This window comes from Heptranchias perlo, unplaced genomic scaffold (genome assembly GCF_035084215.1).
Source record: "Heptranchias perlo isolate sHepPer1 unplaced genomic scaffold, sHepPer1.hap1 HAP1_SCAFFOLD_276, whole genome shotgun sequence".
In the NCBI taxonomy this organism is placed as follows: domain Eukaryota; kingdom Metazoa; phylum Chordata; class Chondrichthyes; order Hexanchiformes; family Hexanchidae; genus Heptranchias; species Heptranchias perlo.
The window spans coordinates 210,064-354,242 of record NW_027139288.1 but is presented as its reverse complement, the minus strand read 5'-3'; the positions used below and the strand labels follow the sequence as shown (position 1 = coordinate 354,242).

The 144,179-nt window shown below is 45.6% G+C and overlaps 1 long non-coding RNA gene across 1 annotated transcript; it reads left to right on the top strand.

Annotated features, from left to right (window-relative positions):
* The first annotated feature begins 60,247 nt into the window (after window positions 1-60,247).
* LOC137310829 (uncharacterized) lies at window positions 60,248-125,369 on the top strand. The gene is made up of 4 exons (XR_010960209.1): window positions 60,248-60,318; window positions 119,870-119,963; window positions 122,380-122,451; window positions 125,143-125,369. It is a non-coding gene; the product is annotated as an uncharacterized lncRNA (long non-coding RNA).
* The last annotated feature ends 18,810 nt before the right edge of the window (window positions 125,370-144,179 follow it).

Sequence of the window (144,179 nt, the reverse complement as noted above, 5' to 3'; positions counted from 1 at the left end):
TTTAGTTATTTCCAAGCCTTTATTCACAGAGATTCCTCTAACAGAGACGCACCACACCCAAGATAAGCTCTCCTATAAAAAGGATACAAGAGAGTCCCCATTTGATACCCACCACCTGAATACAATTAACACTCATTGATATAAATCATACAATTAACACCTACCAAGATATTGTTGCAGAAAGCTGTCCTGAACAGACTCAAGAAATTTGCCACCTTTCTGACATGAGCTCCTTTGCTTAACCCAATCTATATGAAAATTAAAATCCCCATTAAAACCACCCTGCCTTTGCTACATGCTTGTCTAATCTCTGCATTTATACATTCTGCCACTTCACATCTGCTACCTGGGGGCCTATATACAACTCCCACTACAGTCTTAAATCCTTTTCTATTTCTTAATTTTACCCATAAAGTCTCTACTTCCTGCTTACCTCTCGTTATATCCTCTCTTATCATTGAAGTAATTTCATTTTTAATCACTGAGACTACTCCTCCCCCTCTACCAGTTTCCCTATCCTTCCTATAGACCTTATAACCTGGAATATTCAGTTCCCAGTCCTGACCGTCTTGCAGCCATGGCTCAGTAATGCCCACCAAGCCATACCATCGAAGTTGAATTTGCGATTGCAATTCATTCAAGCAAGGCAAGGACACCCTGATAATTAGACACCTTTTCAGGGTCTCCATCTCTATTCACTTTGCGTCCAATAGGGGCCAAGAACCAATGGGGTTCTACAAAGAATTGCCTCATCTAATTTACCAGCATAGGATATGTTTCCAAAAATTCGTCGAGAAGCAGCCTCCTGATGAAGGGCACATTAATCCCTCAGATCAGGTTCTACTTCTAGCTACTCTGTAAGTAAGCATCTATGGCTTTCTGCTCTGAAAACTAATTTACCTGTAAATAAATCTGACCGAGTCATTTTTCTCTCTACAGTGGTCTAGTGATGTGCTGGGAAGTGACAGGAGAACATGGTTGATATCCCAACGTATTCTCCAGTAAGTCATTTACTATTATAAGGGGCGAGTTCTTCAGCCCGGATAATGCTAACCCTTCGAGAGAATAAGGATGCAGCTTTTGGTTCCTAAACATCTCAGTCTGTTGAATACCTGTTGTCCAGCTGTGAACAAGGCAAGTGTTGGAACAAGGGAAAATTCAAATCAATTGCCAGAGGCAAACGGCAGCGACCGTGAGCATCAGGTCGCAAAAACAACCAGACGAAAAATTAGAATTGGCTTGACTGGTGGCAGAAAAGGCAGCACTGATGCAAAATTGAAAACAGAAGCAAGCAATAAAGGAGCAGCGGAGATATAAGGCAGAAGAAGCAGGATTGGTGTGGAGAAAAGCTTGCTAACTACAAAACAAGCGAGTGGGCGGTCCACTTGATCAAGCCCATGATTCAGCCCAAAATAACTATTAAATCTAAACTTATTCCTAATTTTGAGGAAGGGGGTTCACTAATGTCCTTTAGGGAAGGAAACCTGCCGACCTTACCCGGTCTGGCCGACATGCGACTCCAGATCCACAGCAATGTGGTTGATTCTTAATCACCCTCTGTAATGGCTGAGCAGTTGTACAATCTCGCTACAGAAAGTCATAATCAGAATAAAACCAGACGGGCCATCCGGCATCGGACTATTGGACACCGGACATGACAAAGGCAAACCAAGCCCAGTCGACCCTGCAAATAACTGGGGACTTGTGCCAAAATTGGGAGAACTGTCCCACAGACTAATCAAGCAACAGCCTGACATAGCCATACTCACGGAATCATACCTTTCAGCCAACGTCCCAGACTCTTCCATCACCATCCCTGGGTATGTCCTGTCCGACAGGACAGAACCACCAGAGGTGGCGGTACACTGATATACAGTCAGGAGGGAGTGGCCCTGGGAGTCCTCAACATTGACTCCGGACCCCATGAAATCTCATGGCATCAGGTCAAACATGGGCAAGGAAACCTCCTGCTGATTACCACCTACCGTCCTCCCTCAGCTGACGAATCAGTCCTCCTCCATGTTGAGCACCACTTGGAGGAAGCACTGAGGGTAGCAAGGGCACAGAATGTAGTCTGGGTGCGGGACTTCAATGTCTATCACCAAGAGTGTCTCGGTAGCACCACTACTGACCAAGCTGGCCGGGTCCTGAAGGACATAGTTGCCAGACTGGGCTTACGGCAGGTGGTGAGCGAACCAACACAAGGGAAAAACCTACTTGACCTCGTCCTCACCAATCTACCTCTTGCAGGTGCATCTGTCCATGACAGTATTGGTAGGAGTGACCACCACACAGTCCTTGTGGAGACGAAGTCCCATCTTCACACTAAGGACACCATCCAACGTGTTGTGTGGCACCACCACCGTGCTAAATGGGATAGATTCAGAACAGATATGGCAGCTCAAAACTGGGCATCCATGAGGCGCTGGGGGCCATCAGCAGCAGCAGAATTGTATTCCAGCACAATCTGTAACCTCATGACCCGGCATATTCCTCACTCCACCATTACCAACAAGCCAGGGGATCAACCCTGGTTTAATGAGGAATGTAGAAGAGCATGCCAGGAGCAGCATCAGGTGTACCTAAAAATGAGGTGCCAACCTGGTGAAGCTACAACTCAGGACGACATGCATGCTAAACAGCGGAAGCAACATGCTATAGACAGAGCTAAGCGATTCCACAACCAACGGATCAGATCAAAGCTCTGCAGTCCTGCCACATCCAGCTGTGAATGGTGGTGGACAATTAAACAACTAACGGGAAGAGGAGGCTCTGTGGACATCCCCATCCTCAATGATGGCAGAGTCCAGCACATGAGTGCAAAAGACAAGGCTGAAGCATTTGCAACCATCTTCAGCTAGAAGTGCCAAGTGGATGATCCATCTCGGCCTCCTCCCGATATCCCCACCATCACAGAAGCCAGTCTTCAGCCAATTCGATTCACTCCACGCGATATCAAGAAACTGCTGAGTGCACTGGATACAACAAAGGCTATGGGTCCCGAAACATCCCGGCTGTAGTGCTGAAGACTTGTGCTCCAGAACAAGCCGCGCCTCTAGCCAAACTGTTCCAGTACAGCTACAACACTGCATCTACCCAACAATGTGGAAAATTGCCCAGATATGTCCTGTCCACAAAAAGCAGGACAAATCCAATCCGGCCAATTACTGCCCCATCAGTCTACTCTCAATCATCAGCAAAGTGATGGAAGGTGTCATTGACAGTGCTATCAAGCGGCACTTACTCACCAATAACCTGCTCACCGATGTTTGGTTTGGGTTCTGCCAGGACCACTCGGCTCCAGACCTCATTACAGCCTTGGTCCAAACGTGGACAAAAGAGCTGAATTCCGGAGGTGAGGTGAGAGTGACTGCCCTTAACATCCATGCAGCATTTGACCGAGTGTGGCACCAAGGAGCCCCAGTAAAATTGAAGTCAATGGGAATCAGGGGGAAAACTTTCCAGTGGCTGGAGTCATACGAAGCACAAAGGAAGATGGTAGTGGTTGTTGGAGGCCAATCATCTCAGCCCCAGGGCATTGCTGCAGGAGTTCCTCAGGGCAGTGTCCTAGGCCCAACCATCTTCAGCTGCTTCATCAATGACCTTCCCTCCATCATAAGGTCAGAAATGGGGATGTTCGCTGATGATTGCACAGTGTTCAGTTGCATTCGCAACCCCTCAGATAATGAAGCAGTCCGTGCCCGCATGCAGCAAGACATGGACAACATCCAGGCTTGGGCTCATAAGTGGCAAGTAACATTTGTGCCAGGCAATGACCATCTCCAACAAGAGAGAGTCTAACCACCTCCCCTTGACACTCAACCGCATTACCATCGCCGAATCCCCCACCATCAACATCCTGGGGGTCACCATTGACCAGAAACTTAACTGGACCAGCCACAGTGGCTACAAGAGCAGGTCAGAGGCTGGGTATTCTGTGGCGAGGTGACTCACCTCCTGACTCCCCAAAGCTTTTCCACCATTTACAAGGCACAAGTCAGGAGTGTGATGGAATATTCTCCACTTGCCTGGATCAGTGCAGCTCCAACAACAATCAAGAAGCTCGACACCATCCAGGACAAATCAGCCCGCTTGATTGGCACCCCATCCACCACCCTAAACATTCACTCCCTTCACCACCGGCGCACTGTGGCTGCGGTGTGTACCAACCACAGGATGCACTGCAACAACTCGCCAAGGCTTCTTCGATGGCACCTCCCAAACCTGGGACCTCTACCACTTAGAAGGACAAGAGCAGCAGGCACATGGGAACAACACCACCTGCACGTTCCCCTCCAAGTCACACACCATCCCGACTTGGAAATATATCGCCGTTCCTTCATTGTCGCTGGGTCAAAATCCTGGAACTCCCTTCCTAACAGCACTGTGGGAGAACCTTCACCACACGGACTGCAGCAGTTCAAGAAGGCGGCTCACCACCACCTTCTCAAGGGCAATTAGAGATGGGCAATAAATGCTGGCCTTGCTAGCGACGCCCACATCCCATAAACAAATAAAAAAAACATGAATTCTTAACGGCATTTGAATTGTTAACAAGTTCCTGGGCAGAGAGGTTGGGGCCCTCTTGGAACAGTGTGGCTGACGACGTGTTCACTGGTAAATCCAAAATTGCGCAATTCTCTGACTGCTTTTGGCCTCACCAGATGTGATCTTAACATGTTCTGGAAAACTCGTCCATAGATATAGAGAACTGGTGATAGGAAGTAAAGGTGTAAACTTGAGCTCATCCAAAACTTTGCTGCCCGTATCCTAACTCTCACCAAGTCCTGTTCTCCCTTCACCCCTGTGCTCGCTGACCTACATTGACTCCCGGTCCGCCAACGCCTCGATTTTAAAATTCTCAATCTTGTGCTCAAATCCCTCCATGGCCTCGCCCTTCCCGATCTCTGTTATCTCCTCCAGCCCAACAACTCTCCAAGATCTCTGCACTCCTCCAATTCTTGCCTCTTGCACATCCCCGATTTTAATCACTCCACCATTGACAGCCGTGCCTTCAGCTGCCTTGGCCCAAAACTCTTGAATTCCCTCCCTGAACGTCTCCGCCTTTCTATCTCTCTCTCCTCCTGTAAGACGCTCCTAAACACCGACCTCTGTGACCAAACCCCTGTCCTAATATGTGGCTCAGTGTCAAATTTTGTTTGATAATTGCTCCTGGAGGTTTTACTACGTTGAAGGGTTATATAAATGCAATTTGTTGTTGTAGTATGGAAACAGGGTTTAGAGGGGTAAATGTAGTGTCTTTGGTGAAATATAAAGTAGTTACATTCAGCAATTTCCTCCTCGGGGATGGGCTGGAGGTCAGCACAGTTTCTCTGAGATTGAGGTAGCCTGTCGAAAGAAGTTTGGGCCAAGTCAATCCCCTGTGGCAGTCAGTAATCCAGTACCTCAGCCAGGCCAGCCTGTAGTACTCAGGGCATTGCTGGCGAATGAACAGCCAATCTACTGGTGCAATGTAATCTGGACCCATCACTAAGAGCTAGGATTCTCTCCACTCAACTCGAGTTGACTGACAAGCCACTGCATTACCACATAGAGTGGACTTGCAGTGAGAAGTGAAGACAAATGTTGGTCCCTTACAGTCAGAAATGGGGGAAATTATAATGGGGAACAAAGAAATGGCAGAACAATTAAACACATACTTTGGTTCTGTCTTCACATAGGAGGACACAAATAACCTCCCAGAAATGTTAGGGAACCAAGGGTCGAGTGAGAGGGAGGAACTGAAGGAAATCAGTATTAATAAAAAAATAGTGCTAGGGCAAGTAATGGGGCGAAAGGCTGACAAATCCCCAGGGCCTGATAATCTACATCCCAGAGTACTAAAGGAAGTCGCCCTGGAAATAGTGGTGATCATCTTCCAAAATTCGATAGACTCCAGAACAGTTCCGACAGATTGGAGGATGGCAAATGTAACCCCACTATTTAAAAAAGGAGGGAGAGAAAAACAGGGAATTACAGACATCAGTAGTGGGGAAAATGCTGGAGTCTATTATAAAGGATGTGATAACAGAACACTTGGAGGGCATAAACGGGATTGAACAAAGTCAGCATGGGTTTATTTAAGGGAAATCATGCTAAACAAATCTACTGGAGTTTTTTGAGGATGTAACTAGTGGAATAGATAGGGGAGAATCAGTGGATGTGGTGGATTTGGATTTTCAGAAGGCTTTTGATAAGGTTCCACACAAGAGGTTAGTGTGCAAAATTAAAGCACATGGGATTGGGGGGAATATACTGGCATGGATTGAGAATTGGTTGACAGACAGGAAACAGAGAGTAGGAATAAACGGGTCTTTTTCCGGGTGTCAGGCAGTGACTAGTGGGGTACCGCAGGGATCAGTGCTTGGGCCCCAGCTATTCACAATATATATCAATGATTTGGATGAGGGAACCAAATGTAACATTTCCAAGTTTGCAGACAACACAAAGCTGGGGTGGAATGTGAGCTGTGAAGAGGATGCAAAGAGGCTCCAATGTGATTTAGACAAGTTGGGTGAGTGGGTAAGAACATGGCAGATGCAGTATAATGTGGATAAATGTGAGGTTATCCACTTTGGTTGTAAAAACAGAAAGACAGATTATCATCTGAATGGTGATAGATTGGGAAAAGGGGAGGTGCAACTAGACCTGGGTGTCCTTGTACACCAGTCGCTGAAAGCGAGCATTCAGGTGCAGCAAGCAGTTAGGAAGGCAAATGGTATGTTGGCCTTCATTGCAAGAGGATTTGAGTACAGGAGCAGGGATGTCTTACTGCAGTTATACAGGGCCTTGGTGAAACCACATCTGGAATATTGTGTGCAGTTTTGGTCTCCTTACCTGAGGAAGGATATCCTTGCCATGGAGGGAGTGGAACGAAGGTTTACCAGACTCATTCATGGGATGGCAGGACTGACTTATGAGGAGAGATTGGGTCGACTAGGCCTACATTCACTAGAGTTCAGAAGAATGAGAGGTGATCTCATCAAAACATATAAAATTCTAACAGGACTAGACAGACTAGATGCAGGGAGGATGTTCCCAATGGCTGGGGAGTCCAGAACCAGGGGTCACAGTCTCAGGATACGGGGAATGCCATTTAGAACCAAGATGAGGAGAAATTTCTTCACTCAGAGGGTGGTGAACCTGTGGAATTCTCTACCACAGAAGGCAGTGGAGGCCAAGTCATTAGATGTATTCAAGAAGGAGATAGGTATATTTCTTAATGCTAAAGGGATCAAGGGATATGGGGAAAAAGCGGGAACAGGATACTGAGTTAGACGATCAGCCATGATCATTTTGAATGGCGGAGCAGGCCCAAAGGGCCAAATGGCCTACTCTTGCTCCTATTTTCGATGTTTCTATGAAGCTTACCAGTGCTCTGTGCAGGCAGGCTGGTTAAATTTCAGGCAGTATTGCCGCGCTATTGGTTCCTACCAATCTGTGCCTAAACCTCTGAGGTTTCCATCAGTGGGATGTTTCCCTTTGGAGAGGCAGCGGCCATTCATTATTGGACACATTTTGCCTATGTGGATTAATTAGTAGCTTTTTAGGGGATCTCAAACACGGTGATGGGTCTCTACATGAGCCAGACATCCAGCTGGCCAAAAAACAAATTGTGGAAGTTGTTCATAGGGTTTAAGGGCACTTGCTGATCTCCCGTGGCATTCTGCACACGGAGCCAAGACCAAGTGTAGTCTTCAGGTGAAGTAGGGTTAGAGGGCACAGAATAATTGGACCAGGACACATGGGTGTAATTCAATCCCCATTTTAAATCATTCATTCTGTCCTTGTTTCTATATAATACTTTCATATTGTTTATAGTTAAGTGGCAAAACTGGCAGCAAATTGGGGAGCATAGAAACATAGAAAATAGGAGCAGGAGTAGGCCATTCAGCCCTTCGAGCCTGCTCCGCCATTCAATATGATCATGGCTGATCCTCTATCTCAATACCATATTCCCGCTCTCTCCCCATATCCCTTGATGTCTTTTGTGTCTAGAAATCTATCTAGTTCTTTCTTAAATATATTCAGTGACTTGGCCTCCACAGCCTTCTGTGGTAGAGAATTCCACAGGTTCACCACCCTCTGAGTGAAGAAATTTCTCCTTATCTCAGTCCTAAATGTCCTACCCCGTATCCTGAGACTGTGACCCCTCGTTCTGGACCCCCCAACCAGGGGAAACATCCTCCCTGCTCCAGTCTGTCTAGCCCTGTCAGAATTTTATGTTTCAATGAGATCCTCTGTCATTCTTCTAAACTGGAGTGAATATAGGCCGAGTCGACCCAATCTCTCCTCATACAACAGTCCTGCCATCCCAGGAATCAGTCTGGTGAACCTTCGCTGCACTCCCTCTATGGCAAGTATATCCTTTCTTAGGTAAGGAGACCAAAACTGCACACAATACTCCAGGAGTGGTCTCAGCAAGGCCCTGTATAACTGCAGTAAGACATCCTTGCTCCTCTACTCAAATCCTCTTGCGATGAAGGCCAACATACCATTCGCCTTCCTAACTGCTTGCTGCACCTGCATGTTTGCTTTAAGTGACTGGTGTACAAGGACACCCAGATCCCTTTGTACATCAACATTCCCCAATCTCTCACCATTTAAATAATACACTGCCTTTCTGTTTTTCCTTCCGAAATGGATAACTTCACATTTATCCACATTATACTGCATCTGCCATGTATTTGCCCACTCACTCAACTTGTCTAAATTGCCTTGAAGCCTCTTTGCATCCTCCTCACAACTCACGATCCCACCTAGTTTTGTGTTAGCAAAGTTGGAAATATTACATTTGGTTCCCTCATCCAAATCATTGATATATATTGTGAATAGATGGGGCCCAAGCACTGATCCCTGCGGTACCCCACTAGTCACTGCCTGCCACCCCGAGAAAGACCCATTTATTCCTGCTCTCTGTTTCCTGTCAGTTAACCAATTTTCAATCCATGCCAACATATTACCACCAATCCCATGTGCTTTAATTTTGTACACTAACCTCTTATGTGGGACTTGATCAAAGGCCTTCTGAAAATCCAAATAAACCACATCCACTGGTTCTCCCTTATCTATTCTACCAGTTACATCCTCAAAAAACTCCAGTAGGTTTGTCAAACATGATTTCCCTTTCATAAATCCATGTTGACTTTGTCTAATCCCGCTGATATTTTCTAAGTATCACATCCTTTATAATAGACTCTAGCATTTTCCCTGTTTTCTCTCTCCCTCCTTTTTTAAATAGTGGGGTTACATTTGCCACCCTCCAATCTGCAGGAACTGTTCCATAATCTGTAGAATTTTGGAAGATGACAACTAATGCATCCACTATTTCCATGGCTACCTCTTTTAGTACTCTGGGATGCAGATTATCAGGCCCTGGGGATTTATCGGCTTTCAGTCCCATTAATTTCTCCAGCACTATTTTTTTACTAATACTAATTTCCTTTAATTCCTCCTTCTCACTGGTCCCTTGGTTCCCTAGCATTTCTGGGAAGTTATTTGTGTCCTCTTCCGTGAAGACAGAACCAAAGTATTTGTTTAATTGCTCTGCCATTTCCTTGTTCCCCATTATAAATTCTCCCGTTTCTGACTGTAAGGGACCTGCATTTATCTTCACTAATCTTTTTTTTTCATACTTGTAGAAGCTTTTACAGTCCACTTTTTATGTTCCTTGTAAGTTTGCTCTCATACTCTATTTTTCCGCTCTTAATCAACCTCTTGGTCCTTTTTTGCTGAATTCTAAACTGCTCCCAATCCTCAGGCTTGCTACTTTTTCTGGCAACTTTATATGACTCCTCTTTGGATCTAATACTATCCTTAATTTCTTTTGTTAGCCATGGTTGGGCCACTTTTCCTTTTGTGTTTTTGCGCCAGAAAGGAATGTATAACTGTTGCAATTCATGCATTCGTTCCTTAAATGTCAGCCGTTGCCTCTCCACCTTCCTGCCTTTTAATGAAGCTTCCCAATCTATCATAGCCAACTCACTCCTCATACCTTCGTAGTTTCCTTTGTTTAGATTTCGGACCCTCGCTTCGGATTGGATGACTTCACTTTCCATCTTAATGAAGAATTCTATCAAGTTATGGTCACTCTTCCCTAAAGGACCCCGCACAACAAGATTATTAATTAACCCCTTCTCATTGCACAATACCCAAGCTAGGATAGCCTGTTCTCTGGTTGGCTCCTCAAAGTCTAAAAAACCATCTCGTACACACTACAAGTGTGGTTGCTCGACCAAGAGAGCAGGACCCTGGTCAGTTGGCAGAGTGAGCCGAACCTCATGCAGCCTCACATGCACCAGGGTACAAGAAACAATTGGGAAAGCAGATATAGCACATCAATCAGTGAGTGATACACTGAATTGGGTGACAAGCCGATACCCCATGAGCCAGAGACTGCATAGCTCAGAAAATAAGAGATAAACAATTCTAGGGACACCATTTGATGTAAATGCAATAAGGTGGGATACAAAGCCAACAACTATAGGTCAGAGAGGGAATCCAAGCAGAATCAGGGAGATCAATTGCTGCAATAAGGTACGGGAATGTTGTGAGCTATGTGGTGATCCCAATTGTATGGGATGTGGAGCAGTACATACACTTAATCACTGTGAAAAAGCAGCAAAGAGAATGTGTGCATGGTTTGGGATGTAGTCTGATGTTGTACGTCCATTTCTGATGCAGTGGCAATCTGCTTCCGGAGGGCAGGAATACCTTCAGTCATGGTACTTTGAGGGTGAAAGCTGTATCCTCTGTTGTTCTTGAGGTGCAGTCTGACCAGAGCCCTGTACAGTTTGGTCACAATCTCCTCTGACTTGCATTGTACAGTTTGGTCACAATCTCCTCTGACTTGCATTGTACAGTTTGGTCACAATCTCCTCTGACTTGCATTGTACAGTTTGGTCACAATCTCCTCTGACTTGCATTGTACAGTTTGGGCACAATCTCCTCTGACTTGCATTGTACAGTTTGGTCACAATCTCCTCTGACTTGCATTGTACAGTTTGGGCACAATCTCCTCTGACTTGCATTGTACAGTTTGGTCACAATCTCCTCTGACTTGCATTGTACAGTTTGGGCACAATTTCCTCTGACTTGCATTGTACAGTTTGGGCACAATCTCCTCTGACTTGCATTGTACAGTTTGGTCACAATCTCCTCTGACTTGCATTGTACAGTTTGGTCACAATCTCCTCTGACTTGCATTGTACAGTTTGGTCACAATTTCCTCTGACTTGCATTGTACAGTTTGGGCTCTGTAGTTTCACATTCTATTAGCTTTGTTGATTGCTGCTCCGCATCAGTTGGACATGTTTAGTGTCATGTTTAATGAAACTCCGAGGTCACATATAGCTTCATCCTTCAATTTCAACACCATATACACAGTACGTGTGTCCCTTTTTTCCCCCTATGTGCGGTACTTTACACTAAATTTCATCTGCCATTTTTCCGTGCACTTGTATATTTTATCCAAATTATTCTGCAACTTCTGAGCTGCCTCCTTCGATTCCACTGACCCTCCTAGTTTGATATCATCTGCAAATCTGAACACTTTGTATTTGAGTTTCTGAATCTAAGTTCTGGATGTAAATTAAAAACAATGGTGGTCCCAGCACTAGGCCCTGGGTCACCGCACTCACTACTTTCCCTGACTCCAACATAACTCTAACCAGTACTCATTGTTTTCTATCCTTCAGCCATTTCTTATCAGGATTTACCCTGAATCCTCACAGCTTTGAGTTTAACTAAGAGCCTTTCATGTGGAATTTTATCAAATGCCTTTTGGAAGTCAAGGTACACTGTGTCACTTGGGCTGTCACTTCCTCAAAGAAGTTGAGGAGGTTAGTCAGGCAGGATTATTCCCCTCCTGAATCCATGCTGACTGCAGATTACGAGATTAATATTGCACGGATAATCCTCATGTTTACTTCGCATAATCAATTCCATTATTTTACACAGAATAGAAGTGAGACCGATGGGTCTGTCATTGGCTTTGTCTGTTCTGTCACCCCTTCTAATTATGGGCACCGCATTAGCCTGTCTCCAATTTCCATTGTCCTGTCACTGTCCCATAATGATCAGCAGTGCCTCACAAATCTTCCCCTAGTCTCTCTGGGATCAATACCATCTATCCCTGGAGTTTATTTGTTTTGAAAACTTTTCAACTTCCATCTCATTTATACTGAAATCATTAATTTTTCTAAGGTTATTGTGTTGCTGATGCCTTTTCCAGTGAATACATGAAGGAAGTAATCATTTGGGTAGGGGTAACACTGATGGATGACGGGTTATATTATTGGATGGGGGTTCAAGCTGATAGGTGAGGGGGTTGCACAGATAGCGAAAGGGGTTACGGTAAGAGGTGAGGATGGTTATACTGACTATTATAGTGATTTATATTGATGGTGAGGGGGGTTTATATTGATGGTGAGGGGGGTTTATATTGATGGTGAGGGGGGTTTATATTGAAGGTGAGGGGGATTTATATTGATGGTGAGGAGTTGATATTGATGGTGAGGGGGGTTTATATTGATGGTGAGGGGGGTGTATATTGATGGTGAGGGGGGTTTATATTGATGGTGAAGTTGGTTTATATTGATGGTGTGGGGGGGGGTTGATATTGATGGTGTGGGGGGGGTTTATATTGATGGTGTGGGGGGGGTTTATATTGAAGGTGAGGGGGGTTTATATTGATGGTGAGGGGGGTGTATATTGATGGTGAGGGGGGTTTATATTGATGGTGAAGTTGGTTTATATTGATGGTGTGGGGGGGGGTTGATATTGATGGTGTGGGGGGGGTTTATATTGATGGTGAGGGGTTTGTATTGATGGTGAGGGGGATTAATTGATGGTGACAGGGGTTTAAATTGATGGTGTGGGGGGTTTATATTGATGGTGAGGGGTTTATATTGATGGTGAGGGGTTTGTATTGATGGTTGGGGGCGTTTATATTGATGGTGAGGGGGATTTATATTGATGGTGAGGGGGATTTATATTGATGGTGAGGGGGATTTATATTGATGGTGAGGAGGATTTATATTGATGGTGAGGGGGATTTATATTGATGGTGAGGGGGGTTTATATTGATGGTGAGGAGGATTTATATTGATGGTGAGGGGGATTTATATTGATGGTGTGGGGGGGTTTATATTGATGGTGAGGGGGGTTTATATTGATGGTGAGGGGGGGTTTATATTGATGGTGAGGGGGGTTTATATTGATGGTGAGGCGTTTATATTGATGGTGTGGGGGAGTTTATATTGATGGTGAGGGGGGTTTATATTGATGGTGAGGGGGGGTTTATATTGATGGTGAGGCTTTTATATTGATGGTGTGGGGGAGTTTATATTGATGGTGAGGGGGCTTTATATTGATGGTGTGGGGGGTTTATATTGATGGTGAGGGGTTTATATTGATGGTGAGGGGGGTTCATATTGATGGTGAGGGGGGTTTATATTGATGGTGTGGGGGGTTTATGTTGATGGTGAGGGGGGTTTATATGGATGATGAGGGGTTTATATTAATGGTGTGGGGGGTTTATATTGATGGTGAGTGGTTTACTCTAATGCCCAGTCCCTCTCTACATTCCTTTGTTACGGTAAGGGGTGAGGATGGTTATATTGACTATTATGGTGATTTATATTGATGGCGAGGTCGGTTTTCTATTGATGGTGAGTTTGGTTTATGTTGATGGTGAGGAGTTTTTATTGATGGTGAGGGATTTATATTGATGGTGAGGGGTTTATATTGATGGTGAGGGGTTTATATTGATGGTGAGGGATTTATATTGATGGTGAGGGGTTTATATTGATGTTTAGGGGTTTATATTGATGGTGAGGGGTTTATATTGATGGTGAGGGGTTTATATTGATGGTGAGGGATTTATATTGATGGTGAGGGGGTTATATTGATGATGAGAGGGATTTATATTGATGATGAGAGGGATTTATATTGATGGTGAGGGGTTTATATTGATGGTGAGGGGTTTATATTGATGGTGAGGGGTTTATATTGATGATGGGAGGGATTTATATTGATGTTGAGGGGTTTATATTGATGGTGAGGGTGGTTTATATTGATGGTGAGGGGTTTATATTGATGGTGAGGGATTTATATTGATGGTGAGGGGGTTATATTGATGATGAGAGGGATTTATATTGATGGTGAGGGAGGTTTATATTGATGGTGTGGGGCAGTTTATATTGATGGTGAGGGGTTTATATTGATGGTGAGGGGGGTTATATTGAGGATGAGGGGTTTATATTGATGGTGAGGGGGGTTATATTGATTGTGAGGGGATTTATATTGATGGAGAGGGGGGTTTATATTGATGGTGAGGGGGGGTTATATTGATGGTGTGGGGTTTATATTGATGGTGAGGTGTTTATATTGATGGTGAGGGAAGTTATATTGATGGTGAGGCGGGTTTATATTGATGGTGAGGCTGGTTTATATTGATGGTGAGTGGGGGTGTATATTGATGGTGTGGGGTTTATATTGATGGTGAGGGGTTTATATTGATGGTGAGGGAAGTTATATTGATGGTGAGGCGGGTTTATATTGATGGTGAGGCTGGTTTATATTGATGGTGAGTGGGGGTTTATATTGATGGTGTGGGGGGGGGTTATATTGATGGTGAGGGGGGGGTTATATTGATGGTGAGGGGCATTTATATTGATGGTGAGGGGTTTATATTGATGATGAGGGGTTTATATTGATTGTGAGGGGATTCATATAGATGGAGATGGGGGTTTATATTGATGGTGAGGGGGGTTATATTGATGGTGTGGGGTTTATATTGATGGTGAGGGGAGTTATATTGATGGTGAGTGGGGGTGTATATTGATGGTGAGTGGGGTTTATATTGATGGTGAGGGGAGTTATATTGATGGTGAGTGGGGGTGTATATTGATGGTGAGTGGGGTTTATATTGATGGTGAGGGGGGATTTATATTGATGGTGAGGGGGGTTTAGATTGATGGTGAGGCTTTTATATTGATGGTGAGGGGGGTTTATATTGATGGTGAGGGGGGTTTAGATTGATGGTGAGGCGTTTATATTGATGGTTAGGGAGTTTATATTGATGGTGAGGGGGGTTTATATTGATGGTGAGGGGGGTTTAGATTGATGGTGAGGCGTTTATATTGATGGTTAGGGAGTTTATATTGATGGTGAGGGGGGTTTATATTGATGGTGAGGGGGGTTTATATTGATGGTGAGGCTTTTATATTGATGGTGAGGGGGGTTTATATTGATGGTGAGGGGGATTTATATTGATGGTGAGGGGGATTTATATTGATGGTGAGGGGGGTTTATATTGATGGTGAGGGGGGGTATATATTGATGGTGAGGGGGGTTTAGATTGATGGTGAGGCTTTTATATTGATGGTGAGGGGGGTTTATATTGATGGTGAGGGGGGTTTAGATTGATGGTGAGGCGTTTATATTGATGGTTAGGGAGTTTATATTGATGGTGAGGGGGGTTTATATTGATGGTGAGGGGGGTTTAGATTGATGGTGAGGCGTTTATATTGATGGTTAGGGAGTTTATATTGATGGTGAGGGGGGTTTATATTGATGGTGAGGGGGGTTTATATTGATGGTGAGGCTTTTATATTGATGGTGAGGGGGGTTTATATTGATGGTGAGGGGGATTTATATTGATGGTGAGGGGGATTTATATTGATGGTGAGGGGGGGTTTATATTGATGGTGAGGGGTTTATATTGATGATGAGGGGTTTATATTGATTGTGAGGGGATTTATATTGATGGAGAGGGGGGTTTATATTGATGGTGAGGGGGTTTATATTGATGATGAGGGGTTTATATTGATGGTGAGGGGTTTATATTGATTGTGAGGGGATTCATATAGATGGAGAGGGGGGTTTATATTGATGGTGAGGGGTTTTATATTGATGGTGTGGGGTTTATATTGATGGTGAGGGGTTTATATTGATGGTGAGGGGAGTTATATTGATGGTGAGGGGGGGTTATATTGATGGTGTGGGGTTTATATTGATGGTGAGGGGTTTATATTGATGGTGAGGGGAGTTATATTGATGGTGAGTGGGGGTGTATATTGATGGTGAGTGGGGTTTATATTGATGGTGAGGTGTTTATATTGATGGTGAGGGGGGGTTTATATTGATGGTGAGGGGTTTATATTGATGATGAGGGGTTTATATTGATTGTGAGGGGATTTATATTGATGGAGAGGGGGGTTTATATTGATGGTGAGGGGGTTTATATTGATGATGAGGGGTTTATATTGATGGTGAGGGGTTTATATTGATTGTGAGGGGATTCATATAGATGGAGAGGGGGGTTTATATTGATGGTGAGGGGGTTTATATTGATGGTGTGGGGTTTATATTGATGGTGAGGGGTTTATATTGATGGTGAGGGGAGTTATATTGATGGTGAGGGGGGGTTATATTGATGGTGTGGGGTTTATATTGATGGTGAGGGGTTTATATTGATGGTGAGGGGAGTTATATTGATGGTGAGTGGGGGTGTATATTGATGGTGAGTGGGGTTTATATTGATGGTGAGGTGTTTATATTGATGGTGAGGGGGGTTTATTAATAGGGGGGGTTTATATTGATTGTTAGGAGGGGTTTATATTGATGGTGTGTGGGGGGGGGATTTATATTGATGGTGTGGGGGGGGGTTATGTTGATGGTGGGGGGGTTTATATTGATGGTGAGGGGTGTTATATTGATGGTGAGGCGTTTTTATTGATGGTGAGGGATTTATATTGATGGTGAGGGAAGTTTATATTGATGGTGAGGGGTTTATATTGATGGTGAGGGGATTATATTGATGGTGAGGGATTTATATTGATGGTGAGGGGGTTATATTGATGGTGAGGGGTTTATATTGATGGTGAGGGGTTTATATTGATGGTGAGGGGTTTATATTGATGGTGAGAGGGATTTATATTGATGGTGAGGGGTTTATATTGATGGTGAGGGGTTTATATTGATGGTGAGGGGTTTATATTGATGATGAGAGGGATTTATATTGATGGTGAGGGGTTTATATTGATGGTGAGGGGTTTATATTGATGGTGAGGGGGGTTTATATTGATGGTGAGGGGTTTATATTGATGGTGAGTGGGGTTTATATTGATGGTGTGGGGGGGGTTTATATTGATGGTGAGGGGGGGTTTATATTGATGGTGAGGGGCGTTTAGATTGATGGTGAGGGGGGTTTATATTGATGGTGTGGGGTTTATATTGATGGTGAGGGGTTTATATTGATGGTGAGGGGAGTTATATTGATGGTGAGTGGGGGTGTATATTGATGGTGTGGGGTTTATATTGATGGTGAGTCGTTTATATTGATGGTGAGGGGGGTTATATTGATGGTGTGGGGTTTATATTGATGATGAGGGGTTTATATTGATGGTGAGGGGGGTTATATTGATTGTGAGGGGATTTATATTGATGGAGAGGGGGGTTTATATTGATGGTGAGGGGGGGTTATATTGATGGTGTGGGGTTTATATTGATGGTGAGGGGTTTATATTGATGGTGAGGGGAGTTATATTGATGGTGAGGGGAGTTATATTGATGGTGAGGGGTTTATATTGATGGTGAGGCTGGTTTATATTGATGGTGAGGCTGGTTTATATTGATGGTGAGTGGGGGTGTATATTGATGGTGAGTGGGGTTTATATTGATGGTGTGGCGGGGGGGTTATATTGATGGTGAGGGGGGGGTTTATATTGATGTTGAGGGGCGTTTATATTGATGGTGAGGGGGGTTTATATTGATGGTGAGGGGGGGTTTATATTGATGGTGAGGGGTTTATATTGATGATGAGGGGTTTATATTGATTGTGAGGGGATTTATATTGATGGAGAGGGGGGTTTATATTGAAGGTGAGGGGGTTTATATTGATGATGAGGGGTTTATATTGATGGTGAGGGGTTTATATTGATTGTGAGGGGATTCATATAGATGGAGAGGGGGGTTTATATTGATGGTGAGGGGAGTTATATTGATGGTGAGGGGTTTATATTGATGGTGAGGGGAGTTATATTGATGGTGAGGGGGGGGTTATATTGATGGTGAGTGGGTTTATATTGATGATGAGGGGTTTATATTGATGGTGAGGGGTTTATATTGATTGTGAGGGGATTCATATAGATGGAGAGAGGGGTTTATATGGATGGAGAGGGGGTTTATATTGATGATGAGGGGTTTATATTGATGGTGAGGGGTTTATATTGATTGTGAGGGGATTCATATAGATGGAGAGGGGGGTTTATATTGATGGTGAGGGGAGTTATATTGATGGTGTGGGGTTTATATTGATGGTGAGGGGTTTATATTGATGGTGAGGGGAGTTATATTGATGGTGAGGGGTTTATATTGATGGTGAGGGGAGTTATATTGATGGTGAGGGGTGGTTATATTGATGGTGAGGGGTTTATATTGATGGTGAGGGGAGTTATATTGATGGTGAGGGGTTTATATTGATGGTCAGGGGGGTTTATTTATAGGGGGGGTTTATATTGATTGTTAGGAGGGGTTTATATTGATGGTGAGGGGGGTTTATATTGACGGTGTGGGGGGGGGTTTATATTGATGGTGAGGGGTTTATATTGATGGTGAGGGGGGTTTATTTATAGGGGGGGTTTATATTGATTGTTAGGAGGGGTTTTTATTGATGGTGAGGGGGGTTTATATTGATGATGTGGGGGGGGTTTATATTGATGGTGGGGGGGTTTATATTGATGGTGAGGGGCGTTTATATTGATGGTGTGGGGGGTTTATATTGATGGTGAGGAGTTTTTATTGATGGTGAGTGATTTATATTGATGGTGAGGAGTTTTTATTGATGGTGAGGGATTTATATTGATGGTGAGGAGTTTATATTGATGGTGAGGGATTTATATTGATGGTGAGGGGTTTATATTGATGTTGAGGGGTTTATATTGATGGTGAGGGGTTTATATTGATGGTGAGGGGTTTATATTGATGGTGAGGGGATTATATTGATGGTGAGGGGGTTATATTGATGATGAGAGGGATTTATATTGATGGTGAGGGGTTTATATTGATGGTGAGGGGTTTATATTGATGGTGAGGGGTTTATATTGATGATGAGAGGGATTTATATTGATGTTGAGGGGTTTATATTGATGGTGAGGGTGGTTTATATTGATGGTGAGGGGTTTATATTGATGGTGAGGGATTTATATTGATGGTGAGGGGGTTATATTGATGATGAGAGGGATTTATATTGATGGTGAGGGAGGTTTATATTGATGATGAGGGGTTTATATTGATGGTGAGGTGGGTTATATTGATTGTCAGGGGATTATATTGATGGTGAGGGGGGTTATATTGATGATGAGGGGTTTATATTGATGGTGAGGGGGGTTATATTGATTGTGAGGGGATTTATATTGATGGAGAGGGGGGTTTATATTGATGGTGTGTGGGGAGGTTTATATTGAAGGTGAGGGGCGTTTATATTGATGGTGAGGGGGGGGTTATATTGATGGTGAGGGGGGTTTATATTGATGGTGAGGGGTTTATATTGATGATGAGGGGTTTATATTGATTGTGAGGGGATTTATATTGATGGTGAGGGGGATTTATATTGAAGGTGAGGGGGGTTTATATTGATGGTGAGGGGGTTTATATTGATGATGAGGGGTTTATATTGATGGTGAGGGGTTTATATTGATTGTGAGGGGATTCATATAGATGGAGAGGGGGGTTTATATTGATGGTGAGGGGGGGTTATATTGATGGTGTGGGGTTTATATTGATGGTGAGGGGAGTTATATTGATGGTGAGGGGGGTTATATTGATGGTGTGGGGTTTATATTGATGGTGAGGGGTTTATATTGATGGTGAGGGGAGTTATATTGATGGTGAGTGGGGGTGTATATTGATGGTGAGTGGGGTTTATATTGATGGTGAGGGGGGTTTATATTGATGGTGTGTGGGGGATTTATATTGATGGTGTGGGGGGGGTTATATTGATGGTGGGGGGTTTATATTGATGGTGAGGGGCGTTTATATTGATGGTGAGGGGGTTTATATTGATGGTGAGGGGTTTATATTGATGGTGAGGGGGGTTTATTTATAGGGGGGGTTTATATTGATTGTTAGGAGGGGTTTATATTGATGGTGAGTGGGGTTTATATTGATGGTTGGGGGGGGTTATATTGATGGAGAGGGGGGGTTTATATTGATGGTGAGGGGGGTTTATAATGATGGTGAGGGGTTTATGTTGATGGTGAGGGGGTTTATTTATTGGGGGATTTATATTGATTGTTAGGAGGGGTTTATATTGATGGTGAGTGGGATTTATTTTGATGATGGGGGGGTTTATATTGATGGTGTGGGGGGTTTATATTGATGGTGAGGGGGGTTTATATTGATGGTGAGGGGGTTTATATTGATGGTGTGGGGGGTTTATATTGATGGTGAGGGGGTTTATATTGATGGTGTGGGGGGTTTATATTGATGGTGAGTGGTTTACTCTAATGCCCAGTCCCTCTCTACATTCCCTTGTTACGGTAAGGGGGTGAGGATGGTTATACTGACTATTATGTTGATGGTGAAGGGTTAATATTGATGGTTTCGGGTGGTTTATATTGATGGTGAGGGATTTATATTGATGGTGAGGGGTTTATATTGATGATGAGAGGGATTTATTTTGATGGTGAGGCAGGTTTATATTGATGGTGAGGGATTTATATTGATGGTGAGGAGTTTATATTGATGGTGAGTGGGGTTATATTGATGATGAGGGGTGTATATTGATGGTGAGGGGAGATATATTGATGGTGAGTGGGGGTGTATATTGATGATGAGGGGGATTTATATTGATGGTGAGGGGGTTTTATGTTGATGGTGAAGGGTTAATATTGATGGTTTCGGGTGGTTTATATTGATGGTGAGGGATTTATATTGATGGTGAGGGGTTTATATTGATGATGAGAGGGATTTATTTTGATGGTGAGGCAGGTTTATATTGATGGTGAGGGATTTATATTGATGGTGAGGAGTTTATATTGATGGTGAGTGGGGGTGTATATTGATGATGAGGGGGATTTATATTGATGGTGAGGGGGGTTTATATTGATGGTGAGGTTGGTTTCTATTGATGGTGAGTGGGGTTTATATTGATGGTGAGGGGTTTATATTGATGGTGAGTGGTTTGCATTGATGGTGAGGGGGGTTTATATTGATGGCGAGGTGGGTTCATATTGATGATGAGGGTGATTTATATTGATGGTGAGGGGGGTTTATATTGATGGTGAGTGGGGTTTGTATTGATGGTGAGGGGTTTATATTGATGGTGAGTCGTCTGTATTGATGGTGAGGGGGGTTTATATTGATGGTGAGGGGGATTTATGTTGATGGTAAGATGGATTTATATTGATGGTGAGTGGTTTGTATTGATGGTGAGTGGGATTTATATTTATGATGAGGGGGATTTATATTGATGGTGAGGGGGATTTATATTGATGGTGAGGTGGGTTTATATTGATGGCGAGTGGTTTCGTTTGATGATGATGGGGATTTATTTTGATGGTGAGGGGTTTATATTGATGGTGAGGGGGGGTTTATATGAATGGTGAGGGGGGTTTATATTGATGGTGAGTGGGGTTTATATTGATGGTGAGGGGGGTTTATATTGAAGGTGAGGGGGGTTTATATTGAAGGTGAGGGGGATTTATATTGATGGTGAGGGGGGTTTATATTGTAGGTGAGGGGGATTTATATTGAAGGTGAGGGGGATTTATGTTGAAGGTGAGGGGGATTTATATTGATGGTGAGGGGGGTTTATATTGTAGGTGAGGGGGATTTATATTGAAGGTGAGGGGGATTTATATTGATGGTGAGGGGGATTTATATTGATGGTGAGGGGGGTTTATATTGAAGGTGAGGGGGATTTATATTGATGGTGAGTGGGGTTTATATTGAAGGTGAGGGGGATTTCTATTGATGGTGAGGGGGATTTATATTGATGGTGAGTGGGGTTTATATTGAAGGTGAGGGGGGTTTATATTGATGGTGAGGGGGATTTTGTTTGAAGGTGAGGCGGATTTATATTGATGGTGAGTGGGGTTTATATTGATGGTGAGGGGGGTTTATATTGAAGGTGAGGGGGATTTATATTGAAGGTGAGTGGGGTTTATATTGAAGGTGAGGGGGATTTATATTGAAGGTGAGGGGGATTTATATTGATGGTGAGGGGGATTTATATTGAAGGTGAGTGGGGTTTATATTGAAGGTGAGGGGGATTTATATTGATGGTGAGGGGGATTTATATTGATGGTGAGTGGGGTTTATATTGATGGTGAGTGGGGTTTATATTGATGGTGAGGGGGGTTTATATTGATGATGAGGGGGGTTTATATTGATGGTGAGGGGGGTTTACATTGAAGGTGAGGGGGGTTTATATTGAAGGTGAGGGGGATTTATATTGATGGTGAGGGGGGTTTATATTGTAGGTGAGGGGGATTTATATTGAAGGTGAGGGGGATTTATATTGATGGTGAGGGGGGTTTATATTGATGGTGAGGGGGGTTTATATTGATGGTGAGGGGGGTTTATATTGATGGTGAGGGGGGTTTATATTGAAGGTGAGGGGGGTTTATATTGAAGGTGAGGGGGATTTATATTGAAGGTGAGGGGGGTTTATATTGTAGGTGAGGGGGATTTATATTGAAGGTGAGGGGGATTTATGTTGAAGGTGAGGGGGATTTATATTGATGGTGAGGGGGATTTATATTGAAGGTGAAGGGGATTTATATTGATGGTGAGGGGGATTTATATTGAAGGTGAAGGGGATTTATATTGATGGTGAGGGGGATTTATATTGATGGTGAGGGGGATTTATATTGATGGTGAGGGGGATTTATATTGATGGTGAGTGGGGTTTATATTGAAGGTGAGGGGGGTTTATATTGAAGGTGAAGGGGATTTATATTGATGGTGAGGGGGATTTATATTGATGGTGAGGGGGGTTTATATTGAAGGTTAGGGGGATTTATATTGATGGTGAGGGGGATTTATATTGATGGTGAGTGGGGTTTATATTGAAGGTGAGGGGGGTTTATATTGAAGGTGAGGGGTTTATATTGAAGGTGAGGGGGGTTTATATTGAAGGTGAGGGGGATTTATATTGATTTTGAGTGGGGTTTATATTGAAGGTGAGGGGCGTTTATATTGATGGTGAGGGGTTTATATTGATGGTGAGGGGGATTTATATTGAAGGTGAGGGGGATTTATATTGATGGTGAGGGGGGTTTATATTGATGGTGAGGGGGGTTTATATTGAAGGTGAGGGGGATTTATATTGATGGTGAGGGGGGTTTATATTGATGGTGAGGGGGGTTTATATTGATGGTCAGGGGGGTTTATATTGAAGGTGAGGGGATTTATATTGATGGTGAGGGGGGTTTATATTGATGGTGAGGGGTTTATATTGATGGTGAGGGGGATTTATATTGAAGATGAGGGGGATTTATATTGATGGTGAGTGGGGTTTATATTGAAGGTGAGGGGGATTTATATTGAAGGTGAGGGGGGTTTATATTGAAGGTGAGGGGGATTTATATTGAAGGTGAGGGGGATTTATATTGATGGTGAGGGGGGTTTATATTGATGGTGAGGGGGGTTTATATTGATGGTCAGGGGGGTTTATATTGAAGGTGAGGGGATTTATATTGAAGGTGAGGGGGATTTATATTGATGGTGAGGGGGGTTTATATTGATGGTGAGGGGTTTATATTGATGGTGAGGGGGATTTATATTGAAGATGAGGGGGATTTATATTGATGGTGAGTGGGGTTTATATTGAAGGTGAGGGGGATTTATATTGAAGGTGATGGGGGTTTATATTGAAGGTGAGGGGGATTTACATCGAAGGTGAGGGGGATTTATATTGATGGTGAGGGGGGTTTATATTGAAGGTGAGGGGGATTTATATTGAAGGTGAGGGGGATTTATATTGATGGTGAGTGGGGTTTATATTGATGGTGAGGGGGGTTTATATTGAAGGTGAGGGCGATTTATATTGAAGGTGAGGGGGATTTATATTGATGGTGAGGGGGGTTTATATTGATGGTGAGGTGGGTTTATATTGATGGTCAGGGGGGTTTATATTGAAGGTGAGGGGGATTTATATTGAAGGTGAGGGGGATTTATATTGATGGTGAGGGGGGTTTATATTGATGGTGAGGGGTTTATATTGATGGTGAGGGGGATTTATATTGAAGGTGAGGGGGATTTATATTGATGGTGAGTGGGGTTTATATTGATGGTGAGTGGGGTTTATATTGAAGGTGAAGGGGATTTATATTGATGGTGAGGGGGATTTATATTGAAGGTGAGGGGGGTTTATATTGAAGGTGAGTGGGGTTTATATTGAAGGTGAGGGGATTTATATTGAAGGTGAGGGTGATTTATATTGATGGCGAGGGGGATTTATATTGAAGGTGAGGGGGATTTATATTGAAGGTGAGGGGGGTTTCTATTGAAGGTGAGGGGATTTATATTGAACGTGAGGGGGGTTTATATTGAAGGTGAGTGGGGTTTATATTGTAGGTGAGGGGGATTTATCTTGAATGTGAGGGGGATTTATATTGAAGGTGAGGGGGATTTATATTGATGGCGAGAGGGATTTATATTGAAGGTGAGGGGGATTTATATTGAAGGTGGGGGGGATTTATATTGATGGTGAGGGGGGTTTATATTGATGGTGAGGGGTTTATATTGATGGTGAGGGGGATTTATATTGAATGTGAGGGGGATTTATATTGATGGTGAGTGGGGTTTATATTGATGGTGAGTGGGGTTTATATTGAAGGTGAAGGGGATTTATATTGAAGGTGAGGGGGATTTATATTGAAGGTGAGGGGGATTTATATTGATGGTGAGGGGGGTTTATATTGATGGTGAGGGGTTTATATTGATGGTCAGGGGGATTTATATTGAATGTGAGGGGGATTTATATTGATGGTGAGTGGGGTTTATATTGATGGTGAGGGGGGTTTATATTGAAGGTGAGTGAGGTTTATATTGTCGGTGAGGGGGATTTATATTGAAGGTGAGGGGGATTTATATTGAAGGTGAGGGGGATTTATATTGATGGTGAGGGGGATTTATATTGATGGTGAGGGGGATTTATATTGATGGTGAGGGGGGTTTATATTGAAGGTGAGGGGGGTTTATATTGAAGATGAGGGGGATTTATATTGATGGTGAGTGGGGTTTATATTGAAGGTGAGGGGGATTTCTATTGATGGTGAGGGGGATTTATATTCATGGTGAGGGGGATTTATATTGATGGTGAGGGGGGTTTATATTGATGGTGAGGGGGATTTATATTGATGGTGAGGGGGGTTTATATTGAAGGTGAGGGGGGTTTATATTGAAGATGAGGGGGATTTATATTGATGGTGAGTGGGGTTTATATTGAAGGTGAGGGGGATTTCTATTGATGGTGAGGGGGATTTATATTGATGGTGAGTGGGGTTTATATTGATGGTGAGGGGATTATATTGATGATGAGGGATTTATATTGATGGTGAGGGGGTTATATTGATGGTGAGGGGTTTATATTGATGGTGAGGGGTTTATATTGATGATGGGAGGGATTTATATTGATGGTGAGGGGTTTATATTGATGGTGAGGGGTTTATATTGATGGTGAGCGGTTTATATTGATGGTGAGGGGTATATATTGATGATGAGAGGGATTTATATTGATGGTGAGGGGTTTATATTGATGGTGAGGGGTTTATATTGATGGTGAGGGGTTTATATTGATGATGAGAGGGATTTATATTGATGTTGAGGGGTTTATATTGATGGTGAGGGTGGTTTATATTGATGGTGAGGGATTTATATTGATGGTGAGGGATTTATATTGATGGTGAGGTGGTTATATTGATGATGAGAGGGATTTATATTGATGGTGAGGGAGGTTTATATTGATGATGAGGGGTTTATATTGATGGTGAGGGGGTTATATTGATTGTGAGGGGATTATATTGATGGTGAAGGGGGTTATATTGATGATGAGGGGTTTATATTGATGGTGAGGGGGGTTATATTGATTGTGAGGGGATTTATATTGATGGAGAGGGGTTTTATATTGATGGTGAGGGGGGGTTATATTGATTGTGTGGGGTTTATATTGATGGTGAGGGGTTTATATTGATGGTGAGGGGAGTTATATTGATGGTGAGGCGGGTTTATATTGATGGTGAGTGGGGTTTATATTGATGGTGTGTGGGGAGGTTTTTATTGATGGTGAGGGGGGGGTTTATATTGATGGTGAGGGGCGTTTATATTGATGGTGAGGGGGGGGTTATATTGATGGTGATGGGGGTTTATATTGATGGTGAGGGGTTTATATTGATGATGAGGGGTTTATATTGATTGTGAGGGGATTTATATTGATGAAGAGGGGGGTTTATATTGATGGTGAGGGGGTTTATATTGATGATGAGGGGTTTATATTGATGGTGAGGGGTTTATATTGATTGTGAGGGGATTCATATAGATGGAGAGGGGGGTTTATATTGATTGTGAGGGGATTCATATAGATGGAGAGGGGAGTTTATATTGATGGTGAGGGGGGGTTATATTGATGGTGTGGGGTTTATCTTGATGGTGAGGGGGGTTATATTGATGGTGTGGGGTTTATATTGATGGTGAGGGGTTTATATTGATGGTGAGGGGAGTTATATTGATGGTGAGTGGGGGTGTATATTGATGGTGAGTGGGGTTTATATTGATGGTGAGGGGTTTATATTGATGGTGAGGGGGGTTTATTTATAGGGGGGGTTTCTATTGATTGTTAGGAGGGGTTTATATTGATGGTGAGGGGGGTTTATATTGATGGTGTGTGGGGGGGATTTATATTGATGGTGTGGGGGGGGGGTTTATATTGATGGTGGGGGGGTTTATATTGATGGTGAGGGGGGTTTATTTATTGGGGGGGGTTTATATTGATTGTTAGGAGGGGTTTATATTGATGGTGAGTGGGATTTATTTTGATGATGGGGGGGGGTTTCTCTTGATGGTGTGGGGGGTTTATATTGATGGTGAGGGGGGTTTATATTGATGGTGAGGGGGTTTATATTGATGGTGTGGGGGGTTTATATTGATGGTGAGTGGTTTACTCTAATGCCCAGTCCCTCTCTACATTCCCTTGTTACGGTAAGGGGGTGAGGATGGTTATACTGACTATTATGTTGATGGTGAAGGGTTAATATTGATGGTTTCGGGTGGATTATATTGATGGTGAGGGATTTATATTGATGGTGAGGGGTTTATATTGATGATGAGAGGGATTTATTTAGATGGTGAGGCAGGTTTATATTGATGGTGAGGGATTTATATTGATGGTGAGGAGTTTATATTGATGGTGAGTGGGGTTATATTGATGATGAGGGGAGATATATTGATGGTGAGGGGGATTTATATTGATGGTGAGGGGGGTTTATATTGATGTTGAGGTTGGTTTATATTGATGGTGAGTGGGGGTTATATTGATGGTGAGGGGTTTATATTGATGGTGAATGGTTTGCATTGATGGTCAGGGGGGTTTATATTGATGGTGAGGTGGGTTCATATTGATGATGAGGGTGATTTATATTGATGGTGAGGGGGGTTTATATTGATGGTGAGTGGGGTTTGTATTGATGGTGAGGGGTTTGTATTGATGGTGAGTCGTCTGTATTGATGGTGAGGGGGATTTATGTTGATGGTAAGATGGATTTATATTGATGGTGAGTGATTTGTATTGATGGTGAGGGGGATTTATATTGATGGTGAGGGGGATTTATATTTATGATGAGGGGGATTTATATTGATGGTGAGGGGGATTTATATTGATGGTGAGGTGGGTTTATATTGATGGCGAGTGGTTTCTTTTGATGATGATGGGGATTTATATTGATGGTGAGGGGTTTATATTGATGGTGAGGGGGGGTTTATATGAATGGTGAGGGGGGTTTATATTGATGGTGAGTGGGGTTTATATTGATGGTGAGGGGATGTTTATATTAATGGTGAGGGGGGTTTATATTGATGGTAAGGGGGGGTTTATATTAATGGTATGGGGGGTTTATATTGATGGTGAGGGGGGGTTTATATTAATGGTATGGGGGGTTTATATTGAAGGTGAGCGGGATTTATATTGAAGGTGAGGGGGATTTATATTGATGGTGAGGGGGGTTTATATTGAAGGTGAGGGGGATTTATATTGATGGTGAGGGGGATTTATATTGATGGTGAGGTGGGTTTATATTGATGGCGAGTGGTTTCTTTTGATGATGATGGGGATTTATATTGATGGTGAGGGGTTTATATTGATGGTGAGGGGGGGGTTATATGAATGGTGAGGGGGGTTTATATTGATGGTGAGTGGGGTTTATATTGATGGTGAGGGGTTGTTTATATTAATGGTGAGGGGGGTTTATATTGATGGTGAGGGGGGGTTTATATTAATGGTATGGGGGGTTTATATTGATGGTGAGGGGGGGGTTTATATTAATGGTATGGGGGGTTTATATTGAAGGTGAGCGGGATTTATATTGAAGGTGAGGGGGATTTATATTGATGGTGAGGGGGGTTTATATTGATGGTGAGGGGGGTTTATATTAATGGTATGGGGGGTTTATATTGATGGTGAGGGGGGGGTTTATATTAATGGTATGGGGGGTTTATATTGATGGTGAGGGGGGTTTATATTGATGGTGAGGGGGGTTTATATTGAAGGTGAGGGGGGTTTATATTGATGGTGAGTGGGGTTTATATTGAAGGTGAGGGGGATTTATATTGAAGGTGAGTGGGGTTTATATTGAAGGTGAGGGGGGTTTATATTGAAGGTGAGGGGGATTTATATTGATGGTGAGGAGGGTTTATATTGATGGTGAGGGGGGTTTATATTGATGGTAAGGGGGATTTATATTGATGGTGAGGGGGGTTTATCTTGAAGGTGAGGGGATTTATATTGAAGGTGAGGGGGATTTATATTGAAGGTGAGGGGGATTTATATTGATGGTGAGGGGGATTTACATTGATGGTGAGTGGGGTTTATATTGAAGGTGAGGGGGATTTATATTGATGGTGAGGGGGATTTATATTGAAGGTGAGGGGGATTTATATTGATGGTGAGTGGGGTTTATATTGAAGGTGAGGGGGATTTATATTGATGGTGAGGGGGATTTATATTGAAGGTGAGGGGGATTTATATTGATGGTGAGTGGGGTTTATATTGAAGGTGAGGGGGATTTATATTGATGGTGAGGGGGATTTATATTGAAGGTGAGGGGGATTTATATTGATGGTGAGTGGGGTTTATATTGAAGGTGAGGGGGATTTATATTGATGGTGAGGGGGATTTATATTGAAGGTGAGGGGGATTTATATTGATGGTGAGTGGGGTTTATATTAAAGGTGAGGGGGATTTATATTGATGGTGAGGGGGATTTATATTGAAGGTGAGGGGGATTTATATTGATGGTGAGTGGGGTTTATATTGAAGGTGAGGGGGATTTATATTGATGGTGAGGGGGATTTATATTGAAGGTGAGGGGGATTTATATTGATGGTGAGTGGGGTTTATATTGAAGGTGAGGGGGATTTATATTGATGGTGAGTGGGGTTTATATTGAAGGTGAGGGGGATTTATATTGATGGTGAGGGGGATTTATATTGAAGGTGAGGGGGATTTATATTGATGGTGAGTGGGGTTTATATTGAAGGTGAGGGGGATTTATATTGATGGTGAGGGGGATTTATATTGAAGGTGAGGGGGATTTATATTGATGGTGAGTGGGGTTTATATTGAAGGTGAGGGGGATTTATATTGAAGGTGAGGGGGATTCACATTGATGGTGAGTGGGGTTTATATTGAAGGTGAGGGGGATTTATATTGCTGGTGAGTGGGGTTTATATTTATGGTGAGTGGGGTTTATATTGAAGGTGAGGGGGGTTTATATTGAAGGTGAGGGGGGTTTATATTGAAGGTGAGGGGGATTTATATTGATGGTGAGGGGGGTTTATATTGAAGGTGAGGGGGGTTTATGTTGAAGGTGAGGGGGATTTATATTGATGGTGAGTGGAGTTTATATTGATGGTGAGGGGGGTTTATATTGAAGGTGAGGGGTTTTATATTGATGGTGAGGGGGGGTTATATTGATTGTGTGGGGTTTATATTGATGGTGAGGGGTTTATATTGATGGTGAGGGGAGTTATATTGATGGTGAGGCGGGTTTATATTGATGGTGAGTGGGGTTTATATTGATGGTGAGGGGGGGGTTATATTGATGGTGATGGGGGTTTATATTGATGGTGAGGGGTTTATATTGATGATGAGGGGTTTATATTGATTGTGAGGGGATTTATATTGATGAAGAGGGGGGTTTATATTGATGGTGAGGGGGTTTATATTGATGATGAGGGGTTTATATTGATGGTGAGGGGTTTATATTGATTGTGAGGGGATTCATATCGATGAAGAGGGGGGTTTATATTGATGGTGAGGGAGGGTTATATTGATGGTGTGGGGTTTATATTGATGGTGAGGGGAGTTATATTGATGGTGAGGGGGGTTATATTGATGGTGTGGGGTTTATATTGATGGTGAGGGGTTTATATTGATGGTGAGGGGAGTTATATTGATGGTGAGGTGGGTTCATATTGATGATGAGGGTGATTTATATTGATGGTGAGGGGGGTTTATATTGATGGTGTGTGGGGGGGATTTATATTGATGGTGTGGGGGGGGGTTTATATTGATGGTGGGGGGGTTTATATTGATGGTGAGGGGTTTATATTGATGGTGAGGGGGGTTTATTTATTGGGGGGGGGTTATATTGATTGTTAGGAGGGGTTTATATTGATGGTGAGTGGGATTTATTTTGATGATGGGGGGGGGGTTATATTGATGGTGTGGGGGGTTTATATTGATGGTGAGGGGGGTTTATATTGATGGTGAGGGGGGTTTATATTGATGGTGAGGGGGTTTATATTGATGGTGAGTGGGGGTGTATATTGATGGTGAGGGGGGTTTATATTGATGGTGAGGGGGTTTATATTGATGGTGTGGGGGGTTTATATTGATGGTGAGGGGGGTTTATATTGATGGTGAGGGGGTTTATATTGATGGTGAGGGGGGTTTATATTGATGGTGAGGGGGGTTTATATTGATGGTGAGGGGGTTTATATTGATGGTGTGGGGGGTTTATATTGATGGTGAGTGATTTACTATAATGCCCAGTCCCTCTCTACATTCCCTTGTTACGGTAAGGGGGTGAGGATGGTTATACTGACTATTATGTTGATGGTGAAGGGTTAATATTGATGGTTTCGGGTGGTTTATATTGATGGTGAGGGATTTATATTGATGGTGAGGGGTTTATATTGATGATGAGAGGGATTTATTTTGATGGTGAGGCAGGTTTATATTGATGGTGAGGGATTTACATTGATGGTGAGGAGTTTATATTGATGGTGAGTGGGGTTATATTGATGATGAGGGGTGTATATTGATGGTGAGGGGAGATATATTGATGGTGAGGGGGATTTATATTGATGGTGAGGGGGGTTTATATTGATGTTGAGGTTGGTTTATATTGATGGTGAGTGGGGGTTATATTGATGGTTAGGGGTTTATATTGATGGTGAGTGGTTTGCATTGATGGTCAGGGGGGTTTATATTGATGGTGAGGTGGGTTTATATTGATGGTGAGTGGGGTTTGTATTGATGGTGAGGGGTTTGTATTGATGGTGAGTCGTCTGTATTGATGGTGAGGGGGGTTTATATTGATGGTGAGGGGGATTTATGTTCATGGTAAGATGGATTTATATTGATGGTGAGTGATTTGTATTGATGGTGAGGGGGATTTATATTGATGGTGAGGGGGGTTTATATTGATGGTGAGTGGGGTTTGTATTGATGGTGAGGGGTTTGTATTGATGGTGAGTCGTCTGTATTGATGGTGAGGGGGGTTTATATTGATGGTGAGGGGGATTTATGTTGATGGTAAGATGGATTTATATTGATGGTGAGTGATTTGTATTGATGGTGAGGGGGATTTATATTTATGATGAGGGGGATTTATATTGATGGTGAGGGGGATTTATATTGATGGTGAGGTGGGTTTATATTGATGGCGAGTGGTTTCTTTTGATGATGATGGGGATTTATATTGATGGTGAGGGGTTTATATTGATGGTGAGGGGGGGTTTATATGAATGGTGAGGGGGGTTTATATTGATGGTGAGTGGGGTTTATATTGATAGTGAGGGGTTGTTTATATTAATGGTGAGGTGGGTTTATATTGATGGTGAGGGGGGGTTCATATTAATGGTATGGGGGGTTTATATTGATGGTGAGGGGGGGATTTATATTAATGGTATGGGGGGTTTATATTGAAGGTGAGCGGGATTTATATTGAAGGTGAGGGGGGTTTATATTGATGGTGAGGGGGGTTTATATTGATGGTGAGGGGGGTTTATATTAATGGTATGGGGGTTTATATTGATGGTGAGGGGGGGTTTATATTAATGGTATGGGGGGTTTATATTGATGGTGAGGGGGGTTTATATTGATGGTGAGGGGGGTTTATATTGATGGTGAGTGGGGTTTATATTGAAGGTGAGGGGGATTTATATTGAAGGTGAGTGGGGTTTATATTGAAGGTGAGGGGGGTTTATATTGACGGTGAGGGGGGTTTATATTGATGGTGAGGGGGGTTTATATTGATGGTAAGGGGGATTTATATTGATGGTGAGGGGGGTTTATCTTGAAGGTGAGGGGATTTATATTGAAGGTGAGGGGGATTTATATTGAAGGTGAGGGGGATTTATATTGATGGTGAGGGGGATTTATATTGATGGTGAGTGGGGTTTATATTGAAGGTGAGGGGGATTTATATTGATGGTGAGGGGGATTTATATTGAAGGTGAGGGGGATTTATATTGATGGTGAGTGGGGTTTATATTGAAGGTGAGGGGGATTTATATTGATGGTGAGGGGGATTTATATTGAAGGTGAGGGGGATTTATGTTGATGGTGAGTGGGGTTTATATTGAAGGTGAGGGGGATTTATATTGATGGTGAGGGGGATTTATATTGAAGGTGAGGGGGATTTATGTTGATGGTGAGTGGGGTTTATATTGAAGGTGAGGGGGATTTATATTGATGGTGAGGGGGATTTATATTGAAGGTGAGGGGGATTTATATTGATGGTGAGTGGGGTTTATATTGAAGGTGAGGGGGATTTATATTGATGGTGAGGGGGATTTATATTGAAGGTGAGGGGGATTTATATTGAAGGTGAGGGGGATTTATATTGATGGTGAGTGGGGTTTATATTGAAGGTGAGGGGGATTTATATTGATGGTGAGGGGTTTATATTGATGGTGAGGGGGATTTATATTGAAGGTGCGGGGGATTCACATTGATGGTGAGTGGGGTTTATATTGAAGGTGAGGGGGGTTTATATTGAAGGTGAGGGGGATTTATATTGAAGGTGAGGGGGGTTTATATTGATGGTGAGGGGTTTATATTGATGGTGAGGGGGATTTATATTGAAGGTGAGGGGGATTTATATTGATGGTGAGTGGGGTTTATATTTATGGTGAGTGGGGTTTATATTGAAGGTGAGGGGGGTTTATATTGAAGGTGAGGGGGGTTTATATTGATGGTGAGGGGTTTATATTGATGGTGAGGGGGATTTATATTGAAGGTGAGGGGGATTTATATTGATGGTGAGTGGGGTTTATATTGAAGGTGAGGGGGATTTATATTGAAGGTGAGGGGGGTTTATATCGAAGGTGAGGGGGATTTATATCGAAGGTGAGGGGGATTTATATTGATGGTGAGGGGGGTTTATATTGAAGGTGAGGGGGATTTATATTGATGGTGAGGGGGGTTTATATTGATGGTGAGGGGGATTTATATTGAAGGTGAGGGGGATTTATATTGATGGTGAGGGGGATTTATATTGAAGGTGAGGGGGATTTATATTGATGGTGAGGGGGATTTATATTGATGGTGAGTGGGGTTTATCTTGAAGGTGAGGGGATTTATATTGAAGGTGAGGGGGATTTATATTGAAGGTGAGGGGGATTTATATTGATGGTGAGGGGGATTTATATTGATGGTGAGTGGGGTTTATATTGAAGGTGAGGGGGATTTATATTGATGGTGAGGGGGATTTATATTGAAGGTGAGGGGGATTTATATTGATGGTGAGTGGGGTTTATATTGAAGGTGAGGGGGATTTATATTGATGGTGAGGGGGATTTATATTGAAGGTGAGGGGGATTTATGTTGATGGTGAGTGGGGTTTATATTGAAGGTGAGGGGGATTTATATTGATGGTGAGAGGGGTTTATATTGAAGGTGAGGGGGATTTATATTGCTGGTGAGTGGGGTTTATATTTATGGTGAGTGGGGTTTATATTGAAGGTGAGGGGGGTTTATATTGAAGGTGAGGGGGGTTTATATTGATGGTGAGGGGTTTATATTGATGGTGAGGGGGATTTATATTGAAGGTGAGGGGGATTTATATTGATGGTGAGTGGGGTTTATATTGAAGGTGAGGGGGATTTATATTGAAGGTGAGGGGGGTTTATATCGAAGGTGAGGGGGATTTATATCGAAGGTGAGGGGGATTTATATTGATGGTGAGGGGGGTTTATATTGAAGGTGAGGGGGATTTATATTGAAGGTGAGTGGGGTTTATATTGATGGTGAGGGGGGTTTATATTGAAGGTGAGGGGGATTTATATTGAAGGTGAGGGGGATTTATATTGATGGTGAGGGGGGTTTATATTGATGGTGAGGTGGGTTTATATTGATGGTCAGGGGGGTTTATATTGAAGGTGAGGGGATTTATATTGATGGTGAGGGGGATTTCTATTGAAGGTGAGGGGGATTTATATTGATGGTGAGGTGGATTTATATTGATGGTGAGGGGGGTTTATATTGAAGGTGAGGGGGGTTTATATTGAAGATGAGGGGGATTTATATTGATGGTGAGTGGGGTTTATATTGAAGGTGAGGGGGATTTCTATTGATGGTGAGGGGGATTTATATTGATGGTGAGTGGGGTTTATATTGATGGTGAGGGGATTATATTGATGATGAGGGATTTATATTGATGGTGAGGGGGTTATATTGATGGTGAGGGGTTTATATTGATGGTGAGGGGTTTATATTGATGATGAGAGGGATTTATATTGATGGTGAGGGGTTTATATTGATGGTGAGGGGTTTATATTGATGGTGAGGGGTTTATATTGATGGTGAGGGGTTTATATTGATGATGAGAGGGATTTATATTGATGGTGAGGGGTTTATATTGATGGTGAGGGGTTTATATTGATGATGAGAGGGATTTATATTGAAGTTGAGGGGTTTATATTGATGGTGAGGGTGGTTTATATTGATGGTGAGGGGTTTATATTGATGGTGAGGGATTTATATTGATGGTGAGGGGGTTATATTGATGATGAGAGGGATTTATATTGATGGTGAGGGAGGTTTATATTGATGATGAGGGGTTTATATTGATGGTGAGGGGGGTTATATTGATTGTGAGGGGATTTATATTGATGGAGAGGGGTTTTATATTGATGGTGAAGGGGGGTTATATTGATTGTGTGGGGTTTATATTGATGGTGAGGGGTTTATATTGATGGTGAGGGGAGTTATATTGATGGTGAGGCGGATTTATATTGATGGTGAGTGGGGTTTATATTGATGGTGTGTGGGGAGGTTTATATTGATGGTGAGGGCGGGGTTTATATTGATGGTGAGGGGCGTTTATATTGATGGTGAGGGGGGGTTATATTGATGGTGATGGGGGTTTATATTGATGGTGAGGGGTTTATATTGATGATGAGGGGTTTATATTGATTGTGAGGGGATTTATATTGATGAAGAGGGGGGTTTATATTGATGGTGAGGGGGTTTATATTGATGATGAGGGGATTCATATGGATGGAGAGGGGGGTTTATATTGATTGTGAGGGGATTCATATAGATGGAGAGGGGGGTTTATATTGATGGTGAGGGGGGGGTTATATTGATGGTGTGGGGTTTATATTGATGGTGAGGGGTTTATATTGATTGTGAGGGGATTCATATAGATGGAGAGGGGGGTTTATATTGATGGTGACGGGGGGTTATATTGATGGTGTGGGGTTTATATTGATGGTGAGGGGGGTTATATTGATGGTGTGGGGTTTATATTGATGGTGAGGGGTTTATATTGATGGTGAGGGGAGTTATATTGATGGTGAGTGGGGGTGTATATTGATGGTGAGTGGGGTTTATATTGATGGTGAGTGGGGTTTATATTGATGGTGAGGGGTTTATATTGATGGTGAGGGGGGTTTATTTATAGGGGGGGTTTCTATTGATTGTTAGGAGGGGTTTATATTGATGGTGAGTGGGTTTATTTATAGGGGGGGTTTCTATTGATTGTTAGGAGGGGTTTATATTGATGGTGAGGGGGGTTTATTTTGATGGTGTGTGGGGGGGATTTATATTGATGGTGTGGGTGGGGGTTTATATTGATGGTGGGGGGGTTTACATTGATGGTGAGGGGTTTATATTGATGGTGAGGGGGGTTTATTTATTGGGGGGGGTTATATTGATTGTTAGGAGGGGTTTATATTGATGGTGAGTGGGATTTATTTTGATGGTGTGGGGGGTTTATATTGATGGTGAGGGGGGTTTATATTGATGGTGAGGGGGTTTATATTGATGGTGTGGGGGGTTTATATTGATGGTGAGTGGTTTACTCTAATGCCCAGTCCCTCTCTACATTCCCTTGTTACGGTAAGGGGGTGAGGATGGTTATACTGACTATTATGTTGATGGTGAAGGGTTAATATTGATGGTTTCGGGTGGATTATATTGATGGTGAGGGATTTATATTGATGGTGAGGGGTTTATATTGATGATGAGAGGGATTTATTTTGATGGTGAGGCAGGTTTATATTGATGGTGAGGGATTTATATTGATGGTGAGGAGTTCATATTGATGGTGAGTGGGGTTATATTGATGATGAGGGGATATATATTGATGGTGAGGGGGATTTATATTGATGGTGAGGGGGGTTTATATTGATGTTGAGGTTGGTTTATATTGATGGTGAGTGGGGGTGATATTGATGGTGAGGTGGGTTCATATTGATGATGAGGGTGATTTATATTGATGGTGAGGGGGGTTTATATTGATGGTGAGTGGGGTTTGTATTGATGGTGAGGGGTTTGTATTGATGGTGAGTCGTCTGTATTGATGGTGAGGGGGGTTTATATTGATGGTGAGGGGGATTTATGTTGATGGTAAGATGGATTTATATTGATGGTGAGTGATTTGTATTGATGGTGAGGGGGATTTATATTTAAGATGAGGTGGATTTATATTGATGGTGAGGGGGATTTATATTTATGATGAGGGGGATTTATATTGATGGTGAGGGGGATTTATATTGATGGTGAGGTGGGTTTATATTGATGGCGAGTGGTTTCTTTTGATGATGATGGGGATTTATATTGATGGTGAGGGGTTTATATTGATGGTGAGGGGGGGTTTATATGAATGGTGAGGGGGGTTTATATTGATGGTGAGTGGGGTTTATATTGATGGTGAGGGGTTGTTTATATTAATGGTGAGGGGGGTTTATATTGATGGTGAGGGGGGGTTTATATTAATGGTATGGGGGGTTTATATTGATGGTGAGGGGGGGGTTTATATTAATGGTATGGGGGGTTTATATTGAAGGTGAGCGGGATTTATATTGAAGGTGAGGGGGATTTATATTGATGGTGAGGGGTGTTTATATTGATGGTGAGGTGGGTTTATATTGATGGCGAGTGGTTTCTTTTGATGATGATGGGGATTTATATTGATGGTGAGGGGTTTATATTGATGGTGAGGGGGGGTTTATATGAATGGTGAGGGGGGTTTATATTGATGGTGAGTGGGGTTTATATTGATGGTGAGGGGTTGTTTATATTAATGGTGAGGGGGGTTTATATTGATGGTGAGGGGGGGTTTATATTAATGGTATGGGGGGTTTATATTGATGGTGAGGGGGGGGGTTTATATTAATGGTATGGGGGGTTTATATTGAAGGTGAGGGGGATTTATATTGATGGTGAGGGGGGTTTATATTGATGGTGAGTGGGGTTTATATTGAAGGTGAGGGGGATTTATATTGAAGGTGAGTGGGGTTAAAATTGAAGGTGAGGGGGGTTTATATTGAAGGTGAGGGGGATTTATATTGATGGTAAGGGGGATTTATATTGATGGTGAGGGGGGTTTATCTTGAAGGTGAGGGGATTTATATTGAAGGTGAGGGGGATTTATATTGAAGGTGAGGGGGATTTATATTGATGGTGAGTGGGGTTTATATTGAAGGTGAGGGGGATTTATATTGATGGTGAGGGGGATTTATATTGAAGGTGAGGGGGATTTATATTGATGGTGAGTGGGGTTTATATTGAAGGTGAGGGGGATTTATATTGATGGTGAGGGGGATTTATATTGAAGGTGAGGGGGATTTATATTGATGGTGAGTGGGGTTTATATTGAAGGTGAGGGGGATTTATATTGAAGGTGAGGGGGATTTATATTGATGGTGAGTGGGGTTTATATTGAAGGTGAGGGGGATTTATATTGATGGTGAGGGGGATTTATATTGAAGGTGAGGGGGATTTATATTGATGGTGAGTGGGGTTTATATTGAAGGTGAGGGGGATTTATATTGATGGTGAGGGGGATTTATATTGAAGGTGAGGGGGATTTATATTGATGGTGAGTGGGGTTTATATTGAAGGTGAGGGGGATTTATATTGATGGTGAGGGGGATTTATATTGAAGGTGAGGGGGATTTATATTGATGGCGAGTGGGGTTTATATTGAAGGTGAGGGGGATTTATATTGATGGTGAGGGGTTTATATTGATGGTGAGGGGGATTTATATTGAAGGTGAGGGGGATTCACATTGATGGTGAGTGGGGTTTATATTGAAGGTGAGGGGGATTTATATTGCTGGTGAGTGGGGTTTATATTTATGGTGAGTGGGGTTTATATTGAAGGTGAGGGGGGTTTATATTGAAGGTGAGGGGGGTTTATATTGAAGGTGAGGGGGATTTATATTGATGGTGAGGGGGGTTTATATTGAAGGTGAGGGGGGTTTATGTTGAAGGTGAGGGGGATTTATATTGATGGTGAGTGGAGTTTATATTGATGGTGAGGGGGATTTATATTGAAGGTGAGGGGGATTTATATTGAAGGTGAGGGGGATTTATCTTGATGGTGAGTAGGGTTTATATTGATGGTGAGGGGGGTTCATATTGAAGGTGAGGGGGATTTATATTGAAGGTGCGGGGGATTTATATTGATGGTGAGTGTGGTTTATATTGATGGTGAGGGGGATTTATATTGATGGTGAGTGGGGTTTATATTGATGGTGAGGGTGGTTTGTATTGAAGGTGAGGGGGATTTATATTGAAGGTGAGGGGGATTAATATTGAAGGTGAGGGGGATTTATATTGAAGGTGAGGGGGATTTATATTGATGGTGAGGGGGGTTTATATTGATGGTCAGGGGGGTTTATATTGAAGGTGAGGGGGATTTATATTGATGGTGAGTGGGGTTTATATTGAAGGTGAGGGGGATTTATATTGAAGGTGAGGGGGATTTATATTGATGGTGAGTGTGGTTTATATTGATGGTGAGGGGGGTTTGTATTGAAGGTGAGGGGGATTTATATTGAAGGTGAGTGGGATTTATATTGAAGGTGAGGGGGATATATATTGATGGTGAGGGGGGTATATATTGAAGGTGAGGGGGATTTATATTGAAGGTGAGGGGGATTTATATTGATGGTGAGGGGGGTTTATGTTGATGGTGAGGGGGGTTTATATTGATGGTGAGGGGGATTTATATTGATGGTGAGTGGGATTTATATTGAAGGTGAGGGGGATTTATATTGAAGGTGAGGGGGATTTATATTGAAGGTGAGGGGGATTTATATTGAAGGTGAGGGGGGTTTATATTGAAGGTGAGGGGGATTTATACTGATGGTGAGTGGGGTTTATATTGAAGGTGAGGGGGATTTCTATTGATGGTGAGGGGGATTTATATTGAAGGTGAGGGGGATTTATATTGAAGGTGAGGGGGGTTTATATTGAAGGTGAGGGGGATTTATATTGATGGTGAGTGGGGTTTATATTGATGGTGAGGGGGATTTATATTGAAGGTGAGGGGGATTTATATTGAAGGTGAGGGGGATTTATATTGATGGTGGGGGGGATTTATATTGATGGTGAGGGGGGTTTATATTGAAGGTGAGGGGGATTTATATTGATGGTGAGTGGGGTTTATATTGAAGGTGAGGGGGATTTCTATTGATGGTGAGGGGGATTTATATTGATGGTGAGTGGGGTTTATATTGAAGGTGAGGGGGATTTATATTGATGGTGAGTGGGGTTTATATTGATGGTGAGGGGGGTTTATATTGATGGTGAGGGGGATTTATATCGAAGGTGAGGGGGATTTATATTGATGGTGAGGGGGATTTATATTGATGGTGAGTGGGGTTTATATTGATGGTGAGGGGGGTTTATATTGAAGGTGAGGGGGATTTATATTGATGGTGAGTGGGGTTTTTTTGAAGGTGAGGGGGATTTATATTGAAGGTGAGGGGGATTTATATTGATGGTGAGGGGGATTTATATTGATGGTGAGGGGGGTTTATATTGAAGGTGAGGGGGATTTATATTGATGGTGAGTGGGGTTTATATTGAAGGTGAGGGGGATTTCTATTGATGGTGAGGGGGATTTATATTGATGGTGAGTGGGGTTTATATTGATGGTGAGGGGGGTTTATATTGATGGTGAGGGGGATTTATATCGAAGGTGAGGGGGATTTATATTGATGGTGAGGGGGATTTATATTGATGGTGAGTGGGGTTTATATTGTTGGTGAGGGGGGTTTATATTGATGGTGAGGGGGATTTATATCGAAGGTGAGGGGGATTTATATTGATGGTGAGGGGGATTTATATTGAAGGTGAGGGGGGTTTATATTGATGGTGAGTGGGATTTATATTGATGGTGAGGGGGGTTTATATTGAAGGAGAGGGGGATTTATATTGATGGTGAGTGGGGTTTATATTGATGGTGAGGGGGGTTTATATTGAAGGTGAGTGGGATTTATATTGAAGGTGAGGGGGATTTATATTGATGGTGAGGGGGATTTATATTGAAGGTGAGGGGGATTTATATTGATGGTGAGGGGGATTTATATTGAAGGTGAGGGGGATTTATATTGATGGTGAGGGGGATTTATATTGAAGGTGAGGGGGATTTATATTGATGGTGAGGGGGATTTATATTGATGGTGAGGGGGATTTATATTGATGGTGAGGGGGATTTATATTGAAGGTGAGGGGGATTTATATTGATGGTGAGGGGGGTTTATATTGATTGTGAGTGGGGTTTATATTGATGGTGAGTGGGGTTTATATTGAAGGTGAGGGGGGTTTATATTGAAGGTGAGGGGGGTTTATATTGATGGTGAGGGGGGTTTATATTGATGGTGAGGGTGGTTTATATTGATGGTGAGTGGGGTTTATATTGATGGTGAGGGGGATTTATATTGATGGTGAGTGGGGTTTATATTGATGGTGAGGGGGGTTTATATTGAAGGTGAGGGGGATTTATATTGATGGTGAGTGGGGTTTTTTTGAAGGTGAGGGGGATTTATATTGAAGGTGAGGGGGATTTATATTGATGGTGAGGGGGATTTATATTGATGGTGAGGGGGGTTTATATTGAAGGTGAGGGGGATTTATATTGATGGTGAGTGGGGTTTATATTGAAGGTGAGGGGGATTTCTATTGATGGTGAGGGGGATTTATATTGATGGTGAGGGGGGTTTATATTGAAGGTGAGGGGGATTTATATTGATGGTGAGTGGGGTTTATATTGAAGGTGAGGGGGATTTCTATTGATGGTGAGGGGGATTTATATTGATGGTGAGTGGGGTTTATATTGAAGGTGAGGGGGATTTATATTGATGGTGAGTGGTGTTTATATTGATGGTGAGGGGGGTTTATATTGATGGTGAGGGGGATTTATATCGAAGGTGAGGGGGATTTATATTGATGGTGAGGGGGATTTATATTGATGGTGAGTGAGGTTTATATTGATGGTGAGGGGGGTTTATATTGAAGGTGAGGGGGATTTATATTGATGGTGAGTGGGGTTTTTTTGAAGGTGAGGGGGATTTATATTGAAGGTGAGGGGGATTTATATTGATGGTGAGGGGGATTTATATTGATGGTGAGGGGGGTTTATATTGAAGGTGAGGGGGATTTATATTGATGGTGAGTGGGGTTTATATTGAAGGTGAGGGGGATTTCTATTGATGGTGAGGGGGATTTATATTGATGGTGAGTGGGGTTTATATTGATGGTGAGGGGGGTTTATATTGATGGTGAGGGGGATTTATATCGAAGGTGAGGGGGATTTATATTGATGGTGAGGGGGATTTATATTGATGGTGAGTGGGGTTTATATTGATGGTGAGGGGGGTTTATATTGATGGTGAGGGGGATTTATATCGAAGGTGAGGGGGATTTATATTGATGGTGAGGGGGATTTATATTGAAGGTGAGGGGGGTTTATATTGATGGTGAGTGGGATTTATATTGATGGTGAGTGGGGTTTATATTGATGGTGAGGGGGGTTTATATTGAAGGTGAGGGGGATTTATATTGATGGTGAGTGGGGTTTATATTGATGGTGAGGGGGGTTTATATTGAAGGTGAGTGGGATTTATATTGAAGGTGAGGGGGATTTATATTGATGGTGAGGGGGATTTATATTGAAGGTGAGGGGGATTTATATTGATGGTGAGGGGGATTTATATTGAAGGTGAGGGGGATTTATATTGATGGTGAGGGGGATTTATATTGAAGGTGAGGGGGATTTATATTGATGGTGAGGGGGATTTATATTGATGGTGAGGGGGATTTATATTGATGGTGAGGGGGATTTATATTGAAGGTGAGGGGGATTTATATTGATGGTGAGGGGGGTTTATATTGATTGTGAGTGGGGTTTATATTGATGGTGAGTGGGGTTTATATTGAAGGTGAGGGGGGTTTATATTGAAGGTGAGGGGGGTTTATATTGATGGTGAGGGGGGTTTATATTGATGGTGAGGGTGGTTTATATTGATGGTGAGTGGGGTTTATATTGATGGTGAGGGGGATTTATATTGATGGTGAGTGGGGTTTATATTGATGGTGAGGGGGGTTTATATTGAAGGTGAGTGGGGTTTATATTGATGGTGAGTGGGGTTTTTTTGTAGGTGAGGGGGATTTATATTGAAGGTGAGGGGGATTTATATTGATGGTGAGGGGGATTTATATTGATGGTGAGGGGGGTTTATATTGAAGGTGAGGGGGATTTATATTGATGGTGAGTGGGGTTTATATTGAAGGTGAGGGGGATTTCTATTGATGGTGAGGGGGATTTATATTGATGGTGAGTGGGGTTTATATTGATGGTGAGGGGGGTTTATATTGATGGTGAGGGGGATTTATATCGAAGGTGAGGGGGATTTATATTGATGGTGAGGGGGATTTATATTGATGGTGAGTGGGGTTTATATTGATGGTGAGGGGGGTTTATATTGATGGTGAGGGGGATTTATATCGAAGGTGAGGGGGATTTATATTGATGGTGAGGGGGATTTATATTGAAGGTGAGGGGGGTTTATATTGATGGTGAGTGGGATTTATATTGATGGTGAGTGGGGTTTATATTGATGGTGAGGGGGGTTTATATTGAAGGTGAGGGGGATTTATATTGATGGTGAGTGGGGTTTATATTGATGGTGAGGGGGGTTTATATTGAAGGTGAGTGGGATTTATATTGAAGGTGAGGGGGATTTATATTGATGGTGAGGGGGATTTATATTGAAGGTGAGGGGGATTTATATTGATGGTGAGGGGGATTTATATTGAAGGTGAGGGGGATTTATATTGATGGTGAGGGGGATTTATATTGAAGGTGAGGGGGATTTATATTGATGGTGAGGGGGATTTATATTGATGGTGAGGGGGATTTATATTGAAGGTGAGGGGGATTTATATTGATGGTGAGGGGGGTTTATATTGATTGTGAGTGGGGTTTATATTGATGGTGAGTGGGGTTTATATTGAAGGTGAGGGGGGTTTATATTGAAGGTGAGGGGGGTTTATATTGATGGTGAGGGGGGTTTATATTGATGGTGAGGGTGGTTTATATTGATGGTGAGTGGGGTTTATATTGATGGTGAGGGGGATTTATATTGATGGTGAGTGGGGTTTATATTGAAGGTGAGGGGGGTTTATATTGAAGGTGAGGGGGATTTATATTGATGGTGAGGGGGGTTTATATTGAAGGTGAGGGGGGCTTATATTGATGGTGAGGGGGGTTTATATTGAAGGTGAGTGGGATTTATATTGATGGTGAGTGGGGCTTATATTGATGGTGAGGGGGGTTTATATTGATGGTGAGGGGGATTTATATTGATTGTGAGTGGGGTTAATATTGAAGGTGAGGGGGGTTTATATTGATGGTGAGGGGGATTTATATTCATTGTGAGTGGGGTTTATATTGAAGGTGAGGGGGGTTCATATTGATGGTGAGGGGGATTTATATTGATTGTGAGTGGGGTTTATCTTGATGGTGAGTGGGGTTTATATTGAAGGTGAGGGGGGTTTATATTGAAGGTGAGGGGGATTTATATTGAAGGTGCGGGGGATTTATATTGATGGTGAGTGTGGTTTATATTGATGGTGAGGGGGGTTTGTATTGAAGGTGAGGTGGATTTATATTGAAGGTGAGGGGGATTTATATTGATGGTGAGGGGGGTTTATATTGATGGTGAGGGGGGTTCATATTGAAGGTGAGGGGGATTTATATTGAAGGTGAGGGGGATTTATATTGATGGTGAGGGGGATTTATATTGAAGGTGAGGGGGATTTATATTGATGGTGAGGGGGATTTATATTGATGGTGAGGGGGATTTATATTGATGGTGAGGGGGATTTATATTGATGGTGAGGGGGGTTTATATTGATTGTGAGTGGGGTTTATATTGATGGTGAGTGGGGTTTATATTGAAGGTGAGGGGGGTTTATATTGAAGGTGAGGGGGGTTTATATTGATGGTGAGGGGGGTTTATATTGATGGTGAGGGTGGTTTATATTGATGGTGAGTGGGGTTTATATTGATGGTGAGGGGGATTTATATTGATGGTGAGTGGGGTTTATATTGATGGTGAGGGGGGTTTATATTGAAGGTGAGGGGGATTTATATTGATGGTGAGTGGGGTTTTTTTGAAGGTGAGGGGGATTTATATTGAAGGTGAGGGGGATTTATATTGATGGTGAGGGGGATTTATATTGATGGTGAGGGGGGTTTATATTGAAGGTGAGGGGGATTTATATTGATGGTGAGTGGGGTTTATATTGAAGGTGAGGGGGATTTCTATTGATGGTGAGGGGGATTTATATTGATGGTGAGTGGGGTTTATATTGATGGTGAGGGGGGTTTATATTGATGGTGAGGGGGATTTATATCGAAGGTGAGGGGGATTTATATTGATGGTGAGGGGGATTTATATTGATGGTGAGTGGGGTTTATATTGATGGTGAGGGGGGTTTATATTGATGGTGAGGGGGATTTATATCGAAGGTGAGGGGGATTTATATTGATGGTGAGGGGGATTTATATTGAAGGTGAGGGGGGTTTATATTGATGGTGAGGGGGATTTATATTGTAGGTGAGGGGGATTTATATTGATGGTGAGGGGGATTTATATTGAAGGTGAGGGGGATTTATATTGATGGTGAGGGGGGTTTATATTGATGGTGAGTGGGATTTATATTGATGGTGAGTGGGGTTTATATTGATGGTGAGGGGGGTTTATATTGAAGGTGAGGGGGATTTATATTGATGGTGAGTGGGGTTTATATTGATGGTGAGGGGGGTTTATATTGAAGGTGAGTGGGATTTATATTGAAGGTGAGGGGGATTTATATTGATGGTGAGGGGGATTTATATTGAAGGTGAGGGGGATTTATATTGATGGTGAGGGGGATTTATATTGAAGGTGAGGGGGATTTATATTGATGGTGAGGGGGATTTATATTGAAGGTGAGGGGGATTTATATTGATGGTGAGGGGGATTTATATTGATGGTGAGGGGGATTTATATTGATGGTGAGGGGGATTTATATTGAAGGTGAGGGGGGTTTATATTGAAGGTGAGGGGGGTTTATATTGATGGTGAGGGGGGTTTATATTGATGGTGAGGGTGGTTTATATTGATGGTGAGTGGGGTTTATATTGATGGTGAGGGGGATTTATATTGATGGTGAGTGGGGTTTATATTGAAGGTGAGGGGGGTTTATATTGAAGGTGAGGGGGATTTATATTGATGGTGAGGGGGGTTTATATTGAAGGTGAGGGGGGCTTATATTGATGGTGAGGGGGGTTTATATTGAAGGTGAGTGGGATTTATATTGATGGTGAGTGGGGCTTATATTGATGGTGAGGGGGGTTTATATTGATGGTGAGGGGGATTTATATTGATTGTGAGTGGGGTTAATATTGAAGGTGAGGGGGGTTTATATTGATGGTGAGGGGGATTTATATTCATTGTGAGTGGGGTTTATATTGAAGGTGAGGGGGGTTCATATTGATGGTGAGGGGGATTTATATTGATTGTGAGTGGGGTTTATCTTGATGGTGAGTGGGGTTTATATTGAAGGTGAGGGGGGTTTATATTGAAGGTGAGGGGGATTTATATTGAAGGTGCGGGGGATTTATATTGATGGTGAGTGTGGTTTATATTGATGGTGAGGGGGGTTTGTATTGAAGGTGAGGTGGATTTATATTGAAGGTGAGGGGGATTTATATTGATGGTGAGGGGGGTTTATATTGATGGTGAGGGGGGTTCATATTGAAGGTGAGGGGGATTTATATTGATGGTGAGGGGGGTTTGTATTGAAGGTGAGGGGGATTTATATTGAAGGTGAGGGGGGTTTATATTGATGGTGAGGGGGGTTTATATTGATGGTCAGGGGGGTTTATATTGAAGGTGAGGGGGATTTATATTGAAGGTGAGAGGGATTTATATTGATGGTGAGGGGGGTTTATATTGAAGGTGAGGGGGATTTATATTGATGGTGAGGGGGGTTTATATTGATGGTCAGGGGGGTTTATATTGAAGGTGAGGGGGATTTATATTGATGGTGAGTGGGGTTTATATTGATGGTCAGGGGGGTTTATATTGAAGGTGAGGGGGATTTATATTGAAGGTGAGGGGGATTTATATTGATGGTGAGGGGGGTTTATATTGATGGTCAGGGGGGTTTATATTGAAGGTGAGGGGGATTTATATTGAAGGTGAGGGGGATTTATATTGATGGTGAGGGGGGTTTATATTGAAGGTGAGGGGGATTTATTTTGATGGTGAGGGGGGTTTATATTGAAGGTGAGGGGGTTTTATATTGATTGTGAGTGGGGTTTATATTGATGGTGAGTGGGGTTTATATTGAAGGTGAGGGGGGTTTATATTGAAGGTGAGGGGGGTTTATATTGATGGTGAGGGGGGTTTATATTGATGGTGAGGGTGGTTTATATTGATGGTGAGTGGGGTTTATATTGATGGTGAGGGGGATTTATATTGATGGTGAGTGGGGTTTATATTGAAGGTGAGGGGGGTTTATATTGAAGGTGAGGGGGATTTATATTGATGGTGAGGGGGGTTTATATTGAAGGTGAGGGGGGCTTATATTGATGTTGAGGGGGGTTTATATTGAAGGTGAGTGGGATTTATATTGATGGTGAGTGGGGCTTATATTGATGGTGAGGGGGGTTTATATTGATGGTGAGGGGGATTTATATTGATTGTGAGTGGGGTTAATATTGAAGGTGAGGGGGGTTTATATTGATGGTGAGGGGGATTTATATTGATTGTGAGTGGGGTTTATATTGAAGGTGAGGGGGGTTCATATTGATGGTGAGGGGGATTTATATTGATTGTGAGTGGGGTTTATCTTGATGGTGAGTGGGGTTTATATTGAAGGTGAGGGGGGTTTATATTGAAGGTGAGGGGGATTTATATTGAAGGTGCGGGGGATTTATATTGATGGTGAGTGTGGTTTATATTGATGGTGAGGGGGGTTTGTATTGAAGGTGAGGTGGATTTATATTGAAGGTGAGGGGGATTTATATTGATGGTGAGGGGGGTTTATATTGATGGTGAGGGGGGTTCATATTGAAGGTGAGGGGGATTTATATTGATGGTGAGGGGGGTTTGTATTGAAGGTGAGGGGGATTTATATTGAAGGTGAGGGGGGTTTATATTGATGGTGAGGGGGGTTTATATTGATGGTCAGGGGGGTTTATATTGAAGGTGAGGGGGATTTATATTGAAGGTGAGGGGGATTTATATTGATGGTGAGGGGGGTTTATATTGAAGGTGAGGGGGATTTATATTGATGGTGAGGGGGGTTTATATTGATGGTCAGGGGGGTTTATATTGAAGGTGAGGGGGATTTATATTGATGGTGAGTGGGGTTTATATTGATGGTCAGGGGGGTTTATATTGAAGGTGAGTGGGATTTATATTGAAGGTGAGGGGGATTTATATTGATGGTGAGGGGGGTTTATATTGATGGTCAGGGGGGTTTATATTGAAGGTGAGGGGGATTTATATTGAAGGTGAGGGGGATTTATATTGATGGTGAGGGGGGTTTATATTGAAGGTGAGGGGGATTTATATTGATGGTGAGGGGGGTTTATATTGATGGTCAGGGGGGTTTATCTTGAAGGTGAGGGGGATTTATATTGATGGTGAGTGGGGTTTATATTGAAGGTGAGGGGGATTTATATTGATGGTGAGGGGGATTTATATTGAAGGTGAGGGGGATTTATATTGATGGTGAGGGGGATTTATATTGATGGTGAGGGGGATTTATATTGATGGTGAGGAGGATTTATATTGATGGTGAGGGGGGTTTATATTGAAGGTGAGGGGGATTTATATTGATGGTGAGGGGGATTTATATTGATGGTGAGGGGGGTTTATATTGAAGGTGAGGGGGATTTATATTGATGGTGAGGGGGGTTTATATTGAAGGTGAGGGGGATTTATATTGATGGTGAGTGGGGTTTATATTGAAGGTGAGGGGGATTTCTATTGATGGTGAGGGGGATTTATATTGATGGTGAGTGGGGTTTATATTGAAGGTGAGGGGGATTTATATTGATGGTGAGTGGGGTTTATATTGATGGTGAGGGGGGTTTATATTGATGGTGAGGGGGATTTATATCGAAGGTGAGGGGGATTTATATTGATGGTGAGGGGGATTTATATTGATGGTGAGTGGGGTTTATATTGATGGTGAGGGGGGTTTATATTGAAGGTGAGGGGGATTTATATTGATGGTGAGTGGGGTTTTTTTGAAGGTGAGGGGGATTTATATTGAAGGTGAGGGGGATTTATATTGATGGTGAGGGGGATTTATATTGATGGTGAGGGGTGTTTATATTGAAGGTGAGGGGGATTTATATTGATGGTGAGTGGGGTTTATATTGAAGGTGAGGGGGATTTCTATTGATGGTGAGGGGGATTTATATTGATGGTGAGTGGGGTTTATATTGATGGTGAGGGGGGTTTATATTGATGGTGAGGGGGATTTATATCGAAGATGAGGGGGATTTCTCTTGATGGTGAGGGGGATTTATATTGATGGTGAGTGGGGTTTATATTGATGGTGAGGGGGGTTTATATTGATGGTGAGTGGGGTTTATATTGATGGTGAGGGGGATTTATATCGAAGGTGAGGGGGATTTATATTGATGGTGAGGGGGATTTATATTGATGGTGAGGGGGATTTATATTGATGGTGAGTGGGGTTTATATTGATGGTGAGGGGGGTTTAGATTGATGGTGAGGGGGATTTATATTGATGGTGAGTGGGGTTTATATTGATGGTGAGGGGGGTTTATATTGAAGGTGAGGGGGGTTTATATTGATGGTGAGTGGGATTTATATTGATGGTGAGTGGGGTTTATATTGATGGTGAGGGGGGTTTATATTGAAGGTGAGGGGGATTCATATTGATGGTGAGTGAGGTTTATATTGATGGTGAGGGGGGTTTATATTGAAGGTGAGTGGGATTTATATTGAAGGTGAGGGGGATTTATATTGATGGTGAGGGGGATTTATATTGAAGGTGAGGGGGATTTATATTGAAGGTGAGGGGGATTTATATTGATGGTGAGGGGGATTTTTATTGAAGGTGAGGGGGATTTATATTGATGGTGAGGGGGATTTATATTGATGGTGAGGGGGATTTATATTGATGGTGAGGGGGATTTATATTGAAGGTGAGGGGGATTTATATTGATGGTGAGGGGGATTTATATTGATGGTGAGGGGGGTTTATATTGATTGTGAGTGGGGTTTATATTGATGGTGAGTGGGGTTTATATTGAAGGTGAGGGGGGTTTATATTGAAGGTGAGGGGGGTTTATATTGATGGTGAGGGGGGTTTATATTGATGGTGAGGGTGGTTAATATTGATGGTGAGTGGGGTTTATATTGATGGTGAGGGGGATTTATATTGATGGTGAGTGGGGTTTATATTGAAGGTGAGGGGGGTTTATATTGAAGGTGAGGGGGATTTATATTGATGGTGAGGGGGGTTTATATTGAAGGTGAGGGGGATTTATATTGATGGTGAGGGGGGTTTATATTGATGGTCAGGGGGGTTTATATTGAAGGTGAGGGGGATTTATATTGATGGTGAGTGGGGTTTATATTGATGGTCAGGGGGGTTTATATTGAAGGTGAGGGGGATTTATATTGAAGGTGAGGGGGATTTATATTGATGGTGAGGGGGGTTTATATTGATGGTCAGGGGGGTTTATATTGATGGTGAGGGGGGTTTATATTGAAGGTGAGTGGGGTTTATATTGAAGGTGAGGGGGATTTATATTGAAGGTGAGGGGGATTTATATTGAAGGTGAGGGGGATTTATATTGATGGTGAGGGGGATTTATATTGAAGGTGAGGGGGATTTATATTGATTGTGAGTGGGGTTTATATTGATGGTGAGGGGGGTTTATATTGAAGGTGAGGGGGATTTATATTGATTGTGAGTGGGGTTTATATTGATGGTGAGGGGGGTTTATATTGATGGTGAGGGGGATTTATGTTGAAGGTGAGGGGGATTTATATTGATTGTGAGTGGGGTTTATATTGATGGTGAGGGGGATTTATATTGAAGGTGAGGGGGATTTATATTGATTGTGAGTGGGGTTTATATTGATGGTGATGGGGGTTTATATTGAAGGTGAGGGGGATTTATATTGATTGTGAGTGGGGTTTATATTGATGGTGAGTGGGGTTTATATTGAAGGTGAGGGGGGTTTATATTGATGGAGAGGGGGGTTTATATTGATGGTGAGGGGGGTTTATATTGATGGTGAGGGGGGTTTATATTGAAGGTGAGGGGGATTTATATTGATGGTGAGTGGGGTTTATATTGATGGTGAGTGGGGTTTATATTGATGGTGAGGGGGGTTTATATTGAAGGTGAGGGGGATTTATATTGATGGTGAGGGGGGGTTTATATTGAAGGTGAGGGGGGTTTATATTGAAGGTGAGGGGGATTTATATTGATGGTGAGTGGGGTTTATATTGAAGGTGAGGGGGGTTTATATTGAAGGTGAGGGGGATTTATATTGAAGGTGAGTGGGGTTTATATTGATGGTGAGGGGGGTTTATATTGAAGGTGAGGGGGATTTATATTGATGGTGAGGGGGGGGTTTATATTGAAGGTGAGGGGGGTTTATATTGAAGGTGAGGGGGATTTATATTGATGGTGAGGGGGGTTTATATTGAAGGTGAGGGGCATTTATATTGAAGGTGAGGGGGATTTATATTGATGGTGAGGGGGGTTTATATTGATGGTGAGGGGGGTTTATATTGAAGGTGAGGGGGATTTATATTGATGGTGAGTGGGGTTTATATTGATGGTGAGGGGGGTTTATATTGAAGGTGAGTGGGGTTTATATTGAAGGTGAGGGGGATTTATATTGAAGGTGAGGGGGATTTATATTGAAGTTGAGGGGGATTTATATTGAAGGTGAGGGGGATTTATATTGAAGGTGAGTAGATTTATATTGAAGGTGAGGGGGATTTATGTTGATGGTGAGGGGGATTTATATTGAAGGTGAGGGGGATTTATATTGATGGTGAGGGGGATTTATATTGAAGGTGAGGGGGATTTATATTGATGGTGAGTGGGGTTTATATTGATGGTGAGGGGGATTTATATTGAAGGTGAGGGTGATTTATATTGATGGTGAGTGGGATTTATATTGATTGTGAGTGGGGTTAATATTGAAGGTGAGGGGGGTTTATATTGATGGTGAGGGGGATTTATATTGATTGTGAGTGGGGTTTGTATTGATGGTGAGTGGGGTTTATATTGAAGGTGAGGGGGGTTTATATTGAAGGTGAGGGGGATTTATATTGATGGTGAGGGGGGTTTATATTGATGGTGAGGGGGGTTTATATTGATGGTGAGTGGGGTTTATATTGATGGTGAGGGGGATTTATATTGATGGTGAGTGGGGTTTATATTGATGGTGAGGGGGGTTTATATTGATGGTGAGGGGGGTTTATATTGATGGTGAGGGGGGTTTATATTGATGGTGAGTGGGGTTTATATTGATGGTGAGGGGGATTTATATTGATGGTGAGTGGGGTTTATATTGAAGGTGAGGGGGGTTTATATTGAAGGTGAGGGGGATTTATATTGATGGTGAGGGGGGGGTTTATATTGAAGGTGAGGGGGGTTTATATTGAAGGTGAGGGGGATTTATATTGATGGTGAGGGGGGTTTATATTGAAGGTGAGGGGGATTTATATTGAAGGTGAGGGGGATTTATATTGATGGTGAGGGGGGTTTATATTGAAGGTGAGGGGGATTTATATTGATGGTGAGTGGGGCTTATATTGATGGTGAGGGGGGTTTATATTGAAGGTGAGGGGGATTTATATTGATGGTGAGTGGGGTTTATATTGAAGGTGAGGGGGATTTATATTGATGGTGAGTGGGGTTTATATTGAAGGTGAGGGGATTTATATTGAAGGTGAGGGGGATTTATATTGAAGGTGAGTGGGGTTTATATTGAAGGTGAGGGGGATTTATATTGATGGTGAGTGGGGTTTATATTGAAGGTGAGGGGGATTTATATTGATGGTGAGGGGGATTTCTATTGAAGGTGAGGGGGATTTATATTGAAGGTGAGTGGGGTTTATATTGAAGGTGAGGGGGATTTATATTGATGGTGAGGGGGGTTTATATTGTAGGTGAGGGGGATTTCTATTGATGGTGAGGGGGATTTCTATTGATGGTGAGTGGGGTTTATATTGAAGGTGAGGGGGATTTATATTGATGGTGAGGGGGATTTCTATTGATGGTGAGTGGGGTTTATATTGAAGGTGAGGGGGATTTATATTGATGGTGAGGGGGATTTCTATTGAAGGTGAGGGGGATTTATATTGATGGTGAGTGGGATTTATATTGAAGGTGAGTGGGGTTTATATTGAAGGTGAGGGGATTTATATTGAAGGTGAGGGGGATTTATATTGAAGGTGAGGGGGATTTATATTGAAGGTGAGGGGGATTTATATTGATGGTGAGGGGGATTTATATTGAAGGTGAGGGGGATTTATGTTGATCGTGAGTGGGGTTTATATTGAAGGTGAGGGGGATTTATATTGAAGGTGAGGGGGATTTATATTGATGGTGAGGGGGGTTTATATTGAAGGTGAGGGGGATTTATATTGAAGGTGAGGGGGATTTATATTGAAGGTGAGGGGGATTTATATTGATGGTGAGTGGGGCTTATATTGATGGTGAGGGGGGTTTATATTGAAGGTGAGGGGGATTTATATTGATTGTGAGTGGGGTTAATATTGAAGGTGAGGGGGTTTATATTGATGGTGAGGGGGATTTATATTGATGGTGAGTGGGGTTTATATTGAAGGTGAGGGGGGTTTATATTGAAGGTGAGGGGGTTTTATATTGATGGTGAGTGGGGTTTATATTGATGGTGAGTGGGGTTTATATTGAAGGTGAGGGGGGTTTATATTGAAGGTGAGGGGGGTTTATATTGATGGTGAGTGGGGTTTATATTGATGGTGAGTGGGGTTTATATTGAAGGTGAGGGGGGTTTATATTGAAGGTGAGGGGGGTTTATATTGAAGGTGAGGGGGGTTTATATTGATGGTGAGGGGGGTTTATATTGAAGGTGAGGGGGATTTATATTGATGGTGAGGGGGGGTTTATATTGAAGGTGAGGGGGGTTTATATTGAAGGTGAGGGGGATTTATATTGATGGTGAGTGGGGTTTATATTGAAGGTGAGGGGGGTTTATATTGAAGGTGAGGGGGATTTATATTGATGGTGAGGGGGGGGGGTTTATATTGAAGGTGAGGGGGGTTTATATTGAAGGTGAGGGGGATTTATATTGATGGTGAGGGGGGTTTATATTGAAGGTGAGGGGGATTTATATTGAAGGTGAGGGGGATTTATATTGATGGTGAGGGGGGTTTATATTGAAGGTGAGGGGGATTTATATTGAAGGTGAGGGGGATTTATATTGATGGTGAGTGGGGTTTATATTGATGGTGAGGGGGGTTTATATTGAAGGTGAGGGGGATTTATATTGATGGTGAGTGGGGTTTATATTGATGGTGAGGGGGGTTTATATTGAAGGTGAGTGGGGTTTATATTGAAGGTGAGGGGGATTTATATTGAAGGTGAGGGGGATTTATATTGATGGTGAGGGGGGTTTATATTGAAGGTGAGGGGGATTTATATTGAAGGTGAGGGGGATTTATATTGATGGTGAGGGGGGTTTATATTGAAGGTGAGGGGGATTTATATTGATGGTGAGTGGGGTTTATATTGAAGGTGAGGGGATTTATATTGAAGGTGAGGGGGATTTATATTGATGGTGAGTGGGGTTTATATTGAAGGTGAGGGGGATTTATATTGATGGTGAGGGGGATTTATATTGAAGGTGAGGGGGATTTATATTGATGGTGAGTGGGGTTTATATTGATGGTGAGGGGTTTATATTGATGGTGAGGGGGATTTATATTGATGGTGAGGGTGATTTATATTGATGGTGAGTGGGGTTTATATTGATGGTGAGTGGGGTTTATATTGATGGTGAGGGGTTTATATTGATGGTGAGGGGGATTTATATTGATGGTGAGGGGGGTTTATATTGATGGTGAGTGGGGTTTATATTGAAGGTGAGGGGGGTTTATATTGAAGGTGAGGGGGATTTATATTGATGGTGAGGGGGGTTTATATTGTCGGTGAGGGGGATTTATATTGATGGTGAGGGGGATTTATATTGATGGTGAGGGGGGTTTATATTGAAGGTGAGGGGGGTTTATATTGATGGTGAGGGGGGTTTATTTTGAAGGTGAGGGGGATTTATATTGATGGTGAGGGGGATTTATATTGATGGTGAGGGGGATTTATATTGATGGTGAGGGGGATTCATATTGATGGTGAGGGGGATTTATATTGATGGTGAGGGGGATTTATATTGATGGTGAGGGGGGTTTATATTGAAGGTGAGGGGGGTTTATATTGATGGTGAGGGGGGTTTATATTGAAGGTGAGTGGGATTTATATTGATGGTGAGGGGGATTTATATTGAAGGTGAGGGGGGTTTGTATTGAAGGTGAGTGGGGTTTATATTGAAGGTGAGGGGGATTTATATTGATGGTGAGGGGGGGGTTATATTGAAGGTGAGGGGGGTTTATATTGAAGGTGAGGGGGGTTTATATTGAAGGTGAGGGGGATTTATATTGATGGTGAGGGGGGGGTTATATTGAAGGTGAGGGGGGTTTATATTGATGGTGAGGGGGGTTTATATTGAAGGTGAGGGGGATTTATATTGAAGGTGAGGGGGATTTATATTGATGGTGAGTGGGGTTTATATTGAAGGTGAGGGGGATTCATATTGATGGTGAGGGGGATTTATATTGATGGTGAGGGGGATTTATATTGATGGTGAGGGGGGTTTATATTGAAGGTGAGGGGGGTTTATATTGATGGTGAGGGGGGTTTATATTGAAGGTGAGGGGGATTTATATTGATGGTGAGGGGGGTTTGTATTGAAGGTGAGTGGGGTTTATATTGAAGGTGAGGGGGATTTATATTGATGGTGAGGGGGGGGTATATTGAAGGTGAGGGGGGTTTATATTGAAGGTGAGGGGGATATATATTGATGGTGAGGGGGGTTTATATTGAAGGTGAGGGGGATTTATATTGAAGGTGAGGGTGATTTATATTGATGGTGAGTGGGATTTATATTGATTGTGAGTGGGGTTAATATTGAAGGTGAGGGGGATTTATATTGATGGTGAGGGGGGGGTTTATATTGAAGGTGAGGGGGGTTTATATTGAAGGTGAGGGGGATTTATATTGATGGTGAGGGGGGTTTATATTGATGGTGAGTGGGGTTTATATTGATGGTGAGGGGTTTATATTGATGGTGAGGGGGATTTATATTGAAGTTGAGGGGGATTTATATTGAAGGTGAGTGGGGTTCTTTTGAAGGTGAGGGGGGTTTATATTGATGGTGAGGGGGATTTATATTGATGGTGAGGGGGGTTTATATTGATGGTGAGGGGGATTTATATTGATGGTGAGGGGGGTTTATATTGAAGGTGAGGGGGGTTTATATTTATGGTGATGGGGGTTTATATTGAAGGTGAGGGGGATTTATATTGATGGTGAGGGGGATTTATATTGATGGTGAGTGGGGGTTTATATTGAAGGTGAGGGGGATTTATATTGATGGTGAGTGGGGTTTATATTGAAGGTGAGGGGGATTCATATTGATGGTGAGGGGGATTTATATTGATGGTGAGGGGGATTTATATTGATGGTGAGGGGGATTCATATTGATGGTGAGGGGGATTTATATTGATGGTGAGGGGGATTTATATTGATGGTGAGGGGGGTTTATATTGAAGGTGAGGGGGGTTTATATTGATGGTGAGGGGGGTTTATATTGAAGGTGAGGGGGATTTATATTGATGGTGAGGGGGATTTATATTGAAGGTGAGGGGGGTTTGTATTGAAGGTGAGTGGGGTTTATATTGAAGGTGAGGGGGATTTATATTGATGGTGAGGGGGGGGTTATATTGAAGGTGAGGGGGGTTTATATTGAAGGTGAGGGGGATATATATTGATGGTGAGGGGGGTTTATATTGAAGGTGAGGGGGATTTATATTGATGGTGAGTGGGGTTTATATTGAAGGTGAGGGGGATTCATATTGATGGTGAGGGGGATTTATATTGATGGTGAGTGGGGTTTATATTGAAGGTGAGGGGGATTTATATTGAAGGTGAGGGGGATTTATATTGATGGTGAGTGGGGTTTATATTGAAGGTGAGGGGGATTTATATTGATGGTGAGTGGGGTTCATATTGAAGGTGAGGGGGGTTTATATTGAAGGTGAGGGGGATTTATATTGAAGGTGAGGGGGATTTATATTGATGGTGAGTGGGGTTTATATTGAAGGTGAGGGGGATTTATATCGATGGTGAGTGGGATTTATATTGAAGGTGAGGGGGATTTATATTGATGGTGAGGGGGATTTATATTGATGGTGAGGGGGATTTATATTGAAGGTGAGGGGGATTTTTCTTGAAGGTGAGGGGGATTTATATTGATGGTGAGTGGGGTTTATATTGATGGTGAGGGGGGTTTATATTGAAGGTGAGGGGGATTTATATTGATGGTGAGGGGGATTTATATTGATGGTGAGTGGGGTTTATATTGATGGTGAGGGGGGTTTATATTGAAGGTGAGTGGGATTTCTATTGATGGTGAGGGGGATTTATATTGATGGTGAGTGGGGTTTATATTGAAGGTGAGGGGGATTTATATTGATGGTGAGGGGGATTTTTTTTGAAGGTGAGGGGGATTTATATTGATGTTGAGGGGGGTTTATATTGAAGGTGAGGGGGATTTATATTGAAGTTGAGGGGGATTTATATTGATGGTGAGTGGGGTTTATATTGATGGTGAGCGGGGTTTATATTGAAGGTGAGGGGGATTTATATTGAAGGTGAGTGGGGTTTATATTGAAGGTGAGGGGGATTTATATTGATGGTGAGGGGGGTTTATATTGAAGGTGAGGGGGATTTATGTTGATGGTGAGGGGGGTTTATATTGTAGGTGAGGGGATTTATATTGATGGTGAGGGGGATTTATATTGAAGGTGAGAGGGATTTATATTGAAGGTGAGGGGGATTTATATTGATGGTGAGGGGGATTTATATTGAAGGTGAGGGGGATTTATATTGATGGTGAGGGGGATTTATATTGATGGTGAGGGGGGTTTATATTGAAGGTGAGGGGGATTTATATTGATGGTGAGTGGGGTTTATATTGAAGGTGAGGGGGATTTCTATTGATGGTGAGTGGGGTTTATATTTGTGGTGAGTGGGGTTTATATTGAAGGTGAGGGGGATTTATATTGAAGGTGAGGGGGATTTATATTGATGGTGAGTGGGGTTTATATTGATGGTGAGGGGGGTTTATATTGAAGGTGAGGGGGATTTATATTGAAGGTGAGGGGGATTTATATTGATGGTGAGTGGGGTTTATATTGAAGGTGAGGGGGATATATATTGATGGTGAGGGGGGTTTATATTGATGGTGAGGGGGATTTATATTGAAGGTGAGTGGGGTTTATATTGAAGGTGAGGGGGATTTATATTGAAGGTGAGTGGGGTTTATATTGAAGGTGAGGGGGATTTATATTGATGGTGAGGGGGGTTTATATTGATGGTGAGTGGGGTTTATATTGAAGGTGAGGGGGATTTATATTGAAGGTGAGGGGGGTTTATATTGAAGGTGAGGGGGATTTATATTGATGGTGAGGGGGGTTTATATTGCTGGTGAGGGGGATTTATATTGATGGTGAGTGGGGTTTATATTGAAGGTGAGGGGGATTTATATTGAAGGTGAGGGGGGTTTATATTGAAGGTGAGGGGGGTTTATATTGAAGGTGAGTGGGGTTTATATTGAAGATGAGGGGGATTTATATTGATGGTGAGGGGGGTTTATATTGATGGTGAGTGGGGTTTATATTGAAGGTGAGGGGGATTTATATTGAAGGTGAGTGGGGTTTATATTGAAGGTGAGGGGGATTTATATTGAAGGTGAGGGGGATTTATATTGATGGTGAGGGGGGTTTATATTGATGGTGAGGGGGTTTTATATTGATGGTCAGGGGGGTTTATATTGAAGGTGAGGGGATTTATATTGAAGGTGAGGGGGGTTTATATTGATGGTGAGGGGGGTTTATATTGATGGTGAGGGGGGTTTATATTGAAGGTGCGGGGGATTTATATTGAAGGTGAGGGGGATTTATATTGATGGTGAGTGGGGTTTATATTGAAGGTGAGGGGGATTTATATTGATGGTGAGTGGGGTTTATATTGATGGTGAGTGGGGTTTATATTGATGGTGAGTGGGGTTTATATTGAAGGTGAGTGGGGTTGATATTGAAGGTGAGGGGGATTTATATTGAAGGTGAGGGGGGTTTATATTGAAGGTGAGGGGGATTTATATTGAAGGTGAGGGGGGTTTATGTTGATGGTGAGGGGGATTTATGTTGATGGTGAGGGGGATTTATGTTGATGGTGAGTGGTTTGCTCTGATGCCCAGTCTTTCTCTGCATTCCCCTGTTACTCCCCGAGCCCCAGAGCCGCTCCCTCGCACTGGGTGACTCGTTGCCATGGAGACAGATGGCGCCTTGCCAGTTCACCGGTGACGGGAAGCGTCATTAGATGGACATTGGTGCTGGCCTATCAGTGGCAGGCAGCGTTCCGGGCGGTGATGTTAGCTGACCAATCAGCAGCGCGATGCGGTCCCTGCACTGAAGGACCGCCCCGCTGAAGCGCGGTGTGTTCTGTGAGTCGTAGTTTCCTTCCTGTTCTGTAATGGAGAATGTCGGCGAGTGCTCACATAGAAAGACTACAACTCCCAGGAGGCTCGGTTCCGGCTCTAGCGGCCTGCTCGGCGTTGTTTGTGAGGAGTGAGGAGGACGGGGGCCCGCCGAGAGTGAGGAGTCCCATCACCTGAACAGTGCCGGGCGGTGAGTGGGGTAACACTGGCTTATCATCACACCTGCTGGGTGATGGACCTCCCATATTCATATAAATATAATGTGTCATATCCATTCATATTTACTGTGATATTTACCATTAATATAGATTTACTGTGATATTTACCATTAATATAGATTTACTGTGATATTTACCATTAATATAGATTTACTGTGATATTTACCATTAATATAGATTTTTTTGTGATATACACCATTAATATAGATTTACTGTGTGATATACACCATTAATATAGATTTATTGTGATATATATACCATTAATATAGATTTACTGTGTGATATGACATTGCTATAGACTAACGTATATATAATACTAATATAGATTTACAGTGATATATACCATTAATTTAGATTTATTGTGATATACCATTAATATAGATTTAATGCGTGGTTTACACAATAAAAATAGATTTATTGTGTGATGTATACAATTGATTATTTATATATATATATATATATATATATATATATATAAAATGTGTGTCAGCCGTGGCTCAGTGGGTGACACTCTCGCCACTGAGTTAGAAGGTCGTAGGTTCAAGCCCCACTTCAGGGACTGAAGCACAAAATCTAGGCTGATACTTAAGTGCAGCACTGAGGGAGCGCAGCACTGTCGAAGGGCAGTATCGAGGGAGCGCAGCACTGTCGAAGGGCAGTATCGAGGGAGCGCAGCACTGTCGAAGGGCAGTATCGAGGGAGCGCAGCACTGTCAGAGGGGCAGTACCGAGGGAGCGCTGCACTGCCGGAGGGGCAGTACGAAGGCAGAGCTGCACTGCCGGAGGGGCAGTACCGAGGGAGCACAGCACTGTCAGAGGGGCAGTACCGAGGGAGCGCTGCACTGCCGGAGGGGCAGTACGAAGGCAGAGCTGCACTGCCGGAGGGGCAGTACGGAGGCAGCGCTGCACTGCCGGAGGGGCAGTACGGAGGCAGCGCTGCATTGTCGGAGGGGCAGTACAGAGTCAGCGCTGCACTGTTAGAGGGCAGTAGCAGTACGGAGGCAGCGCTGCACTGTCAGAGGTGCCTTACCAAGGGAGCGCTGCACTGTCGGAGGGGCAGTACAGAGGCAATGCTGCACTGTCGGAGGGGCAGTACAGAGGCAGCGCTGCACTATCAGAGGGGCAGTACCGAGGGAGCGCTGCACTGTCGGAGGTGCCTTACCGAGGGAACGCTGCACTGTCAGAGGTGCCTTACCGAGGGAACGCTGCACTGTCGGAGGTGCCTTACCGAGGGAGCGTTGCACTGTCAGAGGTGCCGTACCGAGGGAACGTTGCACTGTCGGAGGTGCCGTACCGAGGGAACGTTGCACTGTCGGAGGTGCCGTACCGAGGGAACGTTGCACTGTCGGAGGTGCCGTACCGAGGGAGCGCTGGATTGTCAAAGGTGCCATCTTTCAGATGAGACGTTAAACTGATGTCCAGTCCGCCCTCTTAAGTGGACATAAAAGATCCCATGGCACTATTCGAAGAAGAGCGGGGAGTTCTCCCCTATGTCCAAGCCAATATTGATCCCTAATCCACCACTACTAAAAACAAATTAACTGGTCATTATCACATTGCTGTTTGTGGGACCTTGCTGTGTACAAATTGGCTGCCGCGCTTCCTCCATTACAACAGTGATTACACTTCATAAAGTAATTCATTGGCTGTAAAGCGCTTTGGGACATCCTGAGGTTGTGAAAGGAAATATATAAATGCAAGTCTTCCTTTACTTTTTATATATACTCTTTGCATGATATTTACCATTAATGTGGATTAGCTGTGTGATATATACCATCCATATAGATTTATTCCTGACATATACCATTAATATAGATTTACTGTGTGATATATACCATTACTATAGAATAATGCATGATATATACAAGTAATACAGATTTACTGTGCGATATATATCATTAATATACATTAAAGCATGATATATACAATTAATATAGATTCACTGTGCAATATATACCATGAATATAGATTTACTATGCAAAATATACAATTAGTATAGATTTACTGTATGATATATTTCATTAATATAGATTCATTGTGTGATATATAGCATTAATATAGATTTACTGTATGGTATATACCATTAATATAGATCTGCTGTATTATAGATACCATTGATATCGATTTACTGTGTGATATAATCCATTACTATAGATGTACTGCATGATATATACCATTAATATAGTTATTGTGCGATATATACCATTAATATAGATTTAATGAGCTATTTATACCATTAAAATAGATTTACTGCACAATACATACCATTAATGTAGAGTTACTGCACGATACATGCCATTCATATGGATTTACTGTGTGATATATGTCCTATTGCCACTATTAAACTTACAGAAATATTTCACATTCATCATTTCCATTACATTACTTATCTAATGTCCCTCTCTAAGATCACTTCTCTGACATTTCCTCTCCAGGCTCCAAAGCCCAAGTCTTTCTTCATAACTCAGACCCCTTGCTCTGGGGTCAGTCTTGTGGCTCTTCTGTGTACTGCCTCCAGTGCTTGAAGGTCTCTGATCAGTACTGAACACAGTTCTTGAGGTATGGTCTGACCAGAGCCCTGTGCAGCTTGGCTGACTTGCATTGTACAGTTTGGGCACAATCTCCTCTGACTTGCATTGTACAGTTTGGTCACAATCTCCTCTGACTTGCATTGTACAGTTTGGTCACAATCTCCTCTGACTTGCATTGTACAGTTTGGGCACAATCTCCTCTGACTTGCATTGTACAGTTTGGTCACAATCTCCTCTGACTTGCATTGTACAGTTTGGGCACAATCTCCTCTGACTTGCATTGTACAGTTTGGTCACAATCTCCTCTGACTTGCATTGTACAGTTTGGTCACAATCTCCTCTGACTTGCATTGTACAGTTTGGGCACAATCTCCTCTGACTTGCATTGTACAGTTTGGGCACAATCTCCTCTGACTTGCATTGTACAGTTTGGTCACAATCTCCTCTGACTTGCATTGTACAGTTTGGGCACAATCTCCTCTGACTTGCATTGTACAGTTTGGGCACAATCTCCTCTGACTTGCATTGTACAGTTTGGGCACAATCTCCTCTGACTTGCATTGTACAGTTTGGTCACAATCTCCTCTGACTTGCATTGTACAGTTTGGTCACAATTTCCTCTGACTTGCATTGTACAGTTTGGGCTCTGTAGTTTCACATTCTATTAGCTTTGTTGATTGCTGCTCCGCATCAGTTGGACATGTTTAGTGTCATGTTTAATGAAACTCCGAGGTCACATATAGCTTCATCCTTCAATTTCAACACCATATACACAGTACGTGTGTCCCTTTTTCCCCCCTATGTGCGGTACTTTACACTAAATTTCATCTGCCATTTTTCTGTGCACTTGTATATTTTATCCAAATTATTCTGCAACTTCTGAGCTGCCTCCTTCGATTCCACTGACCCTCCTAGTTTGATATCATCTGCAAATCTGAACACTTTGTATTTGAGTTTCTGAATCTAAGTTCTGGATGTAAATTAAAAACAATGGTGGAAAAGAACAAAACTACAAAGAAAGTGAAGCGTAAACAGCGAGAAAGAAAAAGAGCAACATAAAAACTGCACACAACTATGTGAAACAGCTAACCTTTGATTCTGTGAGCAATGCCATAGGTGACCCACTAGTACTATATAAATACACTGAGATATGCCATTAAGACAAATATACTATGCGATATACCATACGTACTATTAAAAGTCTTGCGTATAGCATGCATTTGTTTTCTGAGTCACAATTTTGAATAACATTTTTTATATCAACTCTAACGTTAAAAATCTGTATTTGTACATTTAGAATGGAAAGCATATGTTAACATTTATGATGTCAAAACCCTATCTAAACATGTAAATACTTTGCCTCCGTGGTTTGTTGATTAAAAAATGAAATCATTCCAATTTTTGAAAATAAATGGCATCCGTCATTTTTTCTCAGTAACTGAAATTTCTTAGCCCAAAATAAGATCATAAATAATTTAAAAAGAAATTCCAAACTTCACATAATATGTTTACAATTACCCACTGTATTGTTGTTTGAGTCTTTTAATACCTTTTATTAAAGTTTTCTCGATGAAGGCTGTAACCTGTTTCAAAAACCTGAGCTTTAACTGGATATTTTGACCCCACAACAGTTGTCCAGGCCTTTCAAACCACAAAGGCTGTTCACTGAAGATGGATTTTTTTTTAGTCACTAGTGCTGTTACCAATTTAGTTTTAAAAAAATCTCTTCTGAATTAGTTCAGAGGCTTAAGGAAATTTTTAATATAAAAACTTAGAAATTTTAAACAAAGAACTTTTGAACATTTTATGAGGTGATTGTTTATGGAAATTTCTGTTCATTAAACACTGCATGCATTGGTAAATCCATTAATGGTGCAAGAAGAGGTCATTTTTCAACTTTGGGGGCGGAGTGTCAGAGTGGATAAAGAGCGAGGTAAAAAAACCTAAAGTGATGTCAGCACAAGGGAAGGAGCTGATTGGTGAGTAGCTGGTGAGTGTTTTTTTAAGACTTCAGTTTATTTCTGTTAAGTGAGTTAATAATCTAATAAATCGAGGTATGGCAGGGCACCTCAGTCCCGTGAAATGCACATCCTGTGCCAGGTGGGAACTCCAGGACGCTTCCCATGTCCTGGACAACCACAGGTGCAGGAAGTGTCGTCAGCTGGAGGAGCTCGAGCTCCGGGTTTCGGAGCTTAAGCAGCAGCTGGTGTCACTGCAGTGCATCCATGAGGCTGAGAGTTTCGTGCTCACCCCACAGCTTAAGAGAGTGCAGGCAGCGAGAGACTGGGTGACCACCAGACAGACAAGGAGGACCAGACAGGTAGTACAGGAATCGCCTGAAGGCATCTCACTGTCTAACTGGTAATACTGGTGAGGGTGATGGTTTCTCTGGGCAGTACAGCCAGAGCCAAGTCCACGGCGCCGCAGGTGGCTCAGCTGTATGGGGGGGCGGGGGGGGGAGGAGAAAGGTCAGGAGTGCAATAGTGGTAGGGGATTCTATAGTTAGGGGAGCAGACAGGCGTTTCTGCAGCCCCAGACGTGATTCCAGGACGGTATGTTGCCTCCCTGGTGCCAGGGTCAAGGATGTCACTGAGCGGCTGCAGAACATTCTGGAGGGGGAGGGTGAACAGCCAGAGGTCGTGCCCCATATCAGCACCAACGACATAGGTAGAAAGAGGGTTGAGGTCCTGCAGGCAAATTTTAGGGAGCTAGGAAAGAGATTAAAAAGTGACCTCCAAGGTAGTAATCTCCGGATTACTGCCAGTGCCACGCGCTAGTGAATATAGAAATAGGAGGATAGAGCAGATGAATGCATGGCTGGAGAGATGGTGCAGGAGGGAGGGCTTCAGATTCCTGGGGCATTGGGACGAGTTCTGGGGAAGGTGGGACCTGTACAGGCCGGACGGGTTGCACCTCAACAGAGTTGGGATCAAGTTCCTCGCAGGGAGGTTCAGAGGTGCTGTGGGAGGGAGGGTTTAAACTAATTTGTCAGGGGGATGGGCACATGGATGTAGCCTTGGAATGGAGAAACAAAGTGCACAAGGGATTGGGAGTGATAGATAGCACTAGAATAAGAAATAATACGGTATTAGGTGGGATCAGTCGAATAGAGAATACAAGAAAGTCTAAGACGGGTTTACAGTGCATGTGTGTAAACGCACAAAGTGTGGTAAAAAAGGTTGGTGAGCTCAGGCACAAATAGCCACATGGGAATATGATGTCATGGCGATAACGGAGACCTGGGTCAAAAAAGGGCAGGATTGGGTACTAAATATTCCTGGATACAAGGTGTTCAGGAAAGATAGGGAAGGAAAGAAAGGATGGGGGGGGGGCAGTATTGATTAAGGAGAATATTGCAGTGCTGGAGAGAGAGGATGTCCTGGAGGGGTCAAGGACAGAATCTATTTGGTTAGAGTTAAGAAACAATAGAGGTGTCATTACACTACTGGGTGTATTCTATAGGCCACCAACTAGTGGGAAGGAGATCAAGGAGCAAATTTACAGGGAAATTACAGAGAGGTGCAAGAACCATAGGGAGGTGATAATGGGGGACTTCAACTATCCTAATATAGACTGGGACAGTAATAGTGTAAGGGGCAAAGAGGGGGAAGAATTTCTGGTGTGTTCAGGAGAACTTTCTTGACCAGTACGTTTCTGGCCCATTGAGGAAGGAGACATTGCTGGATCTGGTTCTGGGGAATGAGGCGGGCCAAGTGAAGCAAGTGTCAGTGGGGAACATTTAGGGAACAGCGATCACAGTATTATAAGGTTTAGATCAGCTATGGAAAAAGACAAGGAGCAATCTAGAGTAAAAATACTTAATTGGAGGAGGGCCAATTTCAGTGGGTTGAGAACGGATCTGGTCCGGGTAAATTGGAATCAAAGATTGGCAGGCAAAACTGTAATAGAACAATGGGCGGCTTTTAAAGAGGTGACTGTTTGGGTACAGTCTAGGTACATTCCCAGGAGGGGGAAAGGAAGGGCAACTAAAGCCAGAGCTCCCTGGATGACAAAAGAGATAGTGATTAAGATGAAGCAGAAAAAGGGGCATATGAGAGATGTCAGGTTTATATCACAAGTGAGAACCAGGCTGAATATAGAAAGGTCAGAGGGGAAGTGAAAAAGGAAATAAGAGGGGCGAAGAGGGAGTATGAGAATAGAGTGGCGGACAAAATAAAAGGGAATCCAAACGTCTTCTACAGGCATGTAAACAGTAAACAGGTAGTAAGAGGAGGGGTGGGGCTGATTAGGGACCAAAAAGGAGACCCAGTATTGGAAGCAGAGGGCATGGCCGAGGTACTAAATGAGTACTTTGCACATGTCTTTACCAAGGAAGAAGATGCTGCCAGAGTCTCAGTAAAAGAGGAGGTAGTTGAAATACAGGATGGGCTAAAAATTGATAAAGAGGAGGTACTAGAAATGCTGGCTCTACTGAAAGTAGATGGGCGCTAAATTGGACCGTGTAGCGCCTGTTGTTTTCGGCGTTACACGGTCTCTCTGACATCCAAGATGGAGTGTTGGATGCGCATGCATGTTTCCAGCGTGATGTGCGCCAGACGCAGGAGTTAGCGCAGGCGCAGATAACGATCATTGGAATCATTAAAGTAGGGAGAAAATGGCTTCAATCAGATTTAAAGTGATAGACGCCATTTTGGGACATTAACACTCAACTCAACCCACAGTCTTAACCCCGACCACCTGAACCTGTCCTAGAGTGCCTGGAGGACCGCTCCCCCCACCAGCGCTATTTAATGGGACCATGCAGGATTTACAGGTTAGTGACTGGATTATTGCTTCTGACTGCCGAGATAGTTGTCACTGTTTTTGGAGGTCTCCTAGACTTCAATACTAGGACACAGGGACATAGCCTAATATTTAGAGCCAGGACGTGCAGGAGTGAAGTTAGGAAATGGGTGGGAGACATTTGGAATGCTCTTCTGCAGACGACAGTTGATGCTCGCTCACTTGTGAATGTTAAATCTGAGATTGATAGCTTTCTGTGAACCAAGGGTATTAAGGGATATGGGGCTAAGGAGGGTGTATGGAGTTAGATCACAGGTCCACCATGATCTCATTGAATGGTGAAACAGGCTCGAGGGGCTAAATGCCACTGCCACTTGCTGCCTCCTGATATACACCACCTTCTCCTGCAAGAAAACGGGACGTGTGTCTGGGTGATGTGCCTGTTATGGTTGAATAGCTGCCAGAGTTTGTGGCCTGTGAGTTGTGAGTGGGCTGCTTGCAACAGTGGTAATGTGTAAGGAAGCATCTGGTTGGAAGAGTTGAGTACTGATGGAAAGAGTTTGTTGGTTTGTTGGTGATGGGGGGGCGTAGTGTGTGGTGCAGTTGGTAGGAGACGCCACATGACAGTTGACCTCACTCACCTTGACCACTCATGTCAAAGCATTGAACTTCTTCCTGCACCGCATCCATGTTCATGATGCTGTTTGCTTGGCATTGACTTCGTCCCCCGCTGCCTCCTACTGCCTTTTGGGTATATGTCTGGGGGGCCTCCTTATATCCCCCCCCCCCCCCACTGCGGATATAGGATGCCCCTCCTTCTGTCCACCTCTTAGACCAAGGTGCATTCACTCTCGCAGGACTGGTACCAACTCAGATCGGCAGATTGGTGAGGTCTGGTGTGCAGATTGGAGAATGTGGCATTTAGTAGTGCGCAACCTTTATTCAATGTTTTAGCATAACTCATCAGTGTGTAAACATAGGGACGGGACCTGCATCTGTGTTTTACGTGTGTGATGTCTGATCTCTATTCAGACTCCATGCAGACAGCAGACTGTTATTTACAGCAAATAACAGGTACCAGCCACCTTGAAGAGATTTCGGAGAAACATCCTCCCTTTAAGAGGTTGAACTCCCCCTGGTGGTGGAATGTGCAAATTGCATTGATTCCACATGCAAGGCCCGGAAAGGAACACTGATTGCAGGTGAGTCCTCGGGCCATCCGAAACTCGCGTCCTGCCTGCACAGGGGTCATTGGGCGCATCACGCTACCCACGCCCAAAAAAGCCCCTTATCCAATTTTTCCCCCAATAAGTTACCTGGTCCAGATGGGAAGCATCCAAGGTTGCTGAGGGAAGTAGGTGGAAATTGCGGAGGTTCTGGCCACAATCTTCCAAACATCCGTAGATACGGGGGTGGTGCCAGAGGACTGGAGAATTGCAAATGTTACACCTTGTTCAAAAAAGAGTGCAAGGTTAAACCCAGCAACTATAGGCCAGTCGGTTTAACCTCAGTGGTGGAGAAACGTTTAGAAATGATAATCCGGGACAGAATTAACAGTCACTTGGACGAGTGTGGGTTAACTAAGGTAAGCCAGCACTGATTTGTTAAAGGCAAATCGTGTTTAATTAATTTGATTGAGTTTTTTGATGAGGTAATGGAGAGGGTCGATGAGGGTACTGCAGTTGATGTTGTGTACATGGACTTTCAAAAGGCGTTTCATAAAGTGCCGCATAATAGGTTGTCAGCAAAGTTGAAGCCCATGGAATAAAAGGGGACAGTGGCAGCATGGATACGAAATTGGCTAAGTGACAGGAAACAGAGAGTAGTGGTGAACGGTTGTTTTTCGGACTGGAGGGAGGTGTACAGTAGTGTTCCCCAGGGGTCGGTGCTGGAACCACTGCTTTTTTTGATATATATTAATGACTTGGACTTGGGTGTACAGGGCACAATTTCCACATTTGCAGATGACACAAAACTTAGAAGTGTAGTGAACAGTGAGGAGGATAGTGATAGACTTCAAGAGGATATAGACAGGCTGGTGGAATGGGCGGACACGTGGCAGATGAAATTTAACGCAGAAAAGTGTGAAGTGATACATTTTGGCAGGAAGAACGAGGAGAGGCATTATAAATTAAAGGGTGCAATTCTAAAGCGGTGCAGGAACAGATAGTTGTGGGGGTATATGTGCACAAATTGTTGAAGGTGGCAGGGCAGGTTGAGAAAGCGGTTAAAAATGTATACAGGATCCTGGGCTTTCACATCGTTCACCTGACGAAGGGGGAAGCCTCCGGAAGCTTGTGAATTTAAAATAAAATTGCTGGACTATAACTTGGTGTTGTAAAATTGTTTACAATTGTCAACCCCAGTCCATCACCGGCATCTCCACATCATTTATAAATAGAGGCATAGAGTACAAAAACAAGGAAGTTATGATGAACCTTTATAAAACATTGGTTCGGCCACAACTGGAGTATTTGCCCAATTCTGGGCACCGTACTTTAGGAAAGATGTGAAGGGCTTCGAGAGGGTGCAGAAGAGATTTACTAGAATGATTCCAGGGATGTGGGACTATAGTTACGTGGATAGACTGGAGAAGCTGGGGTTGTTCTCCTTGGAACGGAGACGGTTGCGAGGAGATTTGATCGAGGTGTTCAAAATCATGAAGGGTCTAGACAGAGTAGATAGAGAGAAACTGTTCCCATTGGCGGAAGGGTCAAGAACCAGAGGACACAGATTGGCAAACGAACCAAAGGCGACATGAGGAAACATTTTTTTACACAGCGAGTGGTTAGGATCTGGAATGCGCTGCCCGAGGGGGTGGTGGAGGCAGATTCAATCATGGCCTTCAAAAGGGAACTGGATAAGTACTTGAAAGGAAAAAATTTGCAGGGCTACAGGGAAAGGGTGGGGGAGTGGGACTAACTGGATTGCTCTTGCAGAGAGGCAGCACAGGCGCAATGGGCTGAATGGCCACCTCCTGTGTTGTAACCATTCTATGATTCTATGATTTTCCAAAATATTGGTAAAATGCGCTCCCAGCCTGTGGTAAGAAGCAGAGGATCTATACTTAAGTGGTTAAAGGCAAAAATGTAAAGACAGGAACTGTGTGAAATTCAGGAAAGCGGTGGGGGGCAACACGTGAAGGCATAAAAAGAACGGCGGTAGGTCGGGGGCGTGGCTGATTGGCCGGAATTGGTCTTTCAGAAAGTTTGTTGAGTGATTCAATTGGTTCATCACTAAACCATGCCAGTGAAAAGATGGCATGTTGACATAGGTTTTATCATTATACATGTTGACATATGGATTTTCATTATAAATCTCTGAGATAATTTCAATGTTAAATATTGATACAAAAAGCATGATGCAAAATTGTGATACTGGTTTGTGGATAGGAAGTGTGCACGTTTTTAATATATGGATATATTAATATATATGTAAGTAATATATATTTGTTTACAGTAACTATTTTCTGTGATGTTTTTCAATGTGTATGGAGTATTTGTGTGAGTGTCAGTTTGTCTGCCCGTGGGGGAAGGTTGTATTTATGGCGGTCAGTGTTTGATAGCGGATGTATCATGAGGTAAGAAGTTGGGGCTTAGTGTTCAAGTGGAAGATTTATTTTGAAGGGTATAGGGTTGTGTTGGAGTTTGTAACATGAATGCAAAGTTGTATGTGTGACGGTGGAAGGAGAAGGTTGGAGCTGAGTGGTGGAAAGGTATCGAACATTGGGGAGGGAGGAATGGGGCTACAGAGAGAAGGTGGTGAGAGTTCGGGCTGAGTGACGGGAAGTGTTGAAAAGGTGTGAGAGATATGAATAGTTAATGCGTTTTAGTGGTCTTGGTTGAACGATGAGTTTGAACTTCCCCGCTCTCTTTGACCAGTGCCGTGGGATTGTTCATGTCTAGCCTTGATTTAACATCTCTTCTAACAGACTCCATCAATACTGCACTGACGTGTTAGCCTAGACCCAGGGAGTGGGACTCCAACCCACAACCTTCTGACTTACAGGCAAAATTGCCACCAACTGAGCCAAGCTGACAAGGTGGGACGAGGTGCGAGCAGAAATGAGAGGGTTAGGATGGTGGTCAAGGACCAAAATGGTGAGGGAAAAGATACAAAGGAAAGTTTTTTTAAAAAAAAGCACTGGGGAAGGGAGTCTCTGGTTGGGAGTTTAGGGTGAATGTGAGAATTTCCTAACATGGCACCCTTGACAGGACTCAAGCCTAACACCCCTCGAATATGGATCTAGTAATGATACAGACAACAGGTGCAGTCCTGTGCCTGTATGACAAGGATGAATGCTTGGACACGGAGTCAAACACTTGTTCTTTATTAAAGATTAAATGTTATATTTACTCATAACCAACACCCACTTTTCAAAGGATGCTTTTCCGCAGAAGATTACACACATTACAGCGAACCCTCCAGATCGCTCCCTTCTCTATCTCCCCACCTCACATTACAATGGTCTTGCTTTTAAGCACAGCTAAATGGCCATTACATCACCTCCTCCACCACTTCCACATCCGGTATTATTAGCTCAACATACCAAAACTTAAAGGCTCCACAGCACAATCTCAGGGCACAACTTAAACTACTTTATCTATTTACTTGTACAGAAAATAATAAACATATAGATGTATCCATGAGAAGATCAGAACTGTCCAAGGTTATTTTGTGTGGCAACAGCTACAGCCTGACAGATTTGGTGACATTCTACATATATCACCTGTTTTTAGCAAATGTCTAAAGAAGCTGCCTTTTACCCACAAAATGGAATCTTTAATTCAAAATGGAATCCAAATACAACTTCATCTAGCATAGCTTCTCTAACAGGAAGAGGCTTTCCAAATATAGGAAAAGTGGGGATGGTGTTTCTGGATTATGGGTGTATCAGGTGTGGTGGGGGGGATATGTGAGTCATGGTAATGGTGGGAGGGGGTGGGAGAGTGGTAGCTGGATGTGTAGTATCGTAGCTTTGCAATGTGTCATCCTGAGAAGGGTTGTGGCAGTACCGAGGGACTGAGATGTTGGAGGGGTCCCAGGGTGTAGGAGAAATGGGAGGGCGGTTCTAGAATATTGGAGTTGTGGGACGGGTGTATTGGAGTGTGGTTGAAATGGGGAGGGTTGCTAGTATTTGGGCCGAGCAGATGGAGTGTGGGGTGATCATGGTGCTGGAAGAGGGGTGTTGGGGTGTTGGAGTACCAAGATGGTGATGGTGGGGTCAGGGACTAGTTTTTAGTGTGTGGCAATGGTTGGACGGGGGTTCAAGTCGTTAAGTGCTAGGTGTGAGTGGACTGGGGAGGGGTCCTGGGATGTGATTGTAGTGGGGATGTCGGTGTGAGGGTCAGGGAATACTTGGGGAGAGTGTGCCAGGGTATAGTATATTTAGGAGTCAGGGTATGGGAGTACAAGGGCTTGGGGGAGGCCAACAGTGATGGGATTTTGTCAGGGATGGGTAGGTAATGGGGGAGGGAAGGTATAGGTGCTTGATAGGACGTCTTGACTGTATAAGGGAACAAGGAAAGGCAAGGGCACTTTGGGTGGTGAGAGACTATGGGAAGCAGAGGGAGAAGGAACAAACTCTGAGGGTGGAGGGAGTGGGAAGGGGGAAGGCATGAGTGTATGAAAGAGTTTGAGGAAAGATGAGCACTTCAGGCAGAGAAAGGTGATTGGAGCAAGGAAGAGGATGCAGGCCTAGGCGTGTGGTGATGGGCACAGGTCGTGAGAGTGTTCAGGTAAGTTGGCAGTGATGAAGGGAACGAGTGTAATGTATCCAAGTTTGCAGACGATACAAAGCTAGGTGGGAAAGTAAGCTGTGAGGAGGATATAAAGAGTCTGCAAAGGGATATAGACAGGTTTAAGTGAGTGGGCAAGAAGGTGGCAGATGGAATATAATGTGGGGAAATGTGAGGTTATTCACTTTGGTAGGAAGAATAGAAAAACAAAATATTTTTTAAATGGTGAGAAACTATTAAATGTTGGTGTTCAGAGAGACTTGGGTGTCCTCGTACAAGAAACACAGAAAGTTAGCATGCAGGTACAGCAAGGAATTAGGAAAGCAAATGACATGTTGGCCTTTATTGCAAGGGGGTTAGAGTTCAAGAGTAAGGAAGTCTTGCTGCAATTGTGTAGGGCTTTGGTGAGACCTCACCTGGAGTACTGTGTATAGTTTTGGTCTCCTTATCTGAGGAAGGATATACTTGTCTTTCGAGGTGGTGCAACAAAGGTTCACTAAATTAATTCCTGGGATGAGAGGGTTGTCCTATTAGGAGAGATTGAGTAGAATGGGCCTATACACACTGGAGTTCAGAAGAATGAGAGGTGATCTCATTAAAACATATAAGATTCTGAGGGGGCTTGACAGGGTAGATACTGAGAGGTTGTTTCCCCCAGCCAGAGAGTCTAGAACTGGAGGGCATAGTCTCAGGATAAGAGGTTGGCCATTTAAGACTGAGTTGAGGAGGAATTTCTTCACTCAGAAGGTTGTGAATCTTTGGAATTCTCTACCCCAGAGGGCTGTGAATGCTAAGTTGTTGAGTATATTCAAGGCTGAGATCGATAGATTTTTGGACTCTAGTGAAATCAAGGGATATGAAAATTGGGTGGGAAAGTGGAGTTGAGGTTGAAGATCAGCCATGATCTTATTGAATGGGGGAGCAGGCTCGAGGGACTGTATGGCCTACTCCTGCTCCTGTTTCTTATGTTCTTATGTGAGCGGCAGTAGAAGGGAGAGTGTGAGCTGAGGCCTGGCAGGGGTAGCTGGTTATTCTGGCCTAGGCTCAGGTTGTGGGTAATCCCTGTCTGGAATCCTGCCCTCAGTTTCAAAACCTGGCTGTGAGCTTCTGGAACAGTTTGATTGCTTTTAACGATATTAACATGACTAGTAGATCTCCCTTGTCGTTGCTTATTGTGAGTGGAATGTTTTATAAGATCAGGGGGAATATGCAAAGTGGTATTACCAGGGACGCGGACATCTGCAGTGGGAGTAGCCCTGGGATCTGGGATGGGATCCCAGCGTTTAATGGAGGTAATCTCCCAAGGACTAGGAACGCTGGAGCAGGCCTGGGATTGTGCAGAGAGGGATCCCGGGACCCAGGAGCGTTCACGAGGTTGTTCAGAAAGGCCTGTGAGCATTGGGGGTGGTTTTGAGAATAGGGGGCGCTGAGAATACCCTCTAGTGGTATGTGAGCATTAAGTAGGGAGTCACAGCATCTAATAATGCTTGTTAAAATGAAATGGACCGAAAATCACAGGATGGGATGCACTACTTTCTGATGTGTACCAGGAGTACACTACTAGTGAGGTTTCTGATGTGTACCAGGAGTACACTACTAGTGAGGTTTCTGATGTGTACCAGGAGTACACTACTAGTGAGGTTTCTGATGTGTACCAGGAGTACACTACTAGTGAGGTTTCTGATGTGTACCAGGAGTACACTACTAGTGAGGTTTCTGATGTGTACCAGGAGTACACTACTAGTGAGGTTTCTGATGTGTACCAGGAGTACACTACTAGTGAGGTTTCTGATGTGTACCAGGAGTACACTACTAGTGAGGTTTCTGAGTCATTGGTAAACTTAAATTTCCATAAATAAGCAAATATTACTGCAAAAGATGCTCAAAATGCATCATTTATGCAGTTTCTAAGTTTTTATCTGAAAATAAATCTTTAAGCCTCAAAAATGGTTTGATAGATTTTTTTAAATCGAATATACACAACCAAAAGTGATAACTGATCAAAAAATCCATCTCTTTAAACAATCTGTTTTCTTTTCTAACCATCAGCAAAACTACTATGAACAGCTGCTGTTTCTCCAATACTAACATCTGATATTGCTCCCACCTGCTGCACCTGTTTTTCTGAGAGGAAAAGCACAATTGCCAAATATTTAAATAAATTCAAATTGACAATAGTTGAAATAAAATCTTTGCAAATTCAATCTCCAGTTTCTTTCAAAGTCCTCGCAGGGTAAACAGACACATCCTTCTACCCTTCAACTTCAGGTGATTGTATTCTGGAAAATTCTGCTAAGTTCACATGCTCAGGAGGCAGAGATATGATTGAAAGCTCAGTAAACTTGTGGCTAAATATTCAGTTCAAGCCCAGGCTTTTGTGATGGGCTGAAGCTTTGAAGTAAAATCTTCAATGAAATAATTAAAAGAGACAAAAGACAATTCAATCAACACATTTAACATGTTAACATGAAATGTGTAATTTTAAAATTTAGTTTAAATCCTTAATTTGAAAATTAGAAATTTCAGTTAATGAGGAAAAATGGTCATTCAAAAATATTAAGGTGAAGGTTGACAAATTATTGGATCATTATCAGGAATAGAAATCCCAGCTGATTTTTCCCCCCTTCTTTAGCGTAGGGTCCACGAGACCAACTGTAACACCTGAGTCACGATCAACCAATTCAGCACAGAGCAGTGATCAAACATGGGGCCTACTGATCTGAATGGCCCAGTTATACACTGGCTGAACCCGGCAAGCCCTCGTGGGGCACACTGTAACATTCAGTATCTGGCCTTCTCTAATTACTTTCTATGCTGCTTTTGTTTGTATTTGTAATTTCCTCGGTCCACTTGTCGAGCAGATTTCTTGCATATTTTGAATTACAATCACCTTTGTGTCCTCTGTTAGAACGAAGGAGCTGTCATTTACTTAGCACCTTATCATATCTCAAAAGACATCCCCAAGCACTTCACACATTGTGCAGCTCCTGTCCAATTTTGCCCACAAGGTTGGACAAACAGTAATGAAATGAATGATCAGTTAAGCTGTGTTTGCTGGTCTCAGTTGAGGCAGGAATATTGGCCAGAACATTGGAAGAACATCATGAGGCATTCACTTGAAATACCAGAACAGGCAGAAAGGGCCTCTGTTTAACACCTCATCTGAAGTTCCTTTAATTCAGTCACAATACATCAGGAGTTACAAACCAGCAGCATCCAAAATCTGTGAACACTCATGCATGAATTCCAAGCAGTTAGCTTGAGGGAGAGGAACCAAGTCACACAGTTCAAGCAAAAATGTACTGTGTGATTTATTCAGCCATATGCATGACCATCATTTGAAATTAACTGACAGTTATTTAAATCCAGAATGCCCAGCCAACTGTTTTCGGGTACTTAAGTAGCTTGGATTGTTTAAATGGGAGAGCCGAGATTGTCGTAGTTTTGAAGAGACTAGTCAGACTCATTGGCCCCGATATTTATGGGAAGGGAGCAGGGGTGCCTGTAACATGGGAAAGGCCGAGGTTCTGCCATTAATAGAATTATTTTACTCAGTTTCCTGCCCGGCAGCCAGCCAGATTGAGAGGGAGCGCCTACTGTACAAGGCCGCAGCTGGGTGTGGAGAGGAGGGAGGGAGAGATCGGACCGCGATTGGAGTTGGTGGGGGGGTGGGGGGAGGAGAGATCGGATTGCGGGGAGTGGTAATTGTATCCATGTGATTTATATCAATTAGTATTAATTGTATTCAGGTGGTGCATATCAGTTGGGAACACTCTTGTATCCATTTATAAGATCCAGGGTGTAGTGGATGTAATGTGGACCTGTGAATAAAGACTTGGAAACAACTGAAGTCCAGGCTCTGGTATTCCATCCCTCACCACCTGGCTATCCAATTTATTACAGGGGGGATAGGAGATCTGACCCCGGGGGTTGGGGGGGGGTGTTGGGAGATCGGATGGCGGGGGCGGGGTGTCGGGAGATCGGATGGCGGGGGCGGGGGCGGGGGGGGGTTCGGGAGATACACTCGTTTTCTTGTACAGTTGGTAAGATATTGGCCCGAAATTTGCTCTGAGTGGCGAGCGAACATCGCCCGCTGCTCATTACATTTCAGTGTGCCCACAAACAATCCACAGGCTTTAGTGGAGGAACTTGTTCTAATGGTGAGGCTGCAGGGAGTGCAGGAAGTGCATGGGCATGGAGTGCAGGGAGCGCATGGAGTGCAGGGAGTGCAGGGAGTGCAGGGAGTGCAGGAAGCGCATGGAGTGCAGGGAGCGCATGGAGTGCAGGGAGCGCATGGAGTGCAGGGAGCGCATGGAGTGCAGGGAGCGCATGGAGTGCAGGGAGCGCATGGAGTGCAGGGAGCGCATGGAGTGCAGGGAGCGCATGGAGTGCAGGGAGCGCATGGAGTGCAGGGAGCGCATGGAGTGCAGGGAGCGCATGGAGTGCAGGGAGCGCATGGAGTGCAGGGAGCGCATGGAGTGCAGGGAGCGCAGGGAGCGCAGGGAGCGCAGGGAGCGCAGGGAGCGCAGGGAGCGCAGGGAGCGCAGGGAGCGCAGGGAGCGCAGGGAGCGCATGGAGCGCAGGGAGCGCATGGAGCGCAGGGAGCGCATGGAGCGCAGGAAGCGCATGGAGTGCAGGGAGCGCATGGAGCGCAGGAAGCGCATGGAGTGCATGGGCATGGAGTGCAGGGAGCGCATGGAGTGCAGGAAGTGCATGGGCATGGAGTGCAGGGAGTGCAGGAAGTGCATGGGCATGGAGTGCAGGAAGGGCATGGAGCGCAGGGAGCGCATGGAGCGCAGGGAGCGCATGGAGCGCAGGGAGCGCATGGAGCGCAGGGAGCGCATGGAGCGCAGGAAGCGCATGGAGTGCATGGGCATGGAGTGCAGGGAGCGCATGGAGTGCAGGAAGTGCATGGGCATGGAGTGCAGGGAGTGCAGGAAGTGCATGGGCATGGAGTGCAGGAAGGGCATGGAGTGCAGGAAGTGCATGGGCATGGAGTGCAGGGAGTGCATGGAGTGCAGGAAGTGCAGGGAGTGCATGGGCATGGAGTGCAGGAAGGGCATGGAGTGCATGGGCATGGAGTGCAGGGAGCGCATGGAGTGCAGGAGGTGCATGGGCATGGAGTGCAGGGAGTGCAGGAAGTGCATGGGCATGGAGTGCAGGAAGGGCATGGAGTGCAGGAAGTGCATGGGCATGGAGTGCAGGGAGCGCATGGAGTGCAGGAAGTGCATGGGCATGGAGTGCAGGGAGTGCAGGAAGTGCAGGGAGTGCAGGAAGTGCATGGGCATGGAGTGCAGGAAGGGCATGGAGTGCAGGAAGTGCATGGGCATGGACTGCAGGGAGCGCAGGAAGTGCAGGAAGTGCATGGGCATAGAGTGCAGGAAGTGCCGGAAGTGCCGGAAGTGCCGGAAGTGCCGGAAGTGCAGGAAGTGCCGGAAGTGCCGGAAGTGCCGGAAGTGCCGGAAGTGCAGGAAGTGCAGGAAGTGCCGGAAGTGCCGGAAGTGCAGGGAGCGCCGGAAGTGCAGGGAGCGCATGGGCATGGAGTGCAGGGAGCGCATGGGCATGGAGTGCAGGGAGCGCATGGGCATGGAGTGCAGGGAGCGCATGGGCATGGAGTGCAGGGAGCGCATGGGCATGGAGTGCAGGGAGCGCATGGGCATGGAGTGCAGGGAGCGCATGGGCATGGAGTGCAGGGAGCGCATGGGCATGGAGTGCAGGGAGCGCATGGGCATGGAGTGCAGGGAGCGCATGGGCATGGAGTGCAGGGAGCGCATGGGCATGGAGTGCAGGGAGCGCATGGGCATGGAGTGCAGGGAGCGCATGGGCATGGAGTGCAGGGAGCGCATGGGCATGGAGTGCAGGGAGCGCATGGGCATGGAGTGCAGGGAGCGCATGGGCATGGAGTGCAGGGAGCGCATGGGCATGGAGTGCAGGGAGCGCATGGGCATGGAGTGCAGGGAGCGCATGGGCATGGAGTGCAGGGAGCGCATGGGCATGGAGTGCAGGGAGCGCATGGGCATGGAGTGCAGGGAGCGCATGGGCATGGAGTGCAGGGAGCGCATGGGCATGGAGTGCAGGGAGCGCATGGGCATGGAGTGCAGGGAGCGCATGGGCATGGAGTGCAGGGAGCGCATGGGCATGGAGTGCAGGGAGCGCATGGGCATGGAGTGCAGGGAGCGCATGGGCATGGAGTGCAGGGAGCGCATGGGCATGGAGTGCAGGGAGCGCATGGGCATGGAGTGCAGGGAGCGCATGGGCATGGAGTGCAGGGAGCGCATGGGCATGGAGTGCAGGGAGCGCATGGGCATGGAGTGCAGGGAGCGCATGGGCATGGAGTGCAGGGAGCGCATGGGCATGGAGTGCAGGGAGCGCATGGGCATGGAGTGCAGGGAGCGCATGGGCATGGAGTGCAGGGAGCGCATGGGCATGGAGTGCAGGGAGCGCATGGGCATGGAGTGCAGGGAGCGCATGGGCATGGAGTGCAGGAAGCGCATGGGCATGGAGTGCAGGAAGCGCATGGGCATGGAGTGCAGGGAGTGCAGGGAGCGCATGGGCATGGAGTGCAGGAAGTGCATGGGCATGGAGTGCAGGGAGCGCAGGGAGCGCATGGGCATGGAGTGCAGGGAGCGCAGGGAGCGCATGGGCATGGAGTGCAGGGAGCGCAGGGAGCGCATGGGCATGGAGTGCAGGGAGCGCATGGGCATGGAGTGCAGGGAGCGCATGGGCATGGAGTGCAGGGAGCGCATGGGCATGGAGTGCAGGGAGCGCATGGGCATGGAGTGCAGGGAGCGCATGGGCATGGAGTGCAGGGAGCGCATGGGCATGGAGTGCAGGGAGCGCATGGGCATGGAGTGCAGGGAGCGCATGGGCATGGAGTGCAGGGAGCGCATGGGCATGGAGTGCAGGGAGCGCATGGGCATGGAGTGCAGGGAGCGCATGGGCATGGAGTGCAGGGAGCGCATGGGCATGGAGTGCAGGGAGCGCATGGGCATGGAGTGCAGGGAGCGCATGGGCATGGAGTGCAGGGAGCGCATGGGCATGGAGTGCAGGGAGCGCAGGGAGCGCATGGGCATGGAGCGCAGGGAGCGCATGGGCATGGAGCGCAGGGAGCGCATGGGCATGGAGCGCAGGGAGCGCATGGGCATGGAGCGCAGGGAGCGCATGGGCAGGGAGCGCAGGGAGCGCATGGGCAGGGAGCGCAGGGAGCGCATGGGCAGGGAGCGCAGGGAGCGCAGGGAGTGCAGGGAGCGCAGGAAGCGCATGGGCATGGAGCGCAGGGAGCGCATGGGCATGGAGCGCAGGGAGCGCATGGGCATGGAGCGCAGGGAGCGCATGGGCATGGAGCGCAGGGAGCGCATGGGCATGGAGCGCAGGGAGCGCATGGGCATGGAGCGCAGGGAGCGCATGGGCATGGAGTGCAGGGAGCGCATGGGCATGGAGTGCAGGGAGCGCATGGGCAGGGAGTGCAGGGAACGCATGGGCAGGGAGTGCAGGGAGCGCATGGGCATGGAGTGCAGGGAGCGCATGGGCAGGGAGTGCAGGGAGCGCATGGGCAGGGAGCGCAGGGAGCGCAGGAAGCGCAGGGAGCGCAGGGAGTGCATGGAGTGCAGGAAGTGCAGCCTCCTCTCCCGGCAATCTCTGAGCTGTGTGAGTGGGGAAAGGAGCGCTCTGACCACTCAACCATTCAGACTCAAGCATCCTTGATAAGCTACACAGTCAGGACAAGGAAGTGAAATAAAGAGAGGGTAAGAAATATTGAATTAAAAGACAAAGATAAAAGAAACAAAGAAAAAGTAAAAAGAGAAAGAAAAATTCAACATTTTTTTTCCTTTTTTTAAATCTCCAACAACAATTAAAATCGGACTCCTCATTTTTAAAAGTTAATTTTCAGTGCCAAAGAGGTTGTTTGGCAATTATTAAGACTCACCACACCATTTTAAGTTATTTAGACCTAAAAAATCTAACATACCCTTTTCTGTGTAGATTAGTTTGTTTCCAGCTGGACAGTGCAGCAAATTCACACTGGCCCATTCATTTCATCGGTGAGATCACCTTTCCGCACAGCTTTCAAACCAGCACGGAATCTTGGAGAGCAACTTCCAGATTTCATAGAATCATAGAAAGGTGACAGCACGGAAGGAGGCCATTCGGCCCGTCGAATCCGTGCCGGCTTCTGCAAGAGCAATCCAGTTAGTCCCACTCCCCCGCCCTTTCCCCGAAGCCCTGCAAATTTTTTCCTTTCAAGTACTTATCCAGTTCCCTTTTGAAGGCTATGATTGAATCTGCCTCCACCACCCCCTCGGGCAGTGCAGTCCACATCCTAACCACTCGCTGCGTGAAAAAGATTTTCCTCATGTCACCTTTGGTTCTTTTGTCATTCACCTTAAATCTATGTCCTCTGGTTCTTGACCCTTCCACCAATGGGAACAGTTTCTCTCTATCTACTCTGTCTAGACCCTTCATGATTTTGAACACCTCTATCAAATCTCCTCTTAACCTTCTCTGCTCTAAGGAGAACAACCCCAGCTTCTCCAGTCTATCCACGTAACTGAAGTCCCTCATCCCTGGAATAATTCCAGTAAATCTCTTCTGTACCCTCTCTAAGGCCTTCACATCTTTCCTAAAGTGTGATGCCCAGAACTGGACACAATACTCCAGTTGTTGCCGAACCAGTGTTTTATAAAGGTTTATAATAACCTCCATACTTTTGTACTCTATGCCTCTATTTATAAAGCCCAGGATCCCGTATGCTTTTTTAACCGCTTTCTCAACCTGTCCTGCCACCTTCAAAGATTTGTGCACATATACCCCCAGATCTCTCTGTTCCTGTACCTGTTTTAGAATTGTGCCCTCTAATTTATATTGCCTCTCCTCGTTATTCCTGCCAAAATGTATCACTTCGCACTTTTCTGTGTTAAATTTCATCTGCCACGTGTCCGCCCATTCCACCAGCCTGTCTATATCCTCTTGAAGTCTATCACTATCCTCCTCACTGTACACTATATTTCCAAGTTTTATGTCATCTGCAAATTTGGAAATTGTGCCCTGTACACCCAAGTCCAAGTCATTAATATATATCAAAAAAAGCAGTGGTCCCAGCACAGACCCCTGGGGAACACCACTGTACACCTCCCTCCAGTCCAAAAAACAACTCTGCACCACTACTCTCTGTTTCCTGTCACTTAGCCAGTTTCGTATCCATGCTGCCACTACCCCTTTTATTCCATGGGCTTCAACTTTGCTGACAAGCCTATAATGCGGCAATTTATCAAATGCCTTTTGGAAGTCCATTAAAAACAATTCAACCGCATTGCCCTCATCAACCCTCTCTGTTACCGCATCAAAAAACTCAATCGTTAATTTAACTTGATTTGCCTTTAACAAATCTGTGCTGGCTTTCCTTAATTGATCCACACTCGTCTAAGTGACTATTAACTTTGTCCTGGATTATCGTTTCTAAAAGTTTCCCCATCACCGAGGTTAAAGTAACTGGCCTGTGGTTACTGGGTTTATCCTTACACTCTTTTTTGAACAAGGTTGTAACATTTGCAATTCTCCAGTCCTCTGGCACCACCCCCATATCTACGGATATTTGGAAGATTATGACCAGTACCTCCGCAATTTCCACCCTTACTTCCCTCAACAATCTAAGATGCATCCCATCTGGACCACGTGATTTATCTACTTTCAGTACAGTCAGCCTTTCTAGTACCTCCTCTTTATCAATTTTTAGCCCATCCAGTATCTCAACTACCTCCTCTTTTAGTGTGACTTTGACAGCATCTTCTGCCTTGGTAAAGACAGATGCAAAGTACTCATTTAATACCTTAGCCATGCCCTCTGCCTCCATGCGTAGATCTCCTTTTTGGTCCCTAATTGGTCCCACCCCTCCTCTCACTACCCGTTTACTGTTTACATGCCTGTAGAAGACTTTTGGATTCCCTTTTATGTTGGCCGCCAGTCTATTCTCGTACTGTCTCTTTGCCCCTCTTATTTCCTTTTTCACTTCCGCTCTGAATTTTCTATATTCAACCTGGTTCTCACTTGTATTATCAACTTGACATACGCCCTTTTCTTCTGCTTCATCTTACTCTGACTCTTTTGTCATTCAGGGAGCTCTGGCTTTAGTTGCCCTACCTTTCCCCCTCGTGGGAATGTACCCAGACTGTACCCGAACCGTCTCCTCTTTAAAGGCCACCCACTGTTCTATTACAGTTTTGCCTGCCAATCTTTGATTCCAATTTACCCGGGCCAGATCTGTTCTCCACTCACTGAAATTGGCCCTCCTCCAATTGAGTATTTTTACTCTAGATTGCTACTTGTCCTTTTCCACAGCTAATATAAACCTTATGATACTATGATCGCTGTTCCCTAAATGCTCCCCCACTGACACTTGCTCCACTTGGCCGACCTCATTCCCCAGAACCAGATCCAGCAATGCCTCCTTCCTCATTGGGCCGGAAACATACTGGTCAAGAAAGTTATCCTGAACACACTTCAAAAATTCCTCCCCTTCTTTGCCCTTTACACTATTATAGAATACACCCCGTAGTGTAATGGCACCTCTATTGTTTCTTAACTCTAACCAAATAGATTCTTTCTTTGACCCCTCCAGGACATCCTCTCTCTCCAGTACTGCAATATTCTCCTTAATCAATACTGCCCACCCCCTATCATTTCTTCCCTATCTTTCCTGAACACCTTGTATCCAGGAATATTTATACCTAATCCTGACATTTTTTGAGCCAGGTCTCCGTAATCACCACAACATGATATTCCCATGTGACTATTTGTGCCTGAGCTCACCAACCTTGTTTACCAAGCTTCGTGCGTTTACACACATGCACTGTAAACCCGTCTTAGACTTTCTTGTACTCTCTCTTAGTCTGATTCCACCTAATACTGTACTATTTCTTACTCTAGTGCTATCTGTCTCTCCCGATCCTTTGTGCACCTTGTTTCTCCTTTCCAATGCTGCATCCTGGTGTCCATCCCCCTGACAAATTAGTTTAATCCCCCCACCCCCCCAGCCACAGCACTGGCGAACCTCCCTGTGATGTCATTGGTTCCAGCCCTGTTGAGGTGCAACCCGTCCGGCCTGTACAGGTCCCACCTCCCCCAGAACTGGTCCCAATGCCCCAGGAATCTAAAGCCCTCCCTCCTGCACCATCTCTCTAGCCACGCATTCATCTGCTCTATCCTCCTATTTCTATACTCACTTGCGCATGACACTGGGAGTAAACCGGAGATTACTACCTTTTGAGGTTCTGCTTGTTCATCTCTTTCTTAGCTCCCGAATATCTGCCTGCAGGACCTCATCCCTCTATATTGTTGGCACCGATATAGACCACAACCTCTGGCTGTTCACCCTCCCCCCTCAAAATGTTCTGCAGCCACTTAATGACATCCTTGACCCTGGCACCAGGGAGGCAACATACCATCCTGGAATCACGTCTGCGGCCGCAGAAACGCCTGTCTGCTCCCCTAACTATAGAATCCCCTATCACTATTGCTCTCCTGACCCTTCTCCTCACCCCCTGTGCAGCTGAGCCACCCACGGTGCTGTGGTCTTGGTTTTGGCTACACTGCCCAGAGGACCCTCTCCCCCACCAGAGAGTGAGATGCCCTCAGGGGACTCCTGCACCACCTGTCTGGCCCTCCTTGTCTGTTTGGCGGTCACCCATTTCCTCTCTGCCTGCACTCTCTTAAGCTGTGGGGTGACCACCTCCTGAAAAGTGCTGTCCATGAAACTCGCAGCCTTGCAGATACACTGCCGGCATGTGTTACTGCCACCACTTTTATCGGGAATGGTTCCTGGGCCTCCCGCTCAGGGCTGCTGTCTCGTGTCTTTGATGTTTGACTGCACTTGCCAGAAGTTACTCCTCGGATAACAGTGAGCCCTGTTCAGCTCTCCATTATTTTAGAAGCAAATTCTGTGCCATTAAGAAAAGAATAATTGCATATAGAAAATATAATTACAAAGTATAAAGCTTAGCATTGCCATTTATTATTATCCTTGTTTTGAGGAGTTAACAAAGTCTAACATCGCCCTTAAAAGAGCGCCTTAACATCCGGTTGTTTATTCACTGTTTATTATTTAATGAATTTGGTATTGAAATCCTAAAATGAGGTTGTGTGATATTCTGCTCCTTGCAAGGTGGGAGAGGAATCTTAAGGAGCAAAGAACCAATAGAAAAAGTAATCTAACAAAAGGTGTCCTGTTCGCTATCAAATCCTATCCATATATTGGGGCCAGTGAAGATCCTCTGAGGACCATAAGGAGCGAACATTTATCTATGAGAGTAATTTAAACTATAGAACCAAAGTACGTAGAGTAAAAAGGGCAAAAAAAGACCCTAAAACATAACTCTCACTGTGAGATGAGATTGTTAGCAACAAAGTGAGATGCACACTTTCTGCAGAAAGCACTCTGGTCAGTCTGTGAAGAGCAACAAGATAGACAGCTGCAAGTGTGTCTGGTGACATTGATCGAATGCTAACGGAGAATAAAACCCCATTATTTTGCTGAATCATAAGGCAATATGGAGTATTACATGGCCAGCAAAGGTACCTAGGAGTGATTAGAAACCTAGAATGCCATTAATTGTTAACGGTAACTTTAGCATTTGAGTAGCTTATAACTGTCACCTGAACTCCCGAGATGAGCAAGGGATACTTCACAGTATCATACTAGTGACAGCACAGGAGGAAGCCGTTCAGCCCATCGTGCCTGTGCCGGCTTTTTGAAAGAGCTATCCAATTCGTCCCATTCCCCTGCTCTTTCCCCGTAGTCCTATAATTTTTTCCCTTCAAGTATTTATCCAATTCCCTTTTGAAAGTTACTGTTGAATCTGCTTCCGCCACCCTTTCAGGCAGTGCATTCCAGATCATAACTACTCGCTGCGTAAAAAAATGTTTCCTGATGTTGCCTCGGGCTCTTTTGCCGATCATCTTAAATCTGTGTCCTCTGGTTACCGACCCTTCTGCCATTGGAAGTAGTTTCTCCTTATTTACTCTATCAAAACCATTCATGATTTTGAACACCTCTATCAAATCTCCTCTTAACCTTCTCTGCTCTAAGGAGAACAATCCCAGATTCTCCAGTCTCTCCACATAACGGAACTCCCTCATCCCTGGCACCATTCTAGTAAATCTCTTCTGCACCCTCTCTAAGGCCTTGACATCCTTCCTAAAGTGTGGTGCCCAGAATTGAGCACAATACTCCAGCTGAGGCCTAACCAGTATTTTATAAAGGTTTAGCATAACTTCCTTGCTTTTGTACTCTATGCCTCTATTAATAAAGACCAGGATCCCCTATGCTTTTTCAACAGCCTTCTCAACTTGTCCTGCCACCTTCAAAGATTTGTGTACATACACCCCCAGGTCTCTGTGTTCCTGTATTAAAATTGTACCATTTAGCTTATATTGCCTCTCCTCATTCTTCCTACCAAAATGTATCACTTCAAACTTCTCTGCGTTAGATTTCATCTGCCATGTGTCTGCTCATTTCACCAGTCTGTCAGTGTCCTTCTGAAGTCTGTTACTATGTTCCACATGTCTGAGTTTTGTGTCATCTGCAAACTTCAAAATTAACTCTATACCTAAGTCCAGGTCATTAATATATATCAAAAAGAGCAGTGGTCCTAATACCGACCCCTGGGGAACACCACTGTATACTTCCCTCCAGTCTGAAAAATAACTGTTCACCACTACTCTCTGCTTTCTGTCCCTCAGCCAATTTTGTATCCATGCTACCACCGTCCCTTTAATGCCATGGGCTAACTTGCTCAATTAAAAAGGCACAGCAACAACAACTTGCATTTATATAGCACCTTTAAAATAGTAAAACGTCTCAAGGCACTTCACAGGAGCGATTATCGGACAAAAATTTGATACTGAGCCAAAGAAGGGGCTATTAGGACAGGTGACCAAAGATCAAAGAGGTAGGTTTTAACGAGCTTCTTAAAGGAGGAGAGAAAGATAGGGAGGCGGAGAGGATTAGGGAGAGAATTCTAGAGCTTAGGCACGGCCGCCATGGTGGGGCGAAGCTAGTGGGGTTACATGAGAGTGACACTGGGCATTGTTCTTCCCAGTACCTGTGAGCAGAGCACTCTTGTACAGAAGCTGTGTTAGTGATGATATGGGTGAGGGACGCAACACTGAGCTGTGAGGGTATATAATGCACCGGTCTGATTTCTGGGTGGTGATTCTTTCCCATACACTGTTTGCTTTTTACAGTGTGCAATAAAATGGGTCCTGATCGACTGCCACACCAGGCGTTTCTGACCCTGACCAGTGACGCCTGGGAAGCCAGCGGACTCCACACCATGGGCAGCAAACCAATTGTGTTCAAGAAAGGATCATTGTCCAGCAATGTAACCGGGTAAGAGTTTGTGTAAACTCAGGTCACATTGCCCTGGAGGACAGCACACCGAATATTAGATGAGGAGACCCGGATGGGATGTGGGCAGGGAGGAGCCAGGAAATGGCTTGGTGACACGTTTCCCCTAGTTTCCCCTAGTGGCAGAAGGCAGAGGGTGATGGTCGAAGGTTGTTTTTGTGACTGGAAGCCTGTGGCCAGTGGGGTACCACAGGGATCGGTGCTGGGTCCCTTGCTGTTTGTGGTCTACATTAACGACTTGGATATGAATGTAAAAGGTATGATCAGTAAGTTCGCTGATGATACAAAGATTGGTAGGGTGGTAAATAGCGAGGAGGATAGCCTCAGTCTGCAGGACGATATAGATGGGTTGGTCAGATGGGCGGAACAGTGGCAAATGGAATTTAACCCGGAAAAGTGCGAGGTGATGCACTTTGGAGGGACTAACAAGGCAAGGGAATACACAATGAATGGGAAGACCCTAGGCAAGACAGAGGGTCAGAGGGATCTTGGTGTGCAAGTTCACAGATCCCTGAAGGCGGCGGAACAGGTAGATAAGGTGGTAAAGAAGGCATATGGGATACTTGCCTTTATTAGCCGAGGCATAGAATATAAGAGCAAGGAGGTTATGATGGAGCTGTATAAAACATTGGTTAGGCCACAGCTGGAATACTGTGTGCAGTTCTGGTCGCCACACTACAGGAAGGATGTGATCGCTTTGGAGAGGGTGCAGAGGAGATTCACCAGGATGTTACCAGGGTTGGAGCGCTTCAGCTATGAAAAGAGACTGGGAAGATTGGGTTTGTTTTCCTTTGAGCAGAGGAGGCTGAGGGGGGACATGATTGAGGTGTACAAAATTATGAGGGGCACAGATAGGATGGATACTAAGGAGCTTTTTCCCTTCGTTGAGGGTTCTATAACAAGGGGACATAGATTCAAGGTAAAAGGCGGGAGGTTTAGAGGGGATTTGAGAAAGAACTTTTTCACCCAGAGGGTGGTTGGAGTCTGGAACTCACTGCCTGAAAGGGTTGTGGAGGCAGGAACCCTCACAACATTCAAGAAGCATTTGGATGAGCACTTGAAATGCCATAGCATACAAGGCTACGGACCAAATGCTGGAATATGGGATTAGAGTAGACAGGGCTGATGGCCGGCGCGGACACGATGGGCCGAAGGGCCTCTATCCGTGCTGTATAACTCTATGACTCTAACTCTATGACTCTAGTCCTTGCCCTGGTTACGGATCATGTGATTTCCTGGGGAACCTTTTATTCAGGCGGATGGCACTTGCTCTCAATTGGTGCAGAGCTCCAGTTCCATAATCTGTATGATGCGAATGAACTCCTGTGTAACTTCACAATGCAAACACCTGATCACTTCCTCCCCCTCCCTCCCATATAACAGGGGCCTTAAAGCCCAGTCACATTCTGCCCTTGCTGGAAGCATGTTCTTAAAGGTGAACTGCCTGAATTTGGATTGCTACAACCAAAATTTTGAAAATGGGTCTAGCGTTCAGTGCTCCTCTATCCCTGAGTTACTATTGGAGGATGAATGAAGGGGAACCGAGGGGGTTCCTCTGCACTAGAAGTCTGCATGCACCCACTATTCTCCACAAAGCTCTGCTTACAGGCCTGGGCACAGCTACCTGGGCCTGTCAGGAATGGACTGCCTTCGCAGGCTGAGGTTTACCGGTGGGGTGCCCAGCGATGGAGTTATATCACTTGCTGCACATTGACATGCAGACATTCTCAACCACTGCCAGTGCTCTTGCGTCTGGGGCCCTGACAGGGCCCAGCAGTAACATTCACAGCCACGCCCCAACATCTGTGCTTTGGGCTCTCTCCACACCGATGCAGGGGAGGCCAACAACATCATTCAATCAGCTGTGCACAAATGCACGTAGCTTGTCACCAGGGCAAACACTGTTATCACTTCTCCCAGGGGCGAGGAACAGAACGACTGGAGAATCCTTCCACATCACAGCACTCAGCAAGGTCCAGGATAATGTGCTGGCAGCACATGGCCATTCAGGCCGTTGGCCACAACACCATGATGTTCATCACCCAGCACTCCCATGTCCAGGTGCTGAGTGATGAGCAGCACAAGGCCCTGCGGGTCAGTGCCCACTCTCCTGGCTGCACTCACACTTCTTTACTTCAGAGCAACACTCTGTGCCTGGGTCATTTGATCGCGAAGGCAGACTTGAAGGATGGCTCTTGGGACACAAAGGCTACCCCCTGCAGCCTGGGTAATGACAGCCTTGAAGAAAGTGAATGCAGACACCTCAGTGTTCCTGCACCTACCAGGAAGATCAAAAAGACCAATGGCCCCTACAGACATTCGGGCAGCTCAGGGGGTCATCCTGCAGTACAGGTCTCCATCGCTGTCTCCACCAGCACAGTCCTTCTGCACACTCCACAATTTACTTCTCTCACCCGGTGACTGTGCTGTCTCTCCACCTGTCACACACTGACTGTATTGTCTGTCCATCCCTCTCACCCACACTGTCTGTCCATCCCTCTCACCCATACTGTCTGTCCATCCCTCTCAACCACACTGCCTGTATTGTCTCTCCATCTTTCTCACCCACACTGCCTGCACTGTTTCTCCATCTCTCACCCACACTGCCTGTACTGTCTGTCCATCTCTCTCACCCACACTGCCTGTACTGTCTGTCCATCTCTCTCACCCACACTGCCTGTACCGTCTGTCCATCTCTCTCACCCACACTGCCTGCACTGTCTGTCCGTCTCTCACCCACATTGCCTGTACTGCCTGTCCATCTCACGCACACTCTGCCTGTACTATCTCTCCATCTCTCACCTACACTGCTTGTACTGTCTCTCCATCTCTCACCAACACTGCCTGTACTGTCTGTCCATCTCTCTCACCCACACTGCCTGTACTGTCTGTCCATCTCTCTCACCCACACTGCCAGTACCATCTGTCCATCTTTCTCACCCACACTGCCTGTACCGTCTGTCCATCTCTCTCACCCACACTGCCTGTACCGTCTGTCCATCTCTCTCACCCATACTGCCTGTCCATCTCTCTCACCCACACTGCCTGTACTGTCTGTCCATCTCTCACTCACACTGCGTGTACTGTCTCTCCATCTCTTGCACACACTGCCTGTACTGTTTCTCCATCTCTCGCCCACACTGCCTGTACTATCTCTCCATCTCTCACCCACACTGCCTGTACTGTCTCTCCATCTCTCACACACATTGCCTGAACTGTCTCTCCATCTCTCACCCACACATCCTGTACTGTCTCTCCATTTCTCTCACACACTTCCTGTACTGTCTCTCCATTTCTCTCACACACTGCCTGTACTGTCTCTGCATCTCTCTCACCCACATTGCCTGTACTGTCTCTCCATCTCTTGCACACACTGCCTGTACTACCTCTCCATCTCTCACACACACTGCCTGCACTGTCTCTCCATCTCTCACACACACTGCCTGTACTGTCTCTCCATCTCTCAAACACACTGCCTGTACTGTCTCTCCATTTCTCACACACACTGCCTGTACTGTCTCTCCATTTCTCACACACACTGCCTGTACTGTATCTGCATCTCTCTCACCCACACTGCCTGTACTGTCTCTCCATCTCTCACCCACACTGCCTGTACTGTCTCTCCATCTCTCACCCACACTGCCTGTACTGTCTCTCCATCTCTCACACACACTGCCTGTACTGTCTCTCCATCTCTCACACACACTGCCTGTACTGTCTCTCCATCTCTCACCCACACTGCCTGTACTGTCTCTCCATCTCTCACCCACACTGCCTGTACTGTCTCTCCATCTCTCACCCACACTGCCTGTACTGTCTCTCCATCTCTCACCCACACTGACTGTACTGTCTCTCCATCTCTCACACACACTGCCTGTACTGTCTCTCCATCTCTCACACACACTGCCTGTACTGTCTCTCCATCTCTCACCCACACTGCCTGTACTGTCTCTCCATTTCTCTCACACACTTCCTGTACTGTCTCTCCATTTCTCTCACACACTGCCTGTACTGTCTCTGCATCTCTCTCACCCACATTGCCTGTACTGTCTCTCCATCTCTTGCACACACTGCCTGTACTATCTCTCCATCTCTCACACACACTGCCTGCACTGTCTCTCCATCTCTCACACACACTGCCTGTACTGTCTCTCCATCTCTCACACACACTGCCTGTACTGTCTCTCCATCTCTCACCCACACTGCCTGTACTGTCTCTCCATTTCTCACACACACTGCCTGGACTGTCTCTCCATTTCTCACACACACTGCCTGTACTGTATCTGCATCTCTCTCACCCACACTGCCTGTACTGTCTCTCCATCTCTCACCCACACTGCCTGTACTCTCTCTCCATCTCTCACCCACACTGCCTGTACTGTCTCTCCATCTCTCACCCACACTGCCTGTACTGTCTCTCCATCTCTCACCCACACTGCCTGTACTGTCTCTCCATCTCTCACACACACTGCCTGTACTGTCTCTCCATCTCTCACCCACACTGCCTGTACTGTCTCTCCATCTCTCACACACACTGCCTATACTGTCTCTCCATCTCTCACACACACTGCCTGTACTGTCTCTCCATCTCTCACCCACACTGCCTGTACTTTCTCTCCATCTCTCACACACACTGCCTGTACTGTCTCTCCATCTCTCACACACACTGCCTGTACTGTCTCTCCATCTCTCACCCACACTGCCTGTACTGTCTCTCCATCTCTCACACACACTGCCTGTACTGTCTCTCCATCTCTCACACACACTGCCTGTACTGTCTCTCCATCTCTCACCCACACTGCCTGTACTGTCTCTCCATCTCTCACCCACACTGCCTGTACTGTCTCTCCATCTCTCACACACACTGCCTGTACTGTCTCTCCATCTCTCACACACACTGCCTGTACTGTCTCTCCATCTCTCACACACACTGCCTGTACTGTCTCTCCATCTCTCACCCACACTGCCTGTACTGTCTCTCCATCTCTCACCCACACTGCCTGTACTGTCTCTCCATCTCTCACACACACTGCCTGTACTGTCTCTCCATCTCTCACCCACACTGCCTGTACTGTCTCTCCATCTCTCACACACACTGCCTGTACTGTCTCTCCATCTCTCACACACACTGCCTGTACTGTCTCTCCATCTCTCACACACACTGCCTGTACTGTCTCTCCATCTCTCACACACACTGCCTGTACTGTCTCTCCATCTCTCACACACACTGCCTGTACTGTCTCTCCATCTCTCACCCACACTGCCTGTACTGTCTCTCCATCTCTCACCCACACTGCCTGTACTGTCTCTCCATCTCTCACACACACTGCCTGTACTGTCTCTCCATCTCTCACACACACTGCCTGTACTGTCTCTCCATCTCTCACACACACTGCCTGTACTGTCTCTCCATCTATCACCCACACTGCCTGTACTGTCTCTCCATCTCTCACCCACACTGCCTGTACTGTCTCTCCATCTCTCACCCACACTGCCTGTACTGTCTCTCCATCTCTCACACACACTGCCTGTACTGTCTCTCCATCTCTCACCCACACTGCCTGTACTGTCTCTCCATCTCTCACACACTCTGCCTGTACTGTCTCTCCATCTCTCACCCACACTGCCTGTACTGTCTCTCCATCTCTCACCCACACTGCCTGTACTGTCTCTCCATCTCTCACACACACTGCCTGTACTGTCTCTCCATCTCTCACCCACACTGCCTGTACTGTCTCTCCATCTCTCACCCACACTGCCTGCACTGTCTCTCCATCTCTCACCCACACTGCCTGTACTGTCTCTCCATCTCTCACCCACACTGCCTGTACTGTCTCTCCATCTCTCACCCACACTGCCTGTACTGTCTCTCCATCTCTCACCCACACTGCCTGTACTGTCTCTCCATCTCTCACACACACTGCCTGTACTGTCTCTCCATCTCTCACACACACTGCCTGCACTGTCTCTCCATCTCTCACACACACTGCCTGTACCGTCTCTCCATCTCTCACCCACACTGCCTGTACCGTCTCTCCATCTCTCACCCACACTGCCTGTACTGTCTCTCCATCTCTCACCCACACTGCCTGTACTGTCTCTCCATCTCTCACACACACTGCCTGTACTGTCTCTCCATCGCTCACACACACTGCCTGTACTGTCTCTCCATCTCTCACCCACACTGCCTGTACTGTCTCTCCATCTCTCACACACACTGCCTGTACTGTCTCTCCATCTCTCACACACACTGCCTGTACTGTCTCTCCATCTCTCACCCACACTGCCTGTACTGTCTCTCCATCTCTCACCCACACTGCCTGTACTGTCTCTCCATCTCTCACCCACACTGCCAGTACTGTCTCTCCATCTCTCACACACACTGCCTGTACTGTCTCTCCATCTCTCACCCACACTGCCTGTACTGTCTCTCCATCTCTCACCCACACTGCCTGCACTGTCTCTCCATCTCTCACCCACACTGCCTGCACTGTCTCTCCATCTCTCACACACACTGCCTGTACTGTCTCTCCATCTCTCACCCACACTGCCTGTACTGTCTCTCCATCTCTCACACACACTGCCTGTACTGTCTCTCCATCTCTCACACACACTGCCTGTACTGTCTCTCCATCTCTCACACACACTGCCTGTACTGTCTCTCCATCTCTCACCCACACTGCCTGTACTGTCTCTCCATTTCTCACACACACACTGCCTGTGCTGTCTCTCCATCTCTCACCCACACTGCCTGTACTGTCTCTCCATCTCTCAGCACACTGCCTGTACTGTCTCTCCATCTCTCACCCACACTGCCTGTACTGTCTCTCCATCTCTCACACACACTGCCTGTACTGTCTCTCCATCTCTCACCCACACTGCCTGTACTGTCTCTCCATCTCTCACCCACACTGCCTGCACTGTCTCTCCATCTCTCACCCACACTGCCTGCACTGTCTCTCCATCTCTCACACACACTGCCTGTACTGTCTCTCCATCTCTCACCCACACTGCCTGTACTGTCTCTCCATCTCTCACACACACTGCCTGTACTGTCTCTCCATCTCTCACACACACTGCCTGTACTGTCTCTCCATCTCTCACACACACTGCCTGTACTGTCTCTCCATCTCTCACACACACTGCCTGTACTGTCTCTCCATCTCTCACCCACACTGCCTGTACTGTCTCTCCATCTCTCACCCACACTGCCTGTACTGTCTCTCCATCTCTCACCCACACTGCCTGTACTGTCTCTCCATCTCTCACACACACTGCCTGTACTGTCTCTCCATCGCTCACACACACTGCCTGTACTGTCTCTCCATCTCTCACCCACACTGCCTGTACTGTCTCTCCATCTCTCACACACACTGCCTGTACTGTCTCTCCATCTCTCACACACACTGCCTGTACTGTCTCTCCATCTCTCACCCACACTGCCTGTACTGTCTCTCCATCTCTCACCCACACTGCCAGTACTGTCTCTCCATCTCTCACACACACTGCCTGTACTGTCTCTCCATCTCTCACCCACACTGCCTGTACTGTCTCTCCATCTCTCACCCACACTGCCTGCACTGTCTCTCCATCTCTCACCCACACTGCCTGCACTGTCTCTCCATCTCTCACACACACTGCCTGTACTGTCTCTCCATCTCTCACCCACACTGCCTGTACTGTCTCTCCATCTCTCACACACACTGCCTGTACTGTCTCTCCATCTCTCACACACACTGCCTGTACTGTCTCTCCATCTCTCACACACACTGCCTGTACTGTCTCTCCATCTCTCACCCACACTGCCTGTACTGTCTCTCCATTTCTCACACACACACTGCCTGTGCTGTCTCTCCATCTCTCACCCACACTGCCTGTACTGTCTCTCCATCTCTCAGCACACTGCCTGTACTGTCTCTCCATCTCTCACCCACACTGCCTGTACTGTCTCTCCATCTCTCACACACACTGCCTGTACTGTCTCTCCATCTCTCACCCACACTGCCTGTACTGTCTCTCCATCTCTCACCCACACTGCCTGCACTGTCTCTCCATCTCTCACCCACACTGCCTGCACTGTCTCTCCATCTCTCACACACACTGCCTGTACTGTCTCTCCATCTCTCACACACACTGCCTGTACTGTCTCTCCATCTCTCACACACACTGCCTGTACTGTCTCTCCATCTCTCACCCACACTGCCTGTGTTGTCTCTCCATCTCTCACACACACTGCCTGTACTGTCTCTCCATCTCTCACCCACACTGCCTGTACTGTCTCTCCATCTCTCACACACACTGCCTGTACTGTCTCTCCATCTCTCACCCACACTGCCTGTACTGTCTCTCCATCTCTCACACACACTGCCTGTACTGTCTCTCCATCTCTCACACACACTGCCTGTACTGTCTCTCCATCTCTCACACACACTGCCTGTACTGTCTCTCCATCTCATACACACACTGCCTGTACTGTCTCTCCATCTCACACACACACTGCCTGTACTGTCTCTCCATCTCACACACACACTGCCTGTACTGTCTCTCCATCTCTCACACACACTGCCTGTACTGTCTCTCCATCTCTCACACACACTGCCTGTACTGTCTCTCCATGTCACACACACACTGCCTGTACTGTCTCTCCATGTCACACACACACTGCCTGTACTGTCTCTCCATCTCACACACACACTTCCTGTACTGTCTCTCCATCTCTCACACACACTGCCTGTACTGTCTCTCCATCTCACACACACACTGCCTGTACTGTCTCTCCATCTCACACACACACTGCCTGTACCGTCTCTCCATCTCACACACACTGTCGCTGCACGGATCAAAAGCTGTGAGACTGGCGGGGATATAATGCGCGGCGGCAGCGGAGGACCGAGATTAAAAGTGGCGGGAGCAGAACGACACCAACTCAACCACAAATTTGAAAAAGTGACGTCGGAGTAACGTCAGAATCAGCGCCGACAGAAAGGAACGGCGGAACTTGAAGGATTTAAGATTAGTATCGAGGTTAGGTATTGAGGCGAAGAATTAGAATAAGGATCTAAGGTATTCTTAAAAAAAATTAAATTTAAAGAAAAGATTAATTGAAACCCTTTTTAAAAAAAAATAAAATAACAAGACGACGTAAATAAACAAATAAATACTAGAAATGGCAGTGCAGGTTGAGTGTCGGGACTGTGACATGTGGGAGTTTGCGGACAGCAAGACTGTCCCAGATTGGCATATCTGCAGTAAATGTCTCTGTCTTGAGACACTCCGGCTCAGAGTCTTTGAGCTTGAGTGTGAGTTAGAGACACTCCGACACATAAGGGAGGGGGAGGAATATCTGGATAGTTTTCTCCAGAATCCAGTCACACCTCAGAGGAAAGCACAGTTACAGGAGGGGGAGAGTGTGATTGGTAGTCAGCAGGGTTGTGGGAACAGAGGGGAGATAGAGGAGGAGGTCCCACACACACTAGTCCTGTCCAACAGGTACAATGCACTTGAAACCTGTGAGGATAAGGAAAAAGACCAGGAAGGACAGCCAGAATGCTGACCAAGGCACCCTGGAGCAGGAGGCTGTCCAAGGGGAGGAGGTGCAGAGTCGGTGGTAGTTATAGGAGATTTGATAATTTGAGGGATAGATACGATTGTTTGCAGTCAGGATGGAGAGTCCCGAAGAGTGTGTTGCCTACCTGGTGCCAGGGTAAGGGGCATCTCGAAACGGTTGGAAAAGAATCTGGAAAGGGAGGGGGAGGGTCCAGTTGCTGTGATCCACGTCGTAACCAACAACATAGGGAATGAATAAGGAGGAGGTCCTGCTAAGGGAGTACCAGGAGTTGAGAACTAAATTGAAAAGCAGGACCTCCAGGGTAGTAATCTCAGGGTTATTACCCGAGCCATGTGTGAATTGGCAAAGGGACAAACAGATCAGGAAAGTAAACACGTCGCTGAAGTACCGGTGTGGGAAGGAGGGGTTCCATTTCATGGGACACTGGCAGCAGTACTGGGTCAGGAAGGAGCTGCACCCCTGGGACATGCTCCACCTGAATCAGGCTGGGACCAGCAACCGAGCGGAAAGGATAAATAGGGTAGTTCATAAGACTTTAAACCAATAAAGGGGGGGGAGGGTTCAGGCAAAAATATTAGTAAAAAAGATAAAATAAGGGTAAGAAAAAGGGACCAGAGTAAAGTCCAGACCAGTGTGTGGAAACTATCAATACTCCAGGTCCGGGAAACACAAAATAACTGAAATAAATCAGCAGAAGTGCTAAATACGAAAAATGATAAGGTAAAAAGTGTAGAAGTAAAAAGAACTACAAAAGATGATTTAAACTGCCTGTGCAGCAATGTTCACAGAGTCCAAAATAAAACGGCGGAACCGGAGGCAATAATCCGAAGCAAGGAACCAGATGTAGTAGGAATAACTGAAACACGAAGAACAGGACTACAGGACTGGCAACTAAATATTGCAGGTTCTAACTTAATCAGAAAGGATAGGGAATGAAGAAGGTGACGGGGGTGGGGGGGGGGATGGGGGCGGGGGGGAATGTGGACATACGAATATACAAATTAAGAGCAGGAGTCGGCCGTTCGGCCCCTCGAGCCTGCTCTGCCATTTGATAAGATCATGGCTGATCTGATTGTAACCTCAACCCTACTTTCCCGTCTACCCACTATAACCTTTGACTCCCTTGTTAATCAGGAATCTCTCTAACTCAGCCTTAAAAATATTCAATGACCCGGCCTCCCCCGCTCTCTGGCGCAGGGAGTTCCACAGACTCACGACCCTCTGAGAGAAAAAAATTCTCATCTCCGTCTTAAATGGGAGACCCCTTATTTTTAATCTGTGTCCCCTAGATCTAGTCTCTCCCACAAGGGGAAACATCTCCTCAGCATCTACCCCTTCTAGTCCCCTCAGGATCGTATATGTTTCAGTAAGATCACCTCTCATTCTTCTAAACTCCAGTGTTTTCAGGCCCAACTTGTCCAACCTTTCCTCATAAGATAACCCCCTCATCCCAGGAATCAGTCGAGTGAACCTTCTCTGAACTGCCTCCAAAGCAATTATGTCCGTTCTTAAATGAGGAGACCAAAACTGCACACAGTATTCTAGATGTGGTCTCACCAATGCCCTGTACAACTGGAGCAAAACATCTCTACTTTTATATTCCATTCCCCTTGCAATAAATGACAACATTCCATTTGCCTTCCTAATCACTTGCTGTACCTGCATAATAATTTTTTGTGATTCATGTACTAGGACACCCAGATCCCTCTGTACCTCAGAGTTCTGCAATCTCTCTCTATTTAAATAATATCCTGCTTTTCTATTCCTCCTGCCAAAATGGATAAGTTCACATTTTCCCACATTATACTCCATCTGCCAAATTTTTGCCCACTAGTAACTGTACTAACACAGCGGGAGTGATAAATAAGAAAAATGATAAAGTAACATAATGGCAGTAGAAAAAAGGGACATAACTAACAGAAGGATAGAAACAGAATCCATATGGATTGAAATAAAAGATAAGAAGGGATCGATCACGCTAATAGGGGTATACTACAGACCACCTAATAGGGGTATACTACGGACCACCTAATAGGGGTATACTACGGACCACCAAATAGGGGTATACTACGGACCACCTAATAGGGGTATACTACGGACCACCAAATAGGGGTATACTACGGACCACCTAATAGGGGTATACTACGGACCATCTAATAGGGGTATACTACGGACCACCTAATAGGGGTATACTACGGTCTTGAGGGAAGTGGCAGTAGGGATTGTGGATGCTTTGGTGATAGTTTTCCAAAATTCCCTGGACTCAGGAGAGGTCCCGGCAGATTGGAAAACTGCTAATGTAACACCGTTATTTAAAAAGGGTAGTAGGCAGAAGGCTGGAAATTATAGGCCAGTTAGCTTAACATCTGTGGTGGGTAAAATTTTGGAGTCTATTATTAAGGAGACAGTAACGGAACATTTAGATAAGCATAATTTAATAGGACAAAGTCAGCATGGCTTTATGAAGGGGAAGTCATGTCTGACAAATTTGCTTGAGTTCTTCGAGGATATAACGTATAGGGTGGATAAAGGGGAACCAGTGGACGTAGTGTATTTAGACTTTCAGAAGGCATTCGACAAGGTGCCACATAAAAGATTATTACTTAAGATAAAAAATCACGGGATTGGGGGTAATATTCTGGCATGGGTGGAGGATTGGTTATCGAACAGGAAGCAGAGAGTTGGGATAAATGGTTCATTTTCGGACTGGCAACCAGTAACCAGTGGTGTTCCACAGGGGTCGGTGCTGGGTCCCCAACTCTTTACAATCTATATTAACGATTTGGAGGAGGGGACCGAGTGCAACATATCAAAATTTGCAGATGATACAAAGATGGGAGGGAAAGTAGAGAGTGAGGAGGACATAAAAAACCTGCAAGGGGATATAGACAGGCTGGGTGAGTGGGCGGAGATTTGGCAGATGCAATATAATATTGGAAAATGTGAGGTTATGCACTTTGGCAGGAAAAATCAGAGAGCAAGTTATTTTCTTAATGGCGAGAGACTGGAAAGTACTGCAGTACAAAGGGATCTGGGGGTCCTAGTGCAAGAAAATCAAAAAGTTGGTATGCAGGTGCAGCAGGTGATCAAGAAAGCCAACGGAATGTTGGCTTTTATTGCTAGGGGGATAGAATATAAAAACAAGGAGGTATTGCTGCAGTTATATAAGGTATTGGTGAGACCGCACCTGGAATACTGCATACAGTTTTGGTCTCCATACTTAAGAAAAGACATACTTGCTCTCGAGGCAGTACAAAGAAGGTTCACTCGGTTAATCCCGGGGATGAGGGGGCGGACATATGAGGAGAGGTTGAGTAGATTGGGACTCTACTCATTGGAGTTCAGAAGAATGAGAGGCGATCTTATTGAAACATATAAGATTGTGAAGGGTCTTGATCGGGTGGATGCAGTAAGGATGTTCCCAAAGATGGGTGAAACTAGAACTAGGGGGCATAATCTTAGAATAAGGGGCTGCTCTTTCAAAACTGAGATGAGGAGAAACTTCTTCACTCAGAGGGTGGTAGGTCTGTGGAATTTGCTGCCCCAGGAAGCTGTGGAAGCTACATCATTAGATAAATTTAAAACAGAAATAGACAGTTTCCTAGAAGTAAAGGGAATTAGGGGTTATGGGGAGTGGGCAGGAAATTGGACATGAAGCTGAGTTCGGATCGGTCAATGCCCTGTGGGTGGCGGAGAGGGCCCAGGGGCTATGTGGCCGGGTCCTGCTCCGACTTCTTGTGTTCTTTAGATTTGTGGTTGGGATCAGATCAGCCATGATCTTATTGAATGGCGGAGCAGGCTCGAGGGGCCGATTGGCCTACTCCTGCTCCAATTTCTTATGTTCTTATGTTCTTAATGGGGGTATACTACAGACCATCTAATGGGGGTATACTACGGACCACCTAATAGGGGTGTACTACAGACCATCTAATGGGGGTATACTACAGACCACCTAATAGTGGAAAGGAGGTGGAGGAAGAAATATGTAAGCAAATATGTGAAATTAATAAAGGGCATAGAATAATAATCATGGGAGATTTTAACTAACCCCAAATAAATTGGCAAGAAGAGGTAGGTAAAGGGGTACAGGGAGTGGAGTTTTTACAATGTGTGCTGGACTCCTTTCTCACCCGGTATTTTTTTTTATTCGTTCATGGGATGTGGGCGTCGCTGGCGAGGCCAGCATTTATTGCCCATCCCTAATTGCCCTTGAGAAGGTGGTGGTGAGCCGCCTTCTTGAACCGCTGCAGTCCATGTGGTGAAGGTTCTCCCACAGTGCTGTTAGGAAGGGAGTTCCAGGATTTTGACCCAGCGATGATGAAGGAACGGCGATATATTTCCAAGTCGGGATGGTGTGTGACTTGGAGGGGAACGTGCAGGTGGTGTTGTTCCCATGTGCCTGCTGCTCTTGTCCTTCTAGGTGGTCGAGGTCTTGGGTTTGGGAGGTGCTGTCGAAGAAGCTTTGGCGAGTTGCTGCAGTGCATCCTGTGGATGGTACACACTGCAGCCACTGTGTGCCGGTGGTGAAGGGAGTGAATGTTTAGGGTTGTGGATGGGGAGGCAATCAAGCGGGCTGCTTTGTAAAAAGCCCAACAAAGGAATCACTGCTGGATCTAGTAATGGGAAATGAACCAGAACAGATAAGAGAAGTACGCTTAGGGGAACATCTAGGCAATAGCGATCACAACATAATAAGGTTTAAGATGAAGATTGAGAAGGACATAAGTAAGACAAAAAACAAAGTAATAAATTGGAAAAAAACTGATTTTCAGGGGATAAGAATGGAACTAGGGAAAATAAACTAGAAAAATTTACAGTCAAGCAAATAAATAGAACAGCAGTGGGAAACATTTAGTCCAGGAGAAATATATCCCACTAAAAATCAAGAACAAACTAACCAATAATGACACACCATGGATGAATAAGAAATAAGGACAAAATTGAAACTGAAGAAAAAGGCATTCACTAAATACATGGACAACAAAGGAGAGAATGACAAAAAGGAATATGAAAAGGTTCAGCAAAAAGTCCAAAAAAAATTAGGAAGGCAAAAAGAAACCATGAAATCAAATTAAAGGAATATCCAAAAAAAAGTAAAGTATTCTACAGACACAGAAATAACAAAAGAAAAAATAGGATTGGGATCAGGCCACACAATAAACTGACAGGTAATGACAGTGAATTGGCAGAAATATTGAATAATTACCAGCGAGACTAACAAGATGGATATGGCATTAGAAGAAGAGATCAAAAAGGATATAAAGACTTCTAAGATAGAAAGGGGGGAGATAATCGATAAACTAATGAAACTTGGATAAAACCTCTGGTCCGGATGGATTGCTTCTGCAAATATTAAAAGAAGTTAGGGAGGAGATAGCAGAGGCACTATTACATATATATAAAAATTCATTAGAAAAGGGAAAAGTGCCAGAGGACTGGGGGATGGCTAATGTGATTCCGATATTTAAAAAGGGAGATAGAACAAGTCCAGGGAACTATAGACCAATTAGATTAACTGGTGGTAGGAAAGATAATGGAATCCTTTATCAAAGATGTAATAGAAAAACATCTAGAAACCGAAAATATAATAAAGAATAGTCAGTACGGATTTCATAAGGGAAACTTGTTCGACCAATCTTATTGAATTCTTTGAAGACGTAACAGAAAGTAGACAAGGGTAATGTAGTAGATGTAATATATTTGAATTTTCAAAAGGCTTTCGATGAGGTACCGCATTGTAGACTCATGACTAAAGTCAGAGCATGTGGAGTCAGGGGACAGGTAGCAGAACAGATAGCAAGCTGGCTACAAAACAGAAAACAGAGAGTAGGGGTTAAAGGTAGCAACTCAAACTGGCAAATGATGGGAAGTGGTGTTCCACAGGGATCGGTGCTGGGACCACTGTTGTTCACAACTTACATCAGTGATTTGGACTCAGGAATCGGAAGTACAATTTCAAAATTTGCAGACAACACCAAATTGGGGGGTGTGGTTAATACCGAGGAGGATTGTGACAAAATACAGGAAGACATTAATAAACTTGCAGAATGGGAGTGTAATTGGCAAATGAGTTTCAATATTGATAAGTGTGAGGTGGTACATTTTGGTAGGAAGAATAATGAGGCCACATACTGCTTGGAAAATAAGAGTCTAAATGGGGTAGAGGAGCAGAGGGATCTATGGGTACAGATACACGAATCACTAAAAGTAGCGTCGGAGGTTAATAAGGCTATTTTTAAAAAAGCAAACCAAGCACTGGGGTTCATTTCCAGAGGGATAGAATTGAAAAGCAGAGAAGTTATGCAAAACTTTACTGAACCTTGGTTAGACCTCACTTGGTGCACTGTGCACAGTTCTGGTCTCCACACTATGAAAGCATAAGCTGAAGCACAGAGCGCATTGCGAACGGTGTGGATTGTGAACCGAGTCGGAACTTGAGAATTTGGTGAGGGGGGAAATGGTGTAGAGGGGGAATGACAGTGAACAGAGAGGAGGATCTCTGAGAGACCCGGAAAGGAAGGGTAGATTAATTGGGGTAATTAAACAGTAAGTAAATTAATAATAATAGGATCTATAGGGAGTTTAGAAGAAAAGGTTTCTAAATATAATAGATGGGCAGCTGAGACCCATTGCCTGCAATTCCTGCACCATTTTGAAACTTCAGGATGCTCCTTGTGTCCTGGAGGGCCACGTGTGCAAGAAGTGCCTCCAGTTGCTCGAGCTCAAGCTGAGGGTTTCTGAGCTTGAGGGGCGGCTGGAGTCACTGCAGAGAATAAGGGAGGCTGAAGGTTTCCTGGATGTGGTCCCCCCACAGCCACAGAGAGTTCTGGATAGCGAGTGGGTGGCCATCCGAAAGGGTAAGAAGAGGCAGGCAGTGCAGGAATCTTCTGGGTGTGTGGCCACTCTCAAACCGGTATTCAGCATTGAAAACCAGTGAGCTTAATGACACCTCAAAGGAGTGCAGCCCTGAGCATGGCACCATGGGGCAAAAGAGTGCACAGGGGGGCACAGTGAAGTGTAGAAATGCAGTAGTCATAGGGGATTCGATAGTCAGAGGGACAGACAGGTGTTTCTGTGACCGTCGACTTGAATCCCACATGGTGTGTTGCCTCTGTGGTGCCAGGGTAAAAGACCTCATGGAGAGGGTGCAGAACATTCGACAGGGGGAAGGGGGAACAGCCAGAAGTCGTGGTCCATTTGGGTACCAACGACATAGGAAAGAAAAGAGATGAGACCCTGCGGTCAGAATTTCAGGAGCTAGAGAGGAAGTTAAAAAGCAGGATCTCAAAGTTGTAATCTCTGGATTACTCCCAGTCCATGTGCTAATGAGTTTAGGAATAGGAAGATAAGGCAGATTATTGTATGGCTAAAGACATGGTGCAGAGGGAGGTCTTCACACCTGAGGAAGGAGGAAGCCTCCGAAAGCTTGTGAATTTCAAATAAAATTGTTGGACTATAACTTGGTGTTGTAAAATTGTTTACAATTGTCAACCCCAGTCCATCACCGGCATCTCCACATCAGGGGATTCTATAGTTAGGGGAGCAGACAGGCATTTCTGCGGCCGCAGACGTGATTCCAGGATGGTATGTTGCCTCCCTGGTGCCAGGGTCAAGGATGTCACTGAGCAACTGCAGAACATTCTGAAGGGGGAGGGTGAACAGCCAGAGGTCGTGGTGCATGTCGGTACCAACAACATAGGTAGAAAGAGGGATGAGGTCCTGCAGGAAGATTTTAAGGAGTTAGGAAAGAGATTAAGAAGCAGGACCTCAAATCTCCGGATTACTCCCGGTGCAACACCCTAGTGAGTATAGAAACAGGAGGATAGAGCAGATGAATGCGAGGCTGGAGAGATGGTGCAGGAGGGAGGGCTTTAGATTCCTGGGGCATTGGGACCAGTTCTGGGGGAGGTGGGACCTGTACAGGCCGGACGGGTTGCACCCCAATGAGGCTGGGACAATGTCCTCACGGGAAGTTTCACTGGTGCTGTGGCTGGGGCGGTGGCGGGGGGGGTTTAAACTAATTTGTCAGGGGGCTGGGCACTAGGATGCAGCATTGGAAAGGAGAAACAAGGGACACAAAGGATCGGGAGAGACAGAGAGCACTAGAGCAAGTAATAGTACAGTATTAGGTGGGATCAGACTAAGAGAGAGTACAAGAAAGTCTAAGACGGGTTTACAGTACATGTGTGTAAACGCACAAAGCCTGGTAAACAAGGTTGGTGAGCTCAGGCACAAATAGTCACATGGGAATATGATGTCATGGTGATAACGGAGACCTGGCTCAAAAAATGGCAGGATTGGGTACTAAATATTCCTGGATACAAGGTGTTCAGGAAAGATAGGGAAGGAAAGAAAGGAGGGGGGTGGGCAGTATTGATTAAGGAGAATATTGCAGTACTGGAGAGAGAGGATGTCCTGGAGGGGTCAAAGACAGAATCTATTTGATTAGAGTTAAGAAACAACCGTATTTCGGGGCTGGAACTGCGGGTGGATTCACTGTGGAGCATCCGTGATGCTGAGACTATCGTGGATAGCACGTTCAGAGAGGTGGTCACACCGCAGGTAAAGATTACGCAGGCAGAAAGGAAATGGGCGACCGCTAGGCAGAGTAAAAGGACTAGGCAGGTAGAGCAGGAGTCCCCCGGGGCCATCTCCCCATCAAACAGATATACCGCTTTGGATACTGTTGGGGGAGATGGTTTATCAGAGGAAAGCAGCAAGAGCCAAGTTCGTGGCACCATGGGTGGCTCTGCTGCACAGGAGGGGAGGAAGAAGAGTGGCAGGGCTATAGTGATAGGGAATTCAATTGTAAGAGGAACAGATAGGCATTTCTGCGGCCGCAAACGTGACTCCAGGATGGTATGTTGCCTCCTTGGTGCTAGGGTCAAAGATGTCACGGAGCGGCTGCAGGGCATTCTGGAGGGGGAGGGTGAACAGCCAGAGGCTGTGGTACCATATCAGTACCAACGACATAGGTTAAAAAAAGGGATTAGGTCCTGCAAGGTGAATTTAAGGAGTTAGGAGATAAAAAAGCAGGACCTCAAAGGTAGTGATCTCAGGATTACTACCAGTGCCACGTGCTAGTGAGTATAGGAACAGGAGAATAGACCGGATGAATGCGTGGCTGCAGGGATGGTGTAGGAGGGAAGGATTTAGATTCCTGGGACATTGGGACCAGTTCTGGGGAAGGTGGGACCTGTACAAGCGTGACGGGTTACTCCCGAGCAGGACCGGGACCAATGTCCTCACGGGGGTGTTTGCTAGTGCTGTTGGGGAAGGTTTAAACTAGAGTGGCAGGGGGATGGGAACCTGAGGGTGGAGTCAGAAGGGAGTAAAGTTGAGAGCAGCAAGAGAGGGGAAGACCGAGGGGAAATTTACAATACAAATATTACAAACAGTTTTTCAAGAACAAGTGAAAGGGAAAAGCGTAGAGCAGCGGAAAGAAAGTGTACTTTAGGCACTACAGATAAAGTGAAATCTAGAAGGCGTAAGGCGATTCACCCAGCATCAAAGCTGAAGGTCAGGCTAGGGTGTGTGGCCCAACTAAGAGTTCTATATACAAATGCACGGAGTATAAGGAATAAATTAAATGAACTACAGGTTCAAATTCAAATTGGAGGGTATGACATGATAGCTATTACTGAGACATGGCTGCAGGATGGTCAGGATTGGGAACTAAATATACCAGGTTATAAGGTCTACAGGAGAGATTGGGAAAATGGAAGAGGGGGAGGAGTAGCCTTAATGATTAGAGATGAAATCGCTTCAACGATAAAGGAGGATATAACGAGAGGTAAGCAGACAACAGAGACCTTATGGGTTGAATTGAGAAATAGGAAAGGATCTAAGACTATAGTGGGAGTTGTTTATAGGAGCCCTGGCAGCAGCTCTGAAGTGCTAGATTGTACAAATGCAGAGATTAGACAAGCGTGTAAGAAAGGCATAGTGGTCTTAATGGGGGACTTTAACCTTCACGTAGATTGGGAAAAGCAGACGAGCAACTGTCAGGAACGTAGTGAATTACTTGAGTGTGTCCGGGATAGTTTTCTGCAGCAGTATGTCCTAGAGGCAACAAGGGGGCAAGCCATACTAGATTTAGTAATGAGTAATGAACCAGATTTAGTTAACAGCTTAACTGTGCGTGAACATCTATCCAATAGTGATCATAACATGATCGAGTTCAAGGTAGTGTTTGAAAGGGAGAAAAGTGAATCAGCTGTTAAGATTCTAGACTTGGGTAAGGCCGACTTCAGAGACTGTCCACAGTAAACTGGGCAAATCTGTTAATAGGTAAAACGACTGATGATCAGTGGGAAATGTTTAAAGAAACATTTAACGTGATACAGAATCGGTTTATACCCCTGAGGGGCAAGAACTCTACTTGCCAAAAAAACAGCCAACTAAAGAGGTAAGGGACAGTATAAGACATAAGGAAAGGGCATACAAAAAGGCAAAAAATGGCACAGATCCTGGCGAATGGGAATTTTACAAAGATCCACAAAGGGTCACAAAACAGATAATAAGAGCTACAAAAAGAGAGTATAAAAAGAAACTTGCAAGGGATATCAAAACCAATACGAAGAACTTTTATAGTTATATTTGGAAAAAGAGGGTGGTCAGGAGCAGTGTTGGCCCCTTAAAAACTGAATGTGGGGATATTGTCATTAACAATGGGGAAATGACGGACATATTGAATAATTACTTTGCGTCAGTGTTTACAGTAGAAAAAGAGAATAGCATGCCGGAAATCCCAAGAAAACTAATATTGAATCGGGGACAGGGACTCAATAAAATTAACAGAAGTAAAACAACAGTAATGAAGAAAATAATAGCACTAAAGAGTGACAAATCCCCAGGACCAGATGGTTTCCATCCCCGGGTTTTAAAGGAAGTAGGTGAGCACATTGCGGATGCCCTAACTATAATCTTTCAAAGTTCTCTGGATTCAGGAACTGTCCCTCTTGATTGGAAAATTGCAAATGTCACTCCGCTTTTTAAGAAAGGAGAGAGAGGGAAACCAGGGAATTATAGACCAGTTAGCCTAACATCTGTTGTGGGGAAAATGCTGGAGTCTATAATTAAGGATAGGGTGACTGAACACCTCGAGAATTTTCAGTTAATCAGAGAGAGCCAGCATGGATTTGTGAAAGGTAGGTCGTGCCTGACAAACCTGATTGAATTTTTTGAAGAGGTGACTAAAGTAGTGGACAGGGGAATGTCAATGGATGTTATTTATATGGACTTCCAGAAGACATTTGATAAAGTCCCACATAAGAGGGAAAAGTACGGACTTGGTTCAGAAGTTGGCTGAGCGAAAGGCGACAGAGAGTCGGGATAATGGGTAGGTACTCACATTGGCAGGATGTGACTAGTGGAGTCCCGCAGGGATCTGTCTTGGGGCCTCAATTATTCACAATATTTATTAACGACTTAGATGAAGGCATAGAAAGTCTCATATCTAAGTTTGCCGATGACACAAAGATTGGTGGCATTGTAAGCAGCGTAGATGAGAACATAAAATTACAAAGGGATATTGATAGATTAGGTGAATGGGCAAAACTGTGGCAAATGTGAGGTCATCCACTTTGGATCAAAAAAGGATAGAACAGGGTACTTTCTAAATGGTAAAAAGTTAAAAACAGTGGATGTCCAAGGGGACTTAGGGGTTCAGGTACATAGATCATTGAAGTGTCATGAACAGGTGCAGAAAATAATCAATAAGGCTAATGGAATGCTGGCCTTTATATCTAGAGGACTAGAGTACAAGGGGGCAGAAGTTATGCTGCAGCAATACAAAACCCTGGTTAGACCGCACCTGGAGTACTGTGAGCAGTTCTGGGCACCGCACCTTCAGAAGGACATATTGGCCTTGGAGGGAGTGCAGCGTAGGTTTACTAGAATGATACCCAGACTTCAAGGGTTAAGTTATGAGGAGAGATTACACAAATTGGGGTTGTATTCTCTAGAGTTTAGAAGGTTAAGGGGTGATCTGATCGAAGTTTTTAAGATATTAAGTGGAACAGATAGGGTGGATAGAGAGAAACTATTTCCGCTGGTTGGGGATTCTAGAAGTAGGGGGCACAGTCTAAAAATTAGAGCCAGACCTTTCAGGAGTGAGATTAGAAAATACTTCACCACACAAAGGGTTGTAGAAGTTTGGAACTCTCTTCCGCAAATGGCAATTGATACTAGCTCAATTGCTAATTTTAAATGTGAGATAGATAGCTTTTTGGCAAGCAAAGGTATTAAGGGATATGGGCCAAAGGCAGGTATATGGAGTTAGATCACAGATCAGCCATGATCTTATCAAATGGCGGAGCAGGCACGAGGGGCTGAATGGCCTACTCCTGTTCCTATGATCCTATGGAGGTGCCGTTACACTACGGGGTGTATTCTATAGGCCACCAACTCGTGGGAAAGAAAATGAGGAGCAAATTTGCAGGGAAATTACAGAGAGGTGCAAAAGCAATAGAGTAGTGATAACGGGGGACTTCGACTATCCTAATATAGACTGGGATAGTAATAATATAAGGGGCACAGAGGGGGAGGAATTTTTGAAATGTGTTCAGGATAACTTTCTTGACCAGTATGTTTCTGGCCCAATGAGGAAGGAGACATTGCTGGACTTAGTTCTTGGGGATGAGACGGACCAAGTGGAGCAAGTGTCAGTGGGGGAGCATTTAGGGAACAGCGATCATAGTATCATAAGGTTTAAAATAGCTATGGAGAAGGACATGGACCACTCTAAATTAAAAATACTCAATTGGAGGAGGGCCAATTTCAATGGGATGAGAACAGATCTGGCCCGGGTAAATTGGAATCAGAGATTGGCAGGGAAATCTGTAATTGAACAGTGGGTGGCCTTTAAAGAGGTGATGGTTCGAGTACAGTCTAGGTACATTCCCTAGAGGCAGAAAGGTAGGGCAACTAAAGCCAGAGTTCCCTGAATGACAAAAGAGATAGTGAGTAAAATGAAACGGAAAAAAAGGGGCATATGACAGACACAAGTGAGAACCAGGCAGAATATGGAAAATTCAGAGGGGTATTGAAAAGGAAATAAGAGGGGCAAAGAGAGAGTATAAGAGAGACTGGCGGCCAACATAAAAGGGAATCCAAAAGTCTTCTACAGGCATGTAAACAGTAAATGGGTCGTAAGAAGAGGGGTGGGGCCGATTAGGGACCATAAAGGAGATCTACTCATGGAGGCAGAGGGGATAGCTGAGGTATTAAATGAGTACTTTGCATCTGTCTTTACCAAGGAAGAAGATGCTGTCAAAGTCACAGTAAAAGAAGATATAGTTGAGATACTGGATGGGCTAAAAATTGATAATGAAGAGGTACTAGAAAGGCTAGCTGTACTTAAACTAGATCCGGTCCGGGTGGGATGTATCCTAGGTTGCTGAGGGAAGTAAGGGTAGAAATTGCAGAGGTACTGGCCATAATCTTCCAAATATCTGTAGGCACAGGGTGTGGTGCCAGAGGACTGGAGAATTGCAAATGTTACACCCTTGTTCAGAAAAGGGTGTAAGGATAAACCCAGCAACTATAGGCCAACCAGTTTAACCTCACTGGTGGGCAAACTTTTAGAAACGATAATCCAGGACAGAATTAACAGTCACTTGGACAAGTGTGGATTGATTAGGGAAAGCCAGCACGGATTTGTTAAAGGCAAATCGTGTTTAACGAACCTGATAGAGATTTTTGATGAGGTAACAGAGAGGGTCGATGAGGACAATGCGGTTGATGTGTTGTATATGGACTTTCAAAAAGCATTTGATAAAGTGCCACATAATAGGCTTGTCAGCAAAGTTGGAGCCCATGGAAGAAAAAGGGCAGTGGCAACATGGATACAGAATTGGTTGTGTGACAGGAAACAGAGAGTAGTAGTGAACGGTTTTTTGGACTGGAGGGAGGTGTACAGTGGTGTTCCCCAGGGGTCGGTGCTGGGACCACTGCTTTTTTTGATATATATTAATGACTTGGACTTGGGTGTACAGGGCACAATTTCCAAATTTGCAGATGACACAAAACGTGGAAATGTAGTGAGCAGTGAGGAGGATAGTGATAGACTTCAAGAGGATATAAACAGGCTGGTGGAATGGGCGGACACGTGGCAGATGAAATTTAACACAGAGAAGTGAGCAGTGATACATTTTGGCAGGAAGAACGAGGAGAGGCAATATAAACTACATGGTAAAATGCTAAAGGGGGTGCAGAAACAGACCTGGGGGTATATCTACATAAATCGCTGAAGGTGGCAGGACAGGTTGAGAAAGCGGTTAAAAAAGCATAAGGGATCCTGGGCTTTATCAATAGAGGCATCTAGAACAAAAGCAAGGAAGTCATGATGAACCTTTATAAAACACTGGTTTGGCCACAACTGGAGTATTGTGTCCAGTTCTGGGCACCGCACTTTAGGAAAGATGTGAAGGCCTTAGAGAGGGTGCAGAAGAGATTTACTGGAATGATTCCAGGGATGAGAGACTTGAGTTACATGGATAGACTGGAGAAGCTGGGGTTGTTCTCCTTAGAGCAGAGAAGGTTGAGAGATTTGATAGAAGTATTCAAAATCATGAAGGGTCTAGATAAAATAAAAAAAAGACACTGTTCCCATTAGCTGAAGGGTCGAGAACCAGAGGATACAGATTTAAGGTGATTGGCAAAAGAACCAAAGGCGAGAGGAGGAATAACTTATTTACACAGCAAGTAGTTATGATCTGGAATGCGCTGCCTGAAAGGGTGGTGGAGGCAGATTCAGTTGTGGCTTTCAAAAAGGAATTGGATAAATATTTGAAGGGAAAAAATTTGCAGGTCTATGAGGAAAGAGCGGGGGAATGGGACTAACTGGATTGCTCTTACAAAGAGCGGGGGAATGGGACTAACTGGATTGCTCTTACAAAGAGCGGGGGAATGGGACTAACTGGATTGCTCTTACAAAGAGCGGGGGAATGGGACTAACTGGATTGCTCTTACAAAGAGCCGGCACAGGCTCAATTAGCCGAATGGCCTCCTCCTCTGCTTCTATAGAGGGACTGGAGCAGGTGCAAAAAAGATTTGATACAATGACACCAGAAATGAGAGGCTATACCTGTCAGTAAAGGTTGAATAGGCTGGGGCTCTTTTCTCTAAGAGAGACTGTGTGGTGACCTGATTGAGGTCTTTAAGATTACGAAAGGGTTTGATTGGGTAGACGTAGAGAAGATGTTTCCAGTTGTGGGGGAGACCAGAACTAGGAGCCATAAATATAAGATAGTCACTAACAAATCCAATAGCCAATTCAGAAGAAACTTCTTCACCCATAGAGTGGTAAGAATGTGGAACTCGCTACCACAAGGAGTAGTTAAGGCGACCAGCATAGATGCATATAAGGGGAAGCTAGATAAACACGAGGGAGAAGGGAATAGAAGGATATGTTGATAACGTTTGAAGAAGAAAGGTGGGAGGAGGCTCACGTGGAGCATAAACACTGGCATGGGCCTGTTGGGCCGAATGGCCTGTTTCTGTGCTGTACATTCTTCGTAATCTCTCACACACACTGCCTGTACTGTCTCTCTTCCAGTGACTGTACTGTCTCTCCATCTCATCCACACAGCCTGTACTGTCCCTCCATCTCTCAACCACAAGGCCTGTTCTCTATCTTCATCTCTCTCACACACATTGTCTGTACCCTCTCCATCTCTCTTAGACACTGACTGTACTGTCTCCATCTCTCACCCACACTGCCTGTACGGTCTGTCCATCTCTCTCCCACTGCTTGTACTGTCTCTATCTCTCTCACATACTGCATGTATTGTCTCTCCATTTCTCGCGCACACTGCCTGTACTATCTCTCCATTTCACATCCACATGGCTATACAGTCTCTCCATCTCTGACACACTGCCTGTACTCTCTCTCCATCTGTAACCACTGTCTGTACTGTCTCTCCATTTCTCTCACGCACTGTCTGTCCTGTCTCTCCATCTCTCACTCACACACACACACACACACACACACACACACAGTCTCTCCATCCATCAGACACACAGACTGTACTGTCTTTCCATCTCTCCTCCACACTGCCTGTACTTTCTCTCCATCACTTATCCACACTGCCTGTACTGTTTCTCCATCTCTCACCCACATGGATTGTACTGTCTCTCCATCTCTCACCCATACTGCCTGCACTGTTTATCTCTCACCCACACTGCCTGTTCAGTATCTCCATCTCTCACACACACACAATGCCTATACTGTCTCTCCATCTGTCTCTCCATTCCTATCACACACTGCCTGTACTGTGTAGGGTGTTTTGAGGGTGTTCTCACCCTATTGATCGGTGCTAATATCGGGTCCCTGGTCTAGCCCAGGAACACCTATACCTCACGGATTGGGGTCCGGGAAAAATGGGACTTATGTTAACGCACCCGGTGATGGATCACGTAGCCGAATAGCACAGAGAACACACAAACTCAGTGTTTGATTTTTGAATTGGAATGTTGGTTTTATTGTACCGCCAACGCGAAGAAAATGACTATTAAAATGCTCCTACGCAGTACATTGGGTTACATACACACTAGAGTACACTACCCCACTAAATTAAGAGGTTGGAGGGGACCCTGGAGACACCTATCACACACACACACACACACACACACACACACTTGGTCGAGGCTCACCAATCCTTGCGCACTTGCAGGTCTGGCTGACCTGTTCTCTCCCGTAGGGTTTGTTGGTTTCGCTAGAAGCCGCTCTCCTCTCTGGAGAGCTCGGGCGATGGAGGAATCAGCCCAAAAGTCAGGGCTGAGTTGCACGAGTGAGGAATCCGAGAGATAAAAGAGAAAAAAGGGGGTTTCGGGCTTTCACTTTTATACCCCTCTCTGACAATAGTTTTTAACGTTAACAAGGTTACTTCAATGTTCGTTTAAAAGTTCTTTCAAAGCCTCTTAAAAGTCCTTGATGGGTTTCGATGGCCCCTCATCTTGCTGCAGTTGCCTCTCTCGATGGACTATTGTTCTTCGAATTAATGCTGATTGTTGATCACCTGCTATACAGGGCTCCTTTTGTATCCAACGTCCTAGGTGTTGATCGGTTTTGCTTTAAAACAAAGACATGGCCCCACCATGTCTGGAGATGTGATTCACTGAGTGGTGGCTGTTTAATTCAACCTTGTTTTTATTTCCCACATTGCATTGTGTTTTGTTGATTCGTTTGGTGACCTTTCAACTGTACCTTCCATCTTAGAATTTTGGTCAATGGCCAAATTTTACAGACTCAGGAAAAAGGTGGAATTCACTGAATTCTACAACTATCTCTCCATCTCTCTAACCCACACTGCCTGTTCTCTATCTCCATCTCTCTCAAAAAAAATGCCTATACTGTCTTAGAAACTAACTGTACAGTCATCATTTCTCACCACCACTGACTGTCCTGTCTCTCCATCTCTCACCTACATGGACTGTACTGTTTCCATCTCTTACACATACTGACTGTATTGTCTTTTCTTCTCACACACACTGCTGTCTTTCTATTTCTCTCTCACACAGTGAGTGTACTATCTCTCAATTTCTCTCACACAGTCACTGTACTTTCTCTCCATCTCTCTTACACACTGTCTGTACTGTGCCTCCATCTCTCACCCACACTGCCTGTACTGCCTCTCCATGTCTCACACACTGCCTGTACTGTATCTCCATCTCTCTCTCTCTCTCTCTCTCTCTCACACACACACACACACACACACCACACACACACACAGTCTGCTGTCTCTCCATCCCTCAGTCACACGGACTATACTGTCTCTCCATTTCTCTCACAGACACTGACTGCACTGTCACTCCATTTCTATCGCACACTGCCTGTACTATCTCTCTATCTCTCTCTTGCACACTGTCTATACTGTCTCTTCATCTCTCACACACACTTTCTGTACGTTCTCTTTAATTGTCACCCACACTGCCTCTATGCTCTCTCCATCTCTTAGACACACTGACTGTCCTGTCTCTCCATCTCACACACCCTGCCTGTACTGTGCCTCCATCTCTCACCCACACTGACAACTGTCTTTTCATCTCACACACACTGACTGCTGTCTTTACGTTTCTCTCACACAGTGACTGTACTGACTCTCCATTTCTCTCACGCAATGACTATTTTCTCTCCATCTCTTTTACCCACTGCCTGTACAGTGCCACATCACTCACGCATACTGACTGTACTATCTCCTCACCTGTCACCCACACTGCCTGTACCGTCTCTCCATCTCTCACGCAATTTCTGTACTGTCTCTGCATCTCTGTCCCACACTGCCTGTACTGTCTCTCAACCTGTCACCCACAATATCTGTACTGTTTCTCCATTTCTCTCACACACGGCCTGTACTGTCCCTCAATCGCCCACCCAGAGTCTGTACTCTCTCTCCATCTCTCACACAAACTGACTGCTGTCTTTCCATCTCTTTCCCACAATGACTGTACTTTCTCTCTATCTCTCTTACTCATCGCCTGTACTGTGCTTCCATCTCTCACCCACACTTCCTGTACTTTCTCACCATCCGTCTCACACACTTTCTGTACGTTCTCTTCACTTGTCACCCACACTACACGTACGGTCTCCATCTCTCGGACACATTGACTGTACTGTCTCTCCATCTCTCTCTCACACTGTACCTGTACTGTCTTCCATTAGTCACCCACACTGCCTGTACTGTCTTTCCATCACACATACAGTCTGCTGTCTCTTCATCCCTCAGTCACACTGACTGTACTGACTCTTTATTTCTCTCACAATGACTGTACTTTCCATTTCACTTACCCACTGCTTGTGCAGTGCCTCCATCTCTCTCACACACTGTACTGTCTCTTACCTGTCACCCACACTGCCTGTACCGTCTCTCCATCTCTAACCCACAATTTCTGTACTGTCTCCCCATCTCTCACCCACACTGGCTGTACTGTCTCTCCATCTCTCACTCACAATGTCTGTACTGTCTCTCCATCTCTCACTCACAATGTCTATACTGTCTCTCCATCTCTCCCCCACAATGTCTGTACTGTCTCTCCATCTCTCTCACACACTGACTGTACTGTCTCTCCATCTCTCACTCACAATATCTGTAATGTCTCTCCATCTCTCCCCCACAATGTCTGTACTGTCTCTCCATCTCTCTTACTCAACGCCTGTACTGTGCTTCCATCTCTCACCCACACTGCTTGTATTGTCTCTCCATCTCTCTCTCACACTGACTGTACTGTCTTTCCATCCGTCTCGCACACTTTCTGTACGTTCTCTTCACTTGTCACCCACACTGCCCGTACGGTTTCCATCTCTCAGACACATTGACTGTACTGTCTCTCCATCTCTCTCACACACCCTACCTGTACTGTCCCTCCATCACACACACACACAGTCTGCTGTCTCTCCATCCCTCAGTCACACTGACTACACAGTTCTCTCAGTGACTGTACTTTCTCTCCAAGTCTCTTACCCACTGCTTGTACAGTGCCTCCATCTCTCACACACACTGACTACTGTCTCCTCACCTGTCACCCACACTGCCTGTACCGTCTCTCCATCTCTCACCGGCAATTTCTGTACTGTCTCTCCGTCTCTCACCCACACTGCCTGTAGTCTCTCCACCTCTCTCACATACAATGTACTGTCTGTCCATTTCTTTCACACACTGCCTGTACTGTCCCTCGATCACCCACCCAGAGTCTGTACTCTCTCTCCATCTCTCACACACACTGACTACTGTCTCTCCATTTCTCTCACACAGTGACTGTACTTTCTCTTCATCTCTCTTACTCACCGCCTGTACTGTGCTTCCATCTCTCACTCACACTGCTTGTATTGTCTCTCCATCTCTCTCACACACTGACTACTGTCTCTTCACCTGTCACCCACACTGCTTGTACTGTTTCTCTATCTGTGTCACACACTTTCTGTAAGTTCTCTTCACTTGTCACCCACACTGCTCGTACAGTCTCCGTCTCTCGGACACATTGACAGAACTGTCTCTCCATCTCTCTCACACACCCTACCTCTAATGTCTCTCCATTTGTTACCCACACTGTCTGTACTGTCTCTCCATTTCTCTCACACACTGCCTGTACTGTCTTTCCATCACACACTTAGTCTGCTGTCTCTCCATCACTCAGTCACACTGACTGTACTGACTCTCAATCTCTCACTCCCTATGCCTGTACTGTCTCTCCATCACACACACACTGACTTCAGTCTCTCCATTTCTCTCTCACATGGGACAATACTGTCTCTCCATCTCTCACATACTGACTGTCAGTACTGTCCAGCTCTCACCCACACTCCCTGTACTGTCTCTCCATTTCTATCACACACTGCCTGTATTATCTCTCGATCTCTCTCACACACACTGCCTATACTGTCTCTCCATCTCTCATCCATGCTGCCTGTACGGTCTGTACATCCCTTACCCACACTGCTTGTACTGTCTCTCCATCTCTCACACACAGTTTTTGTACGTTCTGTTTACTTGACACCCACACTACCTGTATGCTCTCACCATCTCTCAGACACACTGACTGTGCTGCCTCTCACACCCACACAGTCTGCTGTCTTTCCATCTCTCACACACACTACCTGTACTGTCTCTCCATCTCTCTCACAAACACTGACTGTACTGTCTCTCTATCTCTCTTTCACACACTGCCTCTACTGTCTGTCCATTCTCACCCACAGTCTCACAGGCCTGTACAGTCCCTCAGTTGCCCACCCAGTCTGTACTCTCTCTCCATCTCTCCCTCACACTGCCTGTACTGTCTCGCCATCTTTCACCCACACTGCCTGCACTGTCTCTCCATCTCTCACCCACAAATTCAGTACTGTCCCTCCATTTCTCTCACACATTGTCTGTACTGCCTCTCCTCTCTCACACACTGACTGTACTGTCACATCATCTCACCTGTACTGTCTGTCTCTCTCACACCCACACTCCCTGTACTGTCTCTCCATCTCTCACCCACACTGCCTGCTCTGTATCTCCATTTCTGTCACACACATTGCCTACCCTGTCTCTCCTCCTCACTTAGAAACTTACTGTACCGTCTCCATCTCTCACCCACACTGACTGTCCTGTCTCTCCATCTCGCACACACTGCCATCTCACACACACTGCCATCTCGCACACACTGCCATCTCACACACACTGCCATCTCGCACACACTGCCATCTCGCACACACTGCCATCTCACACACACTGCCATCTCGCACACACTGCCATCTCACACACACTGCCATCTCACACACACTGCCATCTCGCACACACTGCCATCTCACACACACTGCCATCTCGCACACACTGCCATCTCGCACACACTGCCATCTCGCACACACTGCCATCTCGGACACACTGCCATCTCGCACACACTGCCATCTCACACACACTGCCATCTCGCACACACTGCCATCTCGCACACACTGCCATCTCGCACACACTGCCATCTCGCACACACTGCCATCTCGCACACACTGCCATCTCGCACACACTGCCATCTCGCACACACTGCCATCTCGCACACACTGCCATCTCGCACACACTGCCATCTCGCACACACTGCCATCTCGCACACACTGCCATCTCACACACACTGCCATCTCACACACACTGCCATCTCGCACACACTGCCATCTCGCACACAGTGACTGCTGTCTTTCCATTTCTGTCTCTCACTGACTGTAGTATCTCTCCATTTCTCTCACACGGTGCCTGTACTTTCTCTCCATCTCTCTTACATTTGCTATACTCTCTCTCACGCTCTCACCCCCTATGCCTGTACTGTCTCTTCACCTGTTACCCATACTGCCTGTACTGTCTCTCTGTCTGTCACCCACACTGACTGCGCTGTCTCTCCATTTCTCTCACACACTGCCTGTATTGTCTCTCCATTACACACAAACTGTCTGCTGCCTCTCCATCCCTCACTCTCATGATTGTACTGTCTCTCTGCCTCACCCACACTGCCTGTACAGTCCCTTGATCGCCCACCCATAGTCTGTTCTCTCTCACTCACTCACTCACACATACACACATTGACTGTACTGCCTTTCCATTTCTCTCTCACGCTGCCTGTATTGTCTCTCGATATCTCACCCACACTGCCTGAACAGTCCCTTGATCGCCCATCCAGAGTCTGTACTTTTTCCCCATCTCTCACACACACTCACTGTTGTCTTTCCATCTCTCACACACTGCCTGTGCTGTTTCTCCATCTCTCACTCACACTGCCTGTACTGTCTCTCCATCACACACACCCTGACTGCTGTCTCTCCAGATTTCACTCACCCTGACTGTACCCTCTCTCCATTTCTCACACACTTGCTGTATTGTATCTCCATCTCACCCACAGTGTCTGACCTGTCTCTCCATCTCCCCCACACACTGCCTGTACTCTCTCCATTCTCTCATATACTGCCTGACTGTCTCTTCATCTTTCACTCACACTGTACTGCCTCTCCAGCTCTCACCCATGCTGCCTGTACTGTCTCTCTCTGTCACTGACACTGAATCTAATTTCTCTCCATTAACAGGAGCTGTAAAAAAAAGAATTGTTCACCCAACAAATTGAGGAGGAACCAGGCTAAAGCTCAATCTAACATGCTTGATCAAACACTTATTGAAGAGGTGAGTTGAAGTGAGACACTTCATTCTGAGACAGTACAAGTACCGTGGATGAGAGATGGAGAGACAGTACAAGCAGTGTAGGTGAGAGATGGAGAGACAGTATAGGAAGTGTTTGGGAGAGATGGAGATGTAGTACAGGAAGTGTGGCTGAGAGATGGAGAGAGAGTACAGGCAGTGAGTGTGTGGCGGAGAGACAGTACAGGCAGTGGGTGTGAGACGGAGACACAGTATTATCATTTTTGGAGGAGGGAGTCCAATGGTTAGAGATCGACAGCAATGCGGTTAGAGTCCTTCTTTATTGTCAACAAGTAAAAGATCAATGTAAGCAACTAAGTGACAGTTAACAGAACGGTGTGAGGATTTGATATTACCCACTCCACTCTGGGCAGGACCCTGTGCCTCGCTCGCCAACTGGTCCAATCATGTTGGACCTTCCTTTGCGGCTTTGATTCTGCCTCCCCACGGATGTGACTCAGGGTTTGGATCCAAACTCTTACTGCAAGACTGGGCCGACTTTTAAACCCATAGGACACAGAAATTGCACTGCACCAATCAGCTTTCTCCACAGTTGCTGTTCTCTCTAGAGAGCCAATCAGTAGGGGTGCAGTTTGCTCCAGCGATTTATATTGTCCTCACTGTGCCCCCGGCCTGCCCCGTCCAGACCCCGGGTGACGTGACCGCTGTCTGATCACCTACAAGGATAGGTGTGTACAATAACCTCCTGCTTGATTAGCTGCCATTCATTTTCACCAGATGTTTTCCTCTCTGCCATTAATAGATAATAGTCATCCAGTTTGTTCAACTGCTAATCAATTTAACCTATCTGGCATTTCAATAGATAATGAGATGCTCCATTCCCATCCCAGGAAGTTAGCGTGATTTCGGGACTGGTCTATCCATTAGTTCCTGTCCTCCCATTGTTCTGGCCAATCTCTGATATTAAAACCTCACAGCAGAAAATAGGATGCCTTCCATACACAGTGTGAATGGTGCTGATCTGTGTGCTGGCTAATATGGCCAAGCAGGAGATGTCCATTTTACTGTGACTCCTGTTCTTACAGACTGCCCCGGATTCAAGTGCACGCTGTGGTTATGACCACCTAGAACTCTCACACAACTTTATCAAGCAAAAGCTACATTGTTTGGCTCTGCATGTAGGCATTTTACATTATATTGATGAGTGGGTGAGAGATGCAAAGACAGTAAAGGCAGTGTGGGTGAGAGATGGACATAAGGACATAAGAAATAGGAGCAGGAGTAAGCCATACAGCCCCTCAAGCCTGCTCCGCCATTCAATCAGATCATGGCCGATCTTCAACCTCAGCTCCACTTTCCTGCCCGATCCCCATATCCCTTGATTCCCTTAGAGTTCAAAAATCTGTCGATCCCAGTTTTGAATATACTCAATGACTCAGCATCCACAGCCCTCTGGGGTGGAAAATTCCAAAGATTCACAATCCTCTGAGCAAAGAAACTTTTCCTCATCTCAGTCCTAAATGGTCGACCCCTTATCCTGAGACTATGCCCTCTAGTTCTAGACTCTCCAACAGGGAAACCAGCCTCTCAGCATCTACCCTGTCAAGCCCCCTAAGAATTTTATATGTTTCAATGAGATCACCTCTCATTCTTCTAAACTCCAGAGAGTATAGGCCCATTCTACTCAATCTCTCCTCATAGGACAATCCTCTCATCCCAGGAATTAATCTAGTGAACCTTCGTTGCACCATCTCTAAGGCAAGTATATCCTTCCTTAGGTAAGGAGACCAAAACTGTATTCCAGTACTCCAGGTGTGATCTCACCAGAGCCCTGTATAATTGCAGCAAGACTTACTTACTCTTACACTTCAACCCCTAACATATCATTTGCCTTCCTAATTTCTTGCTGTACCTGCATGTTAACTTTCTGTGATTCATCTACAAGGACACCCAGATCTCTCTGAACACCAACATTTAATAGTCTCTCACCTTTTAAAAATTATTCTGTTTTTCTATTCTTCCTACGAAAGTGAATAACCTCATATTTCCCCACATTATACTCCATCTGCCACCTTCTTGCCCACTCACTTAACCTGTCTATATCCCTTTGCAGACTCTTTGCGTTCTCCTCCCAGCTTACTTTCCCACCTAGCTTTATATTGTCAGCAAACTCGGATACATTACACAATACAGGAAGTCAGTGAGAGATGGAGAGACAGTAGAGACAGTGTGGGTGAGAGATGGAGAGACAGTAGAGACAGTGTGGGTGAGAGATGGAGAGACAGTAGAGACAGTGTGGGTGAGAGATGGAGAGACAGTAGAGACAGTGTGGGTGAGAGATGGAGAGACAGTAGAGGCAGTGTGGGTGAGAGACGGAGGTGGAGAACTCCGGTCTTGTTAAATTGTTATCAAATTAACTCCAGTTCCTCCTTCACTGCAGGTACCACACCGAGAGTGTGCAACCAAACTAAAGAACCTGTCTCTGGGTCAAAAGGACAGGAATTCAAAGAAGGTAAAGTTCTGTTTCTATCACTTCCTTCAACGTTCCTGTTAGTACAGCTGGTCCAGTAGCAGTCCCATGCCATCAGAACGTTATGATAGTCTTGGACAGTTAGTAACCCCAGTACTGGCTCAAATTACTGCAAACCTATTTTACAGCGCACACTCACTCAAGCGGCCTTCCCCACTAATACTAACCACCATGTAACGTATCCTTCACTTCCTACCCCAGCCACTCAGTCACTAGCTCATTGAATCGCAGACACCTGTCACAGGTTTATCAATCATGTTTAAACTGTTAGACACACACAAACTGTTTACCCTGGTTCCTCTGGAAGATAGAGACACATTACAGGCAGTGTGTGTGAGAGAGATGGAGAGACAGTACAGGCAGAACATAAGAAATAGGAGCAGGAATAGGCCATATGGCCCCTCGAGCCTGCTCCGCCATTCAATCAGATCATGGCTGATCTTCAACCTCAACTCCACTTTCCCGCCCAATCCCCATATCCCTTGATTCCCCTAGAGTCTAGAAATCTATCGATCTCAGCCTTGAATATACTCAATGACTGAGCATCCACAGCCCTCTGGGGTGGAGAATTCCAAAGATTCACAACCTTCTGAGTGAAGAAATGCCTCCTCATCTCAGTCTTAAATGGACGACCTCTTATCCTGAGACTATGCCCTCCAGTTCTAGACTCTCCAACCAGAGGAAACAGCCTCTCAGCATCTACCCTGTCAAGCCCCCTCAGAATCTTATATATTTCAATGAGATCACCTCTCATTCTTCTAAACTCCAGTGTGTGTAGGCCCATTCTACTCAATCTCTCCTCATAGGACAACCCTCTCATCCCAGGAAATATTCTAGTAAAACTTCGCAGCACCTCCTCCAAAGGCAAGTATATCCTTCCTTAGATAAGAAGACCAAATCTGTACACAGTACTCCAGGTGAGGGCTCAGCAAAGCCCTGTGCAATTGCAGCAAGACTTCCTTACTCTTGTACTCCAAGCCCCTTGCAATAAAGGCCAACATGCCATTTGTCATCATAATTGCTTGCTGTACCTGCATGCTAACTTTTTGCGTTTCTTATACAGGACACCCGAGTCTCTCTGAACACCAACATTTAATAGTTTCTCACCATTTAAAAAAGTTTTGCTTTTCTATTCGTCCTATCAAAATGAATAACCCACATTTCCCCACATTATACTCCATCTGCCACCTTCTTGCCCACTCACTTAACCTGTTGATATCCCTTTGCAGACTCTGTGTCCTCCTCACAGATTACTTTCCCACCTAGCTTTGTATCATCAGCAAACTTGGATACATTACACTCGGTCCCTTCATTTAAGTTATTAATATAGATTGTAAATAGCTGAGGCCCAAGCACCGATCCTTGCGGCACCCCACTAGTTACAGCCTGTCAACCTGAAAATAACCTGTTTATCCCCATTCTCTGTTTTCTGTCCATTAACCAATCCTCTATCCATGCTAATATATTACCCCCAATCCCATGGGTGTGAGAGAGATTGAGAGACAGTACAGGTAGTGTGTGTGAAAGTTGGGGAGACAGTACAGGCAGTGTGTGTGAGAGATGGGGAGACAGTACAGGCAGTGTGTGAGAGATGGGGAGACAGTACAGGTAGTGTGTGTGAAAGTTGGGGAGACAGTACAGGCAGTGTGTGTGAGAGATGGGGAGACAGTACAGGCAGTGTGTGTGAGAGTTGGGGAGACAGTACAGGCAGTGTGTGAGAGTTGGGGAGACAGTACAGGCAGTGTGTGTAAAATACCCTTGCCGAACACAAATCTATCTATCTCAGTTTTGAAATTTTCAATTGACTCCCAAGCTCAAGTGCTTTTTGGGGAGAGAGTTCCAGATTTCCACTCCCCTTTGTGTGAAGAAGTGCTTCCTGACATCACCCCTGAACGGCCTAGCTCTAATTTTAAGATTATGCCCCCTTGTTCTGGACTCCCCCCACCAGAGGAAATAGTTTCTCTCTATCCACCCTATCAAATCCTTCAATCATCTTAAGAACCACAATTACATCACCCCTTACCTTCTATACTTGAAGCAATACAAGCTTAGCCTATGCACCTACCTCATAATTTAACACTCTTAGCCCCAGTAACATTCTGGTGAATCTGCACTGCACCCCCTCCAAGGCCAATATATCCTTCCCGAGGGGCAGTGCCCAGAACTGAATGCAGTATCTCCAGATGTGGTCTAACCAGAGCTCTGTACAGCTGGAACATAACTTCCACCCCTTTGTATTCTAGTCCTCTTGAGATAAAGGCCAACACTTTGCCTTTTTAATTATTCTTTATACCTGTTCACTAGCTATTAGTGATTTCTGTACTTGGACCCCTAAATCTCTCTGCTCCTCCACAGTTCCTAACTTTTCACAATTTACAAAATACCCTGACCTACCTTTCTTTGGTCCAAAGTGGATGACCTCACACTTCCCCACATTGAACTCCATCTGCCCCAGTTTTATCCACTCACTGAATCTCTCAATGTCCCTTTACAACTTCCTGCTCCCATCTACACTATTTACTCTGCTGCCTAACTTAGTGTCATCAGCAAACTTGGATATACGGCTCTCGTCATTGATTTTCACACAGCTAGCTTATAAATCCAGAGTTTCCAGATTTCTGACCCCTCTAATAGACTCTGTCAGAAGTGTTTTAATTCTGTCCTGTTTTGCAGGCTGTGAGGAACGTATTGAGCCCAGTCAGGAAGGGCAGCTTTCTGCTCCGATCCAGCAGTTGTACTCAGAAGGAGATCAGTGGCCATTCAACTGAGGTTCGTCTGAGGTAACTGACTTTGTACAAACCCCACTGTAATCTTTGCAACTCCACAAAAGTTTGTGACATAGAAAGGGAAATAAGCCAAATCTGTCTGCTGGGCTGATCATTCCTTGAATTGCAGCTGGCCTTTCAGCCCGGTTGAGTTTTACATTTTATTTTTGTACAGTACCATCACGTATAGCGGGCGTGTTCATGTGAACGTGTTTTGCCCACTACACGAAATGGCCAGTGTCACGTCTGACAGAATTTATGGCAGCTTAGCGTTAGTACATGAAATATTGACTGCCCTTCAATCATTAACAGATGTGCAGTTTGATGTAACGATTTGAGGTAATTTGTGTCACGTGTTTATGTTTGCTTTGAATTAACTCGAGCACTTTCCAACTCTGCATTTTTTTCAATTATGCAATGGTTCCGTTTATTACAGCAATTTTAAATAAATTAAGAACTTTATCTTTACAATGGATTACGGAGACCATTTCCCAATTCCTGTCTGGGCAGAGTGTATATGTCATTGCCTGGAATTCTATAGAAGCAGCCAGTTAAGCAAGATAGATCCAGTCACGCCAGGAGCAAATACTTGTGTTTGGAGAATGTTACTCAGCCAGCTGCTGTTGCTCAATGTCATCACCTTCTAGCTTTATCAATGATAATCTCAGCATGTGCGCAATCTGTTCTTTTACCCATCAGGACTTTCAATTCATCGCGGGGAGGTTTGCTAGTGCTGTGGGGAGGGTTTAAACTAGCTTTAGCAGGGGGATGGGAACCTGAGCGTAGATTCAGAATGGAGAGAAGCAGAGCTGGAAATGGAAGGCAGAAAATTAGTCAGTGAGTTTGGAAGGAAGAGGAAACAAAGGTTAGAAACTAGACAACAAAGGAGCTTGGCAGAGCTCAATGGTATATACCTCAATACAAGGAGTATAGTGAATAAGGCAGATGAGCTGAGGGCACAGATAGACACGTGGAAGTACGATATCTCAGCTATTACTGAAACATGGTTTAAAGAGGGGCAGGAATGGCAGCTCAATGTTCCTGTTTACAGGGTTTTCAGGCAAGATAGAGAGGGGGACAAAAAAGGAGGGGGGTGGCTACATTGGTTAAAGAAACAATTATAGCTGTGAGGAGGGATGATATGTTAGGAGGATCATCAAATGAAGCCATATGGATTGAACTGAAGAACAAAAAAGGGTCAGTCACACTACTGGGAGTGTACTATAGACCCCCAAACAGTCAAAGGGAGATAGAGGAGCAAGTATGGAGACAAATTTCTCAGAAGTGCAAAAACAATAGGGCAGTAATAGTAGGGGATTTCAACAACCCCAATATTATCTGGGATACAAATAGTGAGAAAGGTATAGAGGGCACAGAATTCTTAAAATGCATTCAGGAGAACTTTTTTTAGCCAGTACGTAGCAAGCCCAACAAGAGATGGAGCAGTTCTGGATTAATTTTAGGGAATGAAGCTGGGCAGGTGGAAGGACTATCAGTGGGAGAGCATTTTGGTGGCAGTGATCATAATTCAGTTAGATTTAGCATAGTTATGGAAAAGGATAAAGATAGAACAGGAGTAAAAGTTCTCAATTGGGGCAGGGACAATTTTACTAAGCTGAGAAGTGATTTAGCAAAAGTGGACTGGAAACAGCTACTTGAAGGTAAATCAGTGTCAGGGCAGTGGGAGGCATTCAAGGAGGAGATTCGAGGGGTTCAGAGTAAACATGTTCCCACAAAGAAAAAGGGTGGGGCTGTCAAATCTAAAGCTCTCTGGATGACGAGAAGCATACAGGGTAAGATAAGGCAGAAAAGGGAATCTTATGTCAGACACCGAGAGCTCAATACTGCAGAAAGCCTAGAGGAGTATAGAAAGAGCAGGGGTGAAATTAAAAAGGAAATTTGGAAAGCAAAGAGAGGGCATGAAAAACCTGAAGATGTTTTATAAATACATAAAGACCAAGAGGATAACTAAGGAAAGAGTAGGGCCTATTAGAGACCAAAAAGGTAACCTATGTGTGGAGGCGGATGATGTAGGTTTGGTTCTTAATGAATGCTTTGCGTCTGTCTTCACAAAAGAAGGGGATGATACAGACATTGTAGTTAAGGAGGAGGAGTGTGAAATATTGGAAGGGACAGTGAGTGAGGAAATATTAAGGGGTTTAGCATCCTTGAGAATAGATAAATTGCTAGGCCCGGCAGTTAAGAGAAGCGAGGGAGGAAATAGCGGAGGCCCTGAGCATCATTTTCCAATCCTCACTGGATACAGGCGTGGTGCCAGAGGTTTGGAGGACTGCTAACGTTGTACCTGTTGTTTAAAATAGGAGAAAGGGATAGATCAAGTAATTACAGGCCAACCAGCCTAACCTTGGTGGTGGGCAAATTATTGGAAAAAATTCTGAGGGACAATATTAATCATCGTTTAGAAAGGCACGGATTAATCAAGGACAGTCAGCATGAATTTGTTAAGGGAAGGTCGTGTCTGACAAATTTGATTGAATTTTTTGAGGAGGTAACAAGGAGGGTCGATGAAGATAACTTATTTGATGTAGTCTACATGGATTTTAGCAAGGCTTTTGACAAGGTCCCACATGACAGACTGGTCAGAAAAGTAAAAGCCCATGGGATCCAAGGGAGAGTGGCAAATTGGATCCAAAATTGGCTCAGTGGCAGGAAGCAAAGGGTAATGGTCGACGGGTGTTTTTATGACTGGAAGATTGTTTCCAATGGGGTTCCACAGGGCTCAGTACAAGGTCCCTTGCTTTTTGTGGTACATATTAATGATTTAGACTTAAATGTAGGGGGCATGATTAAGAAGTTGGCAGATGATACAAAAGTTGGCCGTGTGATTGATAGTGAGGAGGAAAGCTGTAGACTGCAGGAAGATATCAATGGACTGGTCAGGTGGGCAGAAAAGTGGCAAATGGAATTCAATCCGGAGAAGTGTGAGGTAATGTATTTGGGGAGGGCAAACAAGGCAAGGGAGTACACAATAAATGGGAGGATACTGAGAGGTGTAGATGAAGTGAGGGACCTTGGAGTGCATGTCCACAGATCCCTGAAGATAGCAGGACAGGTAGATTAGGTGGTTAAAAAGGCATATGGGATACTTTCCTTTATTAGCCGAGGCATGGAATATACGAGCAGGGATGTTATGCTAGAACTGTATAAAACATTGGTTAGGCCACAGTTTAAGTATTGTGTACAGTTCTGATCACCACATTACAGGAAAGATGTGATTGCATAGAGAGGGTACAGAGGAGATTTACGAGGATGTTGCCAGGACTGGAGAATTTTAGCTATGAGGAAAGATTGGATAGGCTGGGGTTATTTTCTTTGCAACAAAGGAGGTCGAGGGGACATTTAATTGAGGTGTTCAAAATTATGAGGGGCCTAGATAGAGTGTAAGGAGGACCTATTTCCCTGAGAAGAGAGGTCACGAACCAGTGAGGATAGATTTAAAGTAATTGTTAGAAGTATTAGAGGGGAATTGAGGGTAAATGTTTTCACCCAGAGGGTGGTGGGGGTCTGGAACTCACTGCCTAAAAGGGTGGAAGAGGCAGAAACCCTCAACTCATTTAAACAGTACCTGGATGTGCACCTGAAGTGCTGTAACCTACAGGGCTACGGACCAAGTGCTGGAAAGTGGGATTAGGCTGGATAGCTCTTTTTCAGCAGGCACAGACACGATGGGCCTAATTGCCGCCTCCTGTGCTGTAAATTTCGATGATTCCATGAATTCCCTTCCGAAATATTTGAAGTCATATCAGCTTAAAAAAAAGTCATTGAGGCAGTTTCACAATCCAAAGAGTTTTCTGCAAGTCTGAGAAATGTACAGTTAGACAAAAAGAAAATGTCTTTCTTGATAAGCCCAACCTGTATCATTGAGGATTCCTCCCATGCAGGATATTAAAAGTCAGTGAGCACAGCTGTTTCTACCCACAACAAACGGAGCACTGCAACCGGCAACTTCAAAATTGGCATTAATGCAAATGGATAATTGTCATTGCGTTTTGGCTGATATAAGGGACTGCCCATTTTAAACATGGACATTTGAAGTGGTAGGGACTGTGTTAGGAAAGGGAGGGGGCACAGCGCAGATTCACCAGAATGATATAAGTGCTGAGAGGATTAAATTACTAGGACAGATTGCATAAACTTGTCTTGTATTCCTTTGAGTTTCGACGGTTGAGGGTGATCTAATGGAGGTGTTATACGTGTTAAAGGGATTTAATAGGGTTGATAGAGAGAAACTATTTCCTCTGGTGGGGGAGTCGAGAACAAGGGCACTTAATCTTAAAATTAGAGCAAGGCCGATGAGGAGTGAAATCAGGAAGTACTTGTCACGCAAAACATGGTAGAAATCTGCAACTCTCTTCCCCCAAAAGGCTGTGGATGCTGGGTTAACTGAAATATTGAAGACTGAGATTGATTTGTTGGGTATGGTTATCAAGGGATATGGATCAACGATGGTTGAGGTACAAATTGGCCATGACCTAATAGAATGGCGGAACAGGCTTGAGGGGCTTAATGGTCTCCTCCTGTTCAAACATAATGCTTCCTTTTTAACAAAAGCATCAAACAATGTGGTCCTCACAGTCTCCCTCCTTTGATAGTTTCAACACACTCTGTCCCTTTCTGTGTGTCTCCCACACTCTGTCCCTTTCTGCGTGTCTTTCACACTCTGTCCCTTTCTGTTTCTCTCTCACACACTGGCCTTTCTGTGTGTCCCTCTCACTCTGCCCCTTTCTGTGCGTCTCTCACATTCTGTCCCTTTCTCTTTGTCCCTCAAAATCTGTCCATTTCTGTGTGTATCTCACAGTTGGTCCCTTTCGATGTGTCCCTCACATTCAGTCCTTTTCTGTGTTTCCCTCACACTCTGTCTCTTTCTGTGTGTCCCTCACACTCTATCCTGTCCTGGGAGTCCCTCAAACTCTGTCCCGTTCTGGGAGTCCCTCACACTCTGTCCCTTTCTGCGTGGCCCACACACTCTGTCCCTTTCTGCGTGTCCCTCACACTCTATCCCTTTCTGCGTGTCCCTCACACTCTGCCCCTTTCTGCGTGTCCCTCACACTCTGTCCCTTTCTGCGTGTCCCTCACACTCTGCCCCTTTCTGCGTATCCTTCACACTCTGTCCCTTTCTGTGTGTCCCTCACACTCTGTCCCTTTCTGCGTGTCCCTCACACTCTGTCCCTTTCTGCGTGTCCCTCACACTGTCCCTTTCTGCGTGTCCCTCACACTCTGTCCCTTTCTGCGTGTCCTTCACCCTCTGTCCCTTTCTGCGTGTCCTTCACCCTCTGTCCCTTTCTGCGTGTCCTTCACCCTCTGTCCCTTTCTGCGTGTCCTTCACCCTCTGTCCCTTTCTGTGTATCTCTCACACTCTGTGCCTTTCTGTGTGTCCCTCACGCTCTGTCCCTCTCTGTGTGTCCCTCACGCTCTGTCCCTCACCCTCTGTCCCTTTCTGCGTGTCCTTCACCCTCTGTCCCGTTCTGCGTGTCCTTTAGCCTATGTCCCTTTCTGCGAGTCCCTTTCTGCGTGTGCCTTTCTGTGTGTCCCTCACCCTCTGTCCCTTTCTGCGTGTCCTTCACCCTCTGTCCCTTTCTGTGTATCTCTCACACTCTGTCCCTTTCTGTGTGTCCCTCACGCTCTGTCCCTCTCTGTGTGTCCCTCACGCTCTGTCCCTCACCCTCTGTCCCTTTCTGCGTGTCTTTCACCCTCTGTCCCGTTCTGCGTGTCCTTTAGCCCATGTCCCTTTCTGCGAGTCCCTTTCTGCGTGTGCCTTTCTGTGTGTCCCTCACACTCTGTCCCTTTCTGCGTGTCCCTCACACTCTGTCCCTTTCTGCGTGTCCCTCACACTCTGTCCCTTTCTGTGTGTCCCTCACACTCTGTCCCTTTCTGCATGTCCCTCACAATCTGTCCCTTTCTGCGTGTCCCTCACACTCTGTCCCTTTCTGCGTGTCCCTCACAATCTGTCCCTTTCTGCGTGTCCCACACACTCTGTCCCTTTCTGCGTGTCCCACACACTCTGTCCCTTTCTGCGTGTCCCTCACTCTCTGTCCCTTTCTGTGTGTCCCTCACTCTCTGTCCCTTTCTGCGTTCCCCTTTCTGTGTGTGCCTTTCTGCGTGTCCCTCACACTCTGTCCCTTTCTGCGTGTCCCTCACACTCTGTCCCTTTCTGCGTGTCCCTCACTCTCTGTCCCTTTCCGCGTGCCCCTTTCTGTGTGTGCCTTTCTGTGTGTCCCTCTCACTCTGTCCCTTTCTGCGTGTCCCTCATACTCTGTCCCTTTCTGCCTGTCCCTCACATTCTGTCCCTTTCTGTGTGTCCTTCACGCTCTGCTCCTTCATGCGAGTCCTTCACCCTTTGTCTCTGTCTGCATGTCCCTTTCTGTGTGTCCTTCACGCTCTGTCCCTTTCTGCGTGTCCCTTTCTGCGTGTCCCTTTCTGCGTGTCCCTTTCTGTGTGTGCCATTCATTGTGTCCCTCACACTCTGCCCCTTCCTGCATGTCCGTTTCTGCGTGTCCCTCACGCACTGTCCCTTTCTGCGTGTCCTTCACCCTCTGTCCCTTTCTGCGTGTCCCTTTCTGCGTGTCCCTCACACTCTGTCCCTTTCTGCCTGTCCCTCACACTCTGTCCCTTTCTGCGTGTCCCTCACACTCTGTCCCTTTCTGCGTGTCCCTCACACTCTGTCCCTTTCTGTGTATCTCTCACACTCTGTCCCTTTCTGTGTGTCCTTCACCCTCTGTCCCGTTCTGCGTGTCATAGAGTCATAGAGTCATAGAGTTATACAGCACGGATAGAGGCCCTTCGGCCCATCGTGTCCGCGCCGGCCATCAAGCCCAGTCTAATCTAATCCCATATTCCAGCATTTGGTCCGTAGCCTTGTATGCTATGGCATTTCAAGTGCTCATCCAAATGCTTCTTGAATGTTGTGAGGGTTCCTGCCTCCACAACCCTCTCAGGCAGTGAGTTCCAGACTCCAACCACCCTCTGGGTGAAAAAGTTCTTTCTCAAATCCCCTCTAAACCTCCCGCCTTTTACCTTGAATCTATGCCCCCTTGTTATAGAACCCTCAACGAAGGGAAACAGCTCCTTAGTATCCATCCTATCTATGCCCCTCATAATTTTGTACACCTCAATCATGTCCCCCCTCAGCCTCCTCTGCTCCAATCTTCCGAGTCTCTCTTCATAGCTGAAGCGCTCCAGCCCTGGTAACATCCTGGTGAATCTCCTCTGCACCCTCTCCAAAGCGATCACATCCTTCCTGTAGTGCGGCGACCAGAACTGCACACAGTACTCCAGCTGTGGCCTAACCAGTGTTTTATACAGCTCCATCATAACCTCCTTGCTCTTATATTCTATGCCTCGGCTAATAAAGGCAAGTATCCCATATGCCTTCTTTACCACCTTATCGACCTGTTCTGCCGCCTTCAGGGATCTGTGAACTTGCACACCAAGATCCCTCTGACCCTCTGTCTTGCCTAGGGTCTTCCCATTCATTGTGTATTCCCTTGCCTTGTTAGTCCCTCCAAAGTGCATCACCTCGCACTTTTCCGGGTTAAATTCCATTTGCCACTGTTCCGCCCATCTGACCAACCCATCTATATCGTCCTGCAGACTGAGGCTATCCTCCTCGCTATTTACCACCCTACCAATTTTTGTATCATCAGCGAACTTACTGATCATACCTTTTACATTCATATCCAAGTCGTTAATGTAGACCACAAACAGCAAGGGCCCCAGCACAGATCCCTGTGGTACCCCACTGGCCACAGGCTTCCAGTCACAAAAACAACCTTCGACCATCACCCTCTGCCTTCTGCCACTAAGCCAGTTTTGTATCCAAAGTGCCAAGGCACCCTGGACTCCATGGGCTTGTACCTTCTTGACCAGTCTCCTGTGCGGGACTTTATCGAAGGCCTTACTGAAATCCATGTATACCACATCCACTGCGTTACCCTCATCCACACGCCTAGTCACCCCCTCAAAAAATTCAATCAAATTAGTCAGACATGATCTTCCCTTGACAAAGCCATGTTGACTATCCCTGATTAATCCTTGCTTCTCCAAGTTGAGACTAATTTTGTCCTTCAGAATTTTTTCCAATAATTTTCCTACCACTGATGTTAGGCTCACTGGCCTGTCGTTCCCCGGTTTTTCCCTACTCCCCTTCTTGAATAATGGTACTACATTAGCGGTTCTCCAGTCCTCTGGCACATCCCCTGTGGCCAGAGAGGTTCTGAATATATGTGTTAGAGCCCCCGCAATCTCCTCCTTTGCCTCACACAGTAGCCTGGGATACATTTCGTCCGGGCCTGGGGATTTATCCATTTTTAGGCCTGCTAAAACCGCCAATACCTCCTCCCGCTCGATGTTAATATGTTCAAGTATATCACAGTCCCCCTGCCGTATTTCTCTGTCTACGTCGTCCTTCTCCATAGTGAAAACAGATGCAAAAAATTCATTTAGAACCCCTCCTACATCTGCCGGCTCCACACACAGATTGCCATTTTTGTCCCTTATGGGCCCTATTTTTTCCCTAGTTATCCTCTTACCCTTAATATACTTATAAAACATCTTAGGATTTTCCTTTATTTTGCTCGCCAGAGTTTTTTCATGGCCCCTCCTTGATCTCCTAATTTCTTTTTAAGTATCCCCCTGTACTTTTTGTACTCCTCTAGGGCTTCCTCCGTCCTTAGCCTTTTGTATCTGCCAAAAGCCCTCCTTTTTTTCCGAATCCATTCTCGTATATCGCCTGACATCCAAGGTTCCCTGGAGTTCTTGGAACCACCCTTGACCTTTACGGGAACATGTTGCCATTGTATGGTCTCAATCTCCCTTCTGAAAGACTCCCATTGCTCCGATGCGGATTTTCCTACAAGCAGCTGATCCCAGTCCATTTTGGCCAGATCCTGCCTTATCCTATTAAAATCGGCCTTCCCCCAATTTAGAACCTTTATTTCCGGCCCCTCCCTGTCCTTTTCCATGACCACCTTAAATCTCACTGAATTATGGTCACTGTCACCAAAGTGCTCACCTACGAGCACTTCTTCCACTTGGCCGGCCACATTCCCTAGAATTAGGTCCAGTACCGCCCCCTCTCTTGTAGGACTTTCTACATGCTGGCTCAAAAAGCTCTCCTGGATGCACGTTAAGAATTTTGTACCCTCTAAGCCTTTTACACTCTGAGTATCCCAGTTAATATTGGGGAAGTTGAAATCCCCCACTATTATTACCCTATTATTTGCACAATTTTCTGAGATTTGCCTACATATCTGTTCCTCTATCTCCCCCTGACTGTTTGGGGGTCTATAGTACACTCCCATCAAAGTGCTTGCCCCCTTTTTGTTTTTAAGCTCCACCCATATGGCCTCATTTGAGGAACCTGCAAATATATCATCCCTCCTTATGGCAGTAATTGATTCTTTAATTAATATTGCGACCCCCCCTCCTCTTATACCTCCCCCTCTGTCTCGCCTGAAGATTCTGTACCCCGGAATATTGAGCTGCCAGTCTTGCCCCTCCCTCAACCATGTCTCTGTGACAGCAACAATATCATACTCCCATGTGTTTATCAACACCTTCAGTTCATCCACCTTATTTGCAAGACTCCTTGCATTAAAATAGATGCCATCCAGCCTTGCTGTTACATATTTGCCCTGTCTTCCAAGCTGACTTGTTTTTTTCTCAATATTTGGCTGCACATCACCCCCGATTGTAGCTCCACTCTGTATCCCATCCCCCTGCCAAGTTAGTTTAAACCCCCCCCAACAGTGCTAGCAAACCTCCCCGCAAGGATATTTGTCCCGCTCCGGTTCAGATGCAACCCGTCCGACTTGTACAAGTCCCACCTTCCCCATAAGCAGGCCCAGTGATCCAGGAAACTGAAAACCTCCCTCCTGCACCAACTCTTTAGCCACGCATTCATCTGTTCTATCCTCCTATTTCTATACTCACCAGCCCGTGGCACTGGGAGTAATCCAGAGATTACAACCTTTGAGGTCCTGCTCTTTAATCTGCTACCGAGCTCCCTAAATTCTTGATCCAGGACCTCATCTCCCTTCCTACCTATGTCGTTGGTCCCAATGTGGACCACGACCTCTGCCTGCTCACCCTCCCCCTTGAGAATGCCCTGAAGCCGCTCAGTGACATCCATGACCCTGGCACCATGGTGTCCTTTAGCCTATGTCCATTTCTGCGAGTCCCTTTTGCGTGCACCTTTCTGTGTGTCCCTCACACTCTGTCCCTTTCTGTGTCTCTGTCACACACAGTCCCTTTCTGTGTGTCCCTCACACTCTGTCCCTTTCTGTGTGTCCCTCACACTCTGTCCCTTTCTGTGTGTCCCTCACACTCTGTCCCTTTCTGTGTGTCCCTCACACTCTGTCCCTTTCTGCTTGTCCCTCACACTCTGTCCCTTTCTGTGTGTCCCTCACACTCTGTCCCTTTCTGCGTGTCCCTCCCACTCTGTCCCTTTCTGCGTGTCCCTCCCACTCTGTCCCTTTCTGCGTGTCCCTCCCACTCTGTACCTTTCTGCGTGTCCCTCCCACTCTGTCCCTTTCTGCGTGTCCCTCCCACTCTGTCCCTTTCTGCGTGTCCCTCCCACTCTGTCCCATTTCTGCGTGTCCCTCACGCTCTGTCCCATTTCTGCGTGTCCCTCACGCTCTGTCCCATTTCTGCGTGTCCCTCACGCTCTGTCCCTTTCTGTGTGTCCCTCACACTCTGTCCCTTTCTGTGTGTCCCTCACACTCTGTCCCTTTCTGTGTGTCCCTCACACTCTGTCCCTTACTGTGTCTCCCTCACACTCTGTCCCTTTCTCTGTTTCCCTCACACTCTGTCCCTTTCTGCGTGTCCCCTTTCTGCGTGTCCCTCACACTGTGTCCCTTTCTGTGTGTCCCTCACACTCTCTCCCGTTCTGCGTGTCCCTCACACTCTGTCCCTTTCTGCGTGTCCCTCACACTCTGTCCCTTTCTGCATGTCCCTCACACTCTGTCCCTTTCTGTGTGTCCCTCACACTCTGTCCCTTTTGTGTGTCCCTCACACTCTGTCCCTTTCTGTGTGTCCCTCACACTCTGTCCCTTTCTGTGTGTCCCTCACACTCTGTCCCTTTCTGCGTGTCGCTCACACTCTGTCCCTTTCTGCGTGTCGCTCACACTCTGTCCCTTTCTGCGTGTCCCTTTCTGTGCATCCCTCACACTCTGTCCCTTTCTGCGTGTCCCTCACACTCTGTCCCTTTCTGCGTGTCCCTCACACTCTGTCCCTTTCTGCGTGTCCCTCACACTCTGTCCCTTTCTGTGTGTCCCTCACACTCTGTCCCTTTCTGTGTGTCCCTCACACTCTTTCCCTTTCTGTGTGTCCCTCGCAGTCTGCCCCTTTCTGCGTGTCCCTCACTCTCTGTCCCTTTCTGTGTGTCCCTCACACTCTTTCCCTTTCTGTGTGTCCCTCGCAGTCTGCCCCTTTCTGTGTGTCCCTCACACTCTGTCCCTTTCTGTGTGTCCCTCACACTCTGTCCCGTTCTGTGTGTTCCTCACACTCTGTCCCTTTCTGCGTGTCCCTCACACTCTGTCGCTTTCTGTGTGTCCCTCACACTCTGTCCCGTTCTGTGTGTCCCTCACACTCTGTTCCTTTCTGTGTGTCCCTCACACTCTGTTCCTTTCTGTGTGTCCCTCACACTCTGTCCCTTTCTGTGTGTCCCTCACACTCTGTCCCTTTCTGCGTGTCCCTCACACTCTGTCCCTTTCTGTGTGTCCCTCACACTCTGTCCCTTTCTGTGTGTCCCTCACACTCTGTCCCTTTTGTGTGTCCCTCACACTCTGTCCCTTTCTGCGTGTCCCTCACACTCTGTCCCTTTCTGTGTGTCCCTCGCAGTCTGCCCCTTTCTGCGTGTCCCTCACACTCTGTTCCTTTCTGTGTGTCCCTCACACTCTGTCCCTTTCTGTGTGTCCCTCACACTCTGTCCCTTTCTGCCTGTCCCTCACACTCTGTCCCTTTCTGCCTGTCCCTCCCACTCTGTCCCTTTCTGCATGTCCCTCCCACTCTGTCCCTTTCTGCGTGTCCCTCACACTCTGTCCCGTTCTGTGTGTCCCTCACACTCTGTCCCTTTCTGCGTGTCCCTCACACTCTGTCCCTTTCTGCATGTCCCTCACACTCTGTCGCATTCTGCCTGTCCCTCACATTCTGTCCCTTTCTGCGTGTCCCTCCCACTCTGTCCCTTTCTGCGTGTCCCTCCCACTCTGTCCCTTTCTGCGTGTCCCTCCCACTCTGTCCCTTTCTGCGTGTCCCTCCCACTCTGTCCCTTTCAGCGTGTCCCTCCCACTCTGTCCCTTTCAGCGTGTCCCTCCCACTCTGTCCCTTTCAGCGTGTCCCTCACACTCTGTCCCTTTCTGCGTGTCCCTCACACTCTGTCCCTTTCTGCGTGTCCCTCACACTCTGTCCCCTTTCTGCGTGTCCCTCACACTCTGTCCCTTTCTGCGTGTCCCTCCCACTCTGTCCCTTTCTGCGTGTCCCTCCCACTCTGTCACTTTCTGCGTGTCCCTCCCACTCTGTCCCTTTCTGCGTGTCCCACAAACTCTGTCCCTTTCTGCGTGTCCCTCCCACTCTGTCCCTTTCTGCGTGTCCCTCCCACTCTGTCCCTTTCTGCGTGTCCCTCACACTCTGTCCCTTTCTGTGTGTCCCTCACACTCTGTCCCTTTCTGTGTGTCCCTCACACTCTGTCCCTTTTGTGTGTCCCTCACACTCTGTCCCTTTCTGTGTGTCCCTCACACTCTGTCCCTTTCTGTGTGTCCCTCACACTCTGTCCCTTTCTGCGTGTCCCTCACACTCTGTCCCTTTCTGCATGTCCCTCACACTATGTCGCATTCTGCCTGTCCCTCACATTCTGTCCCTTTCTGCGTGTCCCTCCCACTCTGTCCCTTTCTGCGTGTCCGTCCCACTCTGTCCCTTTCTGCGTGTCCCTCCCACTCTGTCCCTTTCTGCGTGTCCCTCCCACTCTGTCGCTTTCTGTGTGTCCCTCACACTCTGTCCCGTCCTGTGTGTCCCTCACACTCTGTCCCTTTCTGCGTGTCCCTCACACTCTGTCCCGTTCTGTGTGTCCCTCACACTCTGTCCCGTTCTGTGTGTCCCTCACACTCTGTTCCTTTCTGTGTGTCCCTCACACTCTGTCCCTTTCTGCATGTCCCTCACACTCTGTCCCGTTCTGTGTGTCCCTCACACTCTGTCCCGTTCTGTGTGTCCCTCACACTCTGTTCCTTTCTGTGTGTCTCTCACACTCTGTCCCTTTCTGCGTGTCCCTCACACTCTGTCCCGTTCTGTGTGTCCCTCACACTCTGTCCCGTTCTGTGTGTCCCTCACACTCTGTTCCTTTCTGTGTGTCCCTCACACTCTGTCCCTTTCTGCATGTCCCTCACACTCTGTCGCATTCTGCCTGTCCCTCACATTCTGTCCCTTTCTGCGTGTCCCTCCCACTCTGTCCCTTTCTGCCTGTCCCTCCCACTCTGTCCCTTTCTGCGTGTCCCTCCCACTCTGTCCCTTTCTGCGTGTCCCTCACACTCTGTCCATTTCTGTGTGTCCCTCACACTCTGTCCCTTTCTGCGTGTCCCTCACACTCTGTCCCTTTCTGTGTGTCCCTCCCACTCTGTCCCTTTCTGTGTGTCCCTCCCACTCTGTCCCTTTCTGCGTGTCCCTCACACTCTGTCCCTTTCTGTGTGTCCCTCCCACTCTGTCCCTTTCTGTGTGTCCCTCCCACTCTGTCCCTTTCTGCGTGTCCCTCACACTCTGTCCCTTTCTGCGTGTCCCTCACACTCTGTCCCTTTCTGCGTGTCCCTCACACTCTGTACCTTTCTGCGTGTCCCACAAACTCTGTCCCTTTCTGCGTGTCCCTCCCACTCTGTCCCTTTCTGCGTGTCCCTCCCACTCTGTCCCTTTCTGCGTGTCCCTCACACTCTGTCCCTTTCTGCGTGTCCCTCCCACTCTGTCCCTTTCTGCGTGTCCCTCCCACTCTGTCCCTTTCTGCGTGTCCCTCCCACTCTGTCCCTTTCTGCGTGTCCCTCCCACTCTGTCCCTTTCTGCGTGTCCCTCCCACTCTGTCCCTTTCTGCGTGTCCCTCCCACTCTGTCCCTTTCTGCGTGTCCCTCCCACTCTGTCCCTTTCTGCGTGTCCCTCCCACTCTGTCCCTTTCTGCGTGTCCCTCCCACTCTGTCCCTTTCTGCGTGTCCCTCCCACTCTGTCCCTTTCTGCGTGTCCCTCCCACTCTGTCCCTTTCTGCGTGTCCCTCCCACTCTGTCCCTTTCTGCGTGTCCCTCCCACTCTGTCCCTTTCTGCGTGTCCCTCCCACTCTGTCCCTTTCTGCGTGTCCCTCCCACTCTGTCCCTTTCTGCGTGTCCCTCCCACTCTGTCCCTTTCTGCGTGTCCCTCCCACTCTGTCCCTTTCTGCGTGTCGCTCACACTCTGTCCCTTTCTGCGTGTCCCTTTCTGTGCGTCGCTCAAACTCTGTCCCTTTCAGCGTGTCCCTCACACTCTGTTCCTTTCTGCGTGTCCCTCACAATCAGTGCCTTTCTGTGTGTCCCTCGTATTCTCTGTCCCGTACTCTGTGTCCCTCACACTTTTTGCTTTTCTGTGTTTCCCTCACACTCTGTCCCTTTCTGCGTGTCTCTCACACTCTGTCCCTTTCTGTGAGTCCCTCACAATCTGTCCCTTTCTGTGTGTCGATCACACTGTGTCCCGTTCTGTGAGACTCTCACACTCTGTCCCTTTCGTGAGTCCCTCACACTCTGTCCCTTTTCGTGTGCCCCTCACACTCGATCCCTGTCTGTTTGTCTCTCACACTCTGTCCCTTTCTGTTAGTCTCTCACACTCTGTCCCTTTCTGTCTGTCTCTCACACTCTGTCCCATTCTGTGTGTCTCGAACACTCTGTCGCTTTCTGTGTGTCCCTCACACTCTGTTCCTTTCTGTGTGTCTATCACATTTTGTCCACTTCTGTGTGTCCCTCAGACTCTGTGCCTTTCTGTGTGTCCCTCACACTCTGTGCCTTTCTGTGTTTCCCTCACACTCTGTTCCTTTCTGTGTGTCTATCACATTTTGTCCACTTCTGTGTGTCCCTCAGACTCTGTGCCTTTCTGTGTGTCCCTCACACTCTGTGCCTTTCTGTGTGTCCCTCACACTCTGTGCCTTTCTGTGTTTCCCTCACACTCTGTGCCTTTCTGTGTTTCCTTCACCCTCTGTCCCGTTCTGCGTGTCATAGAGTCATAGAGTCATAGAGTTATACAGCACGGATAGAGGCCCTTCGGCCCATCGTGTCCGCGCCGGCCATCAAGCCCAGTCTCATCTAATCCCATATTCCAGCATTTGGTCCGTAGCCTTGTATGCTATGGCATTTCAAGTGCTCATCCAAATGCTTCTTGAATGTTGTGAGGGTTCCTGCCTCCACAACCCTCTCAGGCAGTGAGTTCCAGACTCCAACCACCCTCTGGGTGAAAAAGTTCTTTCTCAAATCCCCTCTAAACCTCCCGCCTTTTACCTTGAATCTATGCCCCCTTGTTATAGAACCCTCAACGAAGGGAAACAGCTCCTTAGTATCCATCCTATCTATGCCCCTCATAATTTTGTACACCTCAATCATGTCCCCCCTCAGCCTCCTCTGCTCCAATCTTCTGAGTCTCTCTTCATAGCTGAAGCGCTCCAGCCCTGGTAACATCCTGGTGAATCTCCTCTGCACCCTCTCCAAAGCGATCACATCCTTCCTGTAGTGCGGCGACCAGAACTGCACACAGTACTCCAGCTGTGGCCTAACCAGTGTTTTATACAGCTCCATCATAACCTCCTTGCTCTTATATTCTATGCCTCGGCTAATAAAGGCAAGTATCCCATATGCCTTCTTTACCACCTTATCGACCTGTTCTGCCGCCTTCAGGGATCTGTGAACTTGCACACCAAGATCCCTCTGACCCTCTGTCTTGCCTAGGGTCTTCCCATTCATTGTGTATTCCCTTGCCTTGTTCGTCCCTCCAAAGTGCATCACCTCGCACTTTTCCGGGTTAAATTCCATTTGCCACTGTTCCGCCCATCTGACCAACCCATCTATATCGTCCTGCAGACTGAGGCTATCCTCCTCGCTATTTACCACCCTACCAATTTTTGTATCATCAGCGAACTTACTGATCATACCTTTTACATTCATATCCAAGTCGTTAATGTAGACCACAAACAGCAAGGGCCCCAGCACAGATCCCTGTGGTACCCCACTGGCCACAGGCTTCCAGTCACAAAAACAACCTTCGACCATCACCCTCTGCCTTCTGCCACTAAGCCAGTTTTGTATCCAAAGTGCCAAGGCACCCTGGACTCCATGGGCTTGTACCTTCTTGACCAGTCTCCTGTGCGGGACTTTATCGAAGGCCTTACTGAAATCCATGTATACCACATCCACTGCGTTACCCTCATCCACACGCCTAGTCACCCCCTCAAAAAATTCAATCAAATTAGTCAGACATGATCTTCCCTTGACAAAGCCATGTTGACTATCCCTGATTAATCCTTGCTTCTCCAAGTTGAGACTAATTTTGTCCTTCAGAATTTTTTCCAATAATTTTCCTACCACTGATGTTAGGCTCACTGGCCTGTCGTTCCCCGGTTTTTCCCTACTCCCCTTCTTGAATAATGGTACTACATTAGCGGTTCTCCAGTCCTCTGGCACATCCCCTGTGGCCAGAGAGGTTCTGAATATATGTGTTAGAGCCCCCGCAATCTCCTCCTTTGCCTCACACAGTAGCCTGGGATACATTTCGTCCGGGCCTGGGGATTTATCCATTTTTAGGCCTGCTAAAACCGCCAATACCTCCTCCCGCTCGATGTTAATATGTTCAAGTATATCACAGTCCCCCTGCCGTATTTCTCTGTCTACGTCGTCCTTCTCCATAGTGAAAACAGATGCAAAAAATTCATTTAGAACCCCTCCTACATCTGCCGGCTCCACACACAGATTGCCATTTTTGTCCCTTATGGGCCCTATTTTTTCCCTAGTTATCCTCTTACCCTTAATATACTTATAAAACATCTTAGGATTTTCCTTTATTTTGCTCGCCAGAGTTTTTTCATGGCCCCTCCTTGATCTCCTAATTTCTTTTTAAGTATCCCCCTGTACTTTTTGTACTCCTCTAGGGCTTCCTCCGTCCTTAGCCTTTTGTATCTGCCAAAAGCCCTCCTTTTTTTCCGAATCCATTCTCGTATATCGCCTGACATCCAAGGTTCCCTGGAGTTCTTGGAACCACCCTTGACCTTTACGGGAACATGTTGCCATTGTATGGTCTCAATCTCCCTTCTGAAAGACTCCCATTGCTCCGATGCGGATTTTCCTACAAGCAGCTGATCCCAGTCCATTTTGGCCAGATCCTGCCTTATCCTATTAAAATCGGCCTTCCCCCAATTTAGAACCTTTATTTCCGGCCCCTCCCTGTCCTTTTCCATGACCACCTTAAATCTCACTGAATTATGGTCACTGTCACCAAAGTGCTCACCTACGAGCACTTCTTCCACTTGGCCGGCCACATTCCCTAGAATTAGGTCCAGTACCGCCCCCTCTCTTGTAGGACTTTCTACATGCTGGCTCAAAAAGCTCTCCTGGATGCACGTTAAGAATTTTGTACCCTCTAAGCCTTTTACACTCTGAGTATCCCAGTTAATATTGGGGAAGTTGAAATCCCCCACTATTATTACCCTATTATTTGCACAATTTTCTGAGATTTGCCTACATATCTGTTCCTCTATCTCCCCCTGACTGTTTGGGGGTCTATAGTACACTCCCATCAAAGTGCTTGCCCCCTTTTTGTTTTTAAGCTCCACCCATATGGCCTCATTTGAGGAACCTGCAAATATATCATCCCTCCTTATGGCAGTAATTGATTCTTTAATTAATATTGCGACCCCCCCTCCTCTTATACCTCCCCCTCTGTCTCGCCTGAAGATTCTGTACCCCGGAATATTGAGCTGCCAGTCTTGCCCCTCCCTCAACCATGTCTCTGTGACAGCAACAATATCATACTCCCATGTGTTTATCAACACCTTCAGTTCATCCACCTTATTTGCAAGACTCCTTGCATTAAAATAGATGCCATCCAGCCTTGCTGTTACATATTTGCCCTGTCTTCCAAGCTGACTTGTTTTTTTCTCAATATTTGGCTGCACATCACCCCCGATTGTAGCTCCACTCTGTATCCCATCCCCCTGCCAAGTTAGTTTAAACCCCCCCCAACAGTGCTAGCAAACCTCCCCGCAAGGATATTTGTCCCGCTCCGGTTCAGATGCAACCCGTCCGACTTGTACAAGTCCCACCTTCCCCATAAGCAGGCCCAGTGATCCAGGAAACTGAAAACCTCCCTCCTGCACCAACTCTTTAGCCACGCATTCATCTGTTCTATCCTCCTATTTCTATACTCACCAGCCCGTGGCACTGGGAGTAATCCAGAGATTACAACCTTTGAGGTCCTGCTCTTTAATCTGCTACCGAGCTCCCTAAATTCTTGATCCAGGACCTCATCTCCCTTCCTACCTATGTCGTTGGTCCCAATGTGGACCACGACCTCTGCCTGCTCACCCTCCCCCTTGAGAATGCCCTGAAGCCGCTCAGTGACATCCATGACCCTGGCACCATGGTGTCCTTTAGCCTATGTCCATTTCTGCGAGTCCCTTTTGCGTGCACCTTTCTGTGTGTCCCTCACACTCTGTCCCTTTCTGTGTCTCTGTCACACACAGTCCCTTTCTGTGTGTCCCTCACACTCTGTCCCTTTCTGTGTGTCCCTCACACTCTGTCCCTTTCTGTGTGTCCCTCACACTCTGTCCCTTTCTGTGTGTCCCTCACACTCTGTCCCTTTCTGCTTGTCCCTCACACTCTGTCCCTTTCTGTGTGTCCCTCACACTCTGTCCCTTTCTGCGTGTCCCTCCCACTCTGTCCCTTTCTGCGT